The sequence below is a fragment of the Staurois parvus genome, unplaced genomic scaffold, assembly GCF_062004578.1.
Source record: "Staurois parvus isolate SC_StPar_1 unplaced genomic scaffold, SC_StPar_1.0 ptg000175l, whole genome shotgun sequence".
Taxonomy (NCBI): Eukaryota; Metazoa; Chordata; class Amphibia; order Anura; family Ranidae; genus Staurois; species Staurois parvus.
In genome coordinates, this window is record NW_028317971.1 from 8,750,009 (window position 1) to 8,894,187 (window position 144,179).

A 144,179-nucleotide genomic window follows, 5' to 3' on the forward strand; every position below is an offset into this window, starting at 1 on the left:
GTCTGCTCGAAAACCTGCCAGATGGGTGTGATCGGAATGCCTGTGTGAAAGGGGCCTTCAGTGTCACTTTAAAGTGAAGCTGTTGCTTTGTCCTTTGCGTAAAGCACAAGCTCACCCTAGGCCCTGATCACACCACGGTACCATGTATTGGTGTGTTAATTCTGAATGGCAACCCAATGCATCTTGCCAACACCGTGTGCTGCAGTGTGCCAAACACATGATCATGTGCTGTGTGTGGTGAGGGGAGTCACGTGTGTGTTGTTACAATACATAGTACATGCACCTTTTTTGGTGTGATAGGATACCCCATTCATATGAACAGCTGCCTAACGCAACACATGTCAGCATGTGGCACAGAGGTAAAAAAAATGTAATGGGTTAGTTCACCTTTATCAAAAACCTGCCTATGCAGGTAAGGGGTGGCTGTAAATGAAAACAAACTGTGCAGCTTTGGGTACAGTTGAATAATGCCCTTGCTATAGGTGTAGGCCATTTACATACCTCCTGAAATCTGACAGGCATACTCTCAGGGCATTGCTAAGTGAGGCCTAGTTATTACTTCTCACCTCCACCATCTCACAGGAGTGCGCTCTTTCCCTGATTCAAAACCCCCTCAAATGCTCTCTCTTTCCCCTGGTGCAGTAGCTCTGAGCTCAACATTTGGGAGCTGACCTTTGTGATGCGGGGGGGTGAGCAGTAATGACTATGCCTGACTCCTGGGAGTATTCCAGTCAGGTTCAGGAGGTATGTAAATGGCCTACACCTATAGCAGGGAATTATGCAGCTTCAGTCAGCGCTAAGTAGTTTATTTTTATAGACAGATACCTCTTATCTGCAAAAAGGAGTTTTTGGTGAACTATACCTTTAATATAAAGGAAATATTTAGTTCAGATTTTTTTCAGGGTATATGGAAGTAGAATAGAGAGTGGCCCAGGATTACTGCCAGCAGCTGTTCAGTGAATCACAATACAAAAACAAACCCAAAGCTGACACACCCTGCCCTGCGATACTCTGTCACACTTTGTCAAACAGTGAGGTGCTGCCACAGGACTACAACTCCCACAATTCCCTGTGCCCCGCCATCTTTAATACAACTCCAAAAACCAGTTCCATGTATACGGACTGGAGCGCCGTCCTTCCAGAGCGAGGCTTGGAACGCAGGTAGAGTCCCCGCCCGCCCGCTTTGACTCCGCCCAGCCTGCTCTGTTTTTAAGTCCTCCTCCGCGACCGGCGCGTCACTGTTGGTGGGGGTCACGTGACAGGGGGTGCTCGTAGTCGGTTATATTATTGATGTATTGAAGGGGAGTCCCCGGTGAGCGGAGGAATCTGCTGCAGCGGCAACAGGAGATCGCGGCTGGGGGGGGTAACCGACGTGTTAGGCCCCGGGCCCCAGCCGCCTGTAGAGGCACCGAGCGAAGCAGGAGAGGCCCCCGGGGGAGGAAGAGCGCCCCTCTTTTATTTGTCTGTCGCCGACTAAATCCCCAGAGGGAGCTCAGGGCCAGTGTACCCGACGGAGAGGGACACCCCGGGGGGGAGCTGGAACCATGTCATCTCCCAGCCCGGGCAAGAGGCGGATGGACACGGATGTTGTCAAACTGTATCCTTCTGGAAGGTGTCGGGGTGTCAGGAGGAAGAAGGGGGAGGGGGTGACACCATTGTACGGCCGGTGTTGTGTCTGCTGCCATCTTCCCAGCTCTATCACCGGGCTCAGGAGCTGGATCCTTCTCCATAATGCCTGCCTGGGGCTTATTATCATATACCCCCCCCCCTTCAATCTCCCTCAAGAGACCCCCAACCGGGGGGGGGGGGTCACACATCTGTACTGGGGGAGGTCTCCTGAACTGGAGCCTGACAACTACTCTACAGGGCCTCCCAGTTTTGGGGGGGGGGGGGGGCATGGCTTGTTTGTGTAATCTGCATGGGGGATGGGAAGGGGGGCAGAGGTAAGTTCTAACTGTCCTCACTGGTCACTTCTTTGTCATTTGTGACGTCACCTCTCATCAGGCTGACAACACAGGACCTGCTGCCTCTTCTCTTTTCTACACTTGTCTGTTGTCTGCTTTTGTTTTATTTTTGTAAAAGTTTTTTAGTGTATTGTTGTCTGAGTGTTGTCAGTGTTGTTATTATGGTCTGGATGCAGCCATATGGTGGTCTGTGTAGGAGCAGATGATGTCATCTCTGCCCCCCCCCCCCCTTCTATGACTCCATAATCCTGACACTGTACTTCTATACAAAAGCAGCCTGGCCTCCCTGTGTCAGCCTGTGCAATGACATCACCTTTATAAGTGTGTGCATGTATGTGTATATATGTGTGTACGCACACACACTCACCTTGGGGGTTGAGTTGCACAAATAAACAAATCAGACTTCCCAATCAGGCAGGCTCCCTACTCACTGCTTCCATAAATCAAATCAAGAGGCCTTGCACATCTCTTGATTTGTTTTCTATATGTATTTATGATATGTTACACTAATGATTGTGCCTGCGGGTCCCGAGACGGCCAGGCTCAGGGTGTACAGGCGTTCCAGGAGTCCTGTCTGATACCCCCAGATCTCTTCTTTGTTCCTGCCTATCTCCAGACACAATGAGTTAGGAAAGTGTCATCGCATTAAATGAACACAAAGAATCCGATTGGACTTGTCAGGTCTGCAATGCAGGACTCCTCAGCACAGAAAGGGTCACCTGTCTCCTCTCGATTGGTTTGAGACCTAAAGGAAATATTCCAATCGATGAATCTGGCCTGTGTTTAATAGGCTTTGTTAAAGTCTTCTGTCTCTAACAGGCTTTCAGCTTGTATTAATGTGTTCTATATAGGTAGTTGTCTATTTCCAGCCCCAGGCCTATGGCACTTGAGGGGTTAACCAGGCCCCGTGGCTCATATTCTCTATATCGGGCCTGCCTGGCACCAGTGGCTTTAAAGGGGCTGTCAGACCTCAGCTGGAAGGGGGTGCTTGTTGGGAACTTGTATTTTCTTTCCATCCAGCAGCCCCCCTCTCCCCTGTGTATTGGTAAAGGACACTGGTGTTTTTGTCTTGTGGCTTTACTATGAAAGGAAGTGTTGTGAAGACGTTTGATGGAACAGGCAGAATTATTTGGGGGGGTAAAAATTCAAAGTTAGGCCTAAGCTGTGTTCAGTTCTTGTGCTGTAGGTTTTTTGTTGTTTCTATTTAGGTACCTTTGTTTTGCTTTGGCTCTATTTGGGTGCTTTTGTTTATATTTGAGTTCTTTGGTTTTTTTAATATTTGGGTACTTTTGTTTATTTTGGAGATATATACATTTTGTTTTCTCTTGTAAAAGCTGACAAGTTGTTTAATTTTGGGGTGGAAATGTTTTGGGCTTTGTAATGACAACCAGCCTACAGAAATTCTGACTCATTCCCACAGTCTTTTTTTGTCTCACCTCTGGAACTAGTTATGTCATTGTGTGCTTCTAGAATATAAAACCTCATCTTCTGGGTGATCTTTATACCTGTAAACGATCACATGCGTTTAGGTGTTAAGGTAGGTGCTTCCGTCATCTGTCGCCTTGAATAGTGTACCTATGTAGGGAAAAGGTCAGTTTGGTATGTGTTTAAAAGACCTGGAAATTATCTGATGTAAAAATGCTGCCCCCACCCCCCTTGTCTATAACTTCCTTATTAAACTGTTGCATATTACTAGAGCAGGGCAGGAGTGCTGAGCTGCTTGTTTTGTCAGCTTGCTGTCATACGATTGGCTGGTCTGTTACTACCCGGAAGCAGGGAGAGAGGACGGGCCAAGCAAACAGCTGATCGAGTGACAAAGGAAGGCGTTTTGTATACTGTGGCAGACTAGCCATGCAGGATATGTGTACAGAGTTGTAAAATCTGACTTTTTTTTTTTTTTCTCTTTTCCTTTTTTTGTGCTGCTTTCACAACCTTGGAATGAAACCTTATGAAAGTAAAAATGCAAAAACACTGCTGAGAAAAAGTAGCATACAATGGTCATCAGTAAGTTATGAAAGCATCACTAAACACTACTTAACATAACATCCTAATTGCGCATTCTGTCCTAAACTACAACCATTTATTAGAAACTGCAAATGTCTTCAACATACGGTACCTTTTTATTTTTTCATAAATGTTATTTCCACGCACTGCCCATGGATGCCGTTGTCTCTTCATTTTTATTTTTGAGTACAAGTATTGTATGTTGGAGTCATATGCACTACCCTTCTCAACTACAAATCTAGTATCCAATGCGCATGCATATTAGTTTTAGCTGGTTCTGTGTGGGCAGACTGGTTTTAGGTGTCAGCTTTGGCAACATGTGCTACTGTAGTCCATCTCAGGAGTGTGCAGAAGAGGGTGGATATACAGCTGGACCTTGTAGGCTAAATGTAGCAACCTTCAAAACTCAATACAAAAGTATATTTTTGGGATGTGCCAAACATCGCTATTAGAAGGTAAAACGATTGCAACAAAGGAATGCATTTGAATTTTTTTTTTTTTTTTCTTTTCAGTTTAGTGAATCTTGTACTTTGAACTCCTTTGCAAGCCAAAATGACGATTGTTTCAGAGTTTAAATACAGGCTTAGTTTTTAAAAAACAATTCTATATGTGAACATAAACTGTTTTTGTACGCTTTTGCTGCATATTTCTTTCAATCTGAAAACCTTAGCCTATTATGTGTAGGAAATTGCATCCTATAGCATGTATGTGTAGATAATTCAGTAGTGGTGCACCGAAATGAAAATGTTGGTGCCGAAACAGATACCGAAAATTCAGAATGCATGTGGCCGAAAACCGAACCGAAACCAAAATGTCTGCGTATGTGGGGGTGGGGAGGCTCCAATATTTTTGTGTTTTTTTTTTTTTTTTTTTCTATTTTTTAACTTACGATTTTATTGCGATCTCATAGGGGACAATTGTCCCCTATGTGATAGCATATGAGTGGCAGGTCCTCTTTGTTGGGGAGTGGGGGTGGGGGGCAGTATGTGCAAGGAGAGGGCAGGAGGGGAGTAGTGTATACAGAGAGGCTCCCTCACTGGCTGTCACTATATGTCAGTGCTGGTTTTTAAATGCAATTGCCTGCTTTTTTTTTTTTTTTTTTTTTCACTATAGCTCACAGAATTGGCTGTCAATTTCCCCGGAGCTTAAGGAAACTTTCTTTCATCTCAAGAAATAAACTAAAAGGAAACTTTTTTTGTTTTTGTGTTTTTGTTTTTTTTAGGTGGGGTGAAAGTGACAGCTAATCCCAATCGTATGCCAGCCAGTCACTGCATACATTGCTCCTCTCCTGCTTTTCTCTGCCGCCCCCCCCCCCCCCCCTCACATCTGTCGTACACAGTCTCCTGTATCTGCTAAATTTTTCCTATTGGTAAAATTCTGATAGGGCTATTTTCGGCCAATATGTTTTCGATGGCTGAAATTTCGGTGCATCCCTATAATTCAGGTATCACATTGGTAGTAGCCTGGGTTATGGTACAGACCTGCAGATACATTCAAAATGCATGAGGTTTGAGTATCTTGTGAGCACCAGCAGGTCTGCTGATAGAAACCGTACACAAAGTTAAAATTCATAATTTTTGAGTTAAGTGCTTATAATGCTTCTAAACTCGAAACCACAAATGTGTATTGTAGCTTACCAGTCTTGATGATCCAAATCAATAACATCCAGTCTATTGGAGGAGCAGTGTAGTCACCCTTGTCATCCTGGTCAACTGGTGTGCTAGAAGAGGCAGATGCCCCTCAATGCATATTGCCCTAAACGTTAGTAACACTCGGTACAGCAACAAGCTGCCATGTATTTCAGCCTGTCATAGATTCTGACAGGCTGGTGGCAGTGGGGCTGTTTGTTATATCTGCCTTCAGGTGCTCACAAACACCAGGATTTGACACACCATACTCCAGACTGCCATGTGCATGAAGCCCGTATCCTGTTCCTGTGTAAAACTGCGCTATTGGTGGAGAGCAGGGAACTTTATGTAGAGGGTGAAGGCCCGCTTTAAAAGATATTTACTGTTCTGGAAAAAGTTTTACTGGCCAAAGTGAAGGAAACTCTCCAACAGTAACAGACAGAAGTAGAAAGGCTTCTTTTAGAGTTCAGCTCCAGTTAAATTCTCTCTTGCAGTGGGGCTGTGCCTTTACTGCAGGGGTTAGCTGCTGGTTTAGGTGTAGGGGGCATGGAAAAAAAAAAATGGACTTACCTGTTCCTTGGTGCTGCTAGATTAGTCCCCATGGCATCTTCCCTGTGCTCCAGCTGTCTAGAAGTCCTGACATCAAGAAGAATGCAAGGTCCATAGCCCTGCATTGGTCCTAAGGATGCCAAGAAGCAGTCCAGAGCATAGAGTGGTGCCATCTGTCGGAAACAAAGGATCGGGTAAGTAGAGGCATCTTTACTCTGCCATAGACCTAAAAAAACCAGTTATCCCTTCCAGTGGAGACACAGCAACACTGCAGAGGATCATTTCAGATTTATTTTAGTTGGGCTTTATATTAAGTAGGGGAATGCGCAAACCCTATGTCAGCTTTTTTTTTTTTTTTTTTTTTTGCTTGCTTTTCAAGATTTTCCCTGGCTTTCTATCTGGTAATAACATTTTGGCCAAAACGAAACAGAAGTGAGGGGAAATCTCTCCAACGTAGCCTCAAATAGCATTTACATTACAGAAATGACACCATAGCGCTAAACAGTGACTCAAAGTTGAGTGTCACAGTGACGGACTCTTCATAGTTATCCTGGCACAACCAGGAATGCTCTGCCAGTGCATCCCTCTTCAGATTGGGGAATCTTATCTGACAAGCAGTGAAACAAAAACAAAGGATGCAGAAGAAGCCTAGTGCATTACCCAGTAACCATTTTATTAAAATGAAAAAGAACCGATTACACACTCACAAATTGCCATAGGCAAGGAAGCATAACATGCACAAATTCCATTTGGAAGAAGGTCAGAATATAGGAACGATAAAACAAGACCCAGACTTACAGTGGGTATAAAACCTCTACACACCCCTGTTAAGATGTCAAGTTTTTGTAATATAAAAAGATACATTATTTCAGAACTTTTTCCACCTTTAATGTGACCTATAAACTGTTCACCTCAGTTGAAAAACAAACTGAAATCTTTTAGGGGGGTGGAGGGGAAATAAACAAACAACAATAATGTGGTTACATAAGAGTGCACACCCTCTTATAACTGGGGACATAGCGTGTACAGAATCATGTTAAATAGGAGTCGGTACACGCCTGCCATCATTTTAAAGTTTCTCTGATTAACCCCAAATAAAGTTCAGTTGTTCTAGTAGGTCTTTCTTTACATTTTCTTAGTTGCATCCTACAGCAAAAGCCATGGTCCGCAGAGAGCTTCCGAAGCATCAGAGGGATCTCATTGTTAAAAGGTATCGGTCAGGAGAAGGGTACAAAAGAATTTCCAAGGCATTAGATATACCATGGAACTCGGTGAAGACAGTCATCAAGTGGAGAAAATATGGCACATCAGTGACATTACCAAGAACTGGGCGTCCCTCCAAAATTGATGAAAAGACGAGAAGAAAACTGGTCTGGGTGGCTGCCAAGAGGCCTACAGCAACATTAAAGGAGCTGCAGGAATATCTGGCAAGTAATCGCTGTGTGGTACATGTGACAACAATCTCCCATATTCTTCATATGTCTGGTCTATGGGGTAGAGTGGTAAGACGGAAGTCTTTTCTTACGAAGAAAAACATCCAAGCCCAGTTAGTTTGCACAAACACATCTGAAGTGTCTCAAAAGCATGTGGGAAAATGTGTTGTGGTCTGATGAAACTAAGGTTGAACTTTTTGGTCATAATTCCAAAAGATGTGTTTGGCACAAAAACACTGCACATCACCAAAAGAACACCATACCCACAGTGAAGCATGGTGGTGGCAGCATCATGCTTTGGGGCTGTTTTTCTTCAGCTTGAACTGGGGCCTTAGTCAAGGTAGAGGGAATTATGAACAGTTCCAAATACCAGACAATATTGGCACAAAACCTTCAGGCTTCTGCTAGAAAGCTGAACGTGAAGAGGAACTTCATCTTTCAGCATGACGACCCAAAGCAAACATTCAAATCAACAAAGGAATGGATGGAAGAAGATTAAAGTTTTGGAGTGGCCCAGCCAGAGCCCAGACCTGAATCCGATGGAAAATCTGTGGAGTGATCTGAAGAGGGCTGTGCACAGGAGATGCCCTCACAATCTGGCAGATTTGGAGTGTTTTTGCAAGGGAGAGTGGGCAAATATTGCCAAGTCAAGATGTGCCATGCTGATAGACTAATACCCAAAAGGACTGAGTGCTGTAATAAGATCAAAAGGTGCTTCAACAAAGTATTAGTTTAAGGGTGTGTACACTTATGCAACCATATTTTAGTTTTTTATTCTTTCTTCCCTCCACCTTAAAGATTTCAGTTTGTTGTTCAACTGAGTTGTACAGTTTATAGGCTACATTAAAGTTGGAAAAAATTCTGAAATTTTTTTTTTTTTTTTTTTTACATCACAGAAACCTGACATTTTAAAGGATGTGCAGACTTTTTATATCCACTGTGTATAATGACATGTTTCAGGGGACAGAGCAGCAGTAGCAGTGTCTACTTCAGTGATTTCCAGCTTCCGAGGGGCATTGGCTGGGTATGGAATTTGTAGCTGGACCAATGTAACTATGTAAAACGTGGCAATGTCTGGAATTATTCTTTAACAGGCTAATTTGCATACCTAAATTAAAAAAAAAAAAAAATGCAGGTTTTTAAGGACATTAAGGCCCCCTTCACACGGGGCGGACTCAGATTTGATTAGCAGGGGATCTGTCGCTGTTCCTCCGCTGATCAGAGTGGATGGATGACAGGTCCATGTCTGCTCAGTTCATGTAGAGCAGACACAGACTGAGCCTGCTCTGCTTTATGGGCTTCTGGGAATAAACGGATTCCACTGCCGATTAACAACAAATTGCCCTCTGATCTGCCAATCAGAGGGGGAAGCATCCCCTTCCCTTTATCTGATTGGAGGTAGGTGAATGGACCATGGAAGTGATTGGACCATCTGATAAGGTTTGCCTGAAAAACTTGACAGGCAGGCAGACGTGATTTCACCCACTGTGTGAAAGGGGCCATAGGGTTTTTATTTGGTGGGTTTAATGACAATGACGGTTGTTCTTGTATACGGTGATAAATGCAAAAATGTAACATAATAGGTTTTTCCAAATTTTAATAAAGGTAGTAATATTCATAATAGTGCAACTGTATATGATGGCTAAGCTGGCACTGCAGATGAACTTTGCAGTTAAAGGTGTCCGTGTTCATCAGTAGGCTAACAAAGTGTTAAAGTGGTAATAAACCTGAAACTAAATTTAATAAATTGCAGCTTACTGTTCATTAGATGAGGTGGCTGCATTCTTTTAGTATTTTTCACCTGGTGACCTGGCCAGTAATACACCACCTGTATTAGAGTGCCCGCACTCAGAATGAATGAGCACAGGGGCACCATTGGACAACAGCATTGGCTTCAATTTGACAGTGTCTAAATCTGCTGCTACATCCAACAATCCCCTCCTACAGACTGTCAAACTCCAGCACACACTTTAGAATTGGTTACAGCAACCGGTTTTTTTTTTTTTTTCTTCCCTTTTGGGATAAAGGTTTTGCATAAATAAGCTGATCATTATTCGTATCCCTGTCAGTGGTAAATGGATCACCTGGTGAAAGCTTAAGAAAGGAATAGCTTAAAAATGAAAACTAATACAACTATCACATCTAAGAATTGGTAAGCTGCAATATAATTGTTTGCTTTGGGCTAAACACCACTTTAATATTTGTCAGCAGAGCCTCCAACCTGCATGTGATCACTGTCAGGGCTGACATAGTGATCACATGATTGGGAACCAGTTGGACAGGTTCACAATTGTCAGCGGGGACCCCAACTGTCATTGACGGTCAGGATTGTGAGCCAGCAGTCATGCAGTCAAGTGTCAGCTGCTGCATCCCATTGGGGAGAACGTTTATTAACATAATTATTATTCTATTGTAAAGCGCTGAGCAAACTGGCGCTATATAAATCCTGTATGATATATATATAGCGCCACCAGTTTACGCAGCACTTTACAATATAAAAGGGGACAGTAGATTTTCAACACAATACATATCACCAGCACTGTGTCGAAGAATGCTATAATACAAATTGAGGGCAGGAAGTGGTTAAACAGACAGATACTTTACCTATTTCTCAACCCACTACTTTTTTTTTTTTTTTTTTCCCCCTCCATCACAGTCTCAAAATACTATGTAAACTCCATGTCAGATGGTGGCGAAGTTTACACAGGGCTGATAATATCACACTGCCTCTGTCATGTAACAGCATTCAGGCCTGGCAGTTGGTCCCTGAGGCCTAAATACTGCATCATGGGGGGAAAGTATAACACTCTGATTTTAATATTTCCTTTAGGCTGTGGTGGTGGCACCTCCAAAAGTGTCAGCAGCTCTGCCATACATTGACACTATGGCTCAGAATATTTGTCGGAGGTGCACTTCCTGTTTGATGCATTTTGAGCGTTTTACAGAGGAGTTTTCTTTCAGTGTATATTGACGACATCACAAATAATTGCAGAAATCCCTTAACCTCTGCTACATCTTTAAGGTTGGCTTCACACTGACCTGCTGTGGGTTAGCTGCACTTTTCCATAGACTTCTGTTATGTCCTGCGGTTTTGGTGCATATTCTGAAAGTGCACGAAAAGTCCTGCATCAACACCATAGGACATAATAAAAGTCTATAAAGCACAGCTAACCTGCATAAAAAACACTGATACACTGGCTGCAGCCACAGCGCAGCAGATCGGAGTGAAGCTGCCCTTAAAGTTTAACAGTGTGACCGTAGGGCATGAAATTAGAAGATTTTGTGGGACTTTCAGATTTTATTTTTTTTATTTTCAACAATGCATGTCAAGACTGAACAAGATGTTTCTAGCACCTTGTCTTCCACTTAAAATTTTTGAAGCTGTTTATAGGAGGATTATTTGATTGTGGTTTTTTTCTTCCCCCCCCCCCCCACTCTTTTTAGGCATTGTTTACATGAGTATAAAGGATAAGCATTTGCTTTGCATTATTGAAGCCTTGTAAACACTTTGTAAAGTCAAGGCACTAACTAAAAAATAAGAGTGATTGTGTTGCTTTGCTATTCTGTGATCACCTCCCAGGCTTCTCTTGGAGAGGATAAAAGCTTGCAGCACCCATTTACTTTCACAGGCACTTTGCTGCAATGAATGTTGGCTATGTGTTTAAAAAAAAAAAAAAAGTTAAAGGTTGAGTTCACTTTTTTTCAAATAATAAATGCTAATCTTTTGTGCAGGTAAAAATGTGCAATATTTTTATTTTTACTTGGAGCCTAGAAAGCATTGCACCCTTGATCAGCAGATCACTGGTGCCATGCAGGAGCCCTGCAGACCTGTTAGTGTATCTGTGTGCTCATTCCTCGTATGGGCAGGAAGAGAATAAACTACTACAGGGCTCAACAGTGCTGTGGTAGTTCATTGAGAACTACAAGCAGACAGCTGCAAAGGCTGTTGGGACTTGTAGTCTTACATTAGCTGGCTAGTCACTGTATGCAGCAGAGTGCCAGTGTGAACAGGTTACATGTTACATCCAAAAAACGGGTGGACATAAACATGTTTCCAAAGGTGAACAAATCTTTTTATAAATGCATATTTGAACAAGTGTTTCTTTTTAATCCCTAAGTAAACCTTACTGCCAGATTTTTTAGTTATGTAAATTTGACCTCTGCAGGTCTTTGGTGTAGCAATTTACCCCAAGTGCAGAATTTAAGCATTTTAAAAAATCTGAGACTGATTTTTGTAGAATAGGTTCTGAAGTATCCATGTATACGCTGTGCTTTTCAGTTTGTCATTGATAGTGTTCCTAGTATTGTTCCCTACTGAGCATCAATTCTGTGCTTATGTGGGCCATTCCAAAGGTTAAAAAAAAAAACACAAAAGTGTGTTAAGGATTTTTAAAAAATGTTGATCATCCATTACAGAAATCTTCTGGTTTTGGTCCAGGAGAAGACCAAACAAGTTACCCTGGGTAATTGCGTAAATATGTTATTCTATGCACGAAGTTGCAGACTCCCTCATCAGGGCATCTGTAGCAGGGAGGTGTCAGTTTAGTAAGAGATGGGCTAGATTACAGACCCATTGAAGATATTTCCCATCTGTGGTTTACATTATAGGGCTGGCAGTTTGGGTACACGGGAGGGATAACCTCACACAAACATTGAGGAAGTAAATTCCCGATCTGTGCTGCATCCCTGATCCAGCTTCAGTTTGACAGTAGCTCCCAGCTGGAGCCTCGCTGTGAACACAGGAGCTGGTTCTGGAACGCAGCACTCAGACGGGTAAGTTATTTCCCCACTGTGTGATGTAAGCCCACCTGTTGTGTATGGCAAGACTCTCTGCCAGCTATGCGTGATGTAAGCCACAGATGGGGAAACGTCCCCATTGCATGTGTAAATAAGACTGCTTCTTTCCTAAACTAGTAGGAGGTTGCAGTGGGCGTACAACTGTCCTCAGGAGATAAAAGCACTCCGTGATTTGGCATGGCATCCTGTAACTTCCAGAAGTGATCACAGGAACACACACTGATCATGGCAGCAGAGATCTGCTTCCATGTTTGCAGTGGTCAGTTTAAAACGGACTTAGGAGAACTGGCAGGATTAGCAGATTTTTAAATAGATAGAATAATTAACAATTTAAGGGGCTAGAAAAAAACTACATGGATATGCACGCACACCGTCCTCTTTCATAGGTACACCTGTTCAATTGCTTGGAACACAAATTGCTAATCAATCACATGGCAGCAACTCCATGCATTTAGGCATCTAGATGTGGTGAAGACGACTTGCTAAAGTTCAAACCACGCATCAAAATGGGGAAGAAAGAGGATTTAAGTGACTTTGAATGTGGTGTGGTTGCTGGTGCCCGGCGGGCTAGTCTGAGTATTTTAAAAACTGTTGATCTACTGGGATTTTCATGCACAACGATCTCCAGGGTTTACAGAGACTGGTCCAAAAAAAAAAAAATCCAGTGAGAGGCAGTTGTGTGGACGAAAATGCCTTGTTTGTCGGAGGTCAGAAGAGAATAGACAGACTGGTTCAAGATGATGGAAAGGCAACCGTAACTCAAATAACCACTCTTTACAACCAAGGTATGCAGAATACAATCTCTGAACACACAACATATTGAACTTTGAAGCAGATGGGCTACAGCTTCAGAAGACCACTCCTGTCAGCTAGGAACAGGAAACTGAGGCTACAATTCGCACAGGCTTACCAAAATTGGACAATAGAAGACTGGAAAAATGTTGCCTGGTCTCTGAGTCCTGATTTCAGATGGTGGGGTCAGACTTTGGCGTAAACATGAAAGCATGGATCCATCCTACCTTGTCAATGGTTTAGGCTGGTGGTGTAATGGTGTGGGGGATATTTTCTTGGCAAACTTTGGGCCCCTTAGTTCCAATTGAGCATTGTTTAAATGCCACAGCCTATGTGAGTATTGTTGCTGACCATGTCCACCCCTTTATGGCTACAGTGTACCCATTTTCTGATGTCTACTTCCAACAGGATAATGCACCATGTCACAAAGCTCAAATCCTCTCAAACTGGTTTCTTGAACATGACAATGAGTTCACTGTACTCCAATGGCCTCCACAGTCACCAGATCTCAATCCAATAGAGCACCTTTGGGATGTGTTGGAAGGGGAGATTCACATCATGGATGTGCAGCCAACATATCTGCAGCAACTGCGTGATGCTATCATGTCAGTATGGACCAAGATCTCTGAAGAATATTACTGACACCTTGTTGAATCTATGCTACAAAGAATTAAGGCAGTTCTGAAAGCAAAAGGGAGTCCAACCTGATACCAGCAAGGTGTAACTAATAAAGTGGCCGGTGAGTGTATTTTTAATTTTATTTTGTGGAATGACATACACTTTAACATTCTGTGTTCTGCACTTTCTACATGGAGACGGCAGCCATCTTTGTCAAAGCTTCCAACAAGGACGGTTAACAAACACGAGTCGCATTATGGAACCTCACTTAAATCTCCTGAGACTAGCAGTCAGAGGGACAGTGCTCTCCCACTGCAGATATACAGCTATGAGGCTGCTGACCTAGGAGTACCAGGGTGTTTTCACTCAGCAGGAGCGGCGCTGCTATTTTTTAGGAGAATTCCAGATATAAGTAAAGTTTTGTGTTCAGGTTCACTTTAAAATCTGTTCATCGCTAAATGTTTGGGTCATCTTTTGCGCTGTTTGGTGCTAAAACAAGCCGTCTGGAGATGCAACCAGTAAACTGATTTGCTACACAATTATCAGTGTTGCATTCACACTTTATTGGCCAGCTGAACTAGTTTAGTCTCTCATCTAAATAGACATTAAATAAGGGTTTGGCTCTTCAGCATTTCCTTTGACTGCTGACCTGTACAATGTTATTAATTGGTCTATCTAGAGACAAAACTTTTTGTATTTTAAATACAGTAGGGAATGGGTAAAACCTTTTTTTTTTTTTTTTTTATGTCAGGTTTTGTTTCCCAGTTCAGAGATTTGCCTTCACTTGTATTGTGGACACAACTGAAAGTAAGGAAATCAATCCAAAGTGAGGAACAGTTGTCACCCCTAACAAGAGCTTGAATGGAAAATTTCCCCTTCACCAGTTCCTGGCGACAACTCAAAACTCTAGATTCCCCCTTATGTTGGACATGGTGGCACTGGTCACCAGGACATACAGTCATGGCCGAAATTGTTGGCACCCTTGATATTTTTCCTGAAAATCAAGTATTTCACACAAAAAAGGTATTGCATTAACACATGTTTTGCTATACACATGTTTATTCCCTTTGTATGTATTGGAACAAATATAAAACAGAGGCAGAAAAGCAAATATGACATAATGTCACACAAAACCCCAAAAATGGGCTGGACAAAAGTATTGGCACCCTTAACTTAATATTTGGTTGCACACCCTTTGGAAAACATAACTGAAATCAGTCGCTTCCTATAACCATCAATAAGCTTCTGACACCTCTCACCCGGAATTTTGGACCACTCTTCCTTTGCAAACAGCTCCAGGTCTCTCTTATTGGAAGGACACCTTTTCCCAACAGCAATTTTAAGATCTCTCCACAGGTGTTCAATGGGATTTAGATCTGGGCTCATTGCTGGCCACTTCAGAACTCTCCAGCGCTTCTTTGCCATCCATTTCTGAGTGCTTTTTGACGTATGTTTGGGGTCATTGTCCTGCTGGAAGACCCAGGATCTTGGACGCAAACCCAGCTTTCTGACACTGGGCCCTACAGTGCGACCCAAAATCCTTTGGTAATCCTCAGATTTCATGATGCCTTGCACACAGTCAAGGCACCCAGTGCCAGAGGCAGCAAAACAACCCCAAAACATCATTGAACCTCCACCATATTTTACCGTAGGTACTGTGTTTTGTTCTTTGTAGGCCTCATTCCGTTTTCGGTAAACAGTAGAATGATGTGCTTTACCGAAAAGCTCTATCTTGGTCTCATCTGTCCACAAGACGTTTTCCCAGAAGGCTTTTGGCTTACTCAAGTACATTTTGGCAAACTGTAGTCTTGCTTTTTTATGTCTCTGTGTCAGCAGTGGGGTCCTCCTGGGTCTCCTGCCATAGCGTTTCATTTCATTTAAATGTCGACGGATAGTTCGCGCTGACACTGATGCTCCCTGAGCCTGCAGGACAGCTTGAATGTCTTTGGAACATGTTTGGGGCTGCTTATCCACCATCCGGACTATTCTGCGTTGCAATCTTTCATCAATTTTCCTCATCCGTCCACGACCAGGGAGATTAGCTACAGTGCCATGGGTTGCAAACTTCTTGATAATGTTGCGCACTGTGGACAAAGGCAAATCTAGTTCTCTGGAGATGGACTTGTAACCTTGAGATTGTTGATATTTTGCCACAATTTTGGTTCTCAGGTCCTCAGACAGTTCTCGTCTCCTCTTTCTGTTGTCCATGCTTAGTGTGGCACAGACAGACACACAATGCAAAGGTTAAGTGAACGTCTCTCCTTTTTATCTGCTTTCAGGTGTGATTTCTATATTGCCCACACCTGTTACTTGCCCCAGGTGAGTTTACAGGAGCATCACATGCTTGTAACATTCTTATTTATCCGCAGTTGTGAAAGGGTGCCAATACTTTTGTCCAGCCCATTTTTGGAGGTTTGTGTGACATTATGTCGAATTTGCTTTCTTTCCTCCCTTTTTTTGTTTTGTCCCAATACACACAAAGGGAATAAACATGTGTATAGCAAAACATGTGTTAATGCAATACGTTTCGTGAGAAATACATGATTTCCTGGAGAAATATCAAGGGTGCCAACAATTTCGGCCATGACTGTATATAGAGTGAATCACTTTAATTGCTGCACTTTGTTCCTGCATCCTGTAGGACTTAATGCACACATATGCTTTGGCCCACATGTGTCAAATTCTGTTTTCAATGTGTCCAGAAGACCCAGGTGCAGCAGCCAGCACTGCTACAAAATCTTACAGGATGAAATATGCAACGACTGAACGCTGTACCAAGTGGTAATTGATGCAAGGCTGTGTCTTGAGTTCAGGGATGTATGAATGGAACGGTCTTTTATAATGGGGAGTCAAGGAAACGTTTACCACTCCAAACCTCAAAGTGTGGTGGCATGGAGTCCGTCACTCCTCCACACATGGTTCAGTATAAGTCAACAGAGAATCCACACATTGGTGAGATCTTTATAGCCAACGTTTGGTGACCAGCTTCAGCACATGGTCCCACTGCCAGGACCACCCCTCTGACATGTTTCACCCAATGGGATTAATCCTAGCGGTCGCCCTAAGATGAGAAGTATGTTAGGACCACAGAGCACCACCTCTTATCACATAAACTGCTTCTTGCCCAGCTACAGTACATTTACTGTGGGTGGCATGAGCAGGCTGGATCTTATACATGTACTTCTTCCAGCCTTTTTCTGGGTTAGAGGCATGTCTGTTGCTAAGCCCCGTTGTCACAGGTTACAGCAGATCTCAGCCAGGGATTTATGGCCGAGACCTGTTATTTGTTTACAAACACACAGGGCTCTGTACACAGATCAGCGTTCTGGTGGTTTCTTCTCCCTGCAAAAGCCAAAATCTTGCATGAATGAGCAATTGTCAGTTAAAGTTGTACAGTGCTGAATAGCAAAAAGTGCCCTGGTCATGAAGGAGGTAAAACCTACTGGAGGTCAACTGGTTAAAATAAGCAGAAAGTGGTCTGCAGTCTGCAGAGAGAACTGGGCAGGGATAAGAACAATGATCCATAACTGTGCAGCTGAGTATATGGTAAATTATCAGCTCAATCAATTTTTGGTAGGATCAACAGACTATTTTTTGCACTTGTTAAACATGTTTAATTCCTTCATTGGTATATATTTACATACCAAATGGAAGCAAATAAGAAATGTTCTTTAATGGCGTTTACACTTTATTGTAATGTGTGTTTTTGACCATTTTGTGTTCTATAGTATCAGTCTGTTGTTGGTTTGACTTTTGAATAGTATGGTCTTTCCTTGTCAAAATAATAGTTTATACATTTTTGCGAGGGCTTGTCCTCATTGCTTGGTTTCATTGTATGGCTTAAAATTAGGAACAGGTGTTCTTGAAAAGCTGATTGGTGTTGAGCAGCTGACTCATCTGGTGCAAGGCTTTCCCACAGTTGATGTTTCGAGCCATATCTATGCTGGGTTACTGTCCTTATATGGCTGTCCTGTCCATAGCACCAATGACAAGAGACCAGCAGTAAAAACACAGACATGGCCTTGAGCCGGGAACGCTCTTGCACGTCTTATTAGCCCTTTTTTTATGTGAATTGTTTTCTGGGTGCATGTAACACTCCTTCAGCAGATGTGTGGTGGCCTTCGTGCGCATTGGTCTGGATTTTAAAAAGTATGAGTTTTTAGATGTCATGTTCAAATCCACTTGTTTTTGTATGTGCATTAAACAGAAACATAACCTTGAATTCTAGATGAACAATCTGTCACTTGAAGCAAAGGGTAATGTTTCCGTATGGCAGCACAAGTGTTAAACTAATTAGGGTGGATATGTTGAATGTGGCCTAGAATCCTGTAGCTCTGCAATAGAAGTGAAACAGTCAGGTGCAAGGTTTACAAGCTGTGAAGAAAGTTTAACTCCTGCAATCCAGCAGCCATGACTGTAACTAAAAGTATCGCTGATATCTCCTTGGTGTTTTAACTAGCAACTGTAACATACACTATATTGCCAAACTTATTGGGTCAGCCCTCCAAATCATTGGATTCAGGTGTTCCAATCCCCTTCATGGCCACAGGTATATAACATCAAACACCTAGGCATGCAGACTGCTTTTACAAACATTTGTGAATGGGTTGCTCTCAGGAACTCAGTGAATTCAAGCATGGTACATGACTGTTTGCCACCTGTGCAATAAGTCTATCCATGAAATTTCCTTGCAACGAAGTATTCCACGGTCAAATATTAGTAGTATTATAACAAAGTGGAAGCAACTGGAAACAACTCAGCCACGAAATGGTAGGCCATGTAAAATGACAGAGCAGGGTTCAGTGCATGCTAAAGCGCACATTGCGTACAAGTCGCCAACTGTGTGCAGAGTCAATGGCTAAAGACCTCCAAACTTCGTGGGGCCTTCCGCTTAGCACAACAGTGCGTAGAGAGCTTCATGGAGTAGGTTTCTGTGGCCGAGCAGTTGCATCCAGGCCTTACATCACCAGGTGCAATGCTAAGCATTGGATGCAGTGGTGTAAAGCATGCCGCCACTGAACTCTAAAGCAGTGGAGATGCATTCTCTGGAGTGACAAATCGCGCTTCTCTGGCAATCCGATGGACATGTCTGGGTTTGGCTGTTGCCAAGAGAACGGTACTTGCCTGACTGCATTATGCAAAGTGTAAAGTTTGGTGGAGGGGGGATTATGGTGTGGGGTTGTTTTTCATGGGTTGGGCTTGGCCCCTTAATTCCAGTGAAGGGAACTCTTAAGTCATCAGCATACCAAGACATTTCGTACAATTTCATGCTCCCAACTTTGTGGGAACAGTTTGGGGATGGTCCCTTCCTGTTACAACATAACTGTGTACAAAGCGAGGTCCATAAAGACATGGATGAACGCGTTTGGGGTAGAAGAACTTGACTGGCCTGCATAGAGTCCTGACCTCAACCAGATAGAACCCCTTTTGGGATGAATTAGTGGAGACTGCGAGTTAGGCCTTCTCGTCTGACATCAGTTCCTGACCTCACAAATGTTCTTCTGGAAGAATGGTCAAACATTCCCATAGACACCCTCCTAAACCTTGTGGGCAGCCTTCCCAGAAGAGTTGAAGCTGTTATAGCTGCAAAGGGTGGGCCAACTCAATATTGAACACTACACACTAAGACTGGGATGCCATTAAGGTTCATGCAAAGGCAGGCATCCCAATATTTTTGGCAATATCGTGTAGGCTGATAAACTATTTAGTTTTCTAATCTGCAGCTTTGAAAACCCACATGGTCATCCCTTCCTTGCTTGGCATCCTCCATCTAGTAGTATATGATGTAAAGCTATGTTATTCCGCAATGATTCTGGTTTGTGAGCTTACAGATGTAGCCCAAACAGTCCTCTGTGATTTAAGCCCCGGAAAGTGCTTCTGAGGAGTTCTCTACAGGTGGCGAACAGAAGCTGAAGCCATCCTTTACCCATCCCATTACATTTATGCAACAGGGAGTTGGTGTCTGTGTGCAGACGGCCACCATTTTGTCGAAGTCTATTGTGAGTTCCCAGGTGGTTTTATTTTTTTCCCCTTCACTCATGGCTTTTGAGCTTAAAGTAGAACTTCACTCTCTCAATCAGCATGGACTGTTTTTCATTATGCTGTTCGCATTAGTAAAAAGATAGGAAAGTATATGTTTTTTAAAAAATTTCTTCAGTTACTTCCTGGTTTCCATGCCTAGGCAAATGTCATACATGCCTGGAGTCTTCAGGAGGGGAGGAAGGGTTCTAAGCTCAGGCTATTGGTGAGCTAAGGGCAGATGGGTTCCAGGAAATGCTGCATGAATCATCTGTCCTTAGGCTGGGTGATATATATATGCAGTTTTGAGTTTGATCCGTTTCTGCAGTGCTTTTTGCGGTTAATTTTTGCACATGTGTTTTTGATGCGGTTTTTTTTTTTTCTTGCTTGGCAGATTAAAACGCAGCACAAACGCACTACATGCTTTTCTGCAGCATCTCCATTGAAGTCTATAGAACGAAAAACGCAACACTTTTTAAAAGTCCCTGACCCTTTCCAGAAAACGTAGAAATGTGAATGTGTCCCATAGGAAATCATGTTAACATGGACTGTAGTGCGTTTCTGCAAAACGCTGCCGAAACCGCACAGGTGTGAACCTAGACTTGCTCAAGATGACCACGGCCAGAAGTGCCATGGGGATGTTTTTAAAATGATTTCTCAGCAAAATAAAGCAAGGAGACATGAATGGATGGGAGAGTTTGCTTTGAAGATTAAAAATGAATTAAACTGTATTTTTGGTTTGTGATGCTGAGATTCAGTGTAGTTCCGCTTTAAGAAACTGGAGGTTGCAGATGCCATCCTAAAATTTGTCCAGCTGCCTCTAGGCAAAATGAAAAGGGTCTCCTTCAGGAAGGATGAGTGAGGGCATGAAATCCCTGAATCGGTGTCATCTTGCCTTATAACTGTCAGGGTGGGTTGGGCTATAGGTGCTTCTTTGCTCCCTGACACAGGGGAGCTGCGGGATCATGTAGCCATAGCAGGCTGAAAAAGTATACAGATCTCTTTACATAGGTTAGGCTAGACTGCATAAGTAGCAGGAGGGGGAGGGAATATTTTAGGAATGGTTTGGCAGTAATTCCACTTTAACTTTTGCTTTAAAGTGCATGTAAACACATTTGTGCAAATGGCTCCCTTTTGGCCATGCAGGTATAGTTGTGCTATGTCTTTATAATGGTGTGAGTAGGGGCCTACTTTGCTTCCCATACAAGTCTAGTGCAGTGCCCTACAAATTCCAGGCACCAAGTTGCCATTGTAACGAAAAATTTGTGTCCTGGCACCTGGGTTCATACACTGCCTCCCGTAGGCTGCAGTGGGGAATCGTGCCTCCCGTAGGCTGCAGTGGGGAATCGTGCCTCCCGTAGGCTGCAGTGGGGAATCGTGCCTCCCGTAGGCTGCAGTGGGGAATCGTGCCTCCCGTAGGCTGCAGTGGGGAATCGTGCCTCCCGTAGGCTGCAGTGGGGAATCGTGCCTCCCGTAGACTGCAATGGGGAAACTCCTGTCAATAGCAATCCTATGTGAACACTGATCTCCACATGCTGCTGTACTCACTTGCAAATCTGGAACACATTACAAACTCGCACAGGATCCTTTCAAAACACAACGCATGTGGATCGCATCTGTGTGAACCACCTCAGTAGGAACACAAAATATAACCAGACATGCAAATCTGTGTTTCAAAACAAATCCAGTATTACATATGTTTTGAACCAGGGCAGCTCCATTCACACCTGGGAGTTTTGGGATCGCTGTGATCACAAAACGCAGGTTTAGGTGCTATTATTGTCAGTGGCACCTAAAATGTGGTACAGCTTTGCATTGTGTGAAGTCCCAGGCAGTGACAAGCCACGCTGTACTACAAAAAACCTGGCTCCTAACTTTTTCAGCTGGCTTCTAGAGTCAAAGCAAATTTTGTCAAGCCCTGGTCTAATGTGATACAGCATCCTTTGATCAATAGTTGTGATGTGGTTTATCACTCCCCTTTTTGTTGCTTATTTCTGCTGTGTTGGCTGGTTCTTTAAAAAGTAATGTACAGTGGAACTCCAAAACTTAAAGCAGAATTAAAGTCCACTTGCATGTGGGTGCGCTTTTATCATATTCGCACATTGTAGCACACTTAACCTGCCAAAGCGTCCCCCTCCAGGGAATGCGACAGCTTTAACATTCCACATCTCGGCTACTGACATCTGCGCCTGATGTTACTCTGGGGTTGGTTTGTTTGGCTATTGTGATTGGCCAGCCTTTGATATGAAATAAGTCTCACGCATATGCATGGGAATTAATCTGGCACCAAGGCATGCCAACATTGAACACTGTCCCTGAAACTTCCTGTTGCAGGGACATTGATGGCCAGGTCACACCATTGCTTTGCGCTAACACCCTTACCTATGTTGTTGTTGTGGTGCCATTATTTTGAATGGCATCGCAGCATACTTGTGATAGAGCAAAGCACACTAATGCACTGATGTGCTACCAAAAATGCAGCAGATACTTTAGGTCCTATGTGTTGCTTTGGGTAGCCCATTTACATGAATGGCCTGCCTTTAAGCTACAGCTGATCGCCTTGGTGTGAATATGCTCTTATACTTTGGAATCCTACTCAATTTCTCAGGACAGAGGACAAAGTTTTAACAAGGGGATGTAGCAATAAAGAGGTCATAGAACGTTGCATTCTTATCAAAATGGAGGGGTAGGTTAGCTGGAGGTCAAATTGTGCAACACCTCCATTTTTTATTTACCTACAGTCCTTATACATTCATCCTGATGCCAGACAAGAGTTGGCTATTCTTGCAGATGTACAGTGCTAGTTGACCATCTGGCAATTTTTATTGCTTGATATAATCTGATTTGGTTCTGTCTGTTTTAAGCTTAGTTTCTTGATTTCAGTGTTTTCCAGTTTCGGTGTTACGACACTGCTGTCCTGCATCTCCTCCTTTGATTATTGATTCATGTACTTCCATGACACCCATTGTGTGCCGCCACCATTCTGTGCTTTTATTATATAGTAAGTTCTATTTTATCTCTTGAGGAAAATGGTAATTTAGGAAATTCTTAGGGTTTATACTTCCACCTAGAGTAGACAGGGACACCGGCACACTGGCAAACAAAAAAAAGTTTGCTATCGTCCTTATACCCCTCTACCCTTTTGTCTCAGTGATTTGCTAGCGCCCTGGGAGGTTGGATGCCCCTTCTTCAGCTCCACTGAGAGAAAGTCTAACGACTTTTTTTTTTTTCCCCCACTAGCCTCTTTAGAGAGAGAGAGAGAGAGAGAGAGAGAGAGAATATATGTGTGTATGTATATATAATTTTAATAACTTAATTCAAGGCTCCTAGTACATAAAGTTGATTTTTTTTTCTCTCCTTGGTGACACCATTCAAGAGTTCCACACCGCTGTTTGAGCTGGTCTCTACATAGTACCTTTCTAAACTGGCATATTTTGAGCAACAACTTTGCAGGTTGTATCTGGAACCCACTAGACTGGAAGTTTGCTGGGCTGTCCAAGAATGTGACTTGTGATGCTTTTCAAACTTTTTGTCTACTGTTTTCAGCAGAGCACTGACATAGCATCTGGTGTGACCTTATATTTGGAGACTCACGTAGTGAGGGATGCCTGTCTGACTGAAGCATTTGAGACTACCTCATAGTTTGTACCAATGGACACCTCTTCAAAATGTCTGCCACAGCTATTTTGACTGTGGATTTTAACCACTAGGTGGAGTGTGATTTCTCCCATTTTTGCCTAGATCAGGGGTCTGCAACCTTTAAGACATAAAGAGCCACTTGGACCCATTTCCGAGAGGGAAAAAAAGACTGGGAGCCGCAAAACCATTGCAACATTTAAAACAAATCCGACACTGCATATATTGCAAAAAACGCTCTGGTCATGAAGGGGGTTTAAGGGCCCAGTAAGCAAAGGGTTAATCAGGGCCACAGTGTATAGTCATAATCACAATCATAGCCTTAGGTCAGTGGTGGGCAACCTTTTTTTTCGACTGAGCCAAATCTCGCCAAAACCACGATTGAAATTTATTTTGAGAGAAACATTTTTAAAACTGAAAATACATCCCCCATATAGTAATTCATCCCCCATAGTAATTCATCCCCCATATAGTAATTCATCCCCCATAGTAATTCATCCCCCATAGTAATTCATCCCCCCTATAGTAATTCATCCCCCATATAGTAATTCATCCCCCATATAGTAATTCATCCCCCATATAGTAATTCATCCCCCCTATAGTAATTCATCCCCCCTATAGTAATTCATCCCCCCTATAGTAATTCATCCCCCCTATAGTAATTTATCCCCCATAGTAATTTATCCCCCATAGTAATTTATCCCCCATAGTAATTTATCCCTCATATAGTAATTCATCCCCCCTGTAGTAATTCATCCCCCCTGTAGTAATTCATCCCCCCTGTAGTAATTCATCCCCCCTATAGTAATTCATCCCCCATAGTAATTCATTCCCCATATTGTGTGAATTCACTTACCTTTGCTCCGCGCGTTCCTCTTGCTGGGTTCCCGCGCCGTTCTGGTCTTCAGGGCGGACTGTGAGAGGAGAGGAGTTCGTCACGCTGCCCCGCCTACATCCGGGCTGCCCCGCCTACATCCTGACAGCCAATGTTTGCCAGCGGGCGCCCGGCACACAGAAGATCTACATTAAAAGAGCCGCGGCTTGCCGACCCTATTGCCTGTCACCTGGTGGGCAGTGTGCTCCGGAGCCGCAGGAAAGGTGAAAAAGAGCCGCATGCGGCTCCGGAGCCGCGGGTTGCCGACACCCGGCCTAGATGAAGCGCTGTCCAGCTGCTGTTCCTGCTTCTGAAGCACCATGTGGACCATCAGTCTCCAGTCTCATTCCACTGCCTCTAATGACTTGGTCATTTCCAAGAACATGCAATTTGTGTTTGTGAGTACATGAGGCCTTGGCTCAGTATGGGCATAGCTGGTTTCTGCTATGCCATGTAACATGTCTTAGACAGTGAGCAAAATGTTCTGCTTAACCACATGAGATCAACTCATACTAAACTGCTGGTTCTGGAGATGTTTTTTCCAGTATCCCTGGAAGGAACCAAAACCTGTAATTTAGAATGTAGGACCCCTAATAATAGTGTCCTCCATTTGAAAGCTTCATCAGGTAAGACTGAGGACCCAAGAACCTTCATTTTGGACTTTGTTTGAGCCCTCCCCAGCAGAATCTGACTTCTCTGGGCTTTCAACCTGCAGTCCGCTTTGGGAGAGGCTGTTTTTGTGCCACTTGTAGATGACTGTAATTTATAAGTGGTGGTTTCTAACCTGGTTGTTGCAGTATATGCTACTCTTCATATAGAGGATCAGCCTGTTACAGCCCTATGGTATTTTAGCACTCCTACAGCTGCTAAGACTTTTTTTTTTTCATCCAGTGTTTCAAGTCTTTCCTCTTTACGAGAACTGAAAATGCTCCATGACTTTCTGGACCCCTCCAGAAACAATGGTGCAGGTTTACCCTCATGGAATAGAAATGATTGCGTAATGGTTTCTTCCCACTGTAGGTATAGTAGTGTGCCTTTTTAATAGGCATACCATCAAACTGGCTGAAAGTATGATCACCATTGGGATTTCACTGACTGGCAGATTCCCTAATCCGTTCCCAGATTGACTGAATTGGCTAATTAAACTTCCCTGTGTTAGAGTGATTTTGAATTTGTGAAACTATCAGGATGGGTTAATTTCGCTTAGATGAGGCTGCAATAACCAGGTTAGGTCCTCTTTCATTGAACATTTTGATGCAAATGTCTGGAGCCTTACACTTTAGTGGTGATTTCCTTTGGTGCACACTAATGCCGGTTTACATGTGCAGGGCACTATGACTATCTGCATGGGATGCTGATTATACATCCAAGAAACATCGGACTTGTCATTTGTGGGAAATTGTCATTTCAGAAATATTGCCTTCATACCTGCACTTGACAGTCATTAGCAGTGCCATTGGTGGTCAGGGCTGAGATCCTGCGTTAGCCCAAGAGGTCAGTGGAAGAAGCACAGCAACCCTTCTTTCATTTACTACAGTGGGTAGTAGCATGTGTGCAATTTGTACCTTCCTCCCTTACGAGACATAGGGCTCAAAGCCAGGGACCTTAAACCCTTCTCCTTGATCTTTTATATGAAAATGTGTCCTTGCTTCTACAGGTGGTGGTGGGGGCTGTTTCCTCTCTACCTGGGATCCCAGCTAATTCACCCCTCTAGCATTTGCATGCTCAAATTCCCCCTTTCATACTTCAGCCTAGATCCTTGAATCGGGTATCTTAACCACTCCCTTCTTGATTTCCTGTGCCCTGTTGTGCTTCTTAGGTGTCTAGCTTTCCAAATACTGAGATCTTTGATTCCTATTTACTTAAGAACCTATACTCTAACTCTTTCTTCCCAGAAAGGAATTCTTTTCTTGAGATGTAGTGACACCCCTTGTGGTGTTAATAATCCTCAGTTTTATCGCTGTCCTGCGGGAATATTGACCTACAAGGTCCACAGAGGTCAGGAACTACTGCTCCTTTTCTGGAGAAGAACCAGAACCTTGCACCTCAATGTCCTCCAGCCGTTTCAGAGGCTGCTCACAATGTCGGTCCTAATTTTCATCTTGGTGCCTTTTCCTGACATCCCCATTGTGGAATGCTCAGTGCACCTGCGTTAAAGGGGTTTGTTTCCGGATCACATGCAATACTGAACATCCTAATATCTTCAAATCTCGTTTAGAGGTAAATTGACATATATATATGGTGCTAGTAGCCCTAGTTTACGGGATCCTTAAGCACATTATGGGTAACTTGTTAGGCTACAGTATGGTCTGTTACACCCCAGGAACATCGCTGCATGTTTGGTTAGAAGGAAACAAGGTGTGCATGGTGTTTTTTTGTTTTGTTTTTATGGGGGGTTTTCTTGTGCACCAGTTTTTTTTTTTTTTTTTTTTTAGCTTCCCCTCCAGTCCTGTCTTCCTACCCTTTTGTAGGTGTTCTCACCCTTCTACTTTTAAGAGGTTTCTTAAAGTTTAGTAATTTCCATTTTTTTTTTTTTTTTCCCATCAGTTGGTTGTTTTTCTTCAACCATGGGAATGTTATGCTGTTCGACAATAAACCTGCAATGACAGCCATACCCATGTAGAAGTTAACTTTTTTTTTTTTTTCCCCATTGGGGTCGTTCTTTACCCTGCAATCAAGGGTTACAAAATGCTAAGCTTAGACCTGAGGTGACTGGATTTTTCCTTTTTTGTCTCCTAATTTTCTAGAAAGGCTCCATGCACAGTAGCATTTTTTTATTTATTTATTTTTTACTCAAAAAAAAGCTGGTAATAGCTTTTTATTTTCTTTTTCGGAGCATTAGCGTTTTTACAGTACATGTAGAGTGGGGGTCAGCAACTTGTAGATCGCAATCTACAGTAGATCATGGTCTGACCTTGCTGACCCGACATCCCAAAGCATCAGAGTGCTGAAGCTCAAAAAATGCTAATAGCTTTATGTAGTGTGCATGTGTACACAGGATAAACATGATCTTGCTTCAAGGAGCAGAAAAAGTTTGTTGTTTTTTTTTTTTGTTTGTTTGTTTTTTCTCTGTGGTTTTGATTTAGCACATGTATGCACAATGTATGTAGTGTGCGTTTTCAGTAATGTGTGTTAATACAGCACAGTCATGTGAATGAGCCATTAATGTCAATTCACAAAGAATATTCATATACACTGCTCAAAAAAAAATTAAAGGAGCACTTTGAAAACGCATCAGATTTCAATATGGAAAAATATGCTGGATATCTATACTCATATGGACTGGATAATGTGTTAGTAAAGTAAGGATGCCCCATCGTTTGATGAAAATGATCAACCTACAGAGGACTAAATTCAGAGACACCCTGAAACTCAAAGTGAAAAATGATGCAGCAGGCTAGTCCATTTTGCTGAAATTGCATTGCAGCAACTCAAAAAGGTACTCTGTAGTTTGTATGGCCCCCATGTGCTTGTATGCAAGTCTGACAATGCCGGGGCATGCTCCTAATGAGATGACGAAAGGTGTCCTGGGGTATTTCCTCCCAGATCTCGACCAGGGCACCAATGAGCTCCTGGACAGTCTGAGGTGCAACCTGGTGGCTTTGGATGGACCGAAACATGATATCCCAGAGGTGTTCTTTTGGATTTAGGTTGGGCAAATGTGGGGGCCATTCAATGGTATCAATTCCTTCATCCTCCAGTAACTGCCTGCATACTCTTGCTACATGAGGCTGGGCATTGTGTACTAGGAGGAACCCAGGACCCACTGCACCAGCATAGGGTTTACCATTAGGTATTGGGATGAAATCCTTGGACCCATTGTCAGTCAGGGTGCCATTGTCTAGCCTGTAGAGGTCTGTGCATCCCTTCATGGATATCCCTGCCCAGACCATCACTGACCCACCACCAAAACAGTCATGCTGAATGATGTTACAGGCAGCATAACATTCTCCACGGCTTCTCTTTCACGTCTGTCACATGGTCAGGGTAAACCTGCTTTCATCTGTGACAAGCACAGGGTGCCAGTGGCGGACCTGCCAATTCTGGTGTTCAATGGCAAATGCCAATCAAACTCTATGGTGCCAGGCAGTGAGCACAGGGTCTACTAGAGGACCTCGGGCCTGCCTCATGAAGTCTTTCTGATTGTTTGGTCAGAGACATTCACACAGTGGTATGCTGGTGGTCATTTTTTACAGGTCTGGCAGTGCTCATCCTGTTCCTCCTTGCACAAAGGAAAAGATACTGGTCCTGCTGATGAGTTAAGGACCTTCTGCGGCCCTGTCCAGCTCTCCTGGAGTAACAGCCTGTCTCCTGGAATCTCCTCCAGGCTCCCAGACTATGCAAACTTTCTGGCAATGGCACGTTATGTGCCATCCTGGAGGAATCGGACTGCCTGTGCAACCTCTTTAGGGTGCAGGCATCGCCTCATGCTACCAGTAGTGACACTGACCCTAGCCAAATGCAAACTAGTGAAAAACAAAACAGTCAGAAAAGATGAGTAGGGAATAAATGTCAGTGGCCTCCACCTGTAAAACAATTACTGTTTTGGGGGTCGTCTAATTTTTGCCCATCAAGTGCACCTGTTACTTTAACCCCAAAGCATCTGAAACTGATTAACAACCCCCTCTGCTACCTAACTGACCAGACCAATATCCCAGGAGTTTTTGACTTGATGCTATACTCTGCTCAAATAAAATAATGGAACACTTTTTAATCAGTGTACATATTTAATATAAGTTTCATGAATCATGGCTTTCAGCAGGTTAGCAACAATGTAATCATTTTTAGCATTGAATGTAAAAAAACTCCTTGTAAACAACCTTGTAGCTTTGTGAATTAAGGCTTATTTTGTGTTCATTTTTAATATGTATCGGTTTGCTACACTATGGCTGTGCTTTACTGTTGAACACCTTATGGCAATTAAAATCTCTGATGCAATGCACTCCCATTGCAGCTATCTCCACAGTTGTTTATCAGTTAGTCACTGTAATGACTAATTAAACCTTTCTCTTGTGGCCAATCTACGTGTTTCTAAATGTAATAGAATAACAGAAATGTGGAAGAAAAAATTGTCAAGTAAAATGCTGCTACAAGTTAAAAAGGTGCTCTTTGAAAATGCATTCAACTTTCCCTTTTAAATTGTGTTTATGGTTCAGTAGCATGTTTAACATGTTTAGTTGAAATGCTATTTCAAGTGGTTGAGTGTATTTGAGCAGTGGACTAGAACTGTGTGTGTGAGAGCAGGGATATTTGGGTGGACACATCCCCCAGGGTGAACAGTTAATGTCAGATTGTTGCTGTTCTGAAGGTTTTGTATTGAGCAATTGGCATGGAAAATGTTTCTTTCCAGTGTGATGTTTGGCAGGATTTTTCTCGTGCTCTGGGGTATGGTTAGCATTGTGCTTAGAAATAGTTACTGCCCTACGCTGATTACAACCTCACTCTTGGGATCATGTTACCTGCAGCTGCATACTTGCATATGGAGGTCTTCTATATTTATGACACACATGGTAGTTTTACAATCTGGTATTGCATCGGATATGAACCTCTCCCTTTTGGATGCAAGGTTTATTAGTTAATATGTTAAACCAGAATAGACTGCATTTGTGCTATGTATAGCTAATCTTTGTTGATTTTTTTTTTTTTTTTTTTTTTCAGGATGCACTGGACTTGTAGAATTTAACCACTTTAAGTCTGGACACTTTTTTTTTTTTTTTTTTACCCGCTTCCTGTCCAGGCCAATTTTCAGCTTTTTCACTGCTCTCACAACTTGAATGACAATTGCGCGGTCATGCAACACCATACCCATATGAATTTTTTAGCATTTTTTTGAGACCGATAAAACTTTATTTTGGTGGTATTTATTCACCATTGGGATTTTAATTTTTTTTTTTTTTTTTTAAATGAAAGTCCAAAACTTTTGAAAAGTGTGGTGTTTTTATAGGAGAAAAAAAATAAAACATTTTGCAAATCTTTCTTCATAAATCTTGGCCAAAATGTATTCAGTTATCTTTTTAGTTAAAAAAAAAAAAAAATCTCCTAAATTAGTTTAGAACCCAAAATTTTTTTCTTTTTAAAACATTTTGTCTTTTATTTTTTATTTATTTTTTTTACGTCACCCTAGCAGTAAAGTGACTGTACTGCTTTTGGGGGAGGGGAGATTATTTTTTTTTACACTGATTACTTTTACACCCACGAAGGCTGTAAAAGCAATCATTTCTCCTTCTCTCTGACTGCATTCTTGCAGCCATTGAGAAATACTGTGCGAGTTGTGATTATTCACAACACCCTTGTACCATGTGACAAGCTGTGACCAGCCTTGTACCATGCGACCACTGTGATCATTCACATATTTCACAAGTAGTAAGCAATGATGTCAGGAAGTGACATCTTGCTTACTACTATTCATGTGATCACTGATTGGCCAATCAGTGATCACATGATCAGGACCTCATACAGAGGTCCCGTACAGCGATCGGTGTTCGGATCGTGTTGCCGTATGCTCCCAGGGAGCTTGCACAGGCTGTAAATGCGGGCGCAACCCGCTCGTGCACTGCTCCCATCCTGCCATTTATGTACATGGGCCGGATTGGGCAGTGCTTAGATGGTATTGCTGACTTGAAATGTTCTATGATTTTGCATAAATTGATCAAAACAATACAGTTAATATAAAGTTATGACATCTTCAAGTGCACACAGTCTCAAATTCCTACTAAATATGAAGGAATATTTGATCATGTTAAAGTGATCCTGTCACTACAGGGTCACTTGTTAAAAAGCCAGCCCTGTAAAAGAGCATTTGTGCTTGCCTTTCTGGGAGTCTGTCTTGAAACACCATTTGATTTGCTGTGTCCTGTCTCACTGCAGGCACTTGACCACTCAGGTGTTTCGAGTACGTGCACGGTCTGTAATTTCTCCTAGATAGAGCTGCTGTTGCAGCTATGAGCGTTCACTCCTCTATTTGCCATAGCCTATGCAAATGGTACAAATAAATGGCAATCAAGTCGAGATTAAATGAAGCTCATGACCCAAATAACAGCAAAGTGGATGTTGTTAATTGGGCAGCTTTCCGCTGTTTTTAATAGAATTGATCTGGGCACTGTTCCCCAAAATCTCCTGATTTAGGAGGGCCTAGAAGGGACATAATTTAGTCAGAACGTGTCCTTTGTGTTTCCTCTTCTGGTAGTAGTAATTCTCTTCCATCCTGACTCCCCCCACCACCACTGCCGCCATAATCTTCTGGTGTGACAGGTTTCATACAGCTAACGGGCTCTCGCAGGTTCTTATCAAGAGGGTTTGACTATGCCTGTCTTTTCCGCCACTCAGAGGCTGTACTACAACAACTTCTAAGACTGGAGTACAGGCAGATAATTGATAGGTCCACCTCCATTCATAAGAAAAAGGAGAGAAGCGCCTCTAAGTGCAATAAGTCTTTTAATTCAAGTTTAAATGTAGAAACACTCACATGTGTGAAGTAATCATAAGCATAAAAACCGTGGTTAACAATAGTTAACGGTGGGGTGGTAACCCGGGTGAAGAGCCGTCATCTCTCTGCGATGTGGGGAGGTCAGCTCTCGGGTGGAACAGCGTGGTGGCTGGAGGGGGAACAGCGGTGAGGCCAGCCTTCATGCACATCCTCCCTCAGGGCCGGATGGAACGCACGCTGGAACGTAGCGGCGGCGTGGCCGTGATGACGTCAGATCCCAGGGTGCACTGCGACGCGTTTCGGAGCATGCACTGGCCGTGGAAGGCGAAAGTGCACTCCTTTTTCAAGCAGCCCACCGTTAACGATTGTTAACCACGGTTTTTATGCTTATGATTACTTCACACATGTGAGTGTTTCTACATTTAAACTTGAATTAAAAGACTTATTGCACTTAGAGGCGCTTATCTCCTTTTTCTCATCTACAGAAGTTGCTACAGCTTATTTGGAAGCCTTGCCCTCAGTGCCACACGGAATCCTACGCTCTTCATACAGTAGCCACTAATACCACCATCACCCATACTACCATTTCCCAGGACTTTGCAGTGTTTGCGCTGTTACAACCCTTCCTCATTTTTTCACCTCCATTCATAGTTTGTATTCTATTAGAATAGTATTCTATTAATAGAAGCTATAGTAGGACTTCTATGAATGGTGGCGCTGGGCAAGAAGGGCTGGCATAATCACTCTCTCAATGAGAGACCATTATAGACTATTAGTTTTAATAATGCCCACAGCACCAGAAGATTAAGGTGTGTGTTTGTGGGGTTTTTTTTTTTTTTAATTACTATAGTTCTAAGAGTTAATGTTCTGTCATGTTGATGTATTTTTAGATGTTGTATATCTTGTAGTAGCAAATACAAGCTGTCATGTGTAATGACGGCAGAACAGATTCCTGGAACAGATTTTTCTTTTTGGGAATAGTAATTGGTGCGTGTGTGTGTACGCATATTCTGTGCCTTCATGATAATTGTATGTCTGTGCATGCTTCTAATACAGTCATTTAAAACCTGGCATGTAGCAGAATTGGCATCCTGTTTGCTGCAGCCAAGTTTTACAGGGTTCCAGTCAGCCATGTTTTCAGTATTAAAATCCTACAGGACATTGTTCCATTAAAAATCTACACTCTCCGTAAGAAACTAAACTTCATGGTTTGTCAGATGATGTAGGTGCTTAATGTGTTTCATGCCTTATATGTTCTATTTGTGGGATACTCCATTTTTCTCCCCGGCTGCTTCTTAATTTGAGGATGAAATTGATGCATTCTGCCTTCAGGGTACAAAAGCATGGGAATTGGGTTTCCCAAGATATCTTCCTGTTATGATATTTGGGATATTGTTCTCTGTCTGAGCAGGATGTGTCTACAGTGCTATTTGTATTTTTCAGCTGTTCCAGACACAAATGTTTTTGTGTCCTGTCATTTTTTTTTTTTTTTGTATTTTTTTTCCCACTCAGGGATTAATAATTCAATTCCTTTGTTTTATGAATAAGTGGAAACTGCACAGCAAGTAGTGCGCTATGACCATTATGTACACTGTTAGATATTCAAAAAATTCCACGTTTGTTCTCATGACTGGTTTTCAGTCCTGTAGTGCAGTGTTTCAGGCACAGCTCCCTTTCAAAGTATGCACAATCTTGAGGCACCCCATTCTAAAATGTACAAACCCAAACAAATAGCATCAACACACATAGGACACCAAACAGAGGCGATTTATCCCTACAAAGCAAACGCACCTTTTGCACACTGGTACTGACTAGTATTCCAGTTTTTCTCTTCTCCCTTAGTTGCTCACACTTTTTCAACTAATGGAACCCCAGTGCTAAAGGAGAGGGCATAGGAGGGGCCAGAGTGGTGTCAACAAGGATGTGGTGCAGGCACCCAACATCCTCCTCAACTGATGTCATTGATTGGTAGGATGCCAGCAGCTAGAAGGTTTTAATGGCACACAATGAAAACCTGTGGCTTTGCATACCTAAGGCAGGCTTGATCCATCTGCTGGCTTTTATCCAATTTTGGGGAACATTTAAGGCATTTTGCCAAGACACCCTGGTTGAAAAAGGCTGCTGTAGTGAGTAGGCAGTCACATATGTTGAATACAAATTTTGTTTGCATACTAGCATATTCTTAAAGTGTAGCTTCTTCAAGAGGGATTGGTAATATCTAAGATTGTGGCTCCTTTCATATCTTTTCCTGTTTTTAAAGTTCAACTCCAGATGTGATCCTTTTTCACCTTCACTGCTTTCCCCCCCCCCCTCGCATTGACATGCTAATAACATTTTGAAATCTTTTTTTTCTTTTTCTTTTTTTTTTTCAGTTTAGGCAGATCAGGTCTGGTGAGAGGGGGCCGTCCGGCAGGGTGCTGTGCATAGCTTACCCAAAAACATTGCAGCACCCCTGCCTTAGTCCTCCTTTAGAGCACCCAGCCTTGATGCAAGCAGTGGGCTGGCTCTTAAGGATTTATACAAATGTGTGGATGGATGAATGTCATACAAATATGTGTGGATGGATGAATGTCATACAAATATGTGTGGATGGATGAATGTCATACAAATATGTGTGGATGGATGAATGTCAGTTTTAAAGCGGTAGTAAACGGTTTGTATGAAACAAAACAAATGGAGCCCCCTGCAGGTTTAAGTCATAATATATTGGTTTGCACTGCATACTAGTACATTATGACAGACTTGCCTACAAATGGAGCACTGTAGCGCTGCACTGTCATGGCTACCCGGCGCTCTCATCTCCACCCTGCCTTCCTTTTGGGTTTGAAATCTTCGCTAGACAGCAATAACATCACTGTTGCACATGTGCAAAGGAGTCACATCGCCTCAGAATACTGAGCAGGCCATAAATGTGATCTGAGCTGTGCATGTGTGGCTCAGATCACGGTACCCATTGACAGGCAGGGGGGAGATCTGACAGAGACCTCTAGGGTCTCCTGTTATAAAAGCCCTGCCTGACAGAGGATTTTCTATTGATTGCGTTTACTATTGTGACGATCACGGCGTCAGACCCCTGCCCTTCTCACCAAACTCGTGACCAAAGGACTAGCCAATCTAAAACCGAAATGTCACCTGTGTAACAATGCCACGCCCAGCTGCACCCTGCACACAAGATTTTCCAGCTAATGTACCACAGTCTGTGTACCGGCAGCCTGGAAGCGATTGTTACTGGGCCAGGTTAATTCCACAATTAACCCTTCACACTGCCACCACCATTTTTATACGGAGAGAGGAAACTCGGCAATATCAGCAATAACACTATGATAGTTGAAATAATCGTCTGTATACTACTGTCACCGCAGGCAGGTTATACAGAGGGTTAAACACACAGTAGCGCTCTTCAGCAGCAGGAATTTGTAATTTGCATTAAAGAGCTTTAGAAACAGTTCAACACTTTCAGAAAGTAAGATTTATTACTAAAAGGTCAAAAGGGTGCAATAAAAATATTTACAGAAAAAGTAGTGTGTGTGTGTGTGTGTGTGTGTGTGTGTGTGTATATGTATGTATATACATAGAGAACAATAGCACAGCAAGGAGATAACGGGAATTTAGAGGGTTAAAGTACTTGCCAGTCAGCCTTGGTGTAGGCAGCTTCAAGTTTCATAAGTCAAAAGGATTTCTTGTCTGTCAGTTTCGATGTTAAGAAAACAGGAGAATCTTCTTCTCTCACACAACTCCAAGCATAACTGCCTTTTTCTAGGATCCCAGCAGGGTGACTCCTTACAACAGAGAACCAATTGCCTCATTTGGGAAGGGGTGGTGTTGGGGGGGGGGGGGGAGAGACCCAAGCTAGAACAAAAATCCCTCTTAGCTTATATTATGGCCCATAACTTATTCTCAGGGCATTTGGCAGCCTGGGCACTAGTATATTAATACTCAGCAGCATCTGCGGAATGGTTAGAGATGAAACATGTCATATACACTTGAAGGGTTCAGGGGATACAATTTTCTGCTCTTATGTCTCATAAGGGGTGCAACATAGCAGGAGACTGGTCTCAATCTGAGCTGTCCGAATATGGGCTCCATGTTTAGGTAATTATGTCCTACGTGAAGATATCAACTTATATGAAAAAACTTTTGAACTTTTAAATGTAAGTCTGTTTTTATGACCCCTTGGAAGGTCTTTTGAAGTTCAGTGAGGGACTTGGTTTACATTTTTATGATATCCCAGATTGCACAGCTACCAGACAGGGGGGCACCTAGCTGGTGAGGTTTTATAGCCAAGATGCCCTCCCACTGGGTTTTGATGCCTTTTTGAACTCTGCATCAAACAGACCACATGTTACTCAACAGAGAGGGAGGGGGGATGATTGGAGGAGGCAGCCTGCTTTGGTAGTGAGAAATAGTACAACATGGAAAATTCTTAACAAAATGGAGGACTGCATCCATCTCTGTGGGCACGATTGCTACAACTATCACTTTTAAAGGAGTGGTTGTTCCTAGGCAGGTTGCCACACTAGGTAACAGCCACATGTGATGGTAAGCACCCATAATTGAAAGAACTGAAATCCAATGAATGAAAGGAGCTGGCCATGGTCAGTCAGCCTTGGGAGGAAAGAGCTAGATGATGATGGAAGTAATTCAGCCAGAAAATGGGGCAAGATTTCGGACTTGCTGCAGCTTCTGTCAAACTTTGGGGTTTATTTACCAAAGCTGGGTTGCGCAAAATCGGGCTCAATTCTGCATAGAAAACAGTCAGCTTCCATGTTTTATTGCCAAAGCTGAACTAAGATGAAGTTAGCAGCGGATTAGTTTCTATGCAGAAGCGAGCCTGATTTTTCCGCAACCCAGCTTTAGTAAATAAACCCTATTGTTAGAAGCTCAAACTGTGCAGAGTAACTGTTTTCAGTACAGGAGAGGAGCCTGTCCAACTGTGTAAGAATGAAGGGAAGGCTGGCGTTTAGGCAGAACTTTTAACCATAACTTGATAAAAAATGTGTTCTTTAGGAAGGAACATACATTCCACATTAAAAATTGTGATCAAATGTGGTGTGTGCTGTAAATTGCCTCCAGCATTGCTGGAGGTTGCCATTTTGCTGAAGCCCAGAGCCCCTATGCAGCTGTAAATCATGAAGCAAAACTAAACCCATCGATTTTAACAATTAAAAAAAATTACATTCCTGGAATGCTGGGATTGCCAACTGTCATTTGCTTGTTTCCTCAAGCAAACTGTCAAACCATCCAATAGCTGGTATCATAATTGTTCACATGTGCAGCACCATGGCAGTTGCAGATCAGACAGAAGCAGCGTCCTTGGATGTATAGGTTGAGTTTCTTTCTGCTTTTAAGTCTGTCAGCAGATCAGTCTCTACAAATTTGTCAGTACCTAAAAATGAACAGCAACTGGGCTTGTGCAGAGCAGGGTGAGACAGTGCATTACTGGATTTTAAACCATATAGGCACTTTATTTTTAATGTTTTACATAGCTATACCTGCAAAAGGGGCCCGCATAAAGTGATCTAGCAGGACTTTTCTGATTCCAGCACTTTTTTTTTTTTTTTTTTTTCAGGTAGAAAAAAATGTGCATTTATTTCTTTTTCTTAGGATCCTGCAAAGCATCACACCTGTGATCAGCAGTTTGTGAGTGCAGTGTCAGGCTCCTCCCTTTTTTATATTGTGAACTCAATGAGCAGGGCCCTCTTATTCTTTCTGTGTTGTAATTGTACTGTCCCCTTTATATTGTAAAGCGCTGCGTAAATGATGCCGCTATATAAATCCTGTAATTTAATAATCGCGGTCTGCTCATACCTTCAATACGGGCAGGAAGTTACTAAAGTCCAGGAAGGTCAATGAACTATAAGGGCACTCCCCATCACCCTCTTATTTCATGGAGAACTGCAAGCAGTCAGAACTCTGAATGAAGAACATGGCCATGTGGGTGGAACCCCACTCTGCCACACTGTTTTCATATTGTGACAGCAGGTGCGGGGAGAAGGCCCCCCACCTGCTGTCACAGGAAAGGTGAACTTATCCTTTTTTAAAGCTGAGTTCCAGTGAAAAAAAAAAAATATGCAGCTAAAAAAACTGACACCGTAGTGCTGCGCTTTGTGATAGGTCTTGTAGTCTTCTGCGACCTGTCGCATGTCCCAGAAGACTACAGAAGGGGGGAGGACAACTTCCGCTTCTGATCACCTAGGCCAGGGGTAGGCAACCTGCTGCTCTCTAGCTGTTGTGGAACTACATTTCCCATGAGGCATTGCAACATTACAAAACTGACAGTTACAGCTATGACTTGCAGAGGCATGATGGAACTTGTAGTCTGGCAACATCTGCAGAGCCGCAGGTTGCCTACCCCTGGCCTAGGTGATTGCAGCTGAAGTGGGAGCAGGTACTTGTCGATTTTTGGGTGCACGCCGCCACCCCCTGTGCTGATACTGCAGCTGTGCTTTGTGAATATTTCGGTCTGTTAGATATACCATTTTGGAAGTGTGCTGTTATCTGTTCAATAAATGCAGAAAACCTATTTTCTGTGAGCTACAGAACACCTCCCCATGTTAAGTGAACCTAAGACCAGCTTTTTTTTTTTTGTCTTTTTATACTTTTTAAGAATATAATTAGTTTAATGTCTAATGATAAATTCATTTGCTCCATTTTAGTCTGTTAAAGCTACCATTTTTAAAAGAATTTTTTCATTGGTGCAAAAAATACTATATAAAACTGGTATAATATTGTATACAAATACTTGTTCATCTAGCCTGAAATTAGGAGGTGTCCGGTGCCCTCTGCCTTTTTTATCCCAAAGAAACTATTTAGCCCTCCAGGTTATCTTGGACTACAAGTCATTTAGTCTCCTATGCAGTCTGTGTCCAGGGCCGTTCATCTGCAGATAATCGCTGCATGGGTGATTACATGCGATCGGCTGCGAAATGCTGTGGGAGCTATCAGCCTTTAATTGCTTTAAATGTAGCTTCCCGCCTACAGCTAATAGCAGGAAAAAAAACCCACTGGGTCTCCCGCAACGAATTGCAAATGGTTCAATTCATGTGAATTTAGACCTAAAGCAAATGGTCAGTGATGGAGATGTTCTGTAGTCCTAATATGTCTAGTTCACACTGGCTTTGAAAGCAGGCTTTTGAGGGGCGTTAATGCTCCTCAAACGCCTATGCAAATGGTACTATGGGCAGCACACAGTGCTGTTCACATTATCAAAACAAGAAGTGTTAGCATCACCTTGCTTCAAAATTGAAGCCTCGTGTCCAGTCAGGAGTTTGAAGCCTTTCAGCATCTTCCATTCAAGTCTATGGTGACTCTCCTCAAACGCACTGGCAGGCATTTGTGATGTGGTTTGTGAAGCTTTAATAACATTACAGTTTTTTTAGTTTGTGGTGAGGTTTTAACGCTTATAAAACGCTTCAAAACTGCACATAGGAAACGCTTTTAACACTTGTCTAAAGCTCATTAATGCCAGCCTAACACCTATACTAAGGCTATAGGAGTGTTTGCTAAGAGTTAGAAATTTAGTCAAGTGTGAACAAGCCCTAAAAGTGAGCATGATCCTATGACCAGAAGTGTGCTTCTGGCAAGTTCTCCAAGTTAAAATAAAGGGGGGAAAAAAACAAACCCAAAACAAATGCAGCAATCACATCTAAGGATGGGTGAGCTGCATTAAGTTAAACTTGTGTTTAACGCGTAACACCGCTTTTGTGAAAAAACTATTCCCCTCTGGTTGAACAATGTACCTTTTCAAGGATTTTAACAAGCTGTTGCAGATTCTTGCTTATTATTGTGAAGGAATTGCGGTTTGTATCCATGTGCAGATTGGTAATTCTAAAAAGGTCACACCCGTTTCATTCGGCTTCTGCACTTGCAAGGCTCTAAAGAAAAGTGGTAGGGTTTGCATCCTTTTTTAGACATGAATTCCCTTTGAGAGTACCAAACAATGGCCCTTTTGCTGCAGGGGATGCTTAAAATCTGACTTGTATCTTATGCTGGCTACACACTATATCAGTTTTTTTTTTTTTTTTTTCTCCCTTCAACCCAACGGGCTGAGCAAAAAAAAAAAACTGAAGAGCGTGGGAGGAGTTAGCTGTACTAACAATCCACAGTGTACTGAGCTATTGTGTTTTGACAGGGGGATTTCCCCCAGACCGAACTAACGGATCTGCCCTCTCAACCATTGGCTGCCAGCGCTGGTCATATGTGGATTTTCCAGTATGCCTCTTCTGTCAGACTGGTGTACAAATGGGACGAAAATCGACCGGGCTTCAATACACCAATCACGCAAGCAGGAAATTACATTACTGGAGGGCTGGTCTGTACACAGCCCTATTGCATTTGACAGAAAACTACAACACTGCAGATTTACAGTTGTGTGTGGACACCCCTCCAATTCATTGGATTCTGGTGTTCTAACCACCTCCATAGCCACAGGTGTATAAAGTCATGCAGCCAGACGTGCAGACTGCTCCTACAAACATTTGTGAAAGAATGGGTCGCTCTCAGCAGCTCAGTGAATTCAAGCGTGGTACCATGATAGGTTGTCACCTGTGCAATAAGTCCATCCATGAAATTTCCTTGCTACTAAATATTCCACAGTCAACTGTTAGTGGTATTATAACAAAGTGGAAGCAACTGGGAACAGCGACTCAGCCACGAAGTGGTAGGCCACATAAAATTACAGCGGGGTCAGCGCATGCTGAAGCGCACAGTGCGCATAATTCAACAGCTGTCTGCAGAGTGTGGCCTTTAGATTAGCACAACAGTGCGTAGAGAGCTTCATGGAATGGGTTTCCATGTCCAAGCAGCTGAATCCAAGCCTTACATCACCAAGTGCAGTGCCAAGTGTCAGATGCAGTGGTGTAAAGCATGCTGCCACTGGACTCTAGAGCAGTGGAGACGTGTTCTCTAGAGTGATGAATCATGCTTCTCTGTCTGGCTATTTGATGGACGTGTCTGGGTTTGGCGGTTGCCAGGAGAACAGTACTTGCCTGACTCGTGCCAAGTGTAAAGTTTGGTGGAGGGGGGAATTATGGTGTTGGGCTTGGCCCCTTAGTTCCAATGAAGGGAACTGGTTAAGGTGTCGGCATACCAAGACATTTTGGACAATTTCATGCTCCCAACTTTGTGGGAACAGTTTGGGGGTGGCCTCTTCCTTTTCCAACATGACCGCACCAGTGCACAAAGCAAGGTCCATAAAGACATAGATGAGCGAGTTTGGGGTGGAGGACTTGACTGGCCTGCCTGTTAGGCAATCTGATGGACGTCTCTGGGTTTAGTGGTTGCCAGGTTAACGTTACTTGCCTGACTGCATTGTGTAAAGTTTGGTGGAGGATTATGGTGTGGTGGTGTTTTTCAGGGGTTGGGCTTGGCCCCTTACTTCCAGTGAAGGGAAGTAAGTATACCAAGACATTTTGGACAATTTTATGTTTCCAACTTTGTGGGAACAGTTTGGGGATGGCCCTTTCATGTTCCAACATGACTGCACACCAGTGCATAAAGCTAGGTCCATAAAGACATTGATGAGCAAGTTTGGGATGGAGCAACTTTACTGGCCTGCACAGAGTCCTGACCTCAACCCGATAGAACACCTTTGGGATGAATTAGAACAGAGACTGTGAGCAAGGTCTTCTCGTCTGACATCAGAGCCTGTCCTCACAAATGTGCTTCTGGAAGAATGGTCAGACATTCCCGTGGACAGCCTTCCCAGAAGAGTTGAAGCTGTTCTAGCTGCAAAGGGTGGGCCAACTCAATACTGGACCCTAAGGTGCAGGTGTCCCAATAGTATGTGTGTGTGTATGTATATATGTATATATACAGTCAGGTCCATAAATATTGGGACATCAACACAATTCTAACATTTTTGGCTCTATACACCACCACAATGGATTTGAAATGAAATGAACAAGATGTGCTTTAACTGCAGACTGTCAGCTTTAATTTGAGGGTATTTACATCCAAATCAGGTGAATGGTGTAGGAATTACAACAGTTTGCATATGTGCCTCCCACTTGTTAAGGGACCAAAAGTAATGGGACAGAATAATAATCATAAATCAAACTTTCACTTTTTAATACTTGGTTGCAAATCCTTTGCAGTCAATTACAGCCTGAAGTCTGGAACGCATAGACATCACCAGACGCTGGGTTTCATCCCTGGTGATGCTCTGCCGCATTCAGGTCAGGTGATTGACTTGGCATTCAGGTCAGGTGATTGACTTGGCCATTGCATAACATTCCACTTCTTTCCCTTAAACTCTTTGGTTGCTTTTGCAGTATGCTTTGGGTCATTGTCCATCTGCACTGTGAAGCGGCGTCCAATGAGTTCTGAAGCATTTGGCTGAATATGAGCAGATAATATTGCCCGAAACACTTCAGAATTCATCCTGCTGCTTTTGTCAGCAGTCACATCATCAATAAATACAAGAGAAGCAGTTCCATTGGCAGCCATACATGCCCACGCCATGACACTACCACCACCATGCTTCACTGATGAGGTGGTATGCTTAGAATCATGAGCAGTTCCTTTCCTTCTCCATACTCTTCTCTTCCCATCACTCTGGTACAAGTTGATCTTGGTCTCATCTGTCCATAGGATGTTGTTCCAGAACTGTGAAGGCTTTTTTAGATGTCGTTTGGCAAACTCTAATCTGGCCTTCCTGTTTTTGAGGATCACCAATGGTTTCCATCTTGTGGTGAACCCTCTGTATTCACTCTGGTGAAGTCTTCTCTTGATTGGTGACTTTGACACACATACACCTACCTCCTGGAGAGTGTTCTTGATCAGGCCAAATGTTGTGAAGGGTGTTTTCTTCACCAGGGAAAGAATTCTTCGGTCATCCACCACAGTTGTTTTCCATGGTCTTCCTGGTCTTTTGGTGTTGCTGAGCTCACCGGTGCGTTCCTTCTTATTAAGAATGTTCCAAACAGTTGTTTTGGCCACGCCTAATGTTTTTGCTATCTCTCTGATGGGTTTGTTTTGTTTTTTCAGCCTAATGATGGCTTGCTTCACTGATAGTGACAGCTCTTTGGATCTCATCTTGAGAGTTGACAGCAACAGACTTCAAATGCAAATAGCACACTTGAAATGAACTCTGGACCTTTTATCTGCTCATTGTAATTGGGATAATGAGGGAATAACACACACCTGGCCATGGAACAGCTGAGAAGCCAATTGTCCCATTACTTTTGGTCCCTTAACAAGTGGGAGGCACCTATGCAACTGTTGTAATTCCTACACCGTTCACCTGATTTGGATGTAAATACCCTCAAATTAAAGCTGACAGTCTGCAGTTGAAGCACATCTTGTTCGTTTCATTTCAAATCCATTGTGGTGGTGTATAGAGCCAAAAATGTTAGAATTGTGTCGATGTCCCAATATTTATGGACCTGACCGTATGTATGTATATATGTGTGTGTATATATATATGTGTATGTGTGTATGTGTGTATGTGTGTATGTATGTATGTATATATATATATATATATATATATATATATATATATATATATATATATATATATATATATATATATATATATATATATATATATACTTTTATTTTATATATGCTTTGGGAAACCAAAACCTAGAATTATAAAACCTTTTTTTTTTTTTTTTCCTTCCCTGTAAAAAAAAAAAAAAAAACTTTATTTAAAGAATAATATTATGGCCATGTAATCCTTTCACTTGTATAACGTTTTTAGAGCTGTCCAATCCTGTTGAAACTTGTGGTTTTTATTTCTTAACTTAATCCTTTTAGTATTGAAAGCAAACATGAAGTCACAATCCTAGGAGGACTAAATGAATTTATAGTGAAGTTTTATGGACCACAAGGAAGTAAGTATTACCTCCTGTATTCTGAATGTTTTTGCATACTTTAATTTATGGCAAAATACAAAACTAGGTGGAGTCACGCTTTAAGTGTTACCTAGGTTTTAAAGGCCATACACATGACAGCCTTGGAGTTAACATATTATGACCTTAGATTGCCTAATGTGGCCATCATTCTAGTGTTGCTCCCAGCAATCTATAAGGAGACAGTAGTTCATTAATTTCCTATATCTTTATTTAAAGACCTTCACTCAGAACCACATTGTGGGAAAGTTGGAGAAAGCTGAACCCAAGAACAGCTGCCACTTGACTCTGTCAGTGTAGATATTGACTTAGCATTGTTTGGTTAATTGCAGCAGAGTGCGAGGAGTGCCACCCTATATTTGCACTCCATCTGACCTCCCATCGTAATGTAACACCATAGGGTCAGTTCAGCCTTCTAGAAAACCTTCCTGACAGTCCTTCAGACCAGCATGTTGGCTGCCATCCTGCTGCGCAGTGATATGGTAGTTTGGAAGAATCTGCTATGCTAGCAGACTTGTATACTTACAGCCGGGAATATAAGAACAGAGCCAGGCAGCAAACAGCTGGATCTATCTGCTTTGGCAAGCCACTTGAAGCCATATTTGTATGTTAAATTCAGTGCTGACCCTTTTCTTGTCATATGTCCACCATACAAATTCCCAGTTTTTCGGTCTCCCTTTTGTCATTTGACACAATCCAAATATTTGTAGGTGTAACAAGACTGTGGGCAATGTCACCATCAGTGTATTACATAAGCAAACCATATTATTGCGTGAAAGCAATACCCAAATTTGTGATTATAAATAAATATAAATCGGTACAGTGAGACTAATTGGGAAACAATAACACCCCAATTTATACGTTCAGATTACAAGGTATGTTCTGAACGCTTGGTGTAATGTGCCTTGCCAGAAACATTTAGGTAATGTGTGGGAATGTTTTTTTTTTCTCTCCAGCCCAGGTACCAGTAAAGTACTTTCTGGTCCGCACTCTTTGGTGTTCCATTGCGCTGCATTATCACATGCTTGTTAACATTCTGTATTTGGGATGTTGAGACCGTCCGTTCTTTTAGAATAGGCTGCCAAAACACTGCAACTTAAAGCAGACCTTCACCCTCCCTAGTCATTTCCACTCTTCTTATCCTTGTCCCTCACTTCTCAAAACAACATACGGCTGATTTTATTTCTTTTTTTTTTCTATTTTTTTCCTTTTTTGGAAGAATTCTCCATCTACTTGCTAGGTTCTTGCTTACGCGAGAATAACATTTCACCTTGTCAAACCCACATCATGCTTCCCAGTAGGCCGCAGAATATCCTATTGCACATACATGGTGGTGTGCCATGGTGTGAGCTGGCTGTCTTTCCCTAATACTTGCAGACAGCTGAAAGAACCCAGAGGAAACAGCCACCTACTTATGTCGCAGATGAAGATGGGGGAATGAGACCCAGTATACAGTAGTTACAAAGTGGATCCCAACAGAATACTGCCAGATTGCTGAGCTTTACTACCGAGTGAAAAAGGTTTTGCGGTGGGGGGGATAGTTACGTCTCGCTAAGAAAAACTACCTGGATTTTTTTTTTTTTTTTTTTACACGGTTAACCACAATGCTTGGTATGTATGTAGCAATTCTCTACAGTACAGGTCGGTGCCAAGTGTTGTAGTAATGAGATTTACCAAAACGCATAGTTGTGATGCCAGGGTGTATTTCAATGCAGTTGGTGGTTGCACAAAATTAAATCTAGTTCTTGGTGAGAGCATGCAGCTGCCCAAAAAGTTTTGTGATGATCATTGAATGTAAAATTGTTATTGGGTGTTTACAATATGTGCAGGAAAGTCCACATGTCTACCTAACTTATGGTTACCTTTATATAGTCATTGTGCTTTAACTTTTCTTTTTAAATTTTATGTCAGCACCATATGAAGGTGGCGTGTGGAAAGTTAGAGTGGACCTTCCTGATAAATATCCTTTCAAATCTCCTTCTATAGGTTGGTAATACTAAACTTTTCCTCACTTTCAGTATTTTGTAATGCTGAGCTTAAAATTTGAGACTTTATAACTGGGCATCTGATGGAGCATTGTTGATTGTATCAGCTTGCTGACTATTGTGATAGAGGTTGTGGAGATGCAGCAATGCGGGATAGAATTTAATAATTTTTTTTTTAATCAATTTATATGGCAAGTGGCATATTCATTCATTTGTATTTGTACAGGTCTGAGGTGCATTGAATCAACCTAGACTTTAGAAACTGTTTTTATTTTGATTCTTTTAGAGTTATTACATTTTGTGTTCTATAAAATCTATTTTACAAATGTATTCAATAGTAAAGGCAACATGCTGGAACACACCATAAAGCTACAGAGGCTTCCATCTTCACCCGATCTTCCTTTCAGGTTCGTGGTCTGTGGCCACTTGAATGACTGAGCCATGCTGAAGCATTGGCATGCCGGTCCTTCAGAGCGAATGCATCGTTGACGTCACCAACTGCCGCTTACTAGAATCTCCTAAATGGTAAATGTTTAAGAGATTCATTTCACCTACAGGTAAGCTTTATTATAAGCTTACCTGTGGGTAAAAATCAAAACTGAGTTTACTGCCACTTTAAGCAGCATACTACAAAGAATGGTTTCCTATAGTTCAGACTTCTGCATCTGTGTAATTGTGCTGTACAGAGGTGATATATTCTCATCTTTGGGCCTCTTGCACTATGTTGAATACCACTGTATGCACACATTTCGGTTTCTGCAACATCTTTGAGACATGGCAATGTTTTCCATATATACAGTATCTCACAGAAGTGAGTCCACCCCTCACATTTTTGTAAATACTTTTTTTATATCTTTTCATGTGACAACACTGAAGAAATGACACTTTGCTACAATGTAAAGTAGTGAGTGTACAGCTTGTATAACAGTGTAGATTTGCTGTCCCCTCAAAATAACTCCATACACAGCCATTAATGTCTAAACCGCTGGCAACAAAAGTGAGTACACCACTAAGTGAAAAATGGCCAAATTGTGCCCAGTTAGCCATTTTCCCTCCCTGGTGTCATGTGACTCGTTAGTGTTACAAAGTCTCAGGTGTGAATGGGGAGCGGGTGTTTAAATTTTGGTATTATCGCTCTCATACTGGTAACTGGAAGTTCAACATGAATCGATCTATCAGCACCAAACTACCTATACCAATAGTTACTACACCCTAAAAGAAAAGTCCATCACTTTCACCCTTGAAAGCAAACATGAATATAAACCTTTTCTTATAAAATAAACCTATATCAAATACCCAATCATAAGTGTCCCAAATGTCGTCAATCACAATATATTCCCAAAAACAATGTAAGATTCAGTCTCCATATAATAGTCTTTTCTTCCTCCAAAATAAATGTATCTCTTTACTTTAGTCACCGTGATGTATCCAGATTTTCTTGTACCTCAAAAAAAATAAATTCAAAATAGTGTATTACCCTTTATAAATTCACTTGCCACTAATCGTGAATAATGCAAAAAAAACTGCATAACATGTGCAAAACACACGTGAAGGTGGGGGGAAAAAAAAAATAAAAAAATATATATAATATCAATTTAAAAATAAGTAAATAAACGTGAATACACTCCAATTGTGAACACTCCAACTGCAAACAATAAACAGTGATTCACTCCAATATAGTGTAAAAATCCACACTTCATATCAAACCGTGATCAAACTACCAAACCAACTCTATCCAAAACGTTCCTTATTCATTTGTGCAAACAAAGATATAAGTTAAAGTGTTCCACTCCAACTGGTGTAACAGTGAATAATTACCCTATATCAGTATCAAAGGGCATTTCTCAAACAAAGGATGAAAACATTCTCCAGGGTCCAAGTTTATTCCTGTAGTTTCTCCTCATGGAATAAATCAGGGATTTAGAGATGATGATGTAATAAATATACTAACCTTTATTAAGCAATTTACATTAAAATATGAAGATAACCACTCCCAGTAGCAGAGACAGCTCAATTGTTTGTATTATCATGGAAACAACCACATGTTCCCACTTTTAAAATGGCCACAATCGCACCTCCGATTCAGCGTGGGTGCGTCAGACATCACGTGTCCCTAAAAGTTGCACTTATTTTATTATTGTTACTCAATATTTGCACATAGACTTTTCAACCGCAAAGGGAAACTTAGAGATGGAGCATGGACTTAAGCCCTCCTACAAGGTCACCACACAGCAGTGTGGGGACTTGAACTCACAACCTCATGCTTGTAAGCCCAGCGCCTGTGCCACCACCAGAGTGGGACTAAAGTAAAGAGATACATTTATTTTGGAGGAAGAAAAGACTTTATTATATGGAGACTGAATCTTAATTTTTTTTGGAAATCTATTGTGATTGAGGACATTTGGGACACTTATGATTGGGTATTTGATACAGGTTTATTTTATGAGAAAATGTTTTATATGGAAGTTCAACATGGCACCTCATGGCAAAGAACTCTCCAAGGGTCTGAAAAAAAGAATTGTTGCTCTACATAAAGATGGCCTAGGGCTGTAAGAAGATTGCCAAGATCCTGAAACTGAGCTGCAGCACGGTGGCCAAGATCCTGAAACTGAGCTGCGGCATGGTGGCCAAGATCCTGAAACTGAGCTGCGGCATGGTGGCCAAGATCCTGAAACTGAGCTGCGGCATGGTGGCCAAGACCATACAGCGGTTTAACCGGACAGGTTCCACTCAGAACAGGCCTCGCCACGGTCGACCAAAGAAGTTGAGTGCACGTGCTCAGCATCCTATCCAGAGGTTGTCTTTGGGAAATAGACATATGAGTGCTGCCAGCATTGCTGCAGAGGTTGAAGGGGTGGGGGATCAGCCTGTCAGTGCTCAGACCATATGCTGCACACTGCATCAAATTGGTCTGCATGGCTGTCGTCCCAGAAAGAAGCCTCTTCTAAAGATGATGCACAAGAAAGCCTGCAAACAGTTTGCTGAAGACAGACTAAGGACGTGGATTACTGGAACCATGTCCTGTGGTCTGATGAGACCAAGATAAACTTATTTGGTTCAGATGGTGTCAAGCGTGTGTGGCGGCAACCAGGTGAGGAGTACACAGACAAGTGTGTCTTGCCTACAGTCGTGCATGGTGGTCGGAATGTCATGGTTTGGGGCTGCATGAGTGCTGCCGGGCACTGGGGAGCTACAGTTCTTTGAGGGAACCATGAATGCCAACATGTACTGTGACATGCTGAAGAAGAGCATAATCCCCCTATCTTCGTAGACTGGGCCGCAGGGCAGTATTCCAACAGAACGACCGCAAACACACCTCCAAGACTACCACTGCCTTGCTAAAGAAGCTGAGGGTAAAGGTGATGGACTGGCCAATCATGTCCTCAGACCTAAACCCTATTGAGGTCTCTAACATCCACCAGCTCTGTGATGTCGTCATGGAGGAGTGGAAGAGGACTCCAGTGGCAACTTGTTAAGCTCTGGTGAACTCCATGCCCAAGAGGGTTAATAGCCTCCCGCCCGCTCCGGGAGCGCGTGGCAATCGGCGGTGCGTTGTGTCCCTCGGACACAGCGGATCACCGATCTACGGAAAGAGCTGAAGATGTCTGCTTCGTCGTGTGATCAGCTGTGTCCAACCACAGCTGATCACATGTAAACGGGGAAATGCGGGTTATCGGCATTTCTCTCCTCATGAGCTGTCACGCTGACAGCTCGAGAGAAGAGAGCCGGTAATCGGCATTCCTCGGAGGGGACATCTACACAGATCATCAGAGCACTGATGATCAGTGTGCCCTGATGATCTGTGTAGCCCCAGCAGCGCCACCTATCGGTGTCCATCAGTGCCAGCTCTGTGCTCATCCATGCCACCTGCCAGTGCCCATCAGTGCCACATTTCAGTGCCACATCTGTGCCAGTCAGTGCCGCCTGTCAGTGCCATGAGTGCTGCCTTTCAATGCCCATCAGTGCCACCTATCAGTGTCCATCACTGCAGCCTCATTAGCGCACATCAGTGAAGGAGAAAAATCACTTATTTGAAAATTTTGAAAAAAAAAAGTTTAGTTTGTTATAAAATTTTGTAGTGGTTTTTGGTTTAAGAAAAAATAAACCCAGAGGTGATTAAATACCACCAAAATAAAACTGTCACAAAAAAATGATAAAAATTTCATTTGGGTACAGTGTTGCATGACCACGTAATTGTCATTCAAAGTGCAACAGTGCTGAAAGCTGGAAATTGGCCTGGGCAGGAAGGGGGTATAAGTGCCATGTAGGCTAGTGGTTAAGGCAGTGCTGGAAATAATGGTGGCCACACACAATATTGACACTTTGGACCCAATTTGGACTTTCACTTAGGGGTGTACTCACTTTTGTTGCCAGCGGTTTAGACATTAATGGCTGTGTGAGTTATTTTGAGAGGACAGCAAATTTACACTGTTATACAAACTGTACACTCACTACTTTACATTGTAACAAAGTGTCATTTCTTCACATGAAAAGATATAATAGATTTACACAATTGTGAGAGGTGAACTCACTTCTGTGAGATACTGTATAAATGAGGGGAAAAAAACAAACCAGGGAATTTTTTTACCTTTTTGGCTAGAATTATTTTTAAACGCCCCAACAATTTTTATGGCTATCAAAAATTTTTGAAAGCCAACCCTGGCAAATAGTGGCAGTTACATGATATTTGCGCAAATGCTTATTTTCAGGAAAAAATACACTAAAATGAATTTTACTGCAGCAAAAAAAATATAACTACTTTTTTTTTTTTTTTTTTTTTTAATATAAGATAAGGTTGCATCAAGTAAATACATGTCAAACCTTAAAATGGTGTGCACTTGAAATTGTTAAAAATAACCAAAATTCTTCAGAGTGTTTTATAGGTTATGGTTTGAGTTGAACTTGTATTGGAGTCTGCACAGGGATATCTTTTTCTTTTCTTTTCTTTTCTTTTTTTTTAATGGTTAACTATGTAAATATGTACATGCTATTCCTGGCCAATGTTCCTGGTAGCTGGAAATCTGAAGCAGACACCACTACTTCATTGAACTCCACTTGCTTCTAAGTCTTGTGCTAAGCAGCTGGCCTGATGCATAGATCAGCCACTCAGCAAGGGCGCCATTCAGAGTGCTTTGTATTTTATGTATGAATGCAAAGCTTTCTCTGACCTGGATGGGGTGAAAGGCAGGGCAGAGATGTCTTGCTCTTCACCTTGTTTAATCAGAAAACACCTTGTATTCATTCAGAAGGTACAAAACTTTCTTTGGCTGGCACCCATGCTCAGCAGCCAACCTCCTGTGTTCACAATGCATCATGCTTGGCCGTTCAGCATGAGACCCAGAAGCAAGTGGAGATCACTGGAGTAGTGGTGTCTGCTTCTGTGATTTACAGCTTCCAGGGACTTTGGGCAGGTATGGTATATGCATAGTTATTTAGTCCAAATTGGGAAAAATATACTATGCCTGAAATTCTTCAACACTTCATTTTATTTTAACTTATTGCTATCACATGGGGACCAATAGGCACCCTATTTGATGGCATGGGCAGGTGACAGGTCTTCTTTATGGAGACACCAGGGTCCCCTTATGTCTCCCCTGGCTTTCACTGCTGCTAAATCAAAAGTACAGATCATGCTTGATAAGCTGCTAGCCTGGTTGCAGTAGCAAGGGAATGACCACTCTGAACCCCGGTAACATAAGTCAGGTCTCGTATGGGTTCACTAGTCACAGGTGCCATAAGGAAACATCTCCTGTGCTCAAAGTTAGAGTTTTTTTACCACAGTCTACAGATGGTGGGGGATGGGGGGGGAATATACCTTCAGAGCCTTGTAAAAGTGATTGAGACAACCAGATTAATATTACCTGAAAGCCCAACGCTGACTCTATAAAATAAATAAATTCCAAGCTCACTGCAGAGCTTCTTTAACCCCTTGAATACCAGGGCATTTATAAATATCTTCGCAGACAAGGGGTTAATGTATGCTGCTCTTAGGCATGTTATTGGTCAACAGAGTTTTTCTAATTGGTATTTGCTCTTACTTTTAGGATTTATGAACAAAATATTTCATCCCAATATCGATGAAGCGTAAGTTTCACATTTTTCATTTTTTAGCAGCAAATTTGTATCTCAGACAATGCAGTAATCCCAGCCAACTGAGGAGCAGTAATGCAATATCCTGTAAATTCCAAGAATGATAAGTCTGGTTAAAGTGCAGCTGGTAAGGCAAGATAACGAAGTATTCTATTCAATGCTACAATTGTTGTTCTAGCTATAGAGTTCCTAGCAATGTATATTATATGGGACTATTAAATATGCATGAACACAATATTTCAGTTGTGTAAAATTCCGAGTGGTGCTTTCTAAGTATAATTTATTTGCGATATGATAGTAACCTCACTTTCTGTGAAAAAGGAATGAGTACATTGTCATTTTTATTTTTAAGAGCACCTATCTCTCCACAGGTCAGGTACAGTGTGTCTAGATGTCATCAATCAAACCTGGACAGCTCTTTATGGTGAGTTCCTTGTGACGTTTATCATAAAGTGTGCATATACATCCTTTTTATACTCAAGGGGTCCCTTTAAAAGAAACAAAACATTCCCAGATGGTAAGGTAGGGTGGTTCTAGTTTATGTATTTTTGTTTGCCTCTGGGTTTTCAGTTCCAACAGTCCAATCTCCGTTCACCAATTGAGAGGTTTTTTTTTTTGTTTTGTTTTGTTTTTAGATTCTTGAACCTCTTTTAAGCAGCGATGGGTAAAGAACGAAGTTATCACCTAAATGTATGCGGTATCTGTCCCCCAGCGCCCAAGAACTGAGCAGAGACTGCTGATCACTGATAGTGGTGACTGTCAATCACTGGTTCTTTGCTCTGCCATTCCAGACCTCGCTGGAGCACCAAGGAGTGGGCAAGGGCAGGACTGACTGGCTTAGGCTCTCAGTGGCTCAATAGAGGCTGAGCCAGCTGCTGGGCAGGGATCTCCATTAATGTTGGGATATCTCCAGAGCCCTGACTGACCCAGTGATGTCAGCCAACAGTGGGCTTTAGCCCTCTGTCAGCTGAAAAAGGGTCACAGGAGTGCAGAACAAAGTGCACTCCTGTGATCTATAGAAGTAGAGCCAAGAGGTTTGGCCCTGCTTCTCTAATCTCATGATCATTTTCTCCTAAAAATGTTTAATTTACAAACACAAATGACACAAAGCTATGTAATCCTTATTTCTCCACATAAAAGCATTATTGAACTGTTCAACACCTTATTTCCTCATAAATGATTATTTTAGCTCAGGAAGGGTTTGGACAACTCCTCAGATGACTTATTTTCTCCTGGTTTCCTCCATAGACTGTGCAATTTTCTATCCACCGTGGGTTGAAGGAAGGAAAATCGCATGATTCCCCCATCAACACAGTCAGTGTTGATAAAGGAATCCCTCCCGCAGAGCCATTGTGTTCTCCCATCCCTACCAGGAGAACACGGTGATTAGTACTAGAGGCTATAATAGCCACTAGCAATAATTGCTTGTAAAACCTGACAGGCTGGGTGTACAGAAGTTGTTAGATCGATCAACTTTGGTACAATCAGCCTGCCCATACATGGTCCGAATCTCAGCCAGTCCCTGCTGAACTGGCCGAGATTTGAACAGTCAGTGGCTGGCTCTGCTTATAGCTATCACCAGAATGAAGGTGTGATTTAGTTCCTGATAACTTGTGTTAATAGTTGTAAATTGATTTTATTATAAGGGGTGATAAAGTCACACTGATGGTGTTAACCTAGCACTAGTAGTGGTAAACAAAAACGATACTTGCAGAGCAGACCAAAAAAAGCATGTTATCCATCTTTGTGAAAGGACATCTAAGAAATGCCAGCTAGATGGGGTGCAGTAAGTGGGTAAATCTGCACCCTCTCTAAATTTCTGCTGCGATCTTCAAAACATGTCTCTTTTGACAGCAGAATAAGGCTCCATTTGCATGAGCATTTAGAGCACAATTGGAAATAGGACTCCATTTGCATGGGCGTTCAGCCACATACACAGCAGTTAATCGCTGGCTTGTATAAACTGTTACGAATAGCTGCAGCTGCTGACAGCCTGTCATTGCACTGTATGGGCTCGGTTGCCACAACTTTCTGCACACAGCTGTGAATCCCAGTCCCAGGATTAAGCCGATTGCTGATGCAGCATGGCTAAATGTCTGTGTGAATGGAGCCTAGGGTTCAAGAAAAAGGTTACTTGTTAAATCTAAACTCTTCGCCCAATACTCAAATTATAGTTTGAGAGGCTGACTATTCTATAAAGGTTGCGTGTGTGTGTGTGGTTGTTTTTTTTTTTTTTTTTTTTTTTAATTGAACCCTGCTGATTGATTTGGTTTTCTTACAATAAACCCCCATCATTTAGCCATGTTAGGCAGCTCTGAGGCCCCCTCCATTTGAAAGAGCTGCCCAGGTGACATTGTGTTTTTCACTGTCTTTATTGCACCAAAATCAAGCCGGTTTAGGAGGAGGCATATTTAGAGCAGGTGATTGCTGTACTATGTACAAATGGTATGTGTCCAATGAGGCTTATTTTCCTTTATAAAAGTTCCTTTTATAATTGGTGAGTTTATATTCCTCCTGAGAAATGACACTCTAATTTGGCTGTTTGGGGTCTTCTGCGCCTGTTTGTGGCGTCTCATTTTCTGCAGCAATAAACCTCCTTTGATGAGTGCCATATTCCCTTCAGGATTTGTTGCTTATGCAAATAGCATATTAATTTCCTCCTAGGGGATTAGGTGACTTATGTCTTCAAAACCTCTTTGGATGGCTTAGGAGGCTGGATGATTTGGAATTGGAGCCGCGTGAAATTCCTAAATACTCAATAAGAATAGTTCTATTTTCATAAAGTACCTATCTTTTTAGCAGAATAGGCAATCGTCCTAGGTTGTTAATGCCTTCCAGTCTTTGTGTTCTGTGTTTTCTGAGAGCTGTGAGACCATAGATTGTTTGCTTGTTTTTCAACCAGGTCAGGACTGTAGCATTTAACAAGGTCTACTAGTTGTAATGCAGGATAAATGGGTAAGAGTGTTTAAACTGGAGCTGGATTTGCATAAAACTTTTTATTCATGTGGCCTCCCTTTTGCTCTTTCCATCTCCATAGGTAATAAGTAACAAACCTCAGATCAATTGCTTCCTCTTTTTAGGTGCCAATAGCCTACATTGCCATGGCATTCTTTGTGGAATGTCTTTCTGGCTGGCATAGTGCAGTAATTGGAATATGGAATGTCTTTCTAGCTGGCATAGTGCAGTAATTGGAATGTGCTAGTCTGCTCTATAGGCTATAATGGGCTACTTGAGAATCTGTCTGTCCTATAGGCAGCCCATTGTCTATAGAGTTAAGGAGCATTGTGTGTGTGTGTGTTACAGGTTGGAGGAACTGTATAGACAATGCTGATTGTTTGTTTGTCTTCCTATTTCAGTACAATATTAAACTTGATGGTAAAACATTATAGTCATTTTTGTCAGACTTTGAGAATTTAAAAAATACGCTTTTTAAACTTTAAAAGTAAGGTTTTAGGATAAAATTAGCATTTATTTGTGTTTTATGTCCACCCATCTTACCTCTGCTATACCTTAATTTAATTTTATTTTGTGGCATATATGGTAAATTTTAAACCCCTTTCTAGAATGCAATGGTGGTGCATGACTTGTCACTGTATATTTTTAAATATTAGAGCTGGTTTATGGTTTCTAGTAGTTCTACTATGTCTTTGATACCAGTGAATGTTTGGTAGGCTTGGTTAACATTTCTACTATGGTATGTCTAGGATGTTAGTCTACAGTGACATTTGAACATATGAGGCTGGAATAATGGGGCCTGCCATTTTTGTCTTGTTTCCAAAGTGCAGGATCCAGAGCTGTCATCTTTTCCTGGCTTCAGCTTCATTATCCAGTGAATCCCTAACCTGGAACAAGCATGCAGTCTTCACTAGTGGCATGCTCTTGCCAGGTCTGTGGCTCACAGGGTAGGAACGTCAGGATCAGCATGACAGCCCCAGAGCCTGCACGTAAAAGAAAAGTGAACTATGGCAACTTGCATATTTCAACCCTACAGGCACACTTTGTAAGTGACTTGGTCTGATGCAGTTTCTGAAAAGAGGGCCTTGTGCCAAGGTGTGCCAGTTCAGGTTGGGGATCGAGAGCCTGGTATCTTGTTATGCTGAAAGCGTGCATGGGTTAGATTGCATCACCTAAAGTCCAATGGTCATTCGCGCACACCAGAAATATTTTTTCCCCCAAATTAAGTTAAATAGTTCTGTAGTTGGTATTCTCTTGTACAGATACTAGGAAAATGGTTGTGTACAAAACTTAACATGCTGTTAATGCTGGTGTTGTTTTTTTTTTTTTTGTTTTGTTTTTTTTTTGCAGATCTCACCAATATATTTGAGTCTTTTCTGCCCCAGCTGCTGGCCTATCCAAACCCAATAGATCCACTTAATGGAGATGCAGCAGCTATGTATCTGCATCGACCAGAGGAGTACAAACAAAAAATTAAAGGTAAAATCTTTTAGTTGGGTAGTGGTTACTTGTACACTACAGCTATAATATATAGCTCAAAATATTAGAAATAAGATTAAAATGGTAACGTACAAATAAAAAAAAAAAATTTAAATGCAATGGAAAAATAGTGAGTTACAGATTAAAATCGGCTATACATTTCATAAAGTTATTTGTAAATTCATACTAAGCTGCAACTGACCAGTGCATAGTAAAGGTGCAATATAGAAGAATGGTGCTCAAGTAATACTGTAGTTCTGTGTTTCCTTTTACTATGACGAAGCAAGCTGAGCAGACAGGTGTCACAGGTTCATCATTTATTCATTCACCATCTCAGAACCTGATCATTTTAGGATCTACAAATTGGTATTGGTTATCTTAAGAGCGAAGGCAGTGCGGGTTAGGGTTCGGTTCAAAGTTGGATTAGGAGATCTTTTCTCAACCAGGATTCTGTGGAGCCTGAATTTTCTCCTAAGGTCAGTGGTGGATTAATATCTCCCCTGATGTTGTCCACATAGCTCCAAAGCTGATATCACTAAACAGAACTAGTTGCATGTGACAAGTGGAGCCCCTCTTCTAAATAAGTAAGCACTCAACCAACAATCTGTAAGAGAATTTTTCACACTGGTTGCCAGTATGAAGGGGCACATGGTGCTCACTGAGCAGGGAAATGGAGCCAGGTTACAGTAAGTAAGCAAGCAAACCTCTTCCTTCTTCCCCCAGACCTATCATTTAACCCTTGAAATCGTAATGTAGCAGTGCTTAAAGGGAAAACCCTCACCCGTCCCTGCAAGAAAGTGGCAATGTTCTATCTTAAGAATCAAGTACTGCAGAAATTGGTGTACACAAACAAGTACGCTTACCTATGTCAGTATTACCTTTTTTTTTTTTTTTTTTTTTTTTTTTTTTTTCTTATGCCCATTTTCAGGCTGGTGGTACCTTGTGTTGAACATTGCACTCATCAGTTAAGGGATAAGTTCACCTTTCAAAAAAAATAAAAATGCACTTTTTTTTGCAGGTGAAAAATGTGCATTTACTATTTGTTTTTTTTTTTCTTAGGTGCCTGTAAAGCATTGCACCTACAATCAGCAGATCACAGGTGCAATGTCAGGTTCCTGCAGCCTGTCTGTGTACATAGTTACATAGTTAGTCTGGCTGAAAAAAGACAAAAGTCTATCCAGTTCAACCATTAAAAAAAAAAAAGGTTATAATGCTATACCCACAGTTGATCCAGAGGAAGGCAAAAAAAAACCCAGAAGAGCACGGTCCAATTTGCTCCTGTTGGGGAAAAAAATTCCTTCCTGATCCCCCGAGAGGCAATCGGATATTCCCTGGATCAACTTTACCTATAAATGTTAGTATCCAGTTATATTCTGTGTATCTAAAAAAACAATCCAGGCCTTTGAAGCAATCCACTGAGCTGGCCAGAACCAACTCTTGAGGGAGTCTATTCCACATTTTCATAGCTCTCACTGTGAAGAAACCTTTCCATGTTTGGAGATTAAATTTCTCTGCAGCTGTCTTCATGTACCTTCGACAGGCAGGCAGTTACTTCAGCCCAGGAAGAATCCATGAACTGGGAGACTGCTTACCAGCGCCCTCCCAGTTAATTGAGAACTACAAGCCATCAGCCACAAAGGATGACTGTACTTGTAGGAATTCATTCACAGGACTCTGAATGACATGGGTGTGATCTATTTATTTTATTTTTATTTTTTTAAATTATGACAGTGGGTGCGGGGAGAAGATTCCCCAGCTGCTGTCATGGGGAAGAGGGTGTAATCATGGGGAGAACTGCAGAAGCTGGAACACCTTGCATGTTCCACCCCAAGAAGGGTGAAACATGTAACATGTCCCCAAAGGTGAATGTTATCCTTTTTTTTTTTTTAAATAAAGAAAAATCCCCAAACTCTCAGAAGTTTTTCTTAAGTGTCCAAAATGAAGCTATGCGCGAGTTCTTTATAACCTGTGCAACTGGTTGCATGGCAGAGGTTGTGCTCTTTTTACTTTGTGCTATAAGGCCTCAGAATATTGGCAAGTATGGGTAAAGGAGATTGTCTTGGTTGCAGTTGTTGGGTGTTCTTTTGTAGGGTTTTTTTTTGTTTTTTTCCCCTGAGTGAGCAAATTCCTAGAATTAACACTTTGTTTCTGCCACTTTAGAATACATCCAGAAATATGCAACAGAAGAGGCTCTTAAAGAACAAGAAGAGCGCACTGGGGACAGCTCGTCTGAAAGCTCAATGTCTGACTTCTCGGAAGATGAAGCCCAGGACATGGAGTTGTAGTAGAAGAAAATCTGCTTTTCAAAAGTGAAACAAACACAGACTTTTTCCTAACCACGAGAAGCAGACTTTAATATTCATATTTAAACAAAGCAATTTTTTTTTATTACTAAACAAGGTTTTTATGAATAATAGCATTGATATATCACCCTTTAGGTTTTGATTTTTTTTTTTTTTTTTTTTTTCTCCTGATCATTTCTGAACCCTTATGTGCATAGCGTATACCCCACATTCCATTTTGGTAGCTGTGTGCATGAGCTCAGCAGTCCAACATTGTGTGCTACTTGAACTCAAAGGAAAGAAAAAGCAAAGCCAGGATTAACAACTTTGATTGCTGTGATCCATTACATTTTCAAGTAGTGTTATCATTCTATCAGCGCCCTGCCAAGTGGATCTCATGCCTCGGACTTTGCTGGAATAATATATTCTTCAAAGCAAAATGGTGAACTTTGAGGCATATTGTAATAAAACAAAAGCCTTTAGATTACTATAAAGGAAAATGCGCATCCATGGGTCACCAGATGGTGCCACCCAACTTTTTTTTTTTTTCTTTTTTTTTTTTTTTTCTTTTCTTCTTTTTAATGCCTGCAAATTTAGTTTGGGAAAATACATTCAGATAGCCCCAAAGAGCAGGACTTCATAAATGCCTGTCTCAGGTTTTAAGTACCTTTTTAAAGTGGATGTATCCCCTTTCCCCCCCCCTCTTTCAGCCAAGACTGGGATGTGATTGGTCAAACTTCTGTTATACTGGTGTGTGCCATCTTGACGGAGTTCATTTGGTTGAATTTAAAGTTGGTGTGGGCTAAACCCAATAGTGACCTGACCCATTGCCATTGTTTCTCTTCTACAAAAAGAGGGTGGTGAATTGTATGACTTCATTTACTTTCAAATATAGAGAAGACTACAGTTGTGCGTCTTGTTATTTAGACTTTTTGATGACCTGTTACCACTGAACGTTTCTTTGCTGCCATGTGCGTAAACCAGTCTGTCTTGTTTTGGGGAAAAATTATTGCATTAAACAGTATAATCTTCTTATAAAACACATTGAAGTTCAGCATAAAAAAAATAAAAGCAGTGGCAGCTTTTCTGAGATATTTGGCAAGCCATACATGCACAAATTAGGTCACCCAACTTGGCAGAAGACTGCCTTTCTGGTAGTGGATATAACCTGCCACATCTGACTGGGATAGATGATTGGCAACTATACTTAACATTTGAGTTGTGGCAGTGAGAGTATAATATACAGAGACTGAGGCCTGCAAATGCACATTGATAGAGTGCTTAGCTGCAGGCCCTAAATGTCTAGGCTGTTGTATAACATGGCCTGCGTGTTAACAGTAGAACTGTCCGGTCACATCAAAGCTGATTTACAGTGAAGTTGCATGATTTCAAAGTCAGGTGACTTGCCGATTTGAGGTGCGATTTGCAAGACCTCTGACACAGATGTCTATGCAAATCGCACCACAGGAGTGCATGCACTACTTTAGAAATCGATGTGGCGGAAACTCACTGATATGACCGCTCTAATAGCTAATAGGGTGCGACTTGGCATACAATTTGCATGTCGCATGGCATGCAAATCGCATGCCAAGTCGCACCCAATGCGACCGGGGGGTAAGAAATGTAATCCTAAATCAAACTTTTAGGAAAAAGTAGAAAACCTGTGTGTAGAAACCTGAAAGAGAATGTGCTAACTTCCTAGGTCATACACAAGTTCTGGGGTGCTGAAGCTGAACTGACAGTCCTTGAATTGGCATGTATGTTGTCCAGGGGTTAAACTACCTACTCTAAAATTTGGCGCTTGGTCACATTTTTCACATTATTTGTAGGGTATGTATTTTCCAGCACTTCTAGAACTGCTCTGTGGAAAATAACATTTGTAGCAGCGATGCCTTTGCTTAAAAGAAAAATGATCAAGCGGTCTTGTGTGTAACTTTTTGTCGTTTTGGCATTATTATTTTAATGTGTCTAGCAAAATTTTTTTCCTTGGTATGGATAGTGAAAAAGGGTTCAAACCCCCTGACTGGTTTTAGTGCATTCTAGTAGAGTTGCACCAATATTATTTTTTTGATCGGCGAGTATGAATACTGATCCTGTTGGCCAAGTACTCGCCGATACCAAGTATCGATACTTTACGGTGAAATTTGTGTCAATACAAAATGTATGGATCCAAATTGCACCGCAAACAGTAGCATATGATTTGAAAATGCTTTTCTTGTCCAAATTGCATACGGTTTCCCCACTGCTCCTGTTTGAACCCAGGCATGTCGTAGCTTGAGTTCACACAGGAGCGGTGCAGGAAACCTCCCTTCACCGATCCCATGCTGAGAAGGTCATGTGGGGATGTATACACTGGTGTTTGCTATCGGAGGATGGAGGCAGATGCTCAGGACTTTCAGCTGTTTGAGAGGAAAGAGGGATGCAGAATTTGAAATCTGCATGGCTTTTCTCCTCTCCTTGCAGGGATGACAGTATAGGCCAAACGACTTTTGATTGGTCAGCTCAGTCATGTTGCTGACCAATCAGAAGCCATCTAGCCCGTACTGTCGTCCCTGCAAGGAGAGGAGAAAAAGCAGGGATTTGAAATCCCCCCGGCTTTCTCTCCTCCCAGTGCAGAGATGACCGTATGGGCTAAATGGCGTCTGGTTAGCCCGCACAGTGACTGTGCTCACCAGTCAGAATTTGTCTAGCCCGTACAGTCATCCCTGCAAGGAGAGGAGAGAGAGTCATGATTTCACATCCCCACGGCTTTATCTGCTCTCCTACAGCTAAGAATCTGGAGCATCTGACTTCATCCTCCGCCTGTATACATCCCCACACGCTCTTCTCTCTCACTCTCCACTCATCATGGGATCAGTACAGGTAGGTTTCCTGCACCACTCCTGTGTGATTTCAGACTAAGACGAGCCTGGGTTCATACAGGAGCAGTGGGGAAACTGCAGGCGGTTTGGACAGGAATAGCATTCCTGTTCAAATTGCATGCTATTCTGTGTGATGCCATTTTGCGTCTATACATTGTGTATTGATGCAAATCACACCAAGGTATCAGTTTGGGTATTGAGAGCATTTGCATAAGTATGAGCATTCATGACAATACTCTGTATTGGCATCGGTGCATCCCTACATTCCAGAGCTTCACTGGAAAGAATCCCCCCCACTTTGTGTCACAGGAACAGGGGTTTCACAAACAGGAGCAGAAGTAACAAGGAGACATAAAGATGGAAGATGTTCTAGTCTTCCCATACAGTGATAAGAAAATGTAATGTTTAATTTCTGTCTGTGTTGCTGTATGGAGATATTTCTAATGGAGTATTGGATAGCAGTAAATATCAGACCGCATTTCTAACCCTATCTCGCTGTATCCAAAAAAGAAAAAAATTTTGGCTGGACATACATTTTTCATAGGCATACCAGAAAAACTGAGTCCACCAGGTCTGGTTAAATTGGGGATCTATGGGAAGTGAAATCAAGCAGAGTCAACTTTTGTGCCTTGTTTATAAAGGAGGAGGAGCAAAAAATTGTTGCTCCATTAACTGATCAGCAGTAAGCAATAGCTTGTATGAGGTTGAGTAGAAAAGCAGTAGTAACCTTTTTATTAGATACATTTGGTCCAGGTATCTCAGCATAACTCTCTGGTAAAGAGAATATAACTGACCTGAGCTACAAGGTGTACTTTGGTTTTTGCTAGATACACTTTAAAAACTGTGGGGACTTTGTGAAAAAAAGAATTAGTCTAGTCTATGCTTGGGTTTAACTATGTTATATAGATTTAGGCATCATTTTTCTATTTTAACCTTTTTTTTTTTTTTTTTTAATCTACAAGCGCATATAACCTGTGATGGCAAGGGAACTGGTCACTGGTAGCTATACCAAATATTCAGTATCTGTGCTGTACCTTAATTGAAGGGGGGGGGGATTCCTGCCAGTCACCATTAACCGGTTTTTCTGGCAGAGCGCTTTTGTTTTTTGTACACCAGGTTTTTTAAAAAAAAAAGTAAGTCATTTTTAGGCCTGAAGAATACATGAAAGCTTCAATACCTATTTTCTGAAAACACACCCTAGAGAATAAAATAGTGGCAGTCCCAATTTTGTCTCACAATGTGGGAAACTGAAAATTTCAGTATAAAATACACTGTTAAGTTTAGGGCACACAAACTTGTTAAACTACGCAGTCTGGTAAAATATAAAAGAAGTTTGTGCAAAGTAAACATGTCAAACTCACCACTTACCCTCCTGAGGATTTACCCCCCCCCCCCCCCCCCCGACCAGGCCATTTTTTGCGTTACTTTAACTGACAATTGTGCAGTCATGCAACGCTGCACCCAAATTAAGTTTTATGTCGTTTTTTTTTTTCCCACGAATTGAGCTTTCTTTTGGTGGTATTTGATCACCTGGGTGTTTTTTTTGTGGTTTTTTTTTTTTGGGCTATAAAAAGACTGACACTTTTGAGAACATTTTTGACTTCTTGCTATTAAACATGTCCAGTGGAAAAATTTTTAAAAATCTAATTTCGTCTGGCATCTACACCAAAATGTCAGCGATTAGCAACTTATAGTGGGACTGCGGTGGGCGTTCTAACACTGGGGGGAACTGATTTGGTGTCACTGACATTCCAAGTGACACAAATACAGTGATCCGTGCTAAAAAAAAAAAAAAAAAAAAAAACCTTTAAAAAAAGCACTTACACTGTATTAATGCCACTGGGCAGGAAGAGGTTAACATGAGGAGCGATCAAAGGGTTAACTGTGCTGGGAGTGGTGTGTTGGTGCTTCACTGTAAGCACACTGCTCTGGATGGCTGTGCACTGAGCCGACAGGAAGGATGACATTTGGTAAACAAAGCAGTCCTCCTCCCCCTCAGAGATCCTCGGTAATTACTGTGTGCCAGCGGGCAATCACCGGCCAGGACCTGGTGATTGGTGGCGCGGGTTGGGCGTGTGTGCGGCTCGCACGGCCCCTACCCGAAAATACAACATCAGATATATACGTGATTTTGTGCACCCTTGCAGTATATTTGCTATAGGGTGTTTGGGATGTGATTTAAAATTGTGTGTGCCTGTTAAAAGGTGACAAATGGCAGTAGCTTATATTTTCCATAGGCAGTGCTTTAAAAGGCACCCTGACACATGGCATTTACGTTTGTACTTGTAATTTCCCAATAGTCAGCTTGTCAGATTTGCACACACTGTAGCTGTTGGCAGTGTATGTAAAACACTTCAAAGATACTGCTGTAGTTTCCACGGTGGTGGCAGTAAAAGGGTTAAAGCCTAGTGGGTGGATTAGTCACAATTACCAGCCTGTAATTTATTTCCCATGAGCAAGTTGAATACTATTTGCCGTGAGAAGGAATGGTAATATACATCTTTATTTGTGTACTGCTTCTAGAGTTTGCCTAAAGCATGTCTAAACCCAAGAACAAAAGTGCATTGCATTGCAGCTGGTCACTCTTTAGATGCAGTGGCTGCATACATGTTCGGTTTTTTTTTTTCTTTCCTTCATTCCTATATTTTTAGCTGGTGATCCATTGTGGTCCCCCCCCCCCCCCCTATAGTTTTACCTTGTGGTCCACTCTTGTCCAGGGTCTGACTGCTCACTTACTATACTGTATCAATGGAGGAGTAGTGTTGTCATAAGACAGGATACCTCTTTGTGTGTGTGCAGACAGAGGCACACTGACCATTTTGGCACTCGGGCAGTTCCTGAGGGTCTGCGGCCAGTAGGGGCCCCCTTGAGAGCATACTTGTCAAGATTCTAGGTTAATTGTCCAGTCACCTTTGTCCCATGAACTGTGCTGTAAGAATTGCTAAACTGTCAGTATGTGTTGAGTGAGTGTCGTGGACATAGCAACATACAGTGTCACTGTCTTCTCCTCCAGTGTACAATATCTGTGTACATCACATAGCTGAGTAGTGGAACAAGGCATGGGTTGGGGAGAGGGGGTGGGTTTCCTGGGAAGGCAGAGTTTTCATTTAAAGCGGAGCTCCACCCAAAAGGGGAAGTTCTGCTTTAAGGACTGCTCCCCATTAAGGATTGGCACCTTGGGGGGGGGTGGAGGGGGAAGTAGGTACCTGGTCCAGTCACCTAGGCGATTTGGAAGTGGAAGGTGTTCTCCCTCCCTGTCGTCTTTTGGGGACATATGACAGGTCCCAGAAGACTACAAAACCATTCATGAAGTGCAGTGCTACTCATGCAGGCGCGGTGGGTACCTGGCTGTGAAGCTGCAAGCTATCACAGCCGGGTGCCCACACTGAAGATACTGGCCTCCTGGAATACAGGACTGCCGGTGAAACGGGCTGCAGGGGATACACTGCAGGTCCGAGGGACAGGTAAATAAGTTTTTGTAGCTGCTGACTTTTATTTTTTGATAGCGTGAGCGGAACTCTGCTTTTAGCGACTGCTCAGCAGCTCTTGTTAGATGCTACCGACAGGATAATAGACACCACTTTGGCTGTTGGTGAGTGAGTTCTTAAAGCCAAGTTTTCACAGGAACTCTTTCCCTCCCCCCCCCATCTCCCTCTTTCCCCCCCAACTTACCCACCTCTCTTGCCTCCCCTTACCCACCTCTGTCTTTCACTCATCCCCCGCTCTCACCCCTGTTTGTGCCCTCTCCCCCCCCCCATTCCCTCTCCCCCCTTTACACACACTTACACACACCACCCCCACCCCCCCCCCCCTTCCACCCCCTATTCAATTCTAATGAGTTTCTGTGAGTTCAGTAGATTTTCCATGTTCTGTGTTTAATAAAAAAAAAAAAAAAAAAAAAAAGAGGGGGGGGGGGGGAATAGTTGCCAACCCTGTCAAGGAGTGGAGAGGGAGCTGTAACGCAAGTAACCAGTGGGTGCTACCAGCAAACCCACACCCAATACTTACAGTACATTAGAGCTCAAATTATGATCTTGCACACAGGCCCACTGCTTTCATAAAATGCCCCTGGATGCATCCTAAAGATGGCTGTCACACGACGGCCAGCTTTACACCTGGAAATGCCGAGCAGCTTCTATGGAAAATAGCTGGGAACATGCAGGCTATGCTGTAATAAGTATTTTAAGTGCTCCCTTTATGCGGCTGAGCTGCAATATGTAGGTGGTGCTTTGTGGGTGGGGGACACAGGGGTGCCCCATGAGTTGTTAGCCCTCTCCTGTGGGGGTTGTTCTGTAGTTCAGAAAGCTGGCAACCATATTAACTGAAAAGAGCGTAATGCAGAATCAACAGGTATATCCGTGGTATATTTACCAGACCAAAGAGGCAGAAATACTAGAAATTCATTGTTTGGGTTTGCATACACCTCAAAGTAAATGAGTCTAAAGAGCTGCTGTTCACCTTAGAAGTAATAGTTTCCTGGCTGTCATACTGATACTTTAACATATTTCTTCCATGTCAATGAAACCAAAATATTAAAGTATAGCTAAAGATGTATTTGCTTTTGTTTTGGAAAGAGTGGTGATGGATTAGAACCCTGTCATTTTTACGGCTGTCTGCCGCTGCTAAGGACGTTCACCCGCTCTATTTGTCTTGTTTACATTATTATTGAAAGTAAATTTTGGGTTGTCCTCAACAAAAGCAATAGGCGTGAAATCTTCCAATGGGGACACCAGTTCTGGTAACCTGGAGTTCCCTAAGAAATGTCCTTAATTTGCAGGGATTTTATCTCACATCATGTTTGGCTGTGGGACAGGAAGTGAAGGGAAATCTCCAAAATGGAACACAGATGGTGGGAAAAAAACACCCAAATCTGATGGGTTATAACCCTCCCTTACTCTATCTAAAATGAATAAAAAACCTTTCCCTGTAGTTCTCCTTTTTTAATGTTTGTTTTTTTTTTCTTTTCTCTCCTGATTTTGTAGGCTTTGTTCAGATCTGTGACATGGAAAGTGTTGTGAATTTGTCAGCATGACAGCCTTGGAATAAGCATTTCCAGAAGGTTGTCAGCAATGTCATTTTAAAATAAATATGTGAAGATAAAATTATGTAAGCTGCCATTGCTGAGTGAGTTTAAAAGGTCCAAGCTCCATTACTCATTCTGCCCTTGGCTTTATTATTAAGTCAGTCACTGACCCACATTAAGTATGCCTCTACTGAAAACTGAAAATAAAAACATGACAGCCCTGGAGCCTTAAAAAAAAAAAAAAAAAAAAAAAAGTAGCCCTGGCTTTTTACCTTCACAGATTTGACATAAATCTGTAGTTGTAGTGCAGAAGTGGGAATGTATTACTGGGTTTAAGACGTTTAAGCTCTTTTGTGCTACTTTTCGAACCTTTTAATTGACTGTATCAATTATCATCATCATTACATAGAACTGTGACCAAATACTAGGATGTAGCGAAAGTAAAACTCTGTATATCTGCTATACATGGGCGACTGACTCCTAAAACTGGGGTAAGAATTGTTAATATTGGTAACCAGAGATTTCTCGTTTCCTGGTCAGAGTGAAAAAAAAAAAAATTTGAATGCTGGCTACCCATGTTTTTGCAAGTGGTCTTTGCTCTTATTATTTTATGTCCTCTGAGGTATTTGGGGTTGAAAATCAGATCAGACTTTGAATACCCTATGCTGTGTATGTCATGCTGGTATTTTACCTTGCGTTATTACTCAATGTCAGTTTATTATGAACTTAAACCTAAATGCACACTGGCCTTCAAAAAAAAAAAAAAAAAGAGAAAAAAAAGCCAGTTCTCTTTGCAGAAAAAATGCTCATATAGAGCATTTTTTGTACACATGTTTAGGAGCGGTTTTCTTATTGCCAGAAAACTGCTCTCAAAAATGCAAACCAACGGGGGTTTTTTTTTTTTGCTTCGAAACACTAAGCTTAAGCTATGCTTCTAGACATCCTGATGTGCATGGACACAGGATAACATTGAGTTGTTTGTACAGGCAAATCACAAAACTCCTGTAGAAACAGTGTTTTTTTTTTTTTTTTTTTAAATCCCAGTGTGCATAGATCCTTAAAAGCTTTAGCTAAATGCCATAAAGGAAATTCTTGCTGTGCCAGCTATAAGCCAGTCTCAAGTGCTCATGATGGATCCCATGCCAGTTCATGTAGGCATTATGATGGATCCCATGATGCCTACATGAACTGGAAAATAGCGTATGCACAGTATGTCGGTGTTCAGCTTCTGAAAGTTGTCTTGTGGATTTTAGTGCAGGTTTTCCAGGACTTTATGTACACAAATTGTTTTAAAAGTATAACTTTTACTCCACATCCTGTAATACTAAAAAAAAAAAAAAAAAAAGAAGCCTGCCATCACCTGAAAAGGACAGTAAAATAGGGAGGCATCCATACTTGAACTCTGAAAATTCTAGCTGAATGGCTTTCATTCTGTCACTTAAGCCGTCCTTAGACTGAATCTTGGCCTGTTGAGCAAGGACCAGCCAAGATTCAAACCATGTAGGGGCAGGCTGAATGTACCCAAGTTGATCAATTGAGCATCTTGGGTACAACCAGCTGATGGTGTTGATGGGGGAATCTAGCGATTTTCATAATGGCAACGGAAAGAAAATCGTGCCATCTATGGCTGGCTTTAGGCTCTAATATTTTGAGTTGCTGAGCTCAAACAATTGTGCAAATGAGGATTATGGAGTTTTCTCCTACTCCACATCTGTGACTGAGGAAGTAGTGCAATCAGTGGGTTATCATGGTAGCCTGGTGCCTGGCATTTTCAGGATGTCATTGCCCTCATGTTAAGCAGGCCATAGGTGGTTAGTTTTTTGTTTTTTTTTTTTTGTTCACCCAGCGGGTACAGAAGCAAGGTGGACAGAGGGATGTCTCACAGTGGGAAATTTTATTCTGACAGAGGGGACCCTCTGTTGTCAGAATACACTGCTCAGAGGGCAGATAAATAATCAAGAAAAAATTTCCAACGTGTTCCTCTGACAAAAGTTGATCAACCAAGGAGCAGGGATGTCACACATTGACCGAAATTAAATCGGTCCCTGCTGCATTGTGCCAAATTTCAATCAGTATACAGCTAGCTTTACTCTCAGGAAAGTAATTTTTTGTAACCGCTTAAGGACCTCCCTATAGCAGATATACTGCTTCAGGGCGGCACCTGTGTGGAGAATCGTGTATATGTAATTTTGCATTTCCGGGTAGGGAGCGCGTGCATGCGTGCCCTACCCGTGCCACTGTTTGCCAGCGGATGTCAATCACCGGGTCTCGGATGGTAATTACCTGCCGGCGGCCATTGATTACCGACAGTCACTGACTGGGAGGAAGATTGTTTTGTTTACAATCTTCCTCCCTGTCAGCTCGAGCACACTGTTCAAGATGGCTGTGCACAATACAGCCATCCCGATCAGTACACTTCGATCGCCCCTCACATTAACCCCTTCCTGCTCAGTGCCATTAGTACAGTGTTTTTTTTTTTTTTTTTTTATTTAGCACTGATCACTATCGGCGTCACTGGGGTGTCAGTGACACCAAGTTTATCCCCCCTCCCAGTGTCAGAATGTCTGCCGCAGATTTGCTAAAAGTCACTGATCGCCACTATAACTAATATAAAAAAAAATCCCATTATCTATACTGCCGTTTGTAAACGCTATAACTTTCAAGTAAACCAATTCATTTACACGTATTGGCATTTTTTTTTAAGCAAAGACATATAGCAGAATACATTTTGACCGAAATTTATGACAATTTGATTTTTTAAATTTTTTTACTGGGCATGTTTAATAGCTAAAAGTCCAAAATATTGTTTTCTTTCTCAAAATTGTCGGTCCTTTTTTGCTTATAACGCAAAAAATAAATGCACAGGTGCTCAAATACCACCGAAAGAAAGCTCAATTCGTGGGAAGAAAAGGATGTAAATTTCATTTGGGTGTGGCGTTGCATGGCTGTGCCATTGTCAGTTAAAGTAACGCAGTGCCGTAACGCAAAAAATGGCCTGGTCATGAAGGGGGGTAAATCCTCTGGAGGGCCAGTGGTTAAGCGGTGGTGGCAGGTGCTAAGTAGTTATTATCCACATAAGGTAACCATACAGCAATTTAAAACTTTATCCCATTCTATCCCAAACAGGTTTTGTGTGGAGTTGTGCTACACTTTCCTCCCCACTCCATAAATCTGATCTTCCAGAGCTTGCCTGTAGTTGCTATTTTAAGACTAGCCAAGAAGAATCTACAGTAGTTGAGAAATGCCAGGAGGCATGGTGAGCCTGCTTACTGGTTGTTGTAATAACAAATGCCCTTTATTAATAACTAGCATCATGTTATAGCCATGCTTTCCTTCTCAAAGTGCTGTTTATTGGGATTTCTTTCTTGCAGTCCACTGCACAGAAAAGACCATTTGCATGCAGTCATTTTTCCCCCCCTAATATATCACTGCAACATATTAGTGTGAACTTCCCTCCTAGGGAACAAGGCGTTTTGCCTTGTCTTGTGCTGGGACTGCACTGGGCAGTGCACCTGCTATGAATGGGCTCTTAGGCTAAGTTCACATCTCTGCGTTCCTGTGGGCACGTGAGCCCATTCATTTGAATGGAGTCCCGTGCCCCTAGACACGCAGGGAAGAAGTCCCTGCACTTCAGAAAATACAGCCTGTGCGGGAACCTAGGTTCCCAGTACGGTTGCGATTTCCAGTGCGGGCGGCGTGCCATTAGAAGTAATGGCACCCGCCCGCAGGTCCGCATTCCCCTGTGCGGGTGGATTTTTGTGCGGATCTGCAGTCACACCACCCGCACAGATGTGAACCAGGGTTAAAGGCATATAAGCTGTTCACTTTGCATGGGAGTTTTCCCTGTGCTGAATCAGCAGAGACTCAATCCATCTATGGCCAGCTTTTGCTGAGACTGGCCGAGATTAGATCCATTTATGGGCAGGTTTGTTGTACTGAAATGGATCTATCGATTGACTTTAGTACAACCAGCCTGTTGGATTTTTTTTTTTTTTGCATGTGCTCACGACTGGCGGCTACAGCCACCAGCAGTGATTGAGTTTTTCCGGCTTGGAAGGCTTCCCACTGGCAGAAAAATAGTGCAGCAGGAGAGATTCCCCTATCAACACAGAATGTGTTGATGGGAGAATTGAGCAACTTTTCTTTCCTTCCATGCATGGTGCAAGGAAAGAAAGTTGTATAATCTTTGATTTCCCTTAGTAAATAAGATGAAGCTTTACTACCTTCCATAATTCAATTATGTGCAAGCAAAGCCTAATTTTTTTTTTTTTTTTGTCAGGTGATTGTTTATTTTTTCAAAGGGAATTTTCATTGCATACATTTAATTTAAGAGGAAATGCCATTTCAAAGTGAACAGCTCATTTGCCTTTAGTAAATCAGCCCAATCATGTTCTACACTTTCAGAGGCCGTGTGTTTTTCCCGTTCCCCAGTACAGATTAGTCCTGACACAGCTGTCCTGTTCTAGTTAATACATTTCTTTCCTAGGAGTAAAGCTATTCAGCCACACCCACCGACCTCATATTCCTGGTGTCTGGGATACACTGTGTTCAGAAATATAAATACAGCTCCAAAGAACAACAACAACGTGAGGACATTGTGTGCTAGCTGCCTCCACTCTATCCTTTCTTTCCCTATATAGCAAGGACTTTGCGTCTCCTCCTCTAGTATATAAGTCTCCATCCTAGCTATGATTCCGAGTTTATTTTTCCAGCAGAGGAGCAATCTATTTATTAAAAGTGTAATAAACTAGATATAAATGTGGTTGTAGCTTGCGCTCCCTTTAATAAGCATGGCCACATGTTTATAGCGTTCTCTCACACAGCCGTTATCTATTTAAGAGGTGATAATCTGTTTCCCAGCTGTAGGAGAGACCTGTACGGATCCGGTTCTGTAGGCTGATCATTTGTGGAATAGGCATTCAAAGTGATAGGGGTTTTACCGCCCACCTGAACGGTAATAATACAGCTGGACAGGGCTGTATACAGGCCGTAACCACAATGCTTTGCTTCGATGTTGCACCATTTTTAACTCAAACTCACCCATTAAGTTCAGACGCACAGTCCTGCAATGTGAGATTGCCATTTAGCAATTAAAAAATAGATCTAAAAAACTGACGTTCAGGAGGCAGCAGTAGCATCTCATGAACACCTGTTGGTTACTGCTATACCACCCTCTGAATAGAGATCCACCACAGATCACTTTTCAGAGGGCGCAAATGTGAACGAAGTCTTCGTGGCACTGGGGGGCTCATACAGCAGGTAAAATAAGTATTGAACGCGTCACAATTTTTCTAGGTAAACATATTTCTAAAGGTTTATAATATGTGATACTTGTGAGCTACCATGGTGTATTAATTTTTAATGATGGGTGAATAAAATAACTATAAATAATAAGTGACTAAATTAAAATTAATGGAGTAAATAAATTAATTACAATTAATTTAAAATTAAGTGGGTCGCCTACACTATACACATACCTATACCACTATGTCTCAATCAAATTAAAAAACCAAAAGCGTGACACAAAGTGTTTTTTTAATATTTCTAAAGGTGCTATTAACATGAAATTTTTACCACATGTCAGTAATAACCCATGCAATCCATACATACAAAGAAACCAAAGCAAATAAGTTCAGAAATTAAGTTGTGTGTAGTAAAATGGAATGACACAGGGAAAAAGTATTGAACACATTAACTGAAATTTATTTAATACTTTGTACAAATTCCTTTGTTGGTAATGACAGCTTCACGACTCCTCCTGTATAGAGAAACTAGTCGCATGCATTGCTCAGGTGTGATTTTGGCCCATTCTTCCAGTCTTCAAATCTTTACGGTTCCGTGGGCCTCGTCTGTAGACTCCGTCCTTTAGTTCTTTCCATAGATTTTCTATTGGATTCAGGTCAGGTGATTGGCAGGGCCATTCTAGCAGCTTTATTTTCTTTCTATGAAAGCAATTGGGAGTCTCCTTGGCTTTGTGTTTGGGATCATTGTCTTGCTGAAATGTCCGCCCTCGCTTCATCTTGATCATCCTGGTAGATGGCAGCAGAATGTCTTGGTACATTTTTCCATTCATCCTTCAATGTCACGAAGTTTGCCAGTACCGTATGCTGAAAAACAGCCCCACACCATGATGTTCCCACCTCCAAACTTCACTGTTGTGCGTGCCATTTGACCTCCAAACATGGTGTGTATTATGGCATCCAAAGAGTTCAAGTTTGGTCTCATCTGAGTAGACTAAATTCTTCCACTATTTCATAGGCTTGTCTAAATGTGCAGCAAACTTTTAACGAGCTTCAACTTGCTTTTTCTGCAGCAATGGAGTCTTGTGTGGGGAGCGTTCATACAAGCCGTGGCGGTTGAGTGCATTACTTTTGTTTGAAACACTTGTACCTGCTAATTCCAGGTCTTTCTGAAGCTCTCCACAAGTTGTCATTAGTTCTTGGACAACTCTTCTAATAATTGGTTTCACTCCTCTGTCAGGAATTTTGCAAGGAGCACCTGGTCGTGGCCATTTTATGGTGAAATGATGTTCTTTCCACTTCTGGATTATGGCCTTGACAGTGCTCGCTGGAACATTCAGAAGTTTATAGAAGTCTATAACCAATGCCATAAGTATGTTTTGCAACAATAAGGTTGCGAAGGTCTTGAGAGAGCTCTTTTTGCTTTTACCCATCATGAGATGCTTCTTGTGTGACACCTTGGTAAGGGAACCTTTTTATAGGCCATCAATTGAGACTGAACCAGCTGATAGTAACTTGCACTGACAAGGGGCAGGATTGTTTCTAATTACTGATAGATTTCAGCTGGTATCTTGGCTTTCCATGCTTTTTTGTACCTCCCTTTCTTCATGTGTTCAATACTTTTTCCCTGTGTCTTTCCATTTTATTATACATAACTTAATTTCTGAACTTATTTGTTTTGGTTTATTGTATGTATGGATTACAGAGGTTGTTACCAACATGAAAATTTCATATCAATAGCACCTTTAGAAATATATTTACCTAGAAAAATGGTGACACGTTCAATACTTATTTTACCCTCTGTATATCGAGATGCAGCTGCCTGATGCCCTTCTCAAGTTTAGAATTTTTAATACTGCATTGATGTGCAAATGGATTGTTATCACTGTGAATGTGTTTTGCTTGTGATATGACATTAAGTCTGATAGGTAATGCAGGAATGAACAGGGAATACTAGTATGGATTAGGATGATTAAACAGAACCTGTGTCCGCTTCTATCAGGAATCCTCATTAGAGTACCCCTTACATCAGGGTTCCTAAAAGGGTCCTCCCTTACATAAGGTGTCCCCATCAGAGTTCCCCTTTACATCAACTGTCATCATAGTGCCTCTTACATACAGTGCCTTGAAAAAGTATTCATACCCCTTGAAATTTTCCACATTGTCATGTTACAACCAAAAATGTAAATATTTTATTGGGATTTTATGTGATAGATCAACACAAAGTGGCACATAATTGTGAAGTGGAAGGAAAATGATAAATGGTTTTCAAAATTTTTTACAAATAAATATCTGAAAAGTGTGGTGTGCATTTGTATTCAGCCCCCTTTAATCTACTCCTAACTAAAATCTAGTGGAACTAATTGCCTTCAGCAATCTACAGGACAACTATTAATCGTGCACTGCACAAATCTGGCCTTTATCGAAGAGTGTCAAGAAGAAAGCCATTGTTGAAAGAAAGCTATAAGAAGTCCTATTTGCAGTTTGGGGGACACAGCAAATGTGGAAGAAGGTCGGATGAGACCAAAATTGAACTTTTTGGCTTAAAAGCAAAACACTATGTGTGGTGGAAAACTAACACTGCACATCACCCTGAATACACCATCCTCACCATGAAACATGGTGGTGGCGGCAGCATCATGTTGTAGGGATGCTTTTCTTCAGCAAGGACAGGGAAGCTGGTCAGAGTTGATGGGAAGATGGATGGAGCCAAATACAGGGCAATCTTAGAATAAAACCTGTTAGAGTCTGCAAAAGACTTGAGACTGGGGCAGAGGTTCACCATCCAGCAGGACAACAACCCTAAACATACAGCCAGAGCTACAAAGGAATGGTTTAGAGCAAAGTATATTCATGTGTTAGAATGTCAAAGTCCAGACCTAAATCCAATTGAGAATCTGTGGCAAGACTTGAAAATTGCTGTTCACATACGCTCTCCATCCCATCTGACAGAGCTAGAGCTATTTGCGAAGAAGAAGGCAAAAATGTCTCTCTCTAGATGTGCAGAGCTGGTAGAGACATCCCCAAAAAGACTTGCAGCTGCAATTTTAGCAAAATGTGGTTCTACAAAGTATTGACTCCAGGGGGCTGCATACAAATGTACGCCACACTTTTCAGATATTTATTTGTACAAAATCTTTAAAACTATTTATCATTTTCCTTTAACTTCACAATTATGTGCCAGTTCGTGTTGGTCTATCACATAAAATCCCAATAAAATACAGTTAGGTTTTTGGTTTTAACATGACAAAATGTGGAAAATTTCAAGGGGTATAAATACCTTTCCAAGGCACTGTAAAATGTCCACATCAGAGTGCATACCTGCATCAATTGCCCCCCTCAGAGTACCCTCTTACATTAAACGTCCCCACCACAGTGCCCCTTACAACAACTTTCCCCACCAGAGTCTCCCCTTATATCAACTGTCCCCACCAGAGTGCCCCCTTACATGAAATGTTCCCACCAGAGTGCCCCCTACATCAGTTGTCCCCATCACGTATCATAAGTTAGTGGATGCACTCTTAGAGATCTGGGGGGGACACAACTAAAATCTAGGGGAACACAGCCCACCCCAGCACCCTCCTAGATCCGAGCCTATTGCCCCCTCTTCTAGGGTCCCATGCCGATGCTCTCCGCTCCTTCTTTTAAACGCCCCATTAGCAAGTCGGCAGCTAAGGGGACACGCACACTCCAGAGCTGGGATGTGTGTGTCTATGTAGCACACCGGCCCACAGGAGTTGTTAATGGTGGATCCCTTGTTCTGCAATGACTCTTAATTGCTCTGTTCCCACTGACACACTTGGCCATAGTCTAAAAGCCGTTTACACCTGTGTGACTTAAGAGTTAATAAGCTACCACTCTATAATAATACACAGGAATTAAGCCACAAGCATCTTGGTGGTAAATTAATTGAATGTATTATGGCAAGTGCAATTAAATAAAGTGTACATCAATAAAAAGTAATTGCCCAGATTCAAGGATACTATATTAGATACATGGTCAATAAACCACTAGCTTGCACTTAAAGAAATTATAGCAAGGTTAATGTGAATTATAACAGATGCAATTAGAGTGGCTAGAATGGCATCAACTGCTTTAGTAGACAAAAAGGGGTCTTTTTGTGCAAACTACGCATACAACCACAAAAGAGGGTGGATTTATGCTTTGCTGCTGTATGGGGTACCGCTGAAAGTACCTGGCGCCTGAGATTCAACTTTGGCCAGTTTTTTCTATGGGGCCCTTTATTAGGTGGTGCATGTGAACTATTCCTTTAAAAATGTGGGTCGGTAATGGGAGATAGAATGCTAGGTAGGAGTAGTCTCTATTTGGGTTAACAGTGTGTAGTAGGCATTTAAGACGTGTAGTTTGGCTCACCACTCCCGACAGTAGTCTTGTCTGGTCCAAACAGTTTGACGATCAGCAGGCCTCAGCGATCAAGTCCCAAAGGCACAGTCTCTTACCCTGTATCTTCACTTGGTGTGCAGTCTCCCGGCCTGGATGCTCACACAAGGTGCAGTCTCACTGCTGTGTACAGCTCATAGCGGAGGAGGAGGCAGCGGATGAACACACGGCTGGAAGAACCACGCCACCTTTACATTGCCTAATGTTTAAAACCTGAAAGTACAACTGGGCAAGAATATGGAAAAGAATATGGAAAATATGTTAAATCAGCTTTAAAGTGAATCTATGGTCAAAATGTAAAATATATTCATTTCTACATTGTATTTCAATGTTTTCCTAGCCTACTTCCCAGATATATACTTCCTGACATTCTGTGACACATATTCACTATGCCCTGTGAGTAGGCTCATATTTGACAGAGCCTGCCTTCTGAATGACAGAGGTGCTGAGAGGAGGAGTTTCAGGAGGCAGAGTCAGCACAGGAATCACTGCTTGCAGGCAGCAAGGTACCATGGGATATGTAGTCCTTAGAAATTAAAAGTAAACAGCAGAGGAGAAGATGCAAAACGTAGGGAATTAAGGAAGTTATGGAAAGGCATGGACAGCAGACTCTCCACAATCCAATATAGCAAGGTACCATGGGATATGTAGTCCTTAGAAATTAAAAGTAAACAGCAGAGGAGAAGGTGCAAAACATGTAGGGAATTAAGGAAGTTATGGAAAGGCATGGACAGCAGACTCTCCACAATCCAATATAGCAGGGGTGGGCAACTGTGGCCCTCCAGCTGTTGTAGAACTACAAGTCCCATGAGGCATTGCAAAACTGACAGTTACAAGCATGACTCCCAAAGGCAGAGGCATGATGGGACTTGTAGCTAACTAACAGCTGGAGGACCACAGTTGTCCACCCCTGCAATATAGGATTCTCAAATATAACTATTGTTTGTATTACAATACTAATGTTATAAAATGACTGTGTATGCTGTGAACATACACCGCGTTCCAAATTATTATGCAAATTCTATTTAAGTGTCACAAAGATGAAATTATTTGTTTTTCAGTTTAACTCATGGATGGCATTGTGTGTCAGGACTCTTTTGATCACTGAAAACAATATCTGACACCTGTGATAATTCGATTGGCCGTTGAGCCCAATTTATGGAAAAACTACTAAAGGACGGTGTTCCACATTATTAAGCAGAGCACCATTTTCAAGCAATATGGGGAAGAAAAAGGATCTCTCTGCTGCCGAAAAGAGTGAAATAGTTCAATGCCTTGGACGAGGTATGAAAACATTAGATATTTCACGAAAACGTAAGCGTGATCATCGCACTATTAAGAGATTTGTGGCTGATTCAGAGCACAGACGGGTTCGTGCAAATAAAGGCACATTGAGGAAGATTTCTGCCAGATCCATGCATCGGATCAAGAGAGCAGCTGCTAAAATACCATTACATAGCAGCAAACAGATATTTGAAGCTGCTGGTGCCTCTGGAGTCCCATGGACATCAAGGTGTAGAGTCCTCCAGAGTCTTGCAACTGGGCATAAACCTTTATTCGGCCACCACTAACCAATGCTCACAAGCAGAAACGGCTGCATTGGGCAGAAAAATAGATGAAGACTAATTTTCAAACAGTCCTGTTCACTGATACGTGCCGTGCAACCCTGGATGGTCCAGATGGATAGAGTAGTGGATGGTTGGTGGACGGCCACCCTGTTCCAACAAGGCTGCGACGTCAGCAAGGCGGTGGTGGAGTCATGTTTTGGGCCGGAACAATGGGAACAGAGCAGGTCGGCCCCTTTAGAGCCCCCAAAGGTGTAAAGATGACCTCTTCAAAGTATGTGGAGTTTATGACTGACCACTTTCTTCCCTGGTACAGAAGGAAGAACTATGCTTTCCGTAATAAAATCATCTTCATGCATGACAATGCACCATCTCATGCTGCAACGAATACCTCTGCATCAATGGCTGCTATGGGGATAAAAGGAGAGAAAGGCATGGTGTGGCCTCCATCCTCCCCTGACCTCAATCCTATTGAGAACCTTTAGAGCATCCTCAAGCAAAAGATCTATGAGGGTGGGAGGCAGTTTATATCCAAACAGCAGCTCTGGGAGGCTATTCTGACATCTTGCAAACAAATTCAAGCAGAAACTGTCCAAAAACTCACAAGTTCAATGGATGCAAGACTTGTGAAGCTGCTATCAAATAAGGGGTCCTATGTTACAATGTAACGTGACCTGTTAAAATGTTTAAAAAGTTAAAATGTTGTTAAAAGTTTGATTGAAATAGCTTTTGATTTCAGTAAATATGCTGTAAACACAACAAATGACAATTTTCAGTTCTTTACAACCTATAAAGTGTTTTGAAACTTACTGTGCGTAATAATTTGGAACAGTGCATTGTAAGTGTTTTATGTTTAAAAAAAATACTGTTACCATTAGGAGGTTTGTTCAATAAAATGTGAATTGTACTCTTAATAGTTGATAACATGAGAATTATGCTGACTGTTATTTACATCAATTATTTAGGTAAATGAGAAAAATATAATTTGCATAATAATTTGGAACACGGTGTAGATCTCCTCTAACCTTTATCTGAAACCTAATACTCAACTCTGAAAATCAACCCTAAACTTGAATCTAAAAGCGAAGCTCTACCCAAAAAAGGAACTGTAAGGACTGGTTCCGCACTCCCCGTTAAGGATTGGCACCTTTGGGGAGCGGGGGGGAGCGGATACCCGAAATTGACAGGTAACCACTCTCACTTCCGGTGCGATTGCCTAGATTTTCGGAAGCGGACGTTGTCCTTCCCCCTCCCTCCCCGTAGTCTTCTGGGACACATGACAGGTCCCAGAAGACTACAGGACCATGCACAAAGCCCAGCGCTTCTCGTGCTGTAATAGCAACTTTGGGAATTCCAGGAAAACTCCGGACATGAATTTGAGGAAAACAAGCTTTTTATTTACCAGCTGGGACCTAGCCAGACTTGTGTCTGCAAGCTAAGTACCTTGAAAAGCATCTTACATGGTATATATATCAACAATTATGTCACAATGCATACATGTCCTCTTTACTTCTTTTGTACCTTTAAAATACATTCTGATCAGTTCAGGATATAGCCTTTGCGGTTTCACATTTAGATAAAATATCACCAACTGAAAGTTAGGGTGTCAGCTGCTAGACTGTTCCACAGGAAATGAGGGGAAGGAAGTGAGCTGATGACCTGGTTATGCTTTTAGAAATGTTAAAGCTTAAAAGGGAACTCTGCAATATTTGGGTGCTGCCACAGCGCATGCACAGTGAGCACCCAACTGTGAGGCCTCAAGCTGTCACAGCCGGGTGACCACACTGAAGATGTCGGCATCAGGAATACAGAGTGGCCGGTAAAACGGGCTGCAGGGAGGACTCCAGGGGATTGAGGGACAGGTAAGTGTCCATTTTTTAAAAGTCAGCAACTACATTTTTTGGAGCTGCTGACTTCTATTTTTGTTCATTTTCACTGGAACTCTGCTTTAAAGAAAAAGTTCACCTTTTGGAACATGTTCATTTAGTGTGGAACATGTAACATGTTCCAGCATCTGTAGCCTCCCTCCTCTTCCCAACTTCCTGTGACAGAGAGGGAGGAATCTTCTCCCACTGTCCACTGTCATTACTTGAAAAAAGTTTCCTGCGAATGCACAAACTACAACTACCGTAAGCCGCAAAGGCAGATGGTAGTTGTAGATTGTGCATTCACAAGTTGTAGTACTGAATGGACTGCAGGATCAATGATGAGCAGCCCCGTAAAGTCCTGCAGCTTGTAAACAGCCAATATGAAGATAGGGCTGAAAGCTGCAGGGCTTTTCTGCAGGAGTCTGACATTGCACCACTGATTGCGGGTACAGCGCTTACCAGGCTTCTTAGGAGAAAATAATAAAGGCACATTTTTTCATGCAAAAATATGTGCATTTACTATTTTTTCCAAAAGGTGAACTTATCCTTTAAACTTTAACTACCACTTAAAACAGAAATACAAATTAAAACATTTTGAGCAGGCAGCTCTTTATTCTAGACAAGACACACTGGGAATGATTTACTAAAATTGGAGAGTGCAAAATCTGGTATAGCTCTACACAGAAACCAATCAGCTTCCAGTTTTGTTTTTGTCAAAGCTTAATTGAACAAGCTGAAGTTAGAAGCTGACTGGTTACCATGCACAGCTACACCAGATTTTGCACCCTCCAGTTTTAGTAAATTAACCCCACTATCTCTCTTTTACAATAAGATACACTTAGGCTCCATTCACACCTGTGCAGTTTGCTTTTTGTACGTTTTGAAGTGCTTTTCGCAGTTCGTTTTGCATTTTTCTACACTCGTTTTTTACGTGTTTTTGATGCATTTTTTCGCCTTTTGCGTTTTGTTCAGCTCATTTTATGTTAAAGTGGAATTTTTGTTTTTTGCTGGGCAGAATAATAATGGAAAATGCAAAACGCGACAAAAACGTGGTAAAAACGCACTACCATGCATTTCAGCAGCTTCTGCATTGAACTCTATTGTAGCAAAAATGCAGTTTTTTGCTTTTAAAAAAGTCCGACCCTTTCCAGAAACACAGCAGCTCAAAAAAGCATAGATGTGAACCTGTTCTTTAGGAAACCATGTTAAATGGACTGTAGTGCATCTCTGCAAAAAGCACTGAAAAACGCATTGGTGTGAACAGAGCCTAACACTTACTTGACTGTTCACAGTCTTTTATTGAGCCTGGGTTCACACTGATGCGGAGCGGAATTTTTCTTTTTTTTTCTGTGCAAATTCCATACAATTGCATCCCGTTCATGCAAACCACTGTGGCTGTGTATGTTAACAACACCCCGAAAACGATCTGCAAAACGCGGTGCGATGTGCAGATTCGGATTGCATAGGTGTAAATATCCATGCAATCTAATTCTATTGCAGACAAAAAAAGGGTCCTGAATCTTTTTGGTGAAGATGTGGTTCGATTTGAGCCATACAAAATGTATAGCTCCAATCGCACCACACACAATTTGCATGTGATTTGCACAGAATGCAGCGCGATTCCTGTGTGAATCACGTGATATACCGCCTGAATGTACACTGAGCAGCACACTGCGGCTGTGCCTGAATGACTCTTGCGCTGGGCCAGTCAAGAGGCCGAAAATCCCACACCCGGAGGAAGTTGAGTTTCTTGTTGAATTTAGTTCTACTTAGGCTAGGTTCACCTAGTTTAACCAAAGCATTATAACATAGCCACGCCTGGAAGGATTCTATAATCATTTTAGGCCAGGGGTTAAAATTTCGAGTCCAGACCTACTAGCCGGTCACAAAACTTACTCTCCACTAGTTGCCCCACCCAACCTTGCCCAGGTCCGCCCCCAACCACACCCCACTGCCAAACCCCACCCCCACCCCACCCCCTTAAAGCTTATGAAATTACATTTTTCTTTAGAATAAAGAGTCCAAAATATAAAACTACACAGTAATGTATATCCCAGCACCCCTGTACTCCATTATATTGAAAAGACATGTATACAGTATGTATATCCCAGCTCCCCTGTACTCCATTATAGTGATAGGACATGTATACAGTAATGTATACCCCCCCCCCTGTACTCCATTATAGTGATATGACATGTATACAGTAATGTATATCCCCCTCCCCTGTACTCCATTATAGTGATAAGACATGTATACAGTAATGTATATCCCAGCTCCCCTGTACTCCATTATAGTGATATGACATGTATACAGTAATGTATATCCCCCTCCCTGTACTCCATTATAGTGATATGACATGTATACAGTATGTATATCCCAGCTCCCCTGTACTCCATTATAGTGATATGACATGTATACAGTAATCATTACTGTATACATGTCATCACTATAATGGAGTACAGGGGAGCTGGGATATACATACTGTGTACATGTCATATCACTATAATGGAGTACAGGGGAGCTGGGATATACATTACAGTATACATGTCATATCACTATAATGGAGTACAGAGAAGCTGGGATATACATTACTGTATACATGTCATATCACTATAATGGAGTACAGGGGTGCTGGGATATCATTACTGTGTACATGTCATATCACTATAATGGAGTACAGGGGAGGGGGATATACATTACTGTATACATGTCATATCACTATAATGGAGTACAGGGGTGCTGGAATATACATTACTGTATACATGTCTTATCACTATAATGGAGTACAGGGGTGCTGGGATATCATTACTGTGTACATGTCATATCACTTTAATGGAGTACAGGGGAGCTGGGATATACATTACTGTATACACGTCATATCACTATAATGGAGTACAGGGGAGCTGGGATATACATTACTGTATACATGTCATATCACTATAATGCAGTACAGGGGATGGGGGATATACATTACTGTATACATGTCATATCACTATAATGGAGTACAGGGGAGCTGGGATATACATTACTGTATACACGTCATATCACTATAACGGAGTACAGGGGTGCTGGGATATCATTACTGTGTACATGTCATATCACTTTAATGGAGTACAGGGGAGCTGGGATATACATTACTGTATACACGTCATATCACTATAATGGAGTACAGGGGAGCTGGGATATACATTACTGTATACATGTCATATCACTATAATGGAGTACAGGGGATGGGGGATATACATTACTGTATACAAGTCATATCACTATAATGGAGTACAGGGGAGCTGGGATATACATTACTGTATACACGTCATATCACTATAACGGAGTACAGAGGAGCTGGGATATACATTACTGTATACACGTCATATCACTATAACGGAGTACAGGGGAGCTGGGATATACATTACTGTATACACGTCATATCACTATAACGGAGTACAGGGGAGCTGGGATATACATTACTGTATACATGTCATATCACTATAATGGAGTACAGGGGAGCTGGGATATACATTACTGTATACACGTCATATCACTATAACGGAGTACAGGGGTGCTGGGATATCATTACTGTGTACATGTCATATCACTTTAATGGAGTACAGGGGAGCTGGGATATACATTACTGTATACACGTCATATCACTATAATGGAGTACAGGGGAGCTGGGATATACATTACTGTATACATGTCATATCACTATAATGGAGAACAGGGGATGGGGGATATACATTACTGTATACATGTCATATCACTATAATGGAGTACAGGGGAGCTGGGATATACATTACTGTATACACGTCATATCACTATAACGGAGTACAGAGGAGCTGGGATATACATTACTGTATACACGTCATATCACTATAACGGAGTACAGGGGAGCTGGGATATACATTACTGTATACATGTCATATCACTATAATGGAGTACAGGGGAGCTGGGATATACATTACTGTATACATGTCATATCACTATAATGGAGTACAGAGGAGCTGGGATATACATTACTGTATACATGTCATATCACTATAACGGAGTACAGGGCAGGGGGGATATACATTACTGTATACATGTCATATCACTATAATGGAGTACAGGGCAGGGGGGATATACATTACTGTGTACATGTCATATCACTATAATGGAGTACAGAGGAGCTGGGATATACATTACTGAGTAATGTATATCCCCCTCCCCTGTACTCCATTATAGTGATATGACATGTTGTATACAATACTTACTGTCCCCCCGATTCCCCCGCGGCAGTGGAGAGGGTGTCTCCTCTCAGTGGAGGAGAGCGGACCTCACCTGCACCTGTCCCCTTGGCGGCGGTGCCGCAGAAGCTGGAAACCGGAAGTTGTAACCCGGAACTCGGCTTCACAATGAGGCTCGGAGCATAGGTGCAGTTGCTCCATGCTTCATCTGTGCTTGCTGCTCGCCGTTCACCACAGAGGAATTTCTCCTTGCATTTGGCTTTTTCAAGCCCTGATTTTAGGCTACGTTCACACTTCTCTCAAAAGAAATCTATGAAGGATCACTTTTTTAGAGTGTTGTTAAGCAGCCGCTGCCAGACATTTAGGAGGCGATCCTACCATGTCCTAAATGCCTGATGTTTTCTTCTTTTTCTTTTTTCCACAGCAATTTTCAATGTGTTGCAACCATGAGCCAAATGTTTAGCTTTGGTAAAACTGCAGCTCTATCACTTGTTTTTACTACTCCCATGTGAAAGAGGCCTAAATAAAGACCCAAAGTAAGAACATAGATTTGGGTGGAGTTAATTTAAGTCTAACAAAAGAAAAAAGCAAATGTAAATTATCTGTTGAGAAAGATAAGGTTTGATTGTTGAACCTTTGCTGCCAATGTATTATTCTATTGCTAAAGAGAGGCAGGTCCTGCTCTAGGGTCCTTTTCAACCATCCTGACCTTAGAAAAGATATTTCTGCAAAATAATAAAACAGATTTTAAAGAAAATATATTTCTCTTTACCCCCTTTTTGTCCACTAGATTTACAATCATGATGACTGGGCTTTATTCCTACAGGACATTTGAAGTCTTTTGTTCAATACAGTTGTATGTTGTGCTTCATTACACCAAGACAACCTCAGATCCCACTTGGATTGCAACACACCTAAAAAAAAGGCCATTGTGTGCTAAATTATATGTCTTTAGAAATGGGCAAATCTGCTTGGGTTTGATTTGCAGGAGGGTTTGTCATATCCTGTTTAAAATGCGGGAAACCTGAACTCAACAGCAAATCACTTTGAAGTCTATGGGAGAGCAAATCTTGGTAATAAATTCTGCTCAAGGCTAATAAGCAAGATGTTGTAAAAAAATACATGGGGCACATACAGCAGAACGGTACTTTTATTGCAACTTGGAGGGCAACACTGAAAAAAAAACCCAATCCTTTATATTATATACTTGCGAGATGCCTTTAAGCAATATGTGGTGTTATGGAGAAGTACAAATTTTATCTACAATGTCAGTGATGGCATATTTTAGTATCACATATTTTGGAAGCATAATACATTTTTTAATCTTTATGTTTAGCTTGGTTTAAATACAGCAGCAGCACACAAACCTGTTTTACTTCAGCTTTTTGTTATAGCTTATGTTAGTTTTGGATGTGACACCAAATTTGTTATCATGGGGTAAAAGGTCTGAATTGACCAGTGAGTTAGCAGCCACGAGAGATATAAAAACTATAGGAAAGTTACTCTTAAAAAATAAAGTTAAAGCCCTCAACTTTGTAGGGCAGTGACAATAGTTTCATAGTATGGTTTGTTAGCGTTTTTTTGCAGTACCACACTGCATTGTCTTAAATGTTAATAAAAGGTCAAAACAGAGTGCACACAAAAACACTTCAACAAATATAACCCCAGATTTCTGAAACCTCTCCTATCCCTGTATCTCCCCTTATTCCCTAGATTTCCATAATATAAAGTTTAGGTATGTATTTTCTAGAAATTGACAAGTGTCACGATAATATGTGATCACTTGAATAGGCAGCATATAGAAAAAACAAATCCATTTTTTTTCTTTCATTAAATAATGTCTGGGTGTATTACCTAAGAGACATTAAGCACAAATATTGTACAGTGGCTGGCAAGTATGTAAGCAGCTTTGTTAGGCCACAATGTAAGAGGTAGAGACGAGGCAGGTTTTATCTTGAAATACACATTGCAGTGTAATATCTGAGTGAATAGCCACAAACATTTGTGAGTGCCATAGCACTGGAATAGACCACAAACTTTGAGGCAGATTTTCTCTGCAGCAAATATTTGAAATTTGGCAGTTAAGGTCCAGCTGCGGAAACATTATGTGAGCACTGGAACTGGCTTCAAAATTTGGGAGCACATTTATTTTTTCATGTTGTGGTACCATGCTCATCACTGCCACATGCAGTTACACATGTAGCATTAGTTATTGCATTCTGGTGCCATTATTTTTTAATGGCTCTACAACACACTAGGACAATGGGCCTACATTGTATTGCAAAACAGTGCATAACAACTCAATACAGTGCAATGTATTACAAGATAGGGTCATGCGTTTTTTTAGCATGTTAAGGTACATTGGCCACCCATTATTTTTGATATGAGTGACATAAAGCTCATTAATGCACCACAGAGAATTAAGAGGGCTCTTAAACAAAAGGCAGGATTTACCCTACAGCAGTCTTTAGAATTCTGCGTTCAATGCATTTGTCTCTAAGCACAAACTTCCTTAAAGGTTAGTACTGCCCAGTGCATTGTCCAGCTACAGCAGATGTCAGTTTCTCATAGAAATTGACAGGCTGGCAGTGGGGTGGACAGTAGTCCCATGCTCTCTACCCACGCATAAACGCTGGAGCCTCATGCACCAGGACTAATCACCCAATGTTCATGGAGCCTTATAGTGGAGGGGATGGCACATAAGAAAGCCCTCATTCCTGGCCCTTCTGAGACAGCACACTTAAGTTCAAAGGCCAGGCAATACACTGTGGTTACAAAATTTGAATGGCAAATTGCCACATTAATTTGCTCATACTGCAAACCTTGAACCCAATGGATCCATCGTGACCCCAAATCTCAACCTGTCAAGGTAGAAATATGGGAGCTACTAGTCTAGACTTATTTGAGGGCCCCTTTCACACTTTGGTGTTCCATTGTGATGCATTACTGCATTCATTACAGCATTACATTTAATGCAACCCATATGGGTAAGCCAACGTAGCAATGTAAGGACGATTGGACCCATAACTTTGTATTTTTTGCAGCACACTGCAACTACGTGTTTTGTGGTGCATTGCACTGCAGGTCTGGCAGCATCCACTGTACTTGTGTTTAGAGGTGTTGTTCTAAATGAGTTCCATGCACTAGAACACTCACATGGGTGTGAAGCCAGCCTTAAAAATCATAGACAGATTAAACGGAATGTGGCCCCAGACAAGATAACTGTGGGTCCCCATCCATTTAATTGACATTGATAAGGCTTGAAATATGTACAGAGAAGCTACCACATCTGCATAGTTGCCAACATTTAAAAGAAAATCAGGTACACCTTTTTCACTTTCCATTTAGCAAGCCATTGTAGGTGGAGTATTACTTCAAATAGGGGTGGGGCCACCTAGAGGAAAGCGTCCATCCACTTTCAAGGTGTGCGTGATCGTATGAACAGATGTCGAGCATTCGCAATGATTTCCAGCGTAAATTTCTCAAAGTCTCTGGACCTTGGCTGACATACGCCTTCCCCATCATCCCCCCGGCTAGTTTGGGCCTAATTTAACGGCTGGCCCAGACGTTTCCAAATACCTGCTCTGGCCTTGGCCTCTCTTACCCTGCTCCCCCCCCCATTTCTTTTTTTTAATGGAAGCAGTATGAAGGTTGTAGATAAACCCTTTGGACATCTACTGGTCCCAGGGCCACAGTGCCTAGGTTGCCTTGTGGATGGTTCTACTTGCTTCGTTACATAGGGAGTTAAGTACTTGGTATAAGCACAAATCCAGTTAAGTGTCAAGACATCTGACCTGCATGCTTCTTCAAGGTCAGTGAATGACAAAGTAGCCAGTCAAGGATAAGGATGACAGCCTCTGGTCTCCCACATCTTTATCAATTAGCAATGGCAGCTTCTATATTTCTTTTCTGGCAGCTTTTCTTGCCATGTATACATTAACATGATCAGCTTGATGAAGAGTCTTATTAGTGAGTGCTGACACTTCAAATACTTTGTTTTTATGTATGTTTAGTAATTATAGCTGTACATCTTGTTGTAGGCAGGGCTATAGCCGGTGGTTCCCATTGCAGGATGTATAGGGGCAGGAAGTTTTTCCCTTTGGTTCTTTCCATGGGAGGTAGGCCACTCATGTGACAATGTAGTCACTGCTGAGCAGAGAGTAGTTACATAAACTTACAGAACGTGAGTATGGGAAAAAGAGAGACTAGCATTCAAGTGTCAAAACTACAGGTATGCAGGGCCGTGAATAAGGGGGTACCACCAGTCCTTCAGTAAGGGGCCCAGGCTAGCAGTGGGGCCCAGGCAGCTGAGTGAATCTGATGTGGGCAGGGAGGGTGATTGGCACAGTAGGGGGGCAATTACTGGAATTGATCCCCTGTATGGCTCTCTCTGCAGCAGGTGAAAGCTGGCTTTTTCTCCTCTCCCTCCAGATGGCTTTCAGCTGCTGCAGAGAGAACCATACTGGGGATCAGTTCCAGTGATTGACCCCCCCCATACATTTTCCCCTGCTACCCAGGCCCTCTTGTGTGCCCCCCCCCCCCCCCGCAGTGCTGCCGGCTTCCCTCCTCTCCTTCCCACCGGCAGCTACGAGCACACAATAGGATCCTTCACGATGGAGAGTGGGGGAAGGGTCCAGTAAATATGTCACATTTACCAGCTCCTTTCTTTCATGAATGAACACAATGAGTGTTCAGTACCGCTCACTCACTGTGTTCATTCATAACTTCAGCATGGAAGACTGTATTTTTTTTGGTGAGAGGGCCTAGTTGGGTTGGCTCTATGGGGCCCCGTGGTTTCTAACAGCCCTGCAGGTATGTGTACCACAGCCATATCCAAAGACATAGCTCATGTTCTGTTGAAGTGTGTTAACCATTACTCATTAGCTTTGCTAACAGTTGTATATTTCAAATGCTGCATTATTGAATTGTATGGAACCTGTCACCTAAGTGTCAAGAATTGAAAAATACAGCAAATGAGTTCCATTATGCAACAAAGTCTGGTCTGGTCACTTAATGAAGGAGTCAAATATGTGATTTTACAATGAATACTAATAGGGAATGAAGTGTAAAACCATAGTATGCTGTGCAACTAATGATTAGCCGACAGCTAGCTAACAAAACTGACAGAAGAAGAATTGTGTTTCATTCCAAAACTGAATTTACTTCTGTGAATAGTTATAAACCAGAAAAGAAAGAAAGGGGGGAAAGAAATCCACTCCTCAAAAATTTGGGGACTTTTGAGTCACACCATACAATAAAATCACTATTTATTTCATATCAATATACATCACACATAATATAACATTTATATTGATGTCCAACAACACTATATTTTTACAAAAGTTAAAAGAATACAATCTGATAGAATAACGTTTTTCTTCACTGGTGATCCAGTTCTTTAGGCTTTTACTTCTGTGAATAGTTCTGTAAAACTACAATACAATCACATAAACTGAAATTACAATATCTTTGTATACAGTACGTCTCTCACAGATTAATACATTTCTTGCAAACAGCTACCTACAAATCACATTGAATACATTTAAATGTGATCTAGCTATGTATGTCGCTTTAAATACACGCAATGATAGAACGTACAGGCATATGTGTATCAAAAAGAGAATGGAGGCTTTCACTGGCGTTCTTCTAGAAGCTGAATGGCTGCAGTGGTTTATGGGAAATCTTTATTTTTAACAAACGATTCCTGTTATCTATTGATAAGGATGCAATAATAAAAACATGTTCGGTTTCAGGGAATGCCCAATAGATGGCTCCCTTCTCAACACAAGGCTGATATACAATATACAGAACAGATGGTGATAATGAAGTAAGCAAAGAGAGTAGTATTTGTGTAAATAAGGAGTATCAGCCAGTTCCAGAGAGGGAGCAGTGGTGGACAGTGATGGGAGTTCTATCAGAGGGGTGGATTTATTCCTTTTTAGTCTGCCCTTCTCAGTGGTAGGGACCCTATCTTAGGGCCCACTGTGGACTGGAGCCTCCCAGGGACTGGGAGTGGCCTCACAAAGTGTTCAGTGGCCTCCCAACATGGCTACAGATTGCGACAAGTGCAGTGTACTGTATTTGTAAGAACTAGTGGAGGATAGTGTTCTGCACTGTCCTCAAAATGTCTCCATGGTCAATGTCAAGACAGGTGTCCCTGGTGAGAAGATCTCATGTTCCTTCTGGTGTGAGGCCTGGTGTGGTGGTCTGATCAGTGGCCACAAGGGGGTGTAATCTCACACATTGAAAAAGAAGATGTGAACAACCCTCACCATGTAAAACAACCCACTCAGATTAGAATAGAATAGAAATGAAAGGCAAAACATTTTTTTTACATATAAAAAAATTATAAATATATTTTTTCCTTTTTATATCATGGATTTTATATAATGCCCTCTATTTTTTTCAGTATATGGAGTCGGGGGTGGTGAAACAGCAGCACACTGATTTTCCCTGTGAATGGTTAGGGGGGGGGGGAGATGGGGGAATGTGTCAGCACAAGTCTGATCATTGGAGAACAGGCTGAGTTCTCAGCACAGCTAGAAAACTGACCACACTTTGCTCTCCTGCCTATTGTGGTCAGTTTTTATTAGGAAAGCAGAGGGAATGTCAGGAACACCAGGGATTTCACACAAAGGAAGCAATACAAAAAACACAGGATACTTTTTCATACAAGTACATGATACAACATTCTTTAGGTATGCAAACATAAAACTTAGATGGCATGTAATTCCCTCATGCTGCCAACGCTTGATGTAGTCATCAGGATATATCATGTTGGAGGATATACTGTGTGGTGGGAAAATTCATTGTGAGCTTAGGAGCGGAGTGTGAGGCCTGGTGTGGTGGTCTGATCAGTGGCCACAAGGGGGTGTAATCCCATGCATTAGGTAAGCAAACATCAAATTTAAGCCAGCCCTACATGGATCAAAATTCGACCAGTTCAGCATGGATCATCAGGATCAGACAAATTTCGATCCATGTATGGACAGGAAAGTTAGATAGACGTTCTTCTACCGATCGACGTCTGTACAATCACCCTGTTGGATTTTCCCCACTCAATCTGAAAAGTCTCCATGCTGTCAGAATACAATAGCAAAGCGGGGAGGATTCTTCATCTACTTCAAATGTGTGGATGGGGGAATCAAATCTTTTTTGTTTTGTTCAATCAGCTGCTTGACTCATCTATGGGCTGCCTTAGTTGGACAGAATGCCGCCAACATGGTGGCCATATTTACTAGTTACATATACATGTACTGTCTGCTTAGTGGTACTGGGTAATTATTTTTTTTCCTTTACCATCCCTCATTTGCACTGTGGAAATCTATAGATTTCCTCAAACCCATCAGGGGTGTGGAGTTTTTGTAAAAACTACTTGTCCACTAACTAAATCGAGGTCCCAATCAACTTGTCCCTCAAGACAATCTACTTGTCCTGAAAGAAATACATTTTAACCAAAACTGTATTTAAATCTGAGGTGCTTTTAGGAATGTCTGGGGCTTTTAAGCACTTGCCCTCCAGAGGATTAACCCCCCTTCCTGACTAGGCCATTTTTTTTTCAATACGGCACTGCGTTACTTTAACTGATAATTGCGCGGTCATGCAATGCTGCACCCAAATTAAAATTTTGCCCTTTTTTTCCCCACAAATAGAACTTTATTTTGGTGGTATTTAATCACCTCTGAGTTTTTTACTTTTTGTACTATAAACAAAAAAAGGCTGACAATTTTTGCTATAAAACATACCCAATAAGAAAATTAAAAAAATTTAATTTCATCATAAATTTAGGCCAAAATGTATTCTGCTACAATCTTTTGCTAAAAAAAATCCCAATAAGTGTATATTAATTGGTTTATGTGAAATAGCGTCTACAAATGGCGGTATTTATACTGGAGTTTTTATTTTTATTTTTTTATACTAGTAATGGAGGTGATCAGTGACTTATAGCGGGACTGCGGCGGGTATTCTGACACTGGGTGGGAACTGACTAACTGCCACTGACATCCCCAGTGACACTAATACAGTGATCAGTGCTAATAAAAAGCACTGACACTGTACTAATGACATTGGGCAGGAAGGGGGTTAAAACCTGGGGCGATCAAAGGGTTAACTGTGTGCTGTGTGTGTTTTATTTTGGAGACATGCTGCTTTGTACCTCTCTGCTGTGCAGAGAGGTACAAAGCAGCATGTCCATGCTGACAGGAGAGATCTGTGTTGTTTAAAAATTGTGCCAGCCTTAAAGTGGTTGTAAACCCATACACATACCCAGTGAGATGAAACAAATCCTCCTACATATGCTAAATGGGTACCATTTATCTGCAGTATTCCCATCTCTGTTCAAAGTGAAGAATTTATATAGCTTGTCTGAGCTTGTCTGAGCAGGGGGCAGAATGCTGAAGTTACATTCTGCATAGCTCAGTGAGGGGAGCTCTGAGAGCTGATTGAAGGGAAGGGACACCCCCCCCTTCACACAGCACACAGGAACAGAGCTAAGGCTGCAAATCACAGGCTGTGTGTTGGAGGTCCCTCCCCTGTCAACATTTTATCTCTTGGTGTCAGGAGAACTTGACAGAAGTGAGTCACGCGGATAGAAGAGGAACAGGGCAGAAGACAAAAATTACCCTTGACACTCTGGATTAAGACAAGTACACACTATAGAGCAGGGGTCCTCAAACTACGGCCAGCGGGCCACATATGGCCCGCTGAGGCCATTTATCCAGCCCGCCGGCAGGGGCGTATTTGCTGCGAGGAAGGGACACTAAGTACAGGGGCGTGTAAGGGGCTGCTGTACCTTACCTGGCTCCGGTCCCAGTTCCACGACGATCCAGTCCAGGAAGCGCTGCTCCTTCATTCACTCCGGCCACTCCCTCACTCAATATTCGCGCTGCCGCTCGGCTCTGCCTCCTCACCGGTGATTGGTCGCCATATGGGACACTATTCCTCCCACTGACACCAATGTTGGGACACTATCCTCTTCCCCCACTGCCACCAATGACGGGGCACTATTCCCCCCCCCCACACTGACACCAACGATGGGGCACTATTCCTCCCCCCACTGACACCAACAATGGGGCACTATTCCTCCCCCCACTGACACTAATGATGGGGCACTATTCCTCCCACTGACACCAATGATGGGGCACTATTCCTCCCACTGACACCAATGATGGGGCACGATTCTTCCCACTGACACCAATGATGGGGCACTATTCCTCCCACTGACACAAATGATGGGGCACGTTTCTTCCCACTGACACCAACGATGGGGCACTATTCCTCCCCCCACTGACACCAACAATGGGGCACTATTCCTCCCCCCACTGACACTAATGATGGGGCACTATTCCTCCCACTGACACCAATGATGGGGCACTATTCCTCCCACTGACACCAATGATGGGGCACGATTCTTCCCACTGACACCAATGATGGGGCACTATTCCTCCCACTGACACCAATGATGGGGCACAATTCCTCCCACTGACACTAATGATGGGGCACGATTCTTCCCACTGACACCAATATTGGGGCACTATTCCTCCCACTGACACCAATGATGGGGCACTATTTCGCTCCATAAGAACACTTGGGGAGAAATGTCTGTGCGTCTTATGGAGCGGCCGGCCCAGTATTCCCGCCGCCGTGTATGTCCGCAGTCTCTGGTCATCTCCTGTACTGTGTCCGCCTTTGTTCATTGTTTTTTTTTTTTAAACTATAGTCCGGCCCTCCAACGGTCTGAGGGACAGTGAACTGGCCCCCTGTTTAAAAAGTTTGAGGACCCCTGCTATAGAGGGACATGCTTTGTTCATATTTAATGTCTGAGGTTTTAATTTACAAAGAGTGTTGTGAGATCCCTCCATTGTCCTTACATGAGCGGCATTGTAAAATAAAGCTGACTTCTTATACAATCTGGACAATGGAGGCCTGGGTGTCCATGACTCCTTGGCTCACAATTCATTGACTGAAATTAAAGCAATGAAAGAAATTAAAGTTTCAACCCCCCCCCCCCCCAAAAAAAAAAAATTAATACTGTAGCTGCTGACTTTTAATATTAGGGCACTTACCTGTCCAGGGATCCAGCTGTGTCCTCACTCTGAACCAATTTTTCAATTGGCTGACGGATGCTGGCGCCGCCATCATGACTAAGGGAAACGCTGTGCTTTGTGTATGGGCCTCTGGGACTTGGTTGTCTGGTACAGTGAATCTCAGTTCCAGCTTCACCACCGTAGACTGTCATGTTACACCATATCACAATAGCTTATTAAAATAGCATCTATCCATTATCCTTGGACATTTAGGTGACATCATTGTCTGCATGGGTTTAATGCTAACATTCCCTGAGACCCCTGTGAAATCACCAGTGGTCCTACTCAGTACTAAACAGGGTATTCTATTAATTTGGCCAGAAGGGGAAAATTCATTAAAACCTGAGAAATGAACAGCAAATGTAGAACTGTTACCCACAGAAACCTATCAGAATTTGTCTTCAATTTCTTTCCATCCCTATTTTGTCACATTTTCTTTTCTCCAGTTTAAAAAGAAAAACTGCGACAGTGCTTGGTTTATTTTTACACATTGTATATTAGGCATGCTCAACCCATGGGCTGGGGAGCCGTCTGATGTGGCCCGTGACCTCAAACCTATGGCAATCCACACAGCCTCTGTCAGATGCACACCACTTAACTGAATGATTGATTGCCGGTCCGCCATAATCCTGGTGGCTGTCATACACAAGGCGCTATTGCCGCTGGCTCCCTGCTCTTCTCTTTCCTTCCTAACACACAGAGACGAGGAGAGGAGCCTTTAGCCTGAGTGGATTACATCTAGTGGCACCCATACAGGGGTTCTGAAGGTGGATTCTCACAGTTGTGTGATGAGCTTGGTGTCATTCTGGGACCATGAAAATTTATTATGTGTTATTTTGTCTTTGCCTAAGTCCTCATGCACACTGGATGTTTTTACAGCTGCTGTTTTTGGCTTTTGGCATTTTTTTACAGCCAGTAAACCCCCCAGCATGTTATCCTATGTGTCCATGCACACATAGACTGTAATCAGCGTTTTTTTGGCAGGGGCGTTTTTTGGCTGGAAAAAAAACAGACTAGTGGGTTAGTTGTAAAAACGCTCTAACGCTAAAAAATGTGATAAACTGCAGCAAACCAGAGTTTTTGGACTTTTTTTTACCAAAATTTTTTTTTGGGTAAAAAAAATGCTAAAAAATGCAAACGCGAAAAAACGCTGCAAAACACCGCTCAACGCTAATGCAAAAATGCGACTTTACAGAGCTAACGTTACCAGCATTATCAAAACGTCCTGTGTGCATGGAGCCTAATAAAGAAATGTATTGCACTTCTAGGGCATGTGCAACCCTGGTCTGTTGTTTTTGTCCACAGTCCATGTTTTGGCAATTCAAGGGATGGATGCAAAGACCAGGGGCGTATTTACCACAAGTCAAACAAGGCACTTGCCTAGGGTGGCATTTTTCAGGTGGGGGCAGCACCCCTCCCCCAGAAAAAAGGATGAAAGAAGGGATACATGCTCCATGGGAACCAAGTGGGATCCGAGGGAGGCTTCGAGCTGCTTGATGGTGTATGTAGAACCTGACTCTCATTCCCAGGGATGTCCGGAGATGAAGATGAGTGTCTTTCCCTCTATCGCTGGGGGGAGGGGGGGGAGGGTAGAAGTCTCTCCCAGGTGGGGGGCAGGGGTGTTGTTGGTCAGTGTCAGGATCTCTCCATGAGAGGGGGGAGGGGGGTGTTGGTGTTGGTCAGTGTCCATGGGGGCAGACGATTTTTGTGTTGCCAAGGGCAGCACAAAACCTACATACACCAATGGCAAAGACCCATACATAGTGAAGGCTGCACCACTGGTTTGGAGTTTTTTTGACTGGTCACATCTGAGTGCGAGAGTGGGATTAATGGTGATCTGGTTAATAAAAAAAATTTGATTTTTGTGATTGTGAATAAACAGTGAATAAACATCCCACAGGAATTGGTTCCGCAATTTGTTTGTTGTTTAAAATCATCATGATGCTATTCAATATTTAAATTCTGAACAATTTCATTTCATTATGGCCCGTGACCAGTTACCAAATCATTTAACTGGTCCTCGCTCTTCAAATGGTTGAGCTCCCCTGGTGTAGATGGTAAAGGATGAAATCAATAAATGGTAGTATATGTTGTAACCACTAGATGTCAGCCTTGCTCTGTGTATACAGGTACAAATGAGATCTTTGAGTCTACTGAGTTTCTATGGGTTTAGGACACACTGGGGTTGATGTACTAAAGGCAAATAGGCTGCGCACTTGGAAGTGCACTCCAAGTGCACAGAAGTGCAGCTGATCTAGATCTGAGGGGAAAATGCAGGAAAAATAAAAAAACAGCATTTTTGCTTGCACATGATTGGATGAAAGATATAAGCAGAGGTTCACCTCATTTCAGAGCTTCCCCTTGGATCTAAAGCAACTGCACTTGCAGTGCATGGTATATTTTCCTTTAGTAAACCAACCCCAATATCTGGAGGCAGGATTTATCATGAGTCAGAAAAGATATTTACATCATCACCAGACAGGAGGCCATCCTGTAGATCTATAAATAATGAAGCCTAGATTGTGAGGATGTAAAGGTCATCTCTTACATGTTTTAGGACACCACTATAAGACCTTTTGATCCTCAAGTAAAAATTAGTTTAGACCTTAGATTGTAAGCTCCTTGAGGGCATGGAGTGATGTGAATGTACAATACATATGTGTAAAGTGCTGTGTACATTGACGGTGCTAACTAAGTACCTGGAATGAATAGATACAATAAGTACATTCAATTGGATCTTAAAATTAACCAATGCTAAACACAGACAAACACCTGCTGCTGGCAGCTGACATTATGGGAATGATTTACTAAAACTGGAAAGTCTGGCGTTTGAAATAAAAATCTACTCCTGAACGCAAATTTGGTGCGTTCAAAAAAACTACTGTAAATGACTATGTGTACATGGACACATAGGAAAATGTTAGGGAGAGTACAGGGGCTGCTGAAAAAAACTCAGAAAAGCTCCTAAACGTGAGTTTATCAGCTGCAGTGTACATGAGCCCTAAGGCACCACAGCAGAAGCGGCAGATGTGTAGGGGCATTTAAACAAAGCATTTACACGAGTTCATAGAGCCTGATGTATTCAAATTTTAATTAAACTCTTCTGGACCTTATTTACTAGTAAGAAGTAAGGTGACATGCCTCCTATTCGTTTCAGATGTCTTAGCACTTGAAGAAGCCATTTTTTTATACTTTCCTATAGAATTCACCTAATTTTCCAATATATTCAATCAAGAATAGCATGACGTTATGGTACCTCACCTGCTCATTCTACTTACAATTATAGTGTTTAGGCTTCTTCTATTTATTATATTGTATTTAATAATCAGTGTAATGACATGCAGCAGTCCATGGTAATCACAGATCATCTTTACTTAATATGATTACATAGTAGTGCTAAAACTGACTTGGATTTGGTTGATGTGGGCCATTTGTAGCCCAACAGGTCAATCCAATAAAGTAGTGCAAACTGCTGTGATAAAGTTCAAAGTGTAACAACCATAAGAGGGAGCATTCTGGATTGGACACGACAATACCAAAATTTAGTGCCAATTACCAGATCATTACCAAATTGCATACATCTCTGGAATTGCTGTTCCCGTGATGTAAGCAAAGCACAGCACATGCTGCGCTCTACCAGTAAATGCCAGGGGGGGAGGCTGTACCTGTGTGGGAGACAAGCAAGGTGGACTGAATGGGGGTGGGCACCCCCAAGGGGAAAATAAGCTTCACTGGCAGAAGGCCGGACATTGGGGACTGGAGGTGCTGTATGCATTGTGTATGTACAGTTGTGCTCAAAAGTTTACATACCGTGGCAGAAATTGTGAAATTTTGGCATTGATATTGAAAATACGACTGATCATGACAAAAAATGCTCTTTTATTGAAGGATGATGATCATATGAAGCCATTTATTATCAAATAGTTGTTTGGCTCCTTTTTAAATCATAATGACAACAGAAATCACTCAAATGGCCATGATCAAAAGTTTACATACCCTGGAATGTTTGGCCTTGGTACAGACACACAAGGGACACACACGGGTTAAAATGCCAATTAAAGGTTAATGTTCCACATCTGTGGCTTTTTAAATTGCAATTCGTGTCAGTGTATAAATAGTCAATGAGTTTGTTAGCTCTTACTGGAAGCACTGACTAGGCTAGATACTGAGCCATGGGGATCAGAAAAGAACTGTCAAAAGTCCTGTGTAACAAGGTAATGTACAGTACTTTCTTCTAACTCCTGAACTCTGTATGTAGGCTCAAGTTTTAAGCCCCTCCCATTCTTATTACAATTTTGCCACACCTATAATTTGCTGTAGCTTGCTAAAAGCACAATTATTTACCCTGCCAATAGTGGATTTTCGAATGTTTGCAAGTATTGTATTAACTCAGCAAACAACTTGATTTCAGTGTACAGTGCGCATATCATTAATGAATGGTAACTATAGGTTATTATACTTTGTATGCCACCATTTCACTCTGCATTGCCTTGTGAAATAAGCCTGATGGTCCTGATTTTGTCCTGCAAGCATGCTATATACTGTGGGATATCAATTAACTAAAATCTGGAAAAATGGACTTTCTTTCCATTAAAAAATACAAACAGACAAACATTAAACCTATAGTAAGATGGCAGAACCATAACTTCTGATTTAACAAAATGGCAGAACCACAACTTCCGGTTGTTTGGATTTGATGTCCATGGAGAGGGCAGATCTGAGAAGCTATATAAGTGAGCTAGACATCAACATTTGATTACCCCTTGATAATGTCCTATTGCATGAAACGCGTTGGTGAGGAGTGTTTAGTGCTGACGTCACGCCACTGCAGGATCGCGGGTCAGCAGCGGCTTCTTATGTAAGCAACTTAACTGTTTGTTTTGCACTGTTTTTATGTCTAATTTTTAATACATGCTACACTATTGGAGTTCTGTTTTGCTCCTGGGGAGCTTTATATATCACAGCCCTGTTCCCGCTTAGAGGTGCCTGTTGATGCAGCTATGGGGAGATATTGCATATACACTGGTTGTTGTGACTATGTTATATGAGCACACGTGCTGTTGTAATGGCAGTCATGGGTTTCGGTGAGTTTGTAATTCACATGGAGCTGGGGGTGGACCTGTGAATACACTATATGAAGAGTGATCACAACTGTCAAGGTGGTGAATTTATTGTTTCAAGATTTGCACAGGGACTCTAAATAACTTATCAAACTTTATTTTATTTGATTTCATTTTATATATATATATATATATATATATATCACATTTTTATTTTCACACAATTACTGTATTTTGGTTCTGCTACATGGTTTGAGGATTTAAACACTAAACAGTTTTTTTTAAATTATATTTAAGTCAAAAAGTACTTCCTCTAAATTCCTTTTTTTTTTTGCTTTTGTGATCAGACTTTCTGTTAGGGCTCATGTACATGGGACATTTGGAAAACACTTCTGAATGATGGAAACTGACTGCTGGAAAATGTAGGTTAAAAAACAGCTGTTTAGTCATGTTTATGTGTGTTTTGCGTTTAGAAGAATTTTTTAAAGATAACTTCAGGAGACCTTCCAAAATGCCCAGAATGCAAAAAAAAACAATACAAAATGAACTATTTCAGACATTTTGAGAGAAATAGAGAGAGCAGAAGCAGAGAGAGCAGTATGTGCTGAGATGACCTGTCTTATCTGGTTGTATTCACTATGGATCCCATCATGAGCATAATGCGGCACGTTCTACCATTTTTTCCTTCACACAAAACCTGGAATTGGCTGTGCTGGTGTACTAGGTTTATTTGAATACATGGAAAATGCTTTACATGCATTTCTGATGATGAAAAAAGGCTCTGGACAGCATCTGGATATGGAACAGTTAAAAAACACTTCTAAACACAAATGCTTATAAACGCAATTAGCCGCGTTTACAAGCAATTGGCGTTTGAAACGCTGATAAAATCTACTCCTGAACGCAAGTAAACTGTAAACTTAACTGCCTGTAAATAAAAAGTACTATTGATATTGATAGTTGAGGAGAAATCATGAATGTAAGAAAATAAAAATTAACTTAAAAGGAAAAAGTTCACCTTTTAATCAAAATGAAAATGTGAACCGACTCCAAATATCCAGGCCACCCCGTCCAGTGCCCACTGCACATAGTATCCATGATGCCCCATGTTGCCAGTGTAGTGCATACACAGCCCCGGAGTGAGTTTCCATCATATTGATTGCTATGGCAAGCACTCAATTAGCGCAGCCATGTGACAATGATGACCAATGAGAAGGGCATCTAAAACTACTTCTGGTAGGCATCCCAGAAGTAAGAAATGCTTCTAATTTTCTCATTGGTCTGTGCGGTCACGCAAGTGTGCTTACCAGTGAGTGTTTGCCACTGCAAACATTATAAATAAATATGGATGCTCACTCTAGGTCTGTGTATTGCCATATATGGATCACTGCACTGGTGGCACGGGGCATCATGGGTGATATGTGCAGCAGGGTCCAGGTGAATGTCCAGTGTACTTGTGTACTTTGAGTTAGTTCGCCATTTCATTTTTTTGTGAAATGGTGAATGCACCCTTTAAATATCTGCTCTAAAAAATTACAACTTTATGATGAATGCAGGCTGGCAGCACTTCAAGGCTATATTCATAAAGTGGCATACTAAAATGTATACACTATAAGCCTCCCTCCTAGATTGTAAGCTCCAAGGAGCAGGGCCCTCGATCCCCTCATGTTTTGCATTGTATTGGTATTGTTCTGTCACATGTTCTGTCCCCCTTTGTAATGTACAGCGCTGAGTGAACTATTGGCGCTTTATAAATACTGTATAATAATAATAATAATAATAAATGGCATAGTGTACATGGACACATAGGAAAACATTAGGGAGAGTTCAGGGGCTGCTGAAAAAAACGCACAAAAGCTCCTAAACGTGAATTTATCAGCTGCAGTGTACATGAGCCCTTATGGGTGGCTACATTCTTTCATTCCTAGTCCCACTACATTTAGGACCATAGCCACCCTCTTTTGCTCAATCCTAAATTGGACTATGGACTATGGGATTTGTAGTGTGCATAGAGCAGTGCTCATGGCCACAACTAAATTAACTGCTTGTTCCATACAAATGGAAGTGAGAGAGAAAAGGAAAGGCTTAGGAGCTCACAAAGGTCATTATAATAATGCAAAAAAACACAGTTAAGCAGGCCATACATGGGTCGAATTCCGAACGATTTTTCAATCGCAAATCGAAAACATTGTTCGTTCTGTAATCCAATGGTACCACCAATGATTTTGAAAATCGGTAGTTTTTCATGAATTTTCCAACATGCTCAATAAATGAAATGGGGAGGAACCACGAAAATCGGCCGGTGCCATTACCCCACTAACAGAGCGAAAATCGGCCAACTATTCTTAGGTCTGATTTTCGAACGAAAAATCATTCGAAAATCAACCCATGTATGGCCAGCCTAAGAAATGATTTAATGAAAAGTAGATTACAGGGCCAATAAGTAGTGGATGTAAAGCGGTTATTTTTTAAGAAAAAGGATATTGTTTATCACACATTCCACAAATCATGCATTCTACATATCCATATTCCAATCCATGTTCTACTTAACGCAGGGGTGTCCAAACTTTTTTCAAAGAGGGCCAGATTGGATGAAGTGAACATGGTGGAGGGCCGAACATTTTTCCAAACATTCTTTGAACCATTACAATTAAATGCAAATAAATTATTTTATGCCAAGTTACCGTATTTTTCTCCGTATAAGACGCACCTGACCATAAGACGCACCTAGGTTTTAGAGGCAGAAAACAGGAAAAAAAAATTCTGAACTAATGGACTGCAGACACAGTACAGGAGATGACCAGAGACTGCGGACAGCACAGGGATGACCAGAGACTGCGGACAGCACAGGGATGACCAGAGACTGCGGACAGCACAGGGATGACCAGAGACTGCGGACAGCACAGGGATGACCAGAGACTGCGGACAGCACAGGGATGACCAGAGACTGCGGACAGCACAGGGATGACCAGAGACTGCAGACAGCACAGGGATGACCAGAGACTGCGGACAGCACAGGGATGACCAGAGACTGCGGACAGTACAGATGACTGCTGCCCTTTGGGGAGATGGGGAGCGGGTACCTGAATTTGACAGGTACCCGCTCTTACTTCCGCAGTTGTTCTTTGATCTTACCTGTTCCTCGATCCAGCCGCGCGCTGTCTTCCCGGCTTCTGTAATGGCGCTCGGCATGACAGCCGGGTGCCCAGTGCGCATGAGCGAGAAGCACTTGCGCTTTGTGATTGGTCCGGCGGCTTCTGGGATCTGTCATGTGTCCCAGGTACCGCCTTACCATTCACAAAAAGCACCGCTTCTTGCGCATGCGCACTTGGCACCCGGCTGTCATGCCCAGCGCCCACACTACAGAAGCCGGGAAGACAGCGCGCCGCTGGATAGAGGAACAGGTAAGGTCCTGCTGCAGAGCTGAGCGGCCGGCCCGGTATTCTGACACGGCCGCGGTGGAAATACCGGACCGGCCGCTCCATATTCGCTCCATAAGACACACTGACACACTGACATGGAGGGCCGTATTAAACCGACCCTCGGGCTGTAAATGGCCCGCGGGCCGGACTTTGGACATGCCTGACTTAACGTATATTTACATTGACAACTGTCTCTGTCACCTCCTCAATGATGTCCCACTCTTGTTACATAAGCTCCCAGTACCAGTGAATCATTAGGCTGGAATATGTGCACGTTGGTCAGAACCACAATTCTGTGGTTCTTAAAAAAAATGCATGCAGTTATTTGATTCTACGGAGGTCATTATTGTCGAATTAAAAAAAAATCCACCCAAAACAAATCTCTGTGTTTATGTTTTGGGTGGTGAGCAGCTGTCCCTAGTTTATTTTTTAGTGTAGTCTTGGACCTCTGGAGGGAGATATTCCTCCACCATAGACATAGCTATTGCAGACAGAGATCAGCTGTTCTGCCAGACTAGATTTGCCAGAAGCTCACGGAAAAAATCTACTAGAAGGCCCAGAATATATGGCATATATGGGGCACATACTTGGCAGTGGGCAAAAAAGCAGGGCAGCCCACAGTAACTAATTATATATCTCCTTATTCCTTGAAGGTTTTCTACAGTAGCTTTAAAAAATAAAAGGAAGACTAGAAATTGATTATGTTGGTAGTACAATCAGTTTTTATTTCAGCCACTTTGATAATTAGGGTTAATTTGGGAAAATTGCTATTTTACAGCCAGCACCGGATTTATAAGGGGGCAAAAGGGCCAACTGTCCTGGTCCCTTCTGAGAAAAGAGACCCCCTTCTATACAAAAAGTGCATTAAATAATATTAAAAAATATATATAATATAATAATAATAAAATAATATAAAATGTATAATAAATAATACTTTCTTTTATTATATGTATCTTAGGAAGTAATACCCATCATTTGTTTTTACTCTGGACAGGTATATTGTATCGTTTCTACAAATGAAGCGAACCACACATAGAGTGCTATGACTCTATATGTGACTGTCATTGAGAATGTAAACCAACTCTTTGTATGAGGGGCCCCTGAACCTAAAGATCCTATCTAAATTGGCCCTAGTATGTGTATGTATGAATGTGAGTTAGGGACCTTAGATTGTACACCCCTTGAGGGTTAGGGACTAATGTGAATGTACAATATATATGTAAAGTGCTGCATAAATGGATGGTGCTATATAAGTACCTGAAATAATAATAATAAATAGGTGGAGAAAGAGTTGGCTTCACTAAAGAGGAATTGCCTAAAGGCAGACAGAGTAAGAGACAACTCAATGGATTTGAACAGGGAGTTCCAGAGGATGAGAGAGATCTGAAGAAGTCCTGGAGACAAGCATGGGAAGAAGTGACAAGGGAACTACAGAGCATGAGGTCTTGGGAGGTAGTGCAGTCTGTGAGCAATTGCACTATTGACAATAATGAACCTTTCTTTGTCTTTTATCTTTTCTTTCTTCGTTCCTTCATTTCTCTTCTCTGTTCTGTTTGTTTTCATGATATTTGCACTGATTGTAAAAAAAATTTTTAAGAACCGTACCAACAACATTATATATACCTGTTGGACTTCCTTGGCAGTGCCAGTGTTCATCCAGCGAGGCTCCATGTTCCATTTTTCCTGCCTTCTATATGCATATTTTGTGATAATCTTTGGCCTTTGTTTACTACTTCATTGGTCTCTGTCTGACATTTCTGCAAATTATTATGTTTTATTTTATCTCTTCATGTACTGTGCTAGTATACTCAGTTTATTTCTTTGTCTATACTTCAGTGCATTTATTGTACTCTTCATCAGAAAATGTGTATGTTTTTTTTTGTATGTCAGTGATCTTGTTTATGATTGTTTCTCTAATGCTGTGTAATCTATAATAAAATCCATTGTTAAAGATAATAGTGAACCTAAAATGAGCCTTCTAGGCATTTCAAATGTATATAGCTAACAAAAAGCGTACCCAGACATGCTAGGGTGAGGTGGTCTTTGGGCCTGTTCACACCATAAGCATTAGAATGCATTGCAGTCCCAATTGCAAAGACAAGGTAAATTACCTATCCTATGGGTTCAGTTCACACCACTGCAAAATAAAAAAAAGTAAGCCGTGCCATAGTTTTCCCTGTAGTGTGCTACAATGCACTACACCTGCATTACAATTCTCTACTGTGAATACGATGGATCAAATGTTACTTTGTGACCTTTCAATAAATTGTAAAAAAAAAAGTAAATCATTTGATACAATATAATTGTCAGATTTGTTTAGTTGTTTGGGCACACAGCTATAAAAGTGCCCTTACAGCGTATCTAAACCCCAGAACAAAATTGATAGTATTGATGCATACCTGTCCTTAGATGCGGTGGCTGCAATAGGTTTCTTTTTTACTTTCTTTTCACTTTATTTTAACTTGGTAATCCTGCTATTAATAAACTTTCTGTCCCAAGGTGACAACCGTACTAAGCAACATTATCACACTAAGACTGATAGTGTGTTAGGACTACATACCACTGTGGTAGGGCTATGTGATACCTCCCTTGCTTCTTTATAACATGGGGGAGGTGTTGTGTAGTCCACAGAAATAGCAGGGGACAATGCTAACTGATAACAGTCCAAAGGCAGAGAGTACAAGAATTATCATCTCACAAGATTTCTGGCAGGATGAACAGGTTTGTTTTTGTTTTGTTGAATTAATATAATAGGACGCTATCAATGGTATATTTAACAGAACAAATGAGAGCAAATAAGAGAAATTTATTGTTAGAATTTACATATACTTTAAGGCTCCATGCACACTAACAGTTTTTGAAAGCTCAAAAAACGCTGGTAATAGTTTTTCCAGTAGCGTTTTATTAGCGGTTAGCAGTGTTAGCGTTTTTTACAGTGCATGTTAGGAGCTGTTAGGAGCATTTTAGTAGTGCTTAGGAGTGTGTAGCACTACCCCCTAAGGAGTTGCTGAGTATTTTTGTCCCCCTATAGTCCTGCACAGCCAGGCAACACACATTTTTCACAAAGTTGCATCCAGGAGTCAGTAATCAGTCCTTGAGCTTGGGTTTTTGGATTTATATTACAGGAATTTCAACTTGGATGGGGTGGGGGGTGTATGGGATGCCCAATGGAACCAAGAAACCGAGTACAACTTCCCGGAACTATTTACAAGTCTCTACAGCAAAAAAGTCTCTTTTTGAGAGCTAACCAGCATCTCCTGTAGTACCACCCCAGAAACCAGATAAATCCTCTTCTTCACCCAGCTGTCTGGAGGAATCCCTGAGCAGGGGATCCAGTGCCTGTCACTTTAAGAAATAAGACAGTCCCTGTAGATGGCGAATCTGGTTTCCCACCAGAGTGCTCCTCCCCCTATCTGGTTCAAGGGGTGCAGGCTTACTCACTCAGTCCTCGTGTGCGGCTGGTGGGTTGGTGGCTGCTACCAGGCCTTCTAGCTGGGCCAGTTCTTCCCTGCTGCACAGGTGGTCCTCGCTCTGGGGGCTGGTGAGGGTCTGAGTTTTCTTTCCTCCGAGCTCCACTACCTGTAGGTGAGCCCCTCTCTCCATCTGGGCCCCCTCCCAGGCTCCTGACTACCGTCTCACATCCTCTCTGTCTTCAACCCGAACTCTCCTGCAGCTGAGCAGGCTCCCTTACTTTTAAAGGTTGTCCTAGCCCCTTGCCAAGCCTTCTGTTGGGGATTGGCCAGGATCCCTCAAAAGTGCAGATCAGCCACTCCTCAGATCCACCCACTGCTTCCACTACTTTCGCCAAAGTTCTAGAACAGGAGGAAATTCCAGTGGGCTGGACTGCAGAGCCTCTCAGCTCTGACCATCGTTTGCCCCTGCTAGCTATCACAACCAGGTTGCTACTCAGCCCTCCTCACTAACAATTGAGGTCTAGCTCCTCCCAGCTAACTAGGAGGGTGCTAAAAGTGTTTTGGAGCATTCTGTGTTTTTTTCTGTTGGCAAAGCACTCACAAAAACACAAAAAAGCTTTTTATCTGCTCCTAGAAGCTGAGGCTTGAAAAACACTTCTAGCCTACAATAGTGTGCATGAACACATAGGACAACACTATTTGCTTCTAGGGGCAGAAAAACACTGCTCATAACTAGCTTCTAGGAGCTCAAAAAAAACAACTATTGAACCAAAAACCCTCCAGTTAACTAGTACAAAGTACAATAGGGCCTTAAAACTGAAGGGATCTGCATGACTCTCGTCAATCATGAATACCTAAAGTGGCTCTAACGGCTCAAGGTTTTTACCTTCATGCAATCTATACATTAAGGTAAAAAACTTTCTGTGTGTAGCAGCCCCCCCCCCCCCTCCTGCCCCCCTAACACATACCTGAGCCCCCTCTAAATCCAGCAATGTCCACGAGAACCTCGGTTCTGTGGGGACACTCACTCCTGATTGGCTGAGGCAGCAGCAGAAATGTCAATCACAGCCAGTTAGCCAATAAGGAGAGGGAGGGGGCGGGGCTGGTTTATAGTACAGATCTAGAATTGCTGGTTTATAGTACAGATCCAGATCCGCTGGTTTATAGTACAGATCCAGATCCGCTGGTTTATAGTACACATCTAGAACTGCTGGTTTATAATACAGATCCAGAACGGCTGGTTGATAATACAGTTCCAGATCCACTGGTTTATAGTACAGATCCAGAACAGCTGGTTTATAATACAGATCCAGAATGGTTGGTTGATAGTATGGATCCAGAAGAGTTGGTTTATAGTATAGATCCACAACAGCGGGTTGATAGTACAAATCCAAAATGGCTGGTTGATAGTACAGATCCAGAATAGCTGGTTGACAGTATGGATCCAGAACAACTAGTTTATAGTACAGATCCAGAACGGCTGGTTGATAGTACAGATCCAGAACGGCTGGTTTGTAGTACAGATCCAGAACACCAGGTTGATAGTACAGATCCAGAACGGATGGTTTATAGTACAGATTCAGAACCACCAGTTTATAGTACAGATCCAGAACCACTGGTTTATAGTACAAATCTAGAACTGCTGGGGAATTTTGCATTTCTGGGTAGAGGGCGCGTGTGCGCCCTACCTGTGCTACCATTCGCAGCCACGACTGTCAATCACCGGGTCCTGGACGGTGATTACTCGCCGGCACCCGGTGATTGTCGTGCATCTCCAACGGGGAGAACTGTTTGTAAACAAAACAGTTCCCCTCCCTGTCAGCTTGTGCAAGCTGTTCTGGATGGCTGTGCACAGCACAGCCATCCAAAGCAGTGTGCTTACAGTGAAGCACACGGACGCAGCACATAGTGAAACAGCACACAGTTAATCCTTTGATCGCCTCTCATGTTAACCCTTCCTGCCCAGTGCCATTAGTACAGTGTCAGTGCTTTTTTTTAGCATGATCACTGTATTGGTGTCACTGATGTCAGTGACACCAAGTCAGTTTCCTCCAGTGTCAAAATGCCTGCCGCAGTCCCACTGTAAGTCATTGATCACCGTCATTACTAGTATAAATAAAAAAGAATCCCAGTATATATACTGCCATTTGTAAACACTAGAACTTTCATGTAAACCAATTAATTTACACGTATTTACACGTATTGGGATTTTATTTTAGCAAAGACATGTAGCAGAATACAATTTGGCCTAAATTTATTATGAAATTAGATTTTTTTATTTTTTTACTGGACATGTTTAACCTCTTCCATACAGGGCACTTTTACCCCCTTCCTGCCCAGGCCATTTTTCAGGTTTCGGCGCTCTCACACTTTGAATGACAATTGCGCGGTCATACAACATTGTACCCAAACTAAAATGTTATCATTTTCTTCACACAACTAAAGCTTTCTTTTGGTGGTATTTAATCACCGCTGGGGTTTTTATTTTTTTCTAAATTAACAAAAAAAAGTTTTTCGTTGTTTCTATTATAAAAGTTTGCAAATAAATAATTGTTCTTCATAAATTTAAGCCAAGATGTATTCTGCTACATGTCTTTGGTGAAAATAATCCAAATTAGTATTTATTATTTATTATTTAGTCTGTAGGAAAGTTATAGAGTTCACAAACTATGGGATATATCTGAAAATTGATAAAACCTGAAGTACTGATGGCCAATCTAATTTCTTGGCCCAAGAATGTCAGAACAGTACAGATATCCCCCAAATGACCCCTTTTTGCAAAGTCGACAGTCCGACGTACTTCATAACAGGCATGGCGAGTTTTTTGCAGTTGTAATTTTTTTGTCATAATTTTCCAGAAATGAAGATATTAAAAAAATTATTTTCACTATTTTTTTTTACATACTGTCACCAGTGCAGTACAGTGTCATCATATAACTGGCATTGCGGTGATCAGGGACACTGACTGGTGACAGTACGAAAAAAAAATTGATAATTTTTTTTCATTATTATTTTTTATTAAATTTTTTTCTCTTTTTTGATATTTTTTTTTCATATTGCACTATGACCAAAGTAGTATAATTTTACCATCGTAACATTGTACTACTTTGGGGAAGTGATCAGTATTTTTTTTTTTTTACACAAAATTACTTTGCTATAAGCAAGCATTTATCTGAATGAAATAGATTCATTCAGGGTTTTTTTTTGCGATTAGCTGTGATTTGGCCACAGTGGGGCTGTGATTGACCCAGCTTGTGCATGTGATCGCTGTGACCATTCACAGCTAGACACACTTGTATACAATGGATGGCATGAAAGGAAGCCATCCATTGTATACAACTGTCATGTGACCTGCTGTGATTGGTCATAGCAGGTCACATGGTACCGGCAACGGGGCAAGTACACAGATCTGTCATCGGCCGTGTCTGGGGCACACGGCCGGTGACAGATCTCGCCATAGCACGGTCCTGGCGTCCACCCGGAGGGACGAGCTTTTTGCCCAGCCGCCATCTGGCTATAGGCCAGGCGGCAACTGGTTAATAGCAAAAAGTAAAAAATGTTGTTTTCTCAAAATTTACGCTTTGTTTATAGCACAAAAAAAAATGCACAGGTGGTCAAATATCACCAAAAGAAAGCTCTATTTTTGGGAAAAAAAGGACGTAAATTGTGATTTTTTTTTAGCAAAGACATGTAGCAGAATACATTTTGGCCTACATTTATGATGAAATTTGATTTAAAACATTTTTTTACTGGACATGTTTACTAGCAAAAAGTAAAAAATATTGTTTTTTTCTCAAAGTTGTCAGTCTTTTTTTTTTTATAGCGCAAAAAATAAAAATGCAGAGGCAATCAAATACCATGGAAAGAAAGATCTATTTTTAGGGAAAAAAGGACGTAAATTTCATTTGGGTGCAGTGTTGCATGACCACGCAATTGTCAGTCAAAGTAACGCAGCGCCGTAACGCAAAAAAACACCCTGGTCAGAAAGGGGGGTAAATCCTCAGGAGGGCAAGTGGTTAAGCTTTGACAATAACACCTGGAAGCTGATTGGTTTCTATGCAGAGCTGCACCAGATTTTGCACTCTCCAGTTTTAGTAAATCAACCCCTAGGTATCTTCACCAAAAAAATGTATTTGCTACAATTCAGTAACCATTCACAGATCGCTGTGTATGCTATAGAAGGTTTTACATTTTTCGATGTTATTATAAAGGATGATTTCATCACACCTCTGATTTGATAGAAAACTGCTTACAATATAGGTATTGGAGCTGGCTGCTGCTCCCTGCTTTGATGTCCCCACAGTGTTTTTCATACTGTGAAGGCACTGAAAATGACTGTGAAGAAGGATCCATCTCAGAAAGGGGTCAATAGACCCCAGAAGGGGTGAGTAGAACATCAGCTCCCTATAACTTATTCATGGGCTTCTGGACTGCAATGCGTTTACTGAGGTGGGGGGAAGTCAAAGGCCCGTTTGATAAAGATGATGTAATGAGACACAAATAGCTCTTTCTGTGTCCTATTGGTTAAAATTAAGATGAACGCGTCACGTGCTTAGGCTTATAATGACATGACTGTACTGGGTTAATCCTTCTTCGTATTATTAACCGCTTCCTAGCTGAAATGTATTATAGTGGAACAAGAAAATACTTCTCCGATTGCTATGTCATTTTTCATTTTCCATTGTAAGAGTCAGTGTTTTAATTCTCCTTTCTGGACTTAGCCATGCTTTCTTGGACTGTGAGTGAATATGATCATGTTTAAAACCATGCGGCATCGTTTAGAATGAGATAGTAAAAGATGGCTTGCACTCAAATGAGGTCTTGAAGCATACATACAGTGTAAATTTCCTTTAATTATCAGTCCCCGTCTGGCATTTTACATGACAATGCACATTAGGATCAGTTGGCTAAATTACATTCCTTAGGGCTCATGTACACGGGGCGTTTGAAAAACTTTTCTGAGCGTGGGAAACTGACTGCTCGAAAACGCAGGTTAAAAACGGCAGTTTAGCTGCGTTTACATGCGTTTATGTGCGTTTGCATTTAGAATCGCTTTTAAAAGATAACCTCAGGAGACCCTCCCAAATGCCCAGAATGCACTGAAAAATAGTAAATAATTAACTATTTCAGACATTTAGAGAGAAATAGAGAGAGCAGAAGCAGAGAGAGCAGTTTGTGTTGAGATCAGGGGTGGACTGACAACTCATAGGGCCCCCGGGCAATAGGGGATCATGGGGCCCCTGTGTCCTTGCCCAAACTCAAAAAAGCCTATGAAAAAGGTACCAGGGGCATCTCATGTGGCCCCCTACTGACCCCGGGATCTCGGGCAGTGCCCGAGTTTCTAAATGGTCAGTCCGCCCCTGGTTGAGATGACCTGTCTTTTCTGGTTGTATTCACTATGGATCCCATCATGAGCATAATGCAGCACGTTCTACCATTTTTTCCTTCACGAAAAACCTGGAACTGACTGCTCTGGTGTACTAGGTCTATTTGAATACATGGAAAATGCTTTTCATGTAGAGGTAAGGCTCCTCATGCATTGCCAACAAGCTACTAAGCGCAAACCCCCAATTTGTACCTCCTGCCCTTCCACCTTTATTATGGGTGCCACACACAACAGAGAGTTTGTGAGCAGCAGGTGATGATGATGTTCTCTGAGTTTTGGGCTAGAAGACAGACTGACGCCAGAAAAAAATGAAAGTATTGGTAATGTTGGCCACTCTGCTTCTTTCACAGGATGGGCAGATGGCATGAGCCGGGAACTTATCCTGTCCTCATAAAGGATGCACATAGCAATAAATGGGTCATCTGGCAATTTGGACAAGAATTGCCAGGCTGGAGGTGCCTGCACGATGTTCCTGATCTTCCCCTAATGGCCATAGCTGCAGCTTGTCCTTTCTGGTGCCCTGAAAGTAAAAGACAAAAGTGTATCACTTGCCCCAGAGCTAAGTATTGGCCCACAAATGACTTTGTCTATTCTATGGTGCATTGAAATCTCATCCACGGAAGTCCTTCTAAATTCTGTCCACTACAACACCATCATCACCACCTCATTCTGAGTTATAATAATAATTAGCAGTTGTACTAGAAGTACTTACAGTAAAGTCGCACGATTTCAAAGTCGGGTGAGATGCCGATTTGAGGTGCGATTTGCAAGACATCTGACACAGAAGTCTATGCAAATCACACCAAAAGTTATGCATGTACTACTTTAGAAATCAGTGCGGCTCCGACCAAGTCGCAACAACACCAATATGACCGCTCTAATTGTGGACAATAGGGTGCGACTTGGCATGCAATTTACAAATTGCATGCCAATCCACATCCAGTGTGACCGGGGACTTATTGTCAAATTAACTGACATATAGGGGTAGATTGACTAAAACTGGTGCACTCAGAATCTGGTTCAGCTGTGCATGGTAGCCAATCTGCTTCTAACTTCAGCTGGTTCAATTAAGCTTTGACAGTAACACCCCAGTCACACTGAATGTGAATTGGCATGCGATTTGCAAATCGCATACCAAGTCACACCCTAGTGTCCACAATTACAGCGGTCATATTGGTGCGGTTCCAATTTGTTGGGAGCCGCACAAATTCCAAAGTAGTACATGCACTACGTTTGGTGCAATTTGCATAGACATCTGTGTAAGATGTCTTGCAAATCGCACCTGAAATCGGCAGTTAACCCGACTTTGAAATCGTGCGACTTCACTATAAGTCACACGATTTCAAAGTTAGGTTTGATGTGACCGGGGTGTAAAACCTGGAAGTTGATTGGTTCCCATGCAGAACTGTACCAAATTTTGCATGCTCCAGTTTTTGAAAGTCTCCCCCATTGAGACTCTTGGGGTAAATTTGCTAAAGTCAAGTTGGCTGTTCAATTTCCAAAGGAAAATTTCCCCTTCACTTGGTGAATGTGTTGTGAATTCACTTTGTAATAAGTACCCAATCACATGTAAGGTAAAAAAATATATATATTTTTGCTTGCACATAAATGGATGATGGAAGCCAGCACAGAGCTTCACCTCATTCGCTAAGCTAAGGGAAAATTCTCTTGCAAAGTGAAAAGCTTATTTGCCTTTAGTAATCAGCCCATTTGCATTCATTTCCTTTCCCTTGTCACAAGAGCTACAGCTACCACCATCATCATGACTACCCCTACTGTTGCTGCTATCTCCCTTTAGCTGTCACCTCACCTTCTGTATGTAAACACTGAGAGTTTTTATACATCTAGGTTTATTTATTTCAGGTACTTATATAGCGCCATCAATTTATGCAGTGCTTTACATATATATTGTACATTCACATCAGTCCCTAACCCTCAAGGGGCATACAGTCTAAAGTCCCTAACTTACATTCATACATACACATAATAATGCCAATTTAGATAGGAGCCAATTAACCTACCAGCATGTCTTTGGAGTGTGGGAGGAAATTAGAATATCTGGAGGAAACCCATACAGGCACAGGGAGAACATGCAAGCTCCAGGCAGGTGATACTATGGTTAGGATTTGAACCAACGACCCTAGTATTGCTATGCAGAAGTGCTCACCATTTAGCCGCTGTGCTCCCCAGGTTATGCTGTATAGAGTCACTTTAACCCCTAGGTACCTCTAAGTTTCATGGTCTTTAAAAGGAGCAATATTTTTATGCTGTTACCAGGGGCGGACTGACCATTTGGAAACTCAGGCACTGCCTGAGGGCCCGTAGTCAGTAGGGGGCCCCATGAGATGCCCCTGGTACCTTTTTCATAGGCTTTTTTGAGTTTGGGCAACGACACAGGGGTCCCATGATCCCCTATTGCTCGGGGGGCCCCATGAGTTGTCAGTCCGCCTCTTGCTGTTACTGTAACTGGCTACAGTTCTAGAGTTCATGTTTATTAATCACTGGTGTGCTGCTAAATTGTATTTTAACCTTAACATGAATCCTATTTTCTCCCTTTTGGCTTGTTAAGTATACATTCAGAAGCATTTTGATGTAACTGTTTCTTAAGTGCCTGTGGATCTTGTCAGAAATTCAGAGCTGTCTTATGTTCCCTATACACCTCCTACATTATATCAAACAGGCCTCCCTCCTAGTGTAGCACATACTCCTGATAGAGCTGTTGTTCCCGGGTCCCCTGTTTCCTCTGTCCACGACTTTGCAAGCACCATGAACTCTGACATACCTGGGCTGAAGGGAGAACATTTACTGCAAATATATACAGCAGCCCAGCAGTTTAAAGGAAAAGAGACAGTAATTGCTCTACTAATAGGTAAAACAATGGCAATTAAGATGTGTGGCTAAATGACAGACAAGCAGAATAGAGAGTAGTCCTTAAACCAGGGGTCGGCAAACCTATACTATGGGTAAGCCTGCTTAAAGGGAGTAGTACCACAATAGTAGTTCATTAGTCTACATTAAATCCCTTTCCCTGCTAGCCAGCATGTTGGGGCCCAAATCTGATGTTGACGCATGATAAAGTTCCTCCAAACTCTGTTAAAGGCACCTGCACAGTGACCCACATGGGCAATGCTGTTCCTTTTTACAGGGTGTAGTAGAGCTGGACAGTGGTCTGTCATTGACTCTTGTGGCAACAGATGACCTCTCTCAGTTCACAATAAATATACTCAATAAGTCAGTACCTACATTTTTCTTTCTAACAACTAGTCAGCAGGCTCAGTCAGCTCTCCCCAGAACACCAATGACTCTGGGATCCGTAGTTCCTCTGTTCAGTCCACAAAGCAGCTTTAATCTATACGGAACTACCTCTCCCACAGTCCTCAGTTCTTCCAGCATTCACAGCAGTTTAAGGGTTCATGTACACTGCAGCTGATAAACTCACATTTAGGAGTTGTTCAACATTTTTTTCAGCAGCCCCTGAACTCACCCTAATGTTTTCCTATGTGTCCATGTACACATCTTCGTTTACAGTCGTTTGCAGGCCTTTGAGTTTACAGTCGTTTTTTTGAATGCAGAAAACTTGCGTTCAGACGTCAATTTTATCAACGTTTCAAATGCAAACCGCTTGTAAACGCGGCAAATCACATTTATAAGCATTTTCATTTGAAATTTTTTTCAACTCTTCCAGTTCTCAATGCTGTCCAGAGCTTTTTTACATCATGAAAAATGCATGCAAAGTGTCTTCAAGGTACTCAAATGGACAAAACACTGAACACAGGATGTTCCCACCAAGTTCCTGACCAATTCACACCTGAGACCTCTCCCACCCTTGGAAACAAAAGATATGTTAATGACCATTCACACCTAAAATTCCTCATGAAGACCCCCTGCCAGGGGGCCTTAATGACTCACTCCAGCAGACACCTTTCCCACCCTTGGAAACAAAAGAAATGTTAATGAGCAACTCACATGCAAGCTCATCTCAACACATACTGCTCTCTCTGCTTCTACTCTCTGTATTTCTCTCAAACAATCTGAAATAGTTAATCATTTACCACTTTTCAGTGCATTCTGGGCATTTGGGAGGTTCTCCTGTGCTTATCTTTAAAAAACGCTTCTAAACACAAAGGCGCATAAACGCATTATGCAAACATGGCTAAACAGACATATTTTAACCTACGTTTTCCAGCGGTCAGTTTCCATCGCTCAGAAGTGTCCCGTGTACATGGGGCTTAAGCAGTCTACATCATCTTCCTCCGTGTGGTGGGCGGACTAAACAGGCTACATAAAGCTCTGTAAAAACAGTCTCCAATTACAGCTGTGCCTTTCCCTCTGTAAATATGAGCAGGGACAACAGCAGAAACAATTAACCTGACAGCCAGATTCATGCAACCGCTTCTCTCTGTCAGCAGTGTGGACCAGGGCTACACTAGTCCTTATATTGGACTATAGGAATGATTAGCCTTTATGTTTTAGAGATGAGAGTGGGAGTTATTGAGTAGTTCAGCAAAAGACACTGGACAGGGCTGACACCACTCAGTCCACAAACATGCTGTGTGTTGTCAGCCCACAACAAGGTTTAAGAGCTTTCTAAAAGATCAACAGGTATTTTTCTGTACTTTATTTAAAGTGGTTCTAAAGGCTCAAGGGTTTTTTTACCTTCATGCATTCTGTGCATGAAGGTAAAAAACCTTCTCTATGCAGCATCCCTTCCAGCCCCCCTTATACTCACCTAATCCCCCTCTTGCTCCAGCGATGTGCATTGGAGTCTTGGCTATCCTGAGACTCTCCTCATTGGCTGAAACAGAAGTGGGAGCCATTGGTTCCCACTACTGTCAATCACAGCCAGTGAGCCAATGAGTAGAGAGAGGGGGCAGGGCTGAGCCACAGCTCCAGGTGTGTATGGAGCAGCGGGTGTCCCCATAGCAAGCTGCTTGCTGTGGGGGCACCTGACAGGAGGGAGGGATCAGGAGCTCTGGTGGGAGACCTGAGAAGAGGAGGATCCGGGCTGTTGTGTGCAAAACCACTGCACACAGCACGTAAGTATAGACATGTTTATTTATTTAACAAAACCTTTACATAGTTACATAGTTAGTTGGCTGAAAAAAAAGACAAAAGTCCGTCTAGTTTAACCATAACAAAAAAAAAAGTTATAATCCTATACCCACAGTTGATCCAGAGGAAGGCAAAAAAAACCCCAGCAAAGCATGATCCAATTTGCTCCTGCAGGGGAAATAAATTCCTGCCTGATCTCCCGAGAGGCAATCAGATATTTCCTGGATCAACTTTACCTATAAATGTTAGCATCCAGTTATATTCTGTGTATCTAGGAAACAATCCAGGCCTTTTTTAAAGCAATCCACTGAGCTGGATAGAACCAACTCTTGAGGGAGTCTATTCCACATTTTCACAGCTCTCACTGTGAAGAAACCTTTCCGTGTTTGGAGATTACATTCCTTTTCCTCCAGACGTAAAGAGTGCCCCCTTGTCCTCTGGGATGACCTCAGGGTGAATAGCTTTACACCAAGTTCACTATATAAACCACTGATGTATTTATACATGTTGATCATATCCCCCCTTAATCTCCTCTTCTCAAGAGAGAATAAATTCAGTTCCTCTAATCTTTCCTCATAGCTGATCTCCTCCATGCCTCGTATCAGTTTGGTTGCCCTTCTCTGTACTTTCTCCAGTTCCCCAATGTTCTTTTTGTGAATTGGTGCCCAAAACTGAACTGCATATTCCAGATGAGGTATTACTAATGATATGTACAGGGTAATATGATATCTCTCTCTGGAGTCTATACCTCTTCTAATACAAGAGAGGATTTTGCTCGCTTTAGAAACCGCAGCTTGGCATTGTATGTCATTATTAAGCTTGTGATCTACCAGAACCTCCAGATCCTTCTCCACCATTGATTCCCCCAGTTGTACCCCCCTAGTATGTATGATGCATGTATATTCTTAGCCCCCAAGTGCAGAACCTTACATTTATCAACATTAAACCTCATTTGCCACATAGTTGCCCAATTACCCAGTACATTGAGGTCGGCTTGTAAATTGGAGACATCCTGTAAGGACGTTATTCCACTGCACAGCTTGGTGTCATCTGCAAAGACTGAAATGGGATTTCTAATCCCAAACCCTATATCGTTTATAAATATATTAAAAAGTAAGGGTCCCAACACTGAACCTTGGGGTCCACCACTGACAACCCTAGACCATTCAGAGTATGAATCATTAACCACTGCTCTCTGAATACGATCTTTTAGCCAGTTTTCTATCCATTTACATACGGATTTTTCCAAGCCTGTAGACTTTACCTTACACATTAGCCGTGTGTGGGGAACTGTGTCAAATGCTTTGGCAAAATCCAAGAATCACATTAAGAATCCTCTTTAAAGGAAAGGGAAAAAAGAAACAGCGACGTGTTCATGTGTGTTCCAGAGATGCACTGCATATGTGTTTTTTATATTTTGCCTTGACATACACTTTAAGTCTACAGTACAGTGAGTTATCTTCATTGTGCAGTTCCTTTGTCTACTCTTACCCTGCCTGACCAGAATCCACATCTCCAAAGAAGGCTGAACAAAAGTAGTTTGCACAGCTAGAACTAGTACCACTTTCACTTACAGTAACAGCAGTGCAACCTGGGAGAAGAAGAAGAGAAGGCAATATGGACGTGATAAATGAGGTTGGTAATCAAGCTAAAATGTAGATTCATTCTCCCCCTGTGACTGCAGGGAAACAAGCATCTACACTCACTTTATTAGGTACACCTTGCTAGTGCCAAGAAAATATCTCCCACACCATTACACCACCAGCAGCCTGAACCCTTGATACAAGGCAGGATGGAACCATGCTTTCATGTTGTGTACATCAGATTCTAGCCTTACCATCTGAATGTCACAGCAACCAGTCTGCCCATTCTCCTCTGACATCAACAAAGCATTTTCATCCACACAACTGCCACTCATTGAATATTTTCTCTTTTTCGGATCATTCTCTATAAACCCTAGAGATGGTTCTACGTGAAAATCCCAGATCAGCAGTTTATAAAATACTCAGACTAGCCCGTCTGGCATCAACAACTATGCTGCATTCAAATTCACTTAAATCCCCTTTCTTCCCCGTTCTGATGCTCAGTTTGAACTTCAGCAAGTTGTCTTCACCACATCTAGATGCTTAAATGCATTGAGTTGCTGCCATGTGATTGGCTGATTAGCAATTTGTGTTACCAATCAATTGAACAGGTGTACCTAATAAAGTGGTGGTGAGTGTATTATGTAATGTTATCTATTTGGCTGGGCTGAACTACTTTGCTGGTACTTGTGGCAAGGCTGGGGACCGTGGTTCATTCTTGTGGCAGTTGACACTGCTTTCACTATCACACCAATATTTTTTATCAAAGAATGAGGTAGTTCTGAAATATAATTTTCCAGGGTAACTCAATATTCCTTCTATTCCCCAAAAGTTCATATATTAATACTAGGGTTGCACCGATCTGTGCCGATACCGAGTACTTGCACGAGTATGAGTACTGGTGCAAATGCTCCTGATACCCAAAACTGATACCTTTGCAGTGCGATTTGAGCCCATGACTCCTGTATGAATCGCATACAGTTTCCTCCACTGCTCCTGTGTGATCCCAGTATAGAAAGACAGGGAAGCGCCAGGAGATATAGGAAGTTCCATGACCCCTGTGGGTATAGGGCGGAAGTGATGTCAGCCTGGGTGTGGACCGCCTATAAATTTTCAGCCCTGTGAGCACCGCAAGCAGCCGTGGTTTTGGATTTGACATGAAAGATATATTATGCAATTTTAACATTAATAAACTGTTTGCTCATTGCTGAACTTCTTAGATGGTGCTTCCCTGTCTTTCTATACTGGGTCACACAGGAGCGGGGAAGGAAACTGAATGCAATTGGGATAGGAATTTGCAGTGTGGCTTCAATAAAAATTTTAAAGTCCAATTGTAGTTGCTGTAAAACTATTTTGGATACATAAAGTATATATTACCCCAACATTCCATATTTGTGATATATGTCTGTGTTACCATGTACTTGTATGAAAAAGTATCCTGTTCTCTTTGCATTGTTTCCTTTGTGTTAACGAAAACAATATCTTACTTTTACTGGCTTCTTAATTTTGCTCTAGGAGTAATATAAAGCTCTATCTCTGGGGCAGTAAGATACAGATAACTACTTTGTATGTGAGAGCAGCGGTCTCTCTGTGGCAGTCCCATACACCCTCTCAGACCCAGTCTGGAACACAAAATAGGCCCAGGCATTTTAGACAGCAGCCCATTTTTTTTCATTATCATTAGCGCTCACTGACTGGTTGCTAGAGGTTACAGCACATCATTTCTGCTTGCAGATTGGTTACTAGAGGTTACTGTAAATCTTTACAGCTCACTGATTGGTTGCTAAAGGTTAGTGCACATCCTAACAGCTCACTGATTGCTAGAGGTTACTACACATCATTACCGCTCACTGATTGGTTTCTAGAGGTTACTACACATCATTACCACTCACTGATTGGTTGCTAGAGGTTACTGCACATCATTACCACTCACTGATTAGTTGCTAGAGGTTACTGCACATCATTACCGCTCACTGATTGGTTGCTAGAGGTTACTGCACATCCTTGCAGCTCACTGAGTGGTTGCTAGAGGGTACTGCACATCATTACTGCTCACTGATTGGTTGCAAGAGGCTACTGCACATCCTTACTGCTCACGGCTTGCTAGACGTTACTGCACATCCTTACCACTCACTGATTGGTTGCTAGAGGATACTGCACATCATTACTGCTCACTGATTGGTTGCTAGAGGTTACTGAACATTATTTCCGCTCACTGGTTGCTAGAGGTTACTGTACATCCTTACAGCTCACTGATTGGTTGCTAGAGGTTACTGCACATCATTACCACTCACTGACTGGTTGCTAGAGGTTACTGCACACACTGAAAAGAGGATAACAGTAGGTAAAGTGAACGTAGCATGCAGCATCAGATATAGAACTGTATATCAGCACATCAAAGAATTAAACTCACAAATTGTTTTTTTTTTGTAACAGCTGTCTGGCAGTGGCACTCACTATCTCTCCCTGGCTCATGATGTCTACGGCAGGCAGCAGAAGTGATTCCTATCCACTCTCCAGCCCTGATAGCTGAACTGAATGGGTGGCCAGGCGGCTGCGGAGAGGCCAGGTGAGCAGTGCTGGCTCAGGAAGCAACCTAGCTGCCGCAGCTGCTCTGAGCCCCAAGGACATGCGGCTCAGTGGCCCCAGCCTGGTGTGCACTATGGCCAGCCTGGGCCTGCACCCTCTGTTGCATCGGTGCTAGAGCTCTCCAATCAGCAAAGCTCATATTTCCTGCTGGTTGAGGGCTGTAAATCTGACATAGCAAGGGATGCGTCAAACCACTGCAAGAAGGCTAACACTCTCACATGCAAAACAGTGGTCTTATCCCCAGCCTCAGGAATATTTTTTTTATACTTGTACTAGGACTCAATTAAATAACAGTAAAAGTAAGACATTTGGGAATATTTGTTTTCTTACACTATAAGGGCTCATGAACACTGGACATTTTCAACAAGGCCAAGAAAAATTAAAAAACAAGAAAAAGAAGATAGCAAAGCGTTTTCAGATGTCAATATCCTCTGTTCGGAATGTAATTAAGAAATGGCAATAAAATCTAACTTTTGTTGACATATTATAAGAATGTCTAATCTGTAATTTGATGCCTTTTGGAGATTTCTCCATCTTTCCTTGGCTTCTTTATGCACATTAATACAAATTTTTAGCTGGGGTGCCCAAACTTTCGATCCCCACTGTATATGGCATGTTAAGCAACAGCAATTAGAAAATCTTCAGCACAAAATAAAGGAGATGTTGGCCTAGAGTAGTACAGTACTAGCCAGGTAATAGGAGTTATTGGGAATTTATGACAGTGTGTTGTGTAATTACTATATAGGTGGAAGCTCCTCCAAGATACTTGAAGTGGTAGTGGGCAAACCCACTTTGTTATTTTTTTACCTAGAGGTAACTTATAACAAAGCTTACCTGTAGGTAAAATGAATATCCAATAAATGTGCACTGTTTAGGAGATATTTGGGGTTTTCTTTAGCTGGCTCATGCTCTCTAAAGGAATGCCATACCCGTGCCGTTCTTTTAGAGCACTGTGCCGTGGCCCGAAACTCCCATGTGCATGTGCGACGTCATCGCGGCTTAGCCAGTCAGAGGGCTGGAGCTTGGGAACCCAAAAGGAAGACCAGGTGAAGATGGAAGCCTTTACAGCAGTGATAGCGTACCTCTGGAGGGCTTTGTTTTAAGGTACGTTTTACATAATGTGCTAGTATGCGATGTATACTATCTCATTATGCGATTGCCTTGCAGGGAATGTTTTTTGTTTTGTTTTTTTACTACCACTTTAAAACAATCAACAGCTATGAACATTTTTGCTCTACGTAATAATTTTGCTGTTCCCGCTAGTTATGAAGTACCTTTGTTATGTTCAGTCACTGTTTTTATTTACTGCTAATGAAATTGGAGTCATAAGCATGCAAGTAAAAAAATTAAAAGCGTAAAGGCAGAGCTTCTAATCTGTGCATAAATGTGAAAATATATACGAGGTGGTATCAAAACGTTATGAGACTAGTTTTGTAACACGTCAACAGATGGGAGCACAAGGCTGCAAGCACAGTCACAGGGAGCACCGACCTTCATAAGTCAGTTTGCCAAAAGACATCGTACATCGGGAGCTGTGCAACTGGTGCTATTCTGACCATGTGCGTTACCACATCTGCTACTTCATCATGGACAGCAAGTTAGAACAAAGAGGAAATGTGAAATTCTGTCTGAAACTGGATAAATCTGCCACAGAGATGTTTGACATGCTTCGGCAACTTTACGGCAATGTTACAATGAGCCGTTTGAGGTGTTTTGAGTTGCATGTGCCCTTCAAGAGCAGAAGAACATCACTGGAAGATGATGAGAGATCAGGAAGATCTTTAACAAGCTCAACCCCTGAAAATGTCGAAAGCATTCTGCAACTTGTGCATGATGATTGATGGTAAACAATCCACAACATTGCTGCAATTGTCAGTGTGTCATATGGAACAGTCCAGGCCAGGGGCGGACTGACCATTCGAGCACTCGGGTATTGCCCGAGGGCCCTGGCTCAGTGGAGGGCCCCATGAAATGCCCCTGGTGCCTTTTATATAGGCTTTTTTGGGTGTGCTTTGAGTGTGGGCAAGGACACAAGAGCCCCATGATCCCCTATTGCCCGGGGGCCCCATGAGTTGTCAGTCCGCCCCTGGTCCAGCCAATCCTCATGTGTGATCTGAACATGCGCCATGTTGCTGCCAGGTTTGTCACCAGGCTGCTAACGCAGGAGCAGAAGGAACACCACGCCAAAATCTGCCAAGAACTCCTTCAGCATGGATGACGGGTCTTTCGTGTTGAGGATCATTACTGGTGATGAAACTTGGGTGTATGGGCTTCACGCAGAATTTCACTTTTGCTCTTTGTTTTAACTTGCTGTGCATGGTGACATAGCAGACGTGGTAACGCAAGTGGTCAGAATAGCACAAGTTGCACAGCTCCCCATGTACGCAGGACAATGTCTTTTGGTACACTGACTTATAAAGGTCAGTGCTCCCTGTGACTGTACATGCAGCATTGTGCTGCCATCTTTGGCGTGTTACAAAACTAGTCTTGAAACCTTTTGATACCACCTCATCTATGGGACCCCTGGATTAGTTGGGTGGAGAGCTCAACCCAGAAATATTTGGGTACGTGTCCCCTCCTAATTTGCATGCTAGGTCAAAGTACTGAAGCCACTGGATTAGCATGCCAGACAGGAAATCAGTTCACTTTTCTTTTCACAGCAGAACTCCAGCCCTGCCAAAATTAGCACAATAAAGATGAATAGTCCATTAAAAGATGAAATAACAAAACCAGTTTTGCTGCAATATTCATCTTCAATCTGGAGATTTCCCACAGTACTTTTTCTGTCTTCTGATATCCTCATGCTTTACAAAAATCAGCCAGAAGTACAAGGGACACATTGATTATAAGTAATGTTCCTTGTGCTGATTTGTTCTTTTTTTTCTTTTTTATTAAACTTAGCCTTTATTAATAATAATAATAATAATAATAATAAAATAATATGCTAACTGAAGTTCAACTTTTATAAAAACATCAGCTTTAAAAAGACTGAAAACAACGTATGGAAATACATTTTTATGTTAAAAATTTAAGATTTTAAAGTGAACTTGATCTGGCCAAAAAGTGCCTAAGGTAACATTTGTTATAAAATTATGACAAAAGCCCACTAACAACGATCTCTGGGACACAGGAGAAAAAAAGTAAGTGTACTCCTGTGACCCACAAGGGAAGTTTGATCAAATACGCTTTAAACTCCAGTCATATATACTTTTCAAGGATTTCAGGTATGAGATTTTCAAAGGATTTCAGGTATGCATATCTCTCAATGCAAGGTGCCCTTGCTCTTTCTTCTCAGGTAATTGTATACAGTACTTGAGATACAGGATGCCATTTCTGGAAGATGAATTAGGTGTCTGCTTTCAGGTTCTGCTTTTTAATTTGTTCAGAATGAACACAGGATTATTTCAAAGTATTAATCATTTCTGATATTGTTATATCAGAATATTGGTCTTCTTTACTCTGGGATCCCTTGGACTATTCAAAAAAAATGTGGAGGAAACATAAACTGAAAATGATAATCATAATAACATGTTGACACACAAAACCTGTGTGAATCTTAGCAAATTGAAAAATAAAGACTGTATGCAATAAAAAGTTTGAGCAGGGGAATTTAACCTGTTTGCACACTTTTGATTCCATACCCAGTGTATACCGTACAGAACCATATCCAGCGTAGTACAGTTCCCTTACTTCTGTTTTCCATATCTATTTTTTACATTATAAACTTGTTCAGCCATCAACTTGTTCAGCCATCAACTTGTTCACTTCTGCTGTATCCTGATTTTGTGACATTTGCAATTGTATACTACATTTTTTTTCCTGTAGTACCTGCATGAGACTTTGTAATGTTAATTTTGTATAGCGCCACACAGATTACTACTGTTAACAGCAGAAGTAGTAATATTTAAAAATATATATACTACTTCTTCTAATTATATATATATAATTATTGGAGAACTGACAGCTGAAATATGATTTTGGAAAACATGTTATTATATAATATAAATATATTTAAACAGCAGAAATATTTCAGAAAATATTTTACAACACATTTGACTTTCACAAATTCTTTACTGCTTCCTTTTGCTTACTGGTAAGGTGGAATACAGTAATTGGTTGCACAGGAAAGTTATATATATGTTAATTAGCTAACTTCTACACAGGTGTGCAATTTTTCACATTAATAGGAATAAAAAAAATTTAGTTTACATAAATAACATGGTGTAAATGTATTTTAGCTGCAATAGTTAAAGCTTCTACAGCTTGCTGACAGTTATCTTATTAGATTCACATTGATTTCAGTGAGCTGCAAAGCAGATTACTGCCAATAAGTGGTTAATTCTCACAGTAGCAAAGAGATTATATTGCTTGTGTAGTCCTAACCCAACTGTTGGGTGTTGTTCAATTTTCAAAGTTTTATCTTTTATTTAAAAAAATAGTTCTAACAAAAAAAAAGAACATTGTGTATTTTTATTATGAGTGTAATTGTTTTTAAACTATTGGGTGTATTTATGTATTTTAAAGTATTTTCTTCATATTTATAAAGAATTAAAAAAAGGTATACCAATTTATGTAATTATAGATATGCTTGTGTTTTTGTGTTATTACAGACATGTGTATGTATTTATATAATTCTTTATGTACACAGTATCATCTTACGTAGCAACACTTTACAGTAGTTGTGTATACAGTAAGCATACGTTGTGAAGGAAAACCTATATAGAAAGAAATATGTAAGTTGCTATTGGTAACCAGCCTCAGAAAATGTTAGTTGCCTTACTGTGTTTGGCTTTCACACTTTGAATCACTGACTTGGAACAAGCATATGGCATGTGAAGTCAGAACACCTTGTATAGATACTATGAGTTTGCAAATTACTGTAGAATGTACAGCAGCTATTAACAATACAATGTGGTAATAACACAGGCCTTAAAAAATATAGTAATTATATAGGGCAAGAGGAGAGGCAAAATATAGGAGGGTGCTGCCCACTGAAGATTAGAAATGAATAGGGAACAGGTTATTATATAAAATAAATGGGAACCTTATAGTTACATTTTCTAATCTCTCATCTAAATAATGCAAAATAGATTTTAGTCCTAGGCATCAACTGTTTGATTCGTGTTTTCTTCTCTTTATGTATTTTGAAAACCTTCAAATAAAGAATAAAAAAAAAATAGGTTTTAGTCATATCTATTCATAAACACACTTTTTAGTACTGTTTCATAAAATATAAAATATACTCAGTTTGGTCTGAATAAAGTTGTAACATTTGTAGTCACCGGTTAATAATGTAGCAAGTGGATAACATATAAAACACAGCAACCTGTATAAACACCCTCTCCATGCTTGGACTCCTGCACAGGAGCTGATCTTCTGCCCCTTACAATACGTCCATATGGCAAAGAGAATGGTCAAAAGTTGAAAACTAGAAGGCTATGGTGAGTATGGATAAGTGTGACTCAGCCCCAAATACAACAGTATTTAAGAAAATTAAAACTGCCCAAAGGACTTTGCGAGGCACACTAAATTAGTAGTTTAAAAAATCACATGCTTTATTACTATTGTTGGAAAAAAGACATATTAAAATTTTTCAAATGTCAATGTACATCCAACATCAGGTTTGTAAAGAGTATACAAGTTCAAAATGCCAAATCTACATAATCCATGAATTACATAGCATAAGATCTCTGCGCAACATCTCAATGCGTTTCATGAAGCAGAGTTCACGTCTTCAGGAGATAACAAGGCTGGTAGGTATGGTATATGGAGTGGTACTTGAGAAGAGAGCAGGTTGTTATAAATAAATTTAAATTAAAAAAAAACCACATCAAAATCACAAAACTTACCACCAATTCAATCCATATTACGTTACCTCAAGCATATGGCGCCTTGAAGACACCCACCAACACAAAATTGTCCTGGCCAGGAGCTGTGATGGGAAACAGATTAACCCACTAAGGGAATGCAGCAGGGGGCACTAATGGATACCATCAATAAATTAATGCTACAAGAAAAAATACAAAAAAAAAGAAAATATATAGAAAACCAGAAGAAGAAGAAAAAAGGAGAAATATAACAACTATATAAGACCAAAGTTCATATAAATGATAGAAAGATAGTCAGTAATGGATATTGCGAAAAAAGCCAATGAACCCATTTCTGGTTATAATAAAATCCAATACAGGTTACATAAAAAAATGTAAAAAATAATGTAAATGAAAACCAGAGGTTGGTGAAGGTGAAGATTGAATAAAACAGAAACTCCGGGAGAAAAAAGCACCGGGAGAAAAAAGGCTCATACAGTTACCAGTCATCATATTGATCTGCAAAATTATAAAAATAAAAAAATGATCAATCTCAAAATATGGACACTGTAAAAGATACAAGAAAAACAACAACATGGTGTTCCTAAGCAGAGTCTCTTAAACCATCTACATAATATATAGAACAATGAAAATAACAAATAATAATTACACGGGAAGAAAAGGCTTAAATGAGGTGAAATCTTTCAAACCTGGAGGGCGAGAGGCCCTCAGTGAGTGAATCTAATTTCCTTCTGCAAAATCCTTCTGTCCCAATTGCCTCCCTGGAGATCAGGGAGAATGTGTTCAAGCGCAAGGAACTAAACCTTGAAGGGACAGTAAGTGTGGTCAAGGGCGGCATGTCTCCTATTTGGGGAATAAAGACCCCCTATTTCTATGGCACACGTATGATCATGTATGCGTCAACTGAATTCACGGATGGTCTTCCCCACATAAAAGGAGCTGCACTTAAAAGTGAGGAGGTAAACCACTGCTTGTGTGTGGCAATGGATACATTTTTTTGGGGACAAACCTTTTTCTGTTAGGCAGAACAACATTTCTGTTTGTGTTCAAATATTTGCAATAGGATCAATTACCACATTCAAAAGTGCCACGTAATGGATTGGTTCGTTCCAAACCCGGGCCTGGAAAAAAAGCTATGCACCAATTTGTCCTTGAGGGAAGGTGCACGACAAAAAAACAAACTGGGTTGAGTCAGTAAGTACCAATGTTTTTGCAATACAGTTCTAATTTGGTGGTGTTGTTCATTAAAATGTGTCATAAACTTGACAGTATTGTCTTGTTTTTTCGGTCTCTTACCGAATAAGAGTGTTATGGGATTGGGCTTTGGTGCGGTTGTATGCTCTGCTCAAGCATTTCTTGCTGTAACCTGTAATCAATAATCGATCCCTATGTTTTTTTGGCTTCCATTTCAAAAGTATCATTGTCACTACAGTTGCATTTTAATCACAAGCATTGACTATAAGGAATAGATTGTATAAGTGACGCTGGATGAAAACTGCTTGCGTGCAAAATAGTATTGCCCGCAGTCGGTTTGCGATAGAGAGCATTGGTAATGCTCCCATCACTTGCCTTCCTGATTACAATATCAAGAAAAGCCACTTCAGATTGATCACATAACATAGTAAACTGTAAATTGCAATGGTTACAGTTCAACTTAGGAAGAAATTCTTTCAAAAGGAGCCTATCACCATCCCATACGATGAAAATATATTTATATATTCATCGCATGAGAAAACATGGTGCTCCCACTCCCCCAGGTAGAGGTTGGCGTGGGATGGGGCACAACATGTGCCCACCGCTAGGCCTTATACCTGTAGATAATGGGAACCCGCAAAGCAAAAATTATTGTTAGACAAAATGAAATGCAATGCAGCAGAGCAAGTACAAAATCATCCCGATCTCTGTCTTGTTGACCTTTCTATGACAAAAAGCATCAAACAACATTGACACCCAAATCATGTAGTATGCTGCAATATAGGGCTTCCACATCAATGGTGAGCAGTCACACCGATTCAGAGGCAACAATCCCATCAATTAAATACTACTTACAATATACAGCACTTCTATTGTGGATATATAAAGTGCATCCAAATATTTTATAACTAAATTTATACACTCAAATAAATGTCCACAAAGTGCAATCTTTTTGTTTGTAAAGTGCTTCTTCTTCAAAAAAAAAAGTGCAATATATTACTTTTCTTCTTTATATATGTGCAAATTAAGTTTGCAATGGCACCATGAATATCAACAGTTCCAGATATGCAAATTAAAGTGCCTCATGCAAAGGCACCATGAACATCAACAATTCCAGATGCTGTTCCACATGTTCCACTCCACCACTGTGCGCACCACCACTCCTGAAAACTCACCAAATAGCCATGACCTTCTCACTTCAGAGTTGGGCTATATTCACTTTTGTATACTGTAGGTTCCCCACTAGGAATGTGGCTTCCAGGACTCCTCTCGGTCACAATGTTACTGGGAATATCATGCAATTAGGAGGGAGAGAGATTCCAAAGTATAAAATACCCTTTATTTAAAATCAAACATAACAACCACTAAAAAAGCATTGTGCCCTGCACCCGGGTTTAATTGCTTAATCTCGTGACCAGCCGCCCTGCTAATCCCAGCCCAGGCTGCCTCACAATACAAGTGTATCTCACCACTTCCGGGTGACACCGCCATGTTGCAATGTTGTCACTTCCTGTAGCTCCACCTCGATGTACGTTTCGTCGTAATGACATCTTCAAGGGGTGTTGTAAGTATGGTATATGGAGTGGTATCTAAGCACAAACCAGGTCGTTATTAATAAAATGAAATAATTAAAAAAAAAACAAAAAACGTTGAAATCACAAAACTTACCACCAATTCAATCCATATCACATAACTCAAAACAATTATATCGGGGCTGGAGGAGAACCCAAGCAGCAGATGGCTACTGGAGGATACCCACTGGCATAAAACCATCCTGGCCATTTTTTTTTTTTATTTATAAGAACCTGGTCTCTCCTCAGATACATATACCATACCTACAAGCTATGTTATCTCCTGAAGAAATGAACGCTGCTTCATGAAACGCTGTTGTGTAGAGAGCTTGTGCTATGTAATTCATGAATTATGTAGATTAAGCATTTTTACTTTACACTTTACAAACCTGATGTTTGATGTGCATTGACTTTTTGTAATAATTATAAAATATCTTTTTTCCAACAATAATATTATAGTATGTGATTTTTTTAACTACAATTTAATGTGCCTCGCAAAGTCCCTTGGGCAATTTTTCTTCTCTTAAATGGTCAAAAGTTTACTTTAATAGATATTCTCAATAATTTTGCCTGTTTTGTGACAATGAATTCTCTAAACAACAGTTTAGGCCTGTTTTTGAATTGTCCGTAAGCAGCATATCTTAGTTTCCCCAGTTTTGTCCTTATTCTTTGGTTACATTGTCTGACATGAGGCCTGCCAACATGAGACCATGAGACTTATAAATGTTGCAGTAGAGGCTTAACATGAGATGGAGCTAGTGTTATTGTATCCTTCTGTGATAATGCCGGTTCTGGAGTATATTGTTACCTAGCTGTCTCTGCAGATGGATAAAGGATGCAGGTACAGTGAGACGTACTGGTATTATTACTGAATAAGGCTTTGCTAATAGGCTGTTTGGAGGCTGTCCTCACATTGCCTGACGGGGGGCCATAAAGGAAGGGGTGATATTGAGAAACCCAGGAAACTTTGGCTTCCAAGTGTTTTAAGTATGGACATTGTAGAATCACTTAGAAAAGACTGTTTTTAATGTAAACTAGATAGGTTATGAGACATTACTCTCTCCAAACAGTATAGTGCACTAAACCTGTAGGTACATAAGAAAACCAAAACCAAAAACCTAAGTTAAGGAGTGGGTTTGATAATAAAGTTGGCAGTGCCTCCATCCACGACAGGACCTCTGTGAGTAGAGGGGATTCTCATCCTGGGAAATTAACAAGTGACCTAATCAAAGTAATTGAGCACAGAGGAACTACTGCAGCCAGCATATAACATTACTTATATGTACCGTATTTTTCGCTCCATAAGACGCGCCTAGGTTTTAGAGGAGAAAAACAAGAAAAAAAATATTCTGAACCAATGGACTACAGACATAGTACAGGAAGTGACCAGACACTGTGGACACAGTACAGGATATGACCAGAGACTGCGGACATAGTACAGGAGATGGACCAGAGACTGCGGACACTGTACAGGAGATGACCAGAGACTGCAGACAATACAGGGGATGACCAGAGACTGCAGACAGTACAGGGCATGACCAGACACTGCGGACCTTTAGGGAGGGAGGTGGAGCAGGTACCTGAATTTTCCCACTTCCACGGAGTTCTCCTTCCTATACTGTGGGCACCCGACTTTGACAGCCGGTTGCCCAATGGCCCGGCGTCTTTTGGGACCTGTCATGTGTCCCAGAAGACACCGGCCCATTCACAAAGCGCAGCGCTTATCGCACATGCGCAGTGGGCACCCGGCTGTCACAGATGCTGGGGCGGGAAGACTACAGCGCTGGACCGAGGAACAGGTGAGTTCCTGCCACAGAAAACAGCTGAGCGGCCGGCCTGGTATTCTGACATGGTGGCGTTGGAAATACTGGACCGGCCGCTTTATATTTGCTCCATAAGACGCATTGACATTTTCCCCCCTTTTTTTGGGGGAAAAAAGTGTATCTTATGGAGCGAAAAATACGGTATACAAATGCACAGCAGTATGAAAATAATATGAGCTTTATATATTACAAGATTAATAATAGTACATAAATCCAATTTACACACAGGTAATATTAACAAAGGCCCAAGAGGAGACCTGCTGGAATTGTGCACATATACCCAGGTATATATACCGTAGTTATTAATAAAGATACCTCCAGCTGAATGTTGCAGCAATGTCCAGTTGCAGGGACCCCTGAAAATTATAGCAATGCATCATATGTCTTGATGAAGACCTGAAGACAAGATCAGCAATGATGAGGAGAACCTCCAACTGTTGTCCAACTGGCCTGGAGCGCAGCTTCTCATCAGCAAAAACTGGTGTGATACTTGAACTCAGAGTCAGCCTATCCACTCTGTGTCTTAGTCCCTGGTAGCTTTTATATAGGTCATGCAACTGGACCTCTCACTACCAAGTGGATGTCAGATGTCTAACCTGGTTCTAGCCTATGCTGTATATAACCTCTATTGCAATAAACCAGCTCACCCACTAACATACAGCACGGTGACCACTACACATGCACACTGTGTCACAGACTGAACTATCTGGTATAGTGCATGTGAGAGAACAACAGGGGGACATATATACTTTTGCCACCAGTCTTTAAATATATTGTATATACAGTATATACACACGAAGAAGCTATGGGCAACAATAGTAAACTGTGAAATATAGGAACACTTGTCTATTAATCCCTGCTTCTGGTCTGGATTCAGCCCTTCCATAGCAGGACATGTGGTATTAGACTCTCCCTTTCTGTTCTCTCCCTCTGGAGTTGCTTACCCGGCCTCACAGAGAACAGAATATGTACATAAATAACTCTGTGACATTAATAAGCAACAGCTATTTACATATACAGACCGTTGGGGGCAGCAAATCAATAGACAATCAACTTTTTTTTGCTATTATCCCACTGATTCTTAACTATCTGCAAGGCCATCTAACAATAGGCAGTCGATAGCAAGTACCATTAAAATTAAAATGGAAAGGCTCTGAGCCATGGTGATTTATCATAATGTGGCTGAAGCATGAAGTTGTGGATTGCCTACTTAAGCCAAGGCCTAGGGCAGCCAAAATCTAGGGGCTGCAGACTGTCTCTTGTTTTACTAATTGATTTTCTTTCCTATATAACTCTGTGGTAGACAAAAACATTAGGAAATGAATATTGCATTACATACAGAGTACAGTTTATGATATAGTGCACCCACAAAAGTGTATGAATATAGGGAATTAGTCTGTGGAAGGATATACTGAAATGCAACTAAGACTGTACTATCAATGAAGAACAATAGGGAAACAGCCAAAATCTGATTGGATGGATTTTCCTCTATCTCTGGCTTCTGAAACTTTTATATAATCCAACTTGTCTTTAGGTTTACCCCTCCTTTATAGAACAGCAAACCTTATGTCACCTAGAACCGACGCAGCGTGGATCATATAGTCTTTGGCTACCAGATGCATTATGGATGTTTAAAGGCAAATTTATCTTTATTACATTTTAACAGCAAATTTTACAAAACAGAACATAAGAGATAGTGATAACATATATTAGTAAGTAAATGTACAGATATCTCAAACGGGAAGATTATCCAAGAAAGTAAATGGAAATAACTCTGTGCAACGGATAAATGACAGGATCAACAGTATTTGTTACTGAGGTGTCAAAAACATAATTTCCAGGGGGGTACCCCTAGGTGAGACATGGAGAACAGAAAAAAAAATAACTCTGTACAATTCAAGGTACTACCCCAAACAAGAAAAAAGATAGGAGAGTATAGAAAGAAAAGAGAGAAGCGTGTTGCAGAGATAGTAGAGGACAAGAAGAGAGAAAAGGATTGGGAGGAAGGGATGGAAAGGAATGGAATCAAAGTGGTCCACCACTGGGACCCCAGGGACGAGACCCATTGGCACGCAGCCAGACATAGGCGGCAAGATTGCAGCACAGTGGACCGGACAGATGAAGCTCAGCTCTATTAGGACACAACAGGGGAACAAAAACTTGGAGGGTCGAAGAGGAGGAGAAATGGAGCCAGACTGACTATAGTGATTTGTATTTATCATAGGTATCATTGGCAAACACCAACATTTCTTCCATATGCATGATATTGTTAAGTGCAGAAAACCACATTGGAAGAGGTGGGGGGGTGGCCGTTTTCCAAAAGAGGGATATCAATTGGCGAGCCGCAGATAGAAGTAAACGTAGCAAGCACTTCTTCTGTGCTGCCAGTGAGCCTGGTAATATGGAGAGGAGAGCAATCTTCGGTGAGGAGGCCAAGGACTCACCATAGATCCTGTTATATACATCAAAAACTTGACTCCAAAAGGTTTGTATCAGGTCACAATCCCACCAAATGTGGAGCTGTGTACTGACAGCCTTAGTACAGCGCCAGCAGAGATTGGATGTGGCAGGAAATATTTTGTGTAGGGAGAAGGGGTTCCTGTACCATCCAAAAAGAAGCTTAAAGTTCTTTTCCTGTGAATAACATGAAATAGACGATTTATGAGTGAAATGGAACGACGTAGACCAGTCGTCTGCCGAAATGTCTCTACCAAGGTCTCGAGCCCCATTATGGGTGTTTAACATGATCTGGATGTGCAAATTTTTATTGCTTTCAGTAAAACAACACACGTTTTGTTGGTAATTTGACATATACTAGTACATAATAACTAGTAACAATAAAGCTTTGTGTGTATCCAAACCCATAAAACACTGTTTAGAGTTGAGAACTTCACATGGTCCTCATAACAAGCAGTATTTGTATAGACTTTACCTACCTACTCTCAGTGGGCACTGTATAAAGTTCAACTAATACCCATAAAGGGGTGCAACATGTTCAGTAACAATAAGGAGGTATGGTGTGACATTCAACTGATACTCAAGTAGGACTAATGGGACAAATGAGTGCGAATAAAATACCACTACCACCACAGCCTAAACAACTGACATGTGAAAAGATGGATGCAGAATATGTGTGTATTTATCCGTTCAGTCATTTCTGACTCTTGGCGATTCTGTGGGCCAGATGTCTGGGCATCATGACTTCAAGGAGTAGATGCCAATTATGACCATCTGCACATTACAACATAAATCAAAATTCATCAGGGCAGGCAACATTTTTGCAACCTTTGATTATTTAATTTTGCTGATCCCACTGTAGCTTCATGTTGCTGTTCTCAAGGAGTATGAGTGAGACCCAGCGTGGTCTTCTACTGCTGTAGCTGGTTCACTTCAACATTCAATTCACTCCATTCCTGGGGGTGATGAGATTGGTAGTTTACACAAGAAAGATAACATTTTGCTTTCAGTTTATCTCATAGGAAGTGACAAGGACACTGCGTTTCTGGTGAGATCACCAGGCATTTTCCTGTACTTGGTAAAAATATTTTGGCTTGAAAAATGACAACTAATACAACCCACAAATACAAAGAATGAGAAGTTTCAATATATTACATTTTTCTTTTTTCGGTATAGCTATAATTTAACCACTTGACCTAAGGAAGCTTTTACCCCCTTCACGATGAGGGCATTTTTTGCTATTCAGCACTATGCCATTTTAACTGGCAATTGCTCAGCCATGCAACACTGTATCCAAATGAAATTTATATAATTTTTTCTACACAAATAGACTTTCTTTTGGTGGTATTTGATCACCACTTGGATTTTTAATTTTTTTTATTACATAAACATGTTTTGTACTACAAGGCAGGGGCAGACAGACCATTTGGGAACTCGGGCGCTGCTTGATGGCCCGGGGTCAGTAGGGCTCCCCATGAGATGCCCATGGTACCTTTCATAGGCTTTATTGGGTGTGGTTTGAGTGTGGGGGAGGACACAGGGGCCCCATGATCTCCTATTGCCCGGGGGCCCCATGAGTTGTCAGTCCGCCCCTGCTACAAGGGGTTAACTGTGTGCCTAACAAATGTATGTGTGCTAATTTTACTCACAGACTGGCTGGCTTTTCTCCCTGATCTCAGCTCTGAATGGTAAAGGGAGAAGAAACAGCCAGATCTGTGTTTACTAACACTGAACTCTGTGCTGTGGCTGTGAGCCTGCTGAGAAACTCGTGCTGTGTTCAGCATGATCAGCAGGGGGCACACGGCATATGCCCCCCCATCATGGGGAACAACAGAGCAGCCAACCAGCAGTAAATGTTAAACTGCTGGATGGCAAGTGGTTAAATTGCATATCTTCCCCATTGTCTTAAGCTGAACAACAACTGAACTTCTTGAACATGTCTGTGTGGATTTAGCATTGAGTTGCAGCTATACAATTCCCATTTCCCTAGTCTCTATTCTCTAGCTATGGAAATATACAAGTGTATACAAAGAAAAAGTCACCGATTAGTGTATATTTAGACTGCTTTGAAGTAAAACTCACTTGAAAGATTCCTATAGATTACTATTTTTAAGCAATGTTTTTGTGGATAAAGTACATGGTGCCAGGATTTACCACAAAGTATATCATGATTATGATTAAAAGCAACAGAACTAGAAATGTACCTCAGTTAACGTAATTTTCGGTTTACGAATGAAAATCCATTAAAAATAACGTCTCGGTTTACGATTTTTTTTTCACAATCCGAACGGATTAATTGGTTTTCAGTGCATTTAGGAATTTTTTTTAATCATGTCCCTGTATAGTGCTATGCCTTTAAAGTGCACTTTATAAAGAGTTTTGAACAGATAAGACTTTTTTTTTACTTTTTTCTGACCTCCGGAACGGATTAATTGGTTTTCAATGCATTTACAATTTTTTTTTTAATCATGTCCCTGTATAGTACTATGCCTTTAAAGTGCACTTTAAAAAGAGTTTTGAACAGATAAGACTTTTTTTTACTTTTTTCTGACCTCTGAAACTGATTAATTAGTTTTCAATGCATTTACAAATTTTTTTTAATCATGTCCCTCTACAGTATTTTTGCCTTTAAAGTGCACTTTATAAAGAGTTTTGAACACATAAGACTTTTTTTTACTTTTTCCTGACCTTCGGAATAGATTAATTGTTTTTCAACGCATTTACAAATTAATTTTTAATCATGTCCCTGTACAGTATTTATACCTTTAAAGTGCACTTTATAAAGAGTTTTCAACAGATAAAAGACTTTTTTTTTACTTTTTTATGACCTCTGGAACAGATTTATTGGTTTTCAATGCATTCCTATGGGAAACCGCTTTTCAGTTTCCAAATTTTTCACAATACGAAAAGTCACGCAAAATGCATTGAATTCGTAAACCAAGGTATACCTGTATTATTATACATATTAGTAAAGTCAGTTGGAAAATTGTTATTGTACTTGTTGCAGTTCTAAAGCTGGCCATATATGGCTTGAATTCCCACCGATTTCTACAGGTATGATGCAGGCCATGAACGCCCTGTCTTCACCTACCAAGTCGACTAACCCTGATTGAAGCTGGGTGGAAAATTATTAGCTGATCAGAGATCGCATCCTGTCAGTTACAAATTCAGAAGCCTGCAGGGGAGATTCCTCCATCCACGCTGTTTAGCATGGATGGATCAAGCCTTTATGGGATGAATGAAATAAATATATGTATGTATGGGTAGCTTTAGCTGAATGAGCGAATAACTCTCCATCTGATTACCAGTCAGGCTATTTAACTATCTATTTTAATATCAGTTCTTTATGTATGTTACAAGACGAGTAGTAATCACCTTTGTCTTTGATACTTAGTTTTGATGATTGCATTGTACTTTTTTTCTGTTCAAAGAGAACATTCTGTGAAGGTGCCCTACAGATCTTTGGCAGTACATCCACCCAAGAGGATCATCAAAGAAGAAGTGATTGGTCCCTTGAGTAACCATAAAGAATCTACTGCACAAATAGTGTGGTGTAATAACCTGTAACATTACCAATATTATGGATAAGTGAACTTACAGAGGATGTCGTATTGCCTTATCACTGATATTCTATTGTATACTAAATCACATTCTGGTAACCATTTTTAGATACATGCTTGTTACAACTGCTCACCTGATTTTATTATTGCCCGTGTGGACATTGCAGAAACACAAAACTAGAAAAGTTGAAAAAAAGAATTGAACTAATTCCCTGATATTTTGTGCAACTGGGAGATATAGTGAAACAAATACTGTTTCAAGTTAAATGCACCTTGGCTTAAAAGTGAAAGTTCTGCTCTTCCTCCTCCTTTCCCCCTACTCTAACAAAATTGCATGGTGCTGAGTCCCTGAGCCATCCGCTCCTGCCCCTTCCACAGCCCAGCCCTCCAGAAAGTGCTGGAGAGTCAGAGCGGAGAGCCAGAGATTGGCAGTCACCGCTCATTGTAAAGGGGGAGAACTGAGCAATCAGCAGTATTTGATCACTCAGTTCTTGAGTGAGAGTAGGCACTGCTGCCCATGCAGGTAACAAACCTTGAGCCTTTACAACCACTTTAATTTCCACCTGTACCTCGTCTTCAAGCCATTGTAAAATCTATAGACATGTAAGCAAACAACCTTTGACCATCCAGTATGCTTTCTGCTTAGATTTGTGCCATCCATGTGATTCAAAAATGTGCAGACTTTATTTTCAATCAAGGGGTATTCATTTCCCTGAATTGCTCTGTGGATGTAGAGTAAATCCAGGCTAAATAGTAACCACAAAAGGTTGGATTTGGAGTTGATAAGTCTTGTATTAAAGTATATGTAACCCCTCACCTTGTAAAACAACCTATTCAGTTTAAAATAGAAATGAAAGGAGAGGACTTACTGTAAAAAAAATTGGAATGAAAGGCAAAACATTTGTGTATACATGAAAAAAATCTTAAATACTTTTCCCTCTTTTTAGAAGTGATCACATACCCTCTGTTCTTAGCTGCATAAGGAGCTGGGGGAAGAGAAGCAGCAGCACACTGGTGTTCCCAGTGAATGGCTGTGCAGGGGGGGAGGTATCAACAGAAGCCTGATCATTGGAGGAGAGCAGGCTGAGTTCTCAGGACAGCCAGAAAACTGATCACATTGTGCTGTCCTGCCCAGTGTGGTCAGTTTTTTGTTTTTTTTATTGGAAAGCAAAGGGATGGGCAGGAACACCAGGGATTTCACACAAAGGAAGCAATACAAAGAGAACAGGATACTTTTTTTTATACAAATACAGAGTACAGCAGGCATATATCAGGAATATGAGATTTGGGTTTATATACAGTATTCTTTAAATTTCCATTATCTCTAGTATATTAGTGAACCAATCTATAGTCGAGGGGGCCCTACTGGTTTTCCATAGATGTGATATAGGGGATAAAGCTGCATTCAAAAGGGGGGGTACTAGGAACTTTCTATATACCTTTATAGAAGTAGGTGTTCTATGGAATAACAGGGCCAAATGATTGTGTGGAACTTGGATTTGTAAGTTTTATTTCAGAATATTGTACACCTTGGGCCAGAAGTGTGATATTATAGCCCATCCCTCCATTGGTGGAGATTAGTCCCCTGCTGTACACATCTCCTCTCAGATTAATCCGAATGCATTAGTGGTAGATGAGCTGGTATGCTATACCACCTAGAATAAAATTTATAGCAGGTCTCCTACATTTAAGAGCTAATAGAAGACACTTGCTCCAGCTTTGTTGTTTTGGTTTTTGGGTCTTGGTTAGGGTAACACCCAAGTCTCTATCCCTGTTACAAATTCTGTATATATGGTATATATATGGTCCTGACGAAGCCCTTCGGCAAAACACGTTGATATCACACGTCAGTGATGTCACGGCTGGCCGCGCACATCAGCTCCACGCACCCAGTCCTGGGCAGGGATACGGAGCACCACGCATTGTTCTGTTTCACACATCCACAAATGGTGCACCTTTGTGGAGGCAGGGCTTTGCCGTTGGGGGTCCTGACATGGCGGCTGCCATATGGACTTCCAGCAGGGAACTGTACATTCAAGGAAAGGTCACTTTATCTCCAACTGACAGAGTAGGTGGTGAGTTGCACACTTTACTCACACCTGGAGGAAACGCTGCATCTGTACGAAGGCAGGGCTCTACCTACAGAGGTCCTGACACGGCTGCTGCCTAAACGGACTTCTCAAAAGCAACTATTTACTCCAGGAACGGTGACTATATATCTCTATATTAAGTTGGCGGTGAGTTTCATATTCCACCTGTATTTGGATGACACGGCACTTATATCAAAGGACATCACTTTGCTATATTCATTGACCCTTTGTGGGTCTCACAAGACTACAACTGTATAACACATACTGAGGTTGTATATATTGAACTCAGCGATTGGCCAAAGGGGCCACAGACTATCTGGGCTGCATCCAATGCCTTATCTGCTGCCACTTTGTTACACGTGTGTGCACACTGACTTCACTCACTCATATCGTATATCAGGAATATATTCACCAAGTGACTCTCCCTAAGTTGGGCGTCTGTTTCCGTGACAGTAGAGGTTACACCTGTTCCAACATTATATTTCCTATTGGTTTTACAGCATTGTTACTGCATCTCCCACACTACTATATGTATCCTCATCCTGGTGGTGCAATATTTTTTGTGTTTGGCCTAGCCATGATGTCTCTCTTTTTTATTTTTTGTTTTTAGGTTGTTTTGTATTGTCATTGATTGAGGTGATGGCTACCTTGCAGTCTTTACTCAATTGTTTCATATTGCTATTTTGCTAATAAAAGCATTACATGATTACAATCACATCACATTGTCCTTTATGTAACCACTTTTCTTCTGTGAACAGACTGTTCACATTGCTTTTTCTGTATATAGCTCTACAGGACAGATAGTCCACTTGTGCTTTTCTGCTTCACTGCAACAAGGAAGCAGGAAACTTTATTTAGAGTAGAGAAAAAGAGTATATCATAGATGCAGCTACAAACTTAGAAACACTGCCATCTACTGGTTAAAGAATATATCTCTACTGAATATTGATGTAGTTGTTACCAGGCACTGCCCGAGAGCCCGGGTCAGTAGGGGGCCCCATGAGATGTCCCTGTTAGCTTTCATTGGCTTTTTTGGGTATGGTTTGAGTGTGGGCGATGACACAGGGGCCCCATGATCCCCTATTGCCCGGGGCTCCCATGAGTTGTCAGTCCATCCCTGGTTGTTACACAAAATACATGAATACTGTATTCCAACACTCCCACTGTCTAAAGACAGTTTGGGACTCTACTCCTATCAGCAGTTTATAAGACGATAGGATCTTATTAATCTGGTCTCTCTGTAAACACAGTTTTTCAAAATCTGATAACTTATCCACTGTTTCACAAGAATCACACTGGCCCTGAAAAATATGTTGCAGTGGAGAGTATCTCCATGTTTTACTTGGGAACAAGCCCCACTCTTCCCTCAATTGATCCAGGGGTTTAGGCTTACCAGGCCACAACTTTCACAAGTCCAAGCCATGGGAAACCACAAAGTGGGCCAAGTAGAGAATAATCTTTGGCTAAAGAATATTCTATATTCAACCTACAGTCAGGTACATAAATATTGGGACATCGACATAATTCTAACATTTTTGGCTCTATACACCACCAAAATGGATTTGAAATGAAACAAACAAGATGTGCTTTAACTGCAGACTGTCAGCTTTAATTTGAGGGTATTTACATCCAAATCAGGTGAACGGTGTAGGAATTACAACAGTTTGCATATGTGCCTCCCACTTGTTAAGGGACCAAAGGTAATGGGACAGAATAATAATCATAAATCAAACTTTCACTTTTTAATACTTGGTTGCAAATCCTTTGCAGTCAATTACAGCCTGAAGTCTGGAACGCATAGACATCACCAGACGCTGGGTATCATCCCTGGTGATGCTCTGCCAGGCCTCTACTGCAACTGTCTTCAGTTCCTGCTTGTTCTTGGGGCATTTTCCCTTCAGTTTTGTCTTCAGCAAGTGAAATGCATGCTCAATCGGATTCAGGTCAGGTGATTGACTTGGCCATTGCATAATATTCCACCTCTTTCCCTTAAAAAACTCTTGGTTGCTTTTGCAGTATGCTTTGGGTCATTGTCCATCTGCACTGTGAAGCGGCGTCCAATGAGTTCTGAAGCATTTTGGCTGAATATGAGCAGATAATATTGCCCGAAACACTTCAGAATTTATCCTGCTGCTTTTGTCAGCAGTCACATCATCAATAAATACAAGAGAAACAGTTCCATTGGCAGCCATACATGCCCACGCCATGACACTACCACCACCATGCTTCACTGATGAGGTGGTATGCTTAGGATCATGAGCAGTTCCTTTCCTTCTCCATACTCTTCTCTTCCCATCACTCTGGTACAAGTTGATCTCGGTCTCATCTGTCCATAGGATGTTGTTCCAGAACTGTAAAGGCTTTTTTAGATGTCGTTTGGCAAACTCTAATCTGGCCTTCCTGTTTTTGAGGCTCACCAATGGTTTCCATCTTGTGGTGAACCCTCTGTATTCACTCTGGTGAAGTCTTCTCTTGATTGTTGACTTTGACACACATACACCTACCTCCTGGAGAGTGTTCTTGATCTGGCCAACTGTTGTGAAGGGTGTTTTCTTCACCAGGGAAAGAATTCTTCGGTCATCCACCACAGTTGTTTTCCGTGGTCTTCCGGGTCTTTTAGTGTTGCTGAGCTCACCGGTGCGTTCCTTCTTTTTAACAATGTTCCAAACAGTTGTTTTGGCCACCCCTAATGTTTTTGCTATCTCTCTGATGGGTTTGTTTTGTTTTTTCAGCCTAATGATGGCTTGCTTCACTGATAGTGACAGCTCTTTGGATCTCATCTTGAGAGTTGTCAGCAACAGATTCCAAATGCAAATAGCACACTTGAAATTAACTCTGGACCTTTTATCTGCTCATTGTAATTGGGATAATGAGGGAATAACGCACACCTGGCCATGGAAAAGCTGAGAAGCCAATTGTCCCATTACTTTTGGTCCCTTAACATGTGGGAGGCACATATGCAAACTGTTGTAATTCCTACACCGTTCACCTGATTTGGATGTAAATACCCTCAAACTAAAGCTGACAGTCTGCAGTTAAAGCAAATCTTGTTCGTTTCATTTCAAATCCATTGTAGTGGTGTATAGAGCCAAAAATGTTAGAATTGTGTCGATGTCACAATATTTATGGACTTGACTGTATATCAAAGTTATTAGAGTGAGTACCCACATAGAAGAAAAATATATTTTAAATATATTTTAAAAATATTCTTCCCAAATATATTGCCATATATTTGAAATGCTACAGTTTTGGCCATATTCAATAATATATTTCAATATATATAAGCCCGTCTCACTACCTGCCCCCTGGACCCTATCCCCTCTCAACTCCTCCGGTCACCCCCCTCTTCCCTCATCCGCTCCCTTACCCACATCTTTAATCTCTCCCTCTCTACTGGCGTATTCCCCTCCCCCCTAAAACATGCGCACATCACCCCCATACTCAAAAAGCCCTCTCTGGACCCCACTGACCTCAACAACCTCAGACCAATTTCCCTGCTGCCACTCACTTCCAAGCTCCTTGAGCGCTTGGTCTTCGATCGCCTAAGCGCCCACCTAGATGACAACAACCTCCTTGACCCACTACAGTCCGGCTTCCGTCCCCTACACTCCACCGAAACTGCCCTCCTCAAAATCACCAACGATCTACTAACCGCCAAAGCCAAAGGCGACTACTCTGTCCTCCTCCTCCTAGACCTCTCTGCGGCCTTTGACACAGTCGACCACCCCCTCCTCCTTAATAAACTACTCTCCCTTGACATCAGAGACACCGCTCTCTCCTGGTTCTCGTCCTATCTATCCCAACGCTCCTTCAGTGTCACCTACAATGGTGCCACCTCCCCTTCTCTCCCCCTCTCTGTTGGGGTCCCCCAGGGCTCTGTCCTTGGACCCCTTCTCTTCTCCATCTACACCTCCTCCCTTGGCAAACTCATACACTCCCACGGCTTCAATTACCACCTCTATGCTGATGATACTCAAATCTACCTATCCACCCCTCACCTCACCCCCTCATTCTCCGCCCGCATCACTCACCTCCTAAACGACATCTCTGACTGGATGTCGCTCAATTTCCTCAAACTCAACCTCTCCAAAACCGAGCTTCTCATCTTCCCCCCAGCCCGCGCCCCCCCCCCATCCTTTCCATCACTACCAACAACACCACCATCAATCCCGCCCAGCAAGCCAAGGTCCTTGGCGTCATTCTGGACTCAAACCTTTCCTTTCAACCTCATATCAAATCTCTCACAAACACATGCAGGCTCCACCTCCGGAACATCGCCAGGATACGTTCCTTCCTTACCCCAGACACCACTAAACTACTAGTACACTCCCTGATTATCTCACGCCTGGACTACTGCAACTCCCTCCTCACCGGCCTACCCCAGTGCAGGCTCTCCCCGCTTCAGACCATCCTGAACTCAGCGGCCAGACTCATCCACCTCACCAGCCGCTCCACCTCTGCCACCCCCCTCTGCCTCTCCCTCCACTGGCTCCCCATTGCCCAACGCATTAAATTCAAATTGCTCACCCTGACCTATAAGGCCATTCACAACACTGCCCCTAACTACCTCACCGATCTGATCCCCAGGTACCACCCTACCCGTACCCTTCGCTCTTCACAGGACCTTCTTCTATCTTGCTCCCTGGTCTCCTCCTCCCACGCACGACTGCAAGACTTCTCCAGGTCCTCCCCCATCCTCTGGAACTCACTACCCCAATCCATCAGACTGTCACCGTCCCTCCTCACCTTCAGGCGCTCCCTGAAAACCCACCTCTTCAGGGAAGCCTACCCCACCCTCACCTAACAGCCGCTGCCCTTCCCTCCTCCTACCACTTCATCCCCCACAGCCGCTTCCTCCGGTGCCTCTACCCCCTCCCTCCTAGATTGTAAGCTCGAAAGAGTAGGGCCCTCTAACCCCTTGTGTACTGTTTGATGTTACTGTTCTGTTTCATGTATTGTCCCCCCCCATTGTACAGCGCTGAGCAAACCCTTTGGCGCTATATAAACACGATAAATAAATAAATAAATAAATATATATATATATATATATATATATATATATATATATATATATATACACACACTGCATGTTGAAATGCATTTTTATTACAAAATATGTGAAAAATATTTTTAATAATACATTTCAAATATACCGTATATGTCTTTATAAATATAAATCTACATTTTTGGAATGCATTTACAAATATATGTAAAAATATATGTTAAAATTACTTTTTTACATGTTAAAAAAAAAATCTGAAGAATATATTTTAAAAAATTTTAACATATATTTGTACATATATTTGTAAATGCATTCCAAAAATGTAGATTTGTATTTATAAAGACATACAGTATAGTTGAAATGTATTTTTAAAAATATTTTTCATATATTTTGTAATAAAAACATGCAGTATATATATATATATATATATATATATATATAAATATATTTTGAAATATATTGAATATGGGCAAAATTGTAGCATTTCAAGTATATGGCAAC

The 144,179-nt window shown here is 41.7% G+C and overlaps 1 protein-coding gene across 1 annotated transcript; it reads left to right on the top strand.

Moving 5' to 3' along the window:
* Positions 1 to 1,217: 1,217 nt before the first annotated feature.
* UBE2H (ubiquitin conjugating enzyme E2 H) lies at positions 1,218 to 59,288 on the top strand. The gene is made up of 7 exons (XM_089676917.1): positions 1,218 to 1,597; positions 43,497 to 43,573; positions 45,503 to 45,577; positions 51,621 to 51,660; positions 52,038 to 52,090; positions 55,972 to 56,100; positions 58,261 to 59,288. Exons 1-7 carry the CDS (start codon positions 1,545 to 1,547, stop codon positions 58,383 to 58,385), a joined length of 552 nt encoding a protein of 183 aa, XP_089533043.1. The 5' UTR covers positions 1,218 to 1,544; the 3' UTR covers positions 58,386 to 59,288.
* Positions 59,289 to 144,179: the final 84,891 nt, after the last annotated feature.

Bases quoted from the DNA above. Each gene is read 5' to 3' on its own strand.
- UBE2H (XM_089676917.1), top strand. From the start codon at position 1,545: ATGTCATCTCCCAGCCCGGGCAAGAGGCGGATGGACACGGATGTTGTC. The intron at 1,598-43,496 runs GTATCCTTCTGG...TAATCCTTTTAG, and splicing joins GACACGGATGTTGTCAAACT to TATTGAAAGCAAACATGAAG. The intron at 56,101-58,260 runs GTAAAATCTTTT...CTGCCACTTTAG, and splicing joins GTACAAACAAAAAATTAAAG to AATACATCCAGAAATATGCA.